Below are 133458 nucleotides of genomic sequence, written 5' to 3'. Positions count from 1 at the left end.
AGAAATGACAGTGCCAACATACCAGGCAGTTAAGGGTCCAACCACAGCAAGTCATACCTTTCCCCTTTTTGTTTCTCAACCCTCTCTGTCTGGTAATCAAGGATGAAAAACAAAAACATTCAAAACATACTCAACTGTCCTCAGACCTTTGAGCATGCACTTCTCTTCCACCTAAATGCATCTCCTAGACGATACCTCGGTTCTGATATGTAGATTTTTGGGCTTCTGTTCAGTTCCCTTAAGGCGTTTTGTGCAAGCCTCCTGAACTTCCATGCTGTCAAGAGATTTGAACTCCAGCAGAGACTCTTCTCCATCTGCCTGGCGCTCTCCAGGTGGACTGTTCTGACATTTTGTTCAGTCACTGGCATATAACAGCAGGCAGGCAGACGAAAAAAATGTGTGGACATGTTTTACGGTATCACATAATGTATCTATTTTATGTAACTGTTGCCTTATGTTAACTCTACCTTGTGTTTTGCCTTACATTGCAATAATTCCTGGAGTTTTTACTCCAGTCCAGTCTAGACTTACAACTGCACTGCACATTCAGTAGTCTAAAACTAATACAGTATGCTTTGGAATATGTTCAGTAGTATATGTAAAAAAAAATCACAACTCCCAAAGGTCCACTTTCTAGATTCCAATTGCATCTCATGGTCTCAGAAGCTCATAAAAGCTAGTAAGACAACCTATGAGTGCACATAGTGTATACCATACAACAAATTTCATTTCCAGTGCAGAAAATTGCATCACACTACAACATAATCTTAGCCATACCTTAACCTAGTTGCCATGTGTAGATATAATCAACTGAAAATGTTTGCAAATATGCAGATTTGTGCAACATGGCCATTTTAATGTCAAAATGTTAAAAGTGTACAACACTTTTTCAATTCCATAAAATTCAGTATCTAATATGGGTCAAGGTTCAAAATCCCTGGTTCTTACACTTCCCATAATGCAACTCAATATTGGTAATTTGACTCTCCTTTCCTGCAAAATGTCCACATCTTTCAAACACCACACCTCCAGTTTGTAACAAAGGCTTTCTGTTGTACATTGTGAGTCTCCAAACCCAAGCCAAAAATGGGTGGAGTGCCACTTTTAACAATAATAAACAAACAAACAAACAAAACAAGAAAAAAAAAAAAACAAACACATTTAGCTAATAAAATAAAATAAAACACTCATTCATGTAAATGTATTTTGAAGAAGAAATGGTTGATTTTGAAATGACATTGGAAAAAAAAAGATACTGTGACTAGGGAAAATGGATGACTTTCACTTAATTATTATTGCATACTTCTGTGAACTGGTGCAGGCACATTGCCATTTCATACATTTCATGTGATTTATCTCTTCAATTAAATTTGTGTAGCAACCTATCAAGAATGGAACAAGTGCAGTAAGGAATCTGCGTGAAAGAAGGTTTTGTTCACAGTGATTTCTCCATTTAAGTCTCTAAAGTTAAACTTAAAACAAGCCCAGCCAGACTGGGCTGACGAAACAGAACACATCTGGAAAACAAACAAACAACTAGTTTAGAATCTTTAGCAACACTTCCTGCTTTGTACTCTTTCACATTGCAATATTATCTGTCAGGATAGTCCAGACTCTAACCTGATTACCTGTGTCTTACAGAAACTTGGTTAACCCCTACAACTCCTTTGTCTTTATTTAAGGTCCCAGGTTATAAGGTGTATAGACAAGACAGAAGTAAAGGGAAGGGTGGCGGAGTTTTGATGTATGTTAAAGAGAACAAACTGATATCGATGTAAACACCCTGGAGTGTGCTGGGGTCATCATTACACTATCCCCCCAGAAATGTATTTGTTGTATTTGCAGTTTATCAACCAGTTCTTCTTATAGGAGACTTCAATTTAAACTGGCTAGACAGAGCACTCAAAAATAGGCTTAAGGATATCACTAAAACGTTTCAGATGACACAAATGGTAAATAAACCTACAAGACTAACATAATCTTCCCAAACTCTACTGGATTTCATTTTTACAAATAAAGCAAACAGGATAACAAAAACATATAACTTGATCCCTGGTTTTTCAGATCATATTCTGATATTAGTTGCTAGAAAGTTGACAAAGAGGTATCAAAAGGAAATGGAAAATAATTCCAATATTTCTCATTCCAAAGAAAGATCTAGAGCTATTTGAGAATGAAATAAAACAAACTAGATGGAATGACATTATTGCTGATAAACCTTGTGAACAGACATTGAACATGAAGGTTCAATGTCAGCTATCAAACAGATTTTATTAAAATATACCCAAACAGTGGCCGGGAAGCCTAATGCAAAACAGAGTTTGTCTTGGTTTAATATCAATCTATGGGACCTAATGAGAAAAAGAGATGCCCCTTTGAAAAATTCTCTAAAATCAGGACTGAATGCTAATCGATTAATTTATAAAAGTTTGAGAAATAAAGTCATGATGCATCTTAGAAAGACTAAAACTTTTTTTTTCTTCCTTTCTTGAAATCATTAGAGAAGCAAAGGGGAACAGTAAAATACTATTGAAAAGCACTGACAAATTAACTGGAAAGGAAAAACCCAAGTGTGGTAGCATACCGCTCAAAATAAATGGTACTATTCAAAACGATAGCTTTGTTGTTACAAATTTTAATCCTGGAACTGGGTCAGAACCTTACAAATACTCGCCTTCCCCAAGTTTCACTTCATGACAGATCTGCTTTAATTCTGACACCAACAAATGAGGCAAAGATCAACAAAATCCTCTCAACCCTATCAAACAGTATAACAAAGGATATATACGGTCTTGATAACACATTTCTAAAAAAACAAAGAAATTATAACTTCCCCTATTACTCAAATATTAAACAAATCTATTAATGAGAGCACTTTCCCCAGTGCCACGAAACCGGCTATCATAACCCCTGCACACAAATCCGGAGACAAACAGGAGGTAAGCAATTATAGATCCATCAGCATACTCCCTGCCATCTCAAAGGTCATTGAAAAGCCTGTAGCAGAACAACTGATTGCACACCTTGATTCCAAGGCCCTTTTACACTCTGTGCAATTTGGTTTCAGATGAAACAGTCAACTGAAACGGCATGCTGCTACTTCCTTAAAGTCATTAAAGCAAACCTAGATAAAGGAGGGGTGGTGGGAGCAGTCTTCCTCGACCTGCAGAAGGCTTTTGACACAGTAAACCATCAAACACTACTCAACAAACTGGCTAACTACAACCTTTCCATAACTACACAAAACTGGATTAAACCATACCTAAATGACCAGTGTGTGTAGATAAACAATAAACTATCACCCCTAAAACCCTGCATCATGAGAGTGCCATAAGGCTCGATTTTAGGACCACTGCTCTTCAGCATATTCATCAATGATTTCCCATCTGTTTGCAATGATGCTGGAATTGTGATGTATGCAGATGACACTGGGCTGTCTCTTCAACCACATCATAAACCTGTAAACAAAGATAAACCAAACATATCAACTACTGTATTCAATTATTAAAAAACCCTTTCTGGCAAATTAATGGGAACACTGACTAACAACACTAGGTCAAAACCTTGTATATGGCTGGACCGTGAATGGAACGCTAGAGGGCCATCAGACATGAACATTGCAGCATTTTTAAGATGCTTGTTTTTATGTAAGTTTATTTTATTTATTTGTATAGCACTTTTCATACAGTAGTTGTAACTATGGGTACACATAAGAAAAAAACATTAAAAATACATTACACCAGATTTTGGGTGAAGATTATATGGTGCTGTTGTAAGAAGGGTTGAGTTAAGGTTGAGGCTATTTTTCATATTTTATGTATTATTTCACTTATCCACAACCCGCAAAATAGTTTTAATGCAGTAACTATCAAGTTAATCATTAATGCTAAGTGTAAGTGTAAACCCCAATGCAGTGTGTTTTGTGTGTGTAAAGTTTGCATTCATAAATGTATTTGCTTTTTATTTACCATGAACGGGGAAGTGCTTTATTTTGAAAAGACACTAGATGCATGTAACATGCAGAGATTGGCAGTAAGTCACACTGGTGACGGCAAACAGATCCTCTCTTTTCATATAAATGTCACATGACAGTCTCCTTCAGTAGGTAATTGTGGCACTATTCTCACCTGAAAAAAATATTATAACCATTGCCACTTGCTGTCAGCTGGTCTGGAATATATTCTGGGATACTTAGTTTTGGTGGCCCTCAGCTGACCAATGGTGTAACTTCAGTCACCCAGTTAGTCAGTGAGTGACTCAGTGACGGACAGACACGTGTGTAGGGCTTGCCCCGCTGTTGCAGTTCAGCCAAAAATACGGATGATTTAACACACAAAACCATGATGATGTTGGGGAACAGGGCCTAGTGAAAAGGGAGAGGAGTTCTTAAAAAAAGAACTATATGCTGAATAGTTGTTGCTGTCATATTGCAATGCTTTCCCCAATAGACATCTGGGAATTGGAAAGAAGTGTTGATTCCTTCCTTCTACACTGTTAAAGAATATAAAAAAAAGATAGTGAGGGATATAAATCCCTCAGTATCTGCAAGATGAACAAAGAAGTTCTGCATGTGTGTAACTATTTGGAAGAACTGTTGACTTAAGGCTTTGTGTTTGCTTGTATTTTCAAGGAGACAACAATGTCTCGCCTTGCAAATATAAGCAATTATGCATGCTAACCATTAGATCCAGTGTTGGGAAGAACTGGCTAATGAACTGAAAAATCTCACCAAGTCAACTCCTAACAACTAAAGAGGCAAACAAGCAAGTACAAGGGAGCTTGCCTGCTATTAAGATAGTCTTGTTTACACCTCTAGAGAAGAGCAACACAGACACACACACACACACACACACACACACACACACACATAGACTCATGTGAACAGGTTTGAGGCAGTCCAGAGGAACCCAGACACAAAAGCTCCAGCTTCAAAACCCAAAAGTGTGCATTGTGTTTGTTCTTGTTTTTTTATCTCTTTGTTTTTGAGACAAAGGTTTTGTTAAAAGTGTTTTTTGCATAGTTTGATTCGACTGGATTTGAAGATATCGAGCTGCTCCTCTCAGTTGGTGATTCTTTCTTAAGGCATTCTGGGAGAAAGCTTTTCCATCACTTCACCCAGCTGGTCTGGTGATATTCCAGTCAGAAGTGTACTTTTTTAACCATAAAGCTTCTGCTGATTTTGTTGATTTGCAATAATGTTTGACTTCAAAAAGAAGCGGCCTGGATATGCCACAGTATCACACTCATTCGAAAGAAAATCATTTGCAGGCACTTCTTTATCTTTCCCTCGGGGTTTTACCATCACGCTCTCTGTATTTATCTATGGATAAAACCACCCTTGTTGATTAAAGCTTTATTCCCGACATCAAACTCAATAATCCAAGAGGTGATTTACTGTACGTCAACAGTTAGCGTTGTTCACATTTGATCATTTATTTATCATGTTTGAGGGCTTTTGGGAAAAGCAGCAGAAAAGGGAACAGATCACAAAACTTGGTGTTGATTGTCAGGAGTGAGAAACAAAAAGGATGAGGACTGCGTTGACAGTGTTCCTTTTTGGGAAAGAAGACGAGGGAGGATGTGCGCTTTCAGATACTGCAAAGAAAATAAATCAAAATCTCACTGGACTAAACTGAGAAACTCAAACTTGTGTCCTATTTTGCAGCTTGACAGTAATGCATTGGTAATGCAAAGAGGGGGGGAAAAAAAATGCATACTGGAATAAGTTTGATATTTGCTTGGAGTGAGTTTGAGTGAAGTCCCAGCATGCATATAGGCAAAGTGATTTTATTCAGCAAGGGTAAGTAGTAAAATAGACCACACAGGTTGAGGAGGTCTCAAATTGTTTGCGGCAACCTCATAAAAGATGGGAAATTGTGTTAGTTTTCCAGCCGATATATAGAGCCAAGGTGAAGGACATGGTTTGGTTGGAGCCACCACACACACACACACACACACACACACACACACACTCACAACACTGCCAGAAGCAACTGCCTTTATCATGCTATTGATCTTTCCTACGGCGCTTGCCTTGTGAATTACCATATGTAAAAACAAGGTTATTTTAACAAAACATGTGATTAAAATTCATAGGCTCTTTTTGAACACACTGTACAATATGGATCATAAACTCATATATGCGTATTTAGAGTCTGTCTACCTACATTCCCTCGGCTGTGAGAAATGATTTAAATTGAGCTGAATGCTGCATTAAAATTAATTTGAACGAATGCAGATGTATTTTCTCAGCCATGGAACAAGTTATCATCTTGATTAATTTAGCAACTAAATCACACTGTTTTTCTGTTATAAAACAAAAGAATAATGGAAAGCTACTTATTGATTTATGCTGGATTTGCTCTGGCCGTTGGCTTCCAATCCAAGCAGACAGCAGTGCCAGATAAAGCCATTTTTTACGATAGAATCAGCCCCATGGAAACATAAAACACAACACATAAAAACCACACTGGCAAAGAAATCCCGAAGAGAGCAGCGGACAGTGGCAATAAGTTCAACAGAAAATGTTCAATGGACTATTGAATAGTGTCATTAGGAGTGGATTGCACCATTTGCAGTGCTTCAAAGCCTGAGACTGGCTTTTAGGGTCACAGGATGAGTGTGACAGGGCTCAGAAGTGTTTGGAGGAGAGGAGGAGTGGTGCTATTTAAGCATTATGCTGAGTTATTTTACTGTGAGGAAGGTACTGCATGTGTGTTTCCTTTATTTGAACCCTTTCTCAGCAGGAGAGTTGGAACCACGCTGTGTTGGCATAGTTGTGTTATCGCTCTGGTCACGTTGTCTTGTCTCATCTTTTTTTTTTCCTCTCTCTTTTTGTTGTTTCCTATCTTCTCCTGTTTTATATATGTACCCTTCCTTACACTTCCTCCCCCTCCTCCTCTTCTCATTCTCTCCGCTTGCATGAAAAGGGAGAATTTCACAAATGGCGTGACATCATGATTAAACTTGGTCACATAGTATCTGAGGAATACAGTCCGGTCCAATCCGATTGTGATTAAAAATGAGAAAAGACAGACGGATGATAAACAAGCTCCCCAGAGTTCAACTGGAGACGTCAGAGTTGGTGATGTCCATATTGTTTTCCATTTGGCTTAATCAAATGTCAGCGGCAAAGCTCGGGGATTTGTCAAACGTGGCCTCGCTCTTCTGACCTCCAATAGTGAAAGAGTCTAAAGTATAATCCGCTCGAGTCTTGTTTATTATTCAAAAACACCCTCAACTAAGGATTTAGGAAATACTTGATTAACAGACACTTTCTGCTTCCACAACAATCCCCCTTGCACTGAAAAGGACTGTACACAGACAGAAAGCCATTGTTTTAGCAGAGTAATTTTCTTCGTATGTATCTTTTGAAATCTGGATTAAAAAAGATTATTGATAATGTTTTTTTTGTTGTTTTTTTTTATCCTCTATATACAAAAAAACCTGAAACCCTTTAAAAGACATCAAATACTCTAAACCCAGTTCCTAGCTTTGTGTTAATGATTTTTAGTAATCAGCTTTGAAACATACCCAATGGAAATTGTAGTTTGCTTCAAACAAAACAAAAAATAATTTCAAACCTTACTTTGTGAGTCCTCCAAAGAAAACCAGAATCATTTTAGCAAGTGGCCCCAAATGACATGTCTAGCAGCCATATAAATGATGTCTTTGTTGGTTCCTTTTAACCATGACCACGATTGTCCCTAAACCTTAACCACGTGGTTGTTATTCTCACCAGGGCGACAAAAAAGTTTCCTAACCTTCAACCTACATAACTGATTTTTTTGACCCCTCTAGGGCAATGGAAACAAGTTGTATCACTGTCAACCTATGTTGAACTTGTTAGCAAACGGTTTCTTCTTTACACATCCAGCAGTCACGTAGCAACATTATCATTCATTCGGAGACGTGTTTTTGTCCGCCCGATGAATGTAAATCCAAGCAGCAGATAGTGTACGGTGGGTTTTTAGAGCTTTTTCTCTGAAAACAGCTGCCTGCTGTGGCCAAAAATGACACTATGAGATTGGTGAGAAGGAACCAAAACAGTAACGGTGCAGGCCAGACATGTAAACAATGAGCTCAAAGTAACACCTACATTACACATTGTCATTTAATACATTGATATAAAAAAATATAGATTGTAGCCACTTTAATGGAGCACTAATTTTAATACAAACCATGGTGTTTCCCTAACCTTCATACCTCAGTGATTTGTAACAGTTTGGGAAGGTACAAACAAATGACGTCTCCCTGCTGAGAGGGGTGTCAGATCAGAAAGAGCTTGTATGTGATGTTCTGGAGTGCGTGGACCAACAATGTATTTGTCAATTAATTTAGAGGACTTGTAGCTTCAGAGAGCCTAATACATAACAAGAAAGCTGATTTTCCATGTGCATTACCATACCACTCAACATCTCCACAGGAAACAAACAGACAGTACACTTTGTTTAGCTGCCAGTTGTTTGGCAGTTGTCCACATAATGCACATCACATTAACTGATTTCCAAATTGTTTGCTATTAGGCTTATAAAATGTCAGCAGCAATGTTTCAGGATTTGGTGAACGTGCCCCGTGTGTGAGGACCTCTAACCGCAGAATAGCTTTATAGTATAATCCGCTGAAGTCTTGTTTACTATACAAAGCAAGCACCCTCCTCTGAGGGCTTTAGAGAATGCTAAGGATAGAATGGAAGCAACGCCTGTGAATATGGCTCTTCACTTGTCACCATAACAGCCTCTCCAGAGAATTGCACAGTTGCAAAGTATGTAATTAGAATAATTGGCGGCAAACAGCAGGGTAAATGTTTGACAATATACATACACTGTTGGGATGTACATTATTTTATCAGCCTGCCTACATGTTGAGGGAAAGGGTGAAGCATGGACTTGCAGATGCCACAACAAACAAGAAAAAGGTCAGGAGACTTGCCAGCACTCTTTACAAGAATTGTGTTTTCTAATGCACCATATGTAATAAATATAAAAGAAGTAAAACAAGATGATGGGGACACATAACTAACTTACAGCAGTGTTGTCAGTGTAGAAAAAGATCAATCTTCATCCTCAAATGTCTTTCCTGAATCGGTGAATACTGAATCCTTTGTAGCCCAGTTTAAAATATGCATAAATAGTTGTCGGTGATAAATGGATAAATAAATAAATATGTAAATAAATGAATAGGGTTTGTTAAAAGAATATGGTTAAAATACATATTTTTCACTGCGTGGTAAAATGTCAAGTTCATAGAGTGTTAATGCATGTATGCATTTCATTTTATTTCTTTTGATGAAAAGCTGCTAATTCAATAGAGTGGTAGCTGTCTTCCTAAGGACGTGTATCTAGTCACATAGGCTTTTGCTTGTTAATTGGCTGACGTGTGTGCATGCAGACAGGGCATGAGTGAGACAGGAAGAGAGGTGAGACTGGAGAGGGTTAACGAGTTAACCCTTTTTGCTATTTTCAGACTAGGCTATTTTCACAGTAATTTCATTACCTTTACTTTTAAGCTCTTATCTTGGTCATTATAAGGTCTAGCCATACATGTTGTATGTTGTTTTTTTTTCTTCTTCTTCTTTCACAAGTGTAAGTTCAGCTGTTTATTTTGATATACAGTACATTGTGAAGTGATAGGGACTTTGTGACTTATTCAACCAAGAACGCCTATGCTTAGGGACAGAGGTCCATGGACTTGTAGCCTTCTCTGGAGGACCACATAAGAAGTTAGACGGGCTGCACTTTATTTGGTCGTTGCCCTCTAGGTAATCCAATTTTGATATACCCAGTATAGAAATACTATTATCAGCCTATTACAATACAGTTATTTAATATAGAGTGCACACTCCCTCAGTCGCCAAAACCCACAAAAATTTAAGACGTGACCTCAGTGTCCTCAATTGTAGCTACAGCCTTGAATAGACAAAGTGAATATTTATTATACTTAACTGCAGTTGGAGAGGACACATAATTACACTGACAAATAACTCTCAGTGTACATATGGCATGTGAGTAATGTTTTAAGATAGACTTGAAAAAGATTCAGGCTTATCCTTTAAGCACATTAATGGCCTGTAATCTGTAAATTGACCAAAAATTGTAACTGGCAAAGAGGACTCGGCCAGGGTAGCAACAAGTGGTAAATGCACTTGTTGCTACCCTGTTCCAATGCAGTTCCAATGTGTAAATCAGCTTTCACTAAACATCTCACAAATATGATCGGCTTTCCCACCTGAATTAAAAACCTAATCTGAATTGAAAGGTTTTCATTACACAAATTAATGGCTGAAAAAACAGCAAAGTTATGGATATTGAATGAGTATTGAATGGATCTACTGGACCTATACACTCTGTTAAAGTTATAAAGTGTCATCATGGTAATTAATTTACTGTTAATATTGGTCCCATAGGAAGCGTTATCTGTAATATTTGGTATATCACAAACAACTGGGAAGAAGTTGTTGCCTGCAATGGGTACAAGTTCTCTATTCTTTTCCCTGTCAGTCTGAGATATGCTGCAGTAAGTCGGAGGACCCTTGATGGAGTACAGCTCTTGTGTTCACTTGTGGTAGACTCCATTACTTCTCCATATATAGATGGCAGTGGGGAGAGGATCTCCAGCAAATTTGATCAGCGAGATTACAAACCCCCGCATACTAGATCATTTAAACCTCATCTCTGTTGCCTGCAAGGACCACAATACATTACTCCCTCCGTGCAGTGCATCTATCAGTCCCTTTCGCCTTGCCGCTGCAGGTCTCCCAAGATCAGATGAACGAAGAGGAAAGAATGCACTGACCAAACGGGGGTCCTGACCCGATGGGGTCAAGAGAATGAGAAGCATGGCCAACGGTGTTCAAATGGAGCTTTGAATGGGTGCAGATTCATCACACGGGAATGGCAGTGGGCAGGGAGAGGTGGCCTCGATGGAAGCTATCCGAAATGATAGACGGCCGTCCGAGTGTCTCAGAGCCCTCCGAGAGTGCTCTGCACATTGCAGAAGGACACATAATCTGTTGCTGTAATTGGACGCCAGCAAAGGGGAAATCAACTATGGATTTGTGGATTGGACCAACCGTACCGTACTGGGAGATATATCACAACTGGCATTGTTTTCTGGAATTATATTGAATCAGTTACATGTGGTAGTTTTGCGTTTGTTACATGCTTTGTAGATATCATGTTAACATTTTTAGAAAAATCTGGCAAGGCAAGTGGGCCCCAATTAGAATTCTTTCAGTAATGCTGACAGAATCTGTGGTCATGGATTGTCACTTAACTCAGCCCTTTTGAAGGACCATATTGATGTCTTTATATGAATCAACCCATTCATTATAAGACGTTACTGATCTTCCTGAGCATTCCTAAAGTAGCTTTTTTGCATCAATGCAATCTAATAATGATAATTACGCTTTACAAATGAAGTTACAGTGAATGAACATAAGCCAATCATGAACCTCACATACAGTGTGCCAAGAAGAGGGAGCATGCCAGGTGGGAGGACCAGGGCATTGGAGGCACCACCAGGCAACGTCTTGTGTGCTCAATGTCATACGTGACCGGTCTTCTCATCTGGGTAAGTTCTGAACAGAACTATGTCTGGAAGTGTTAAACTTCAGTGGATGCAGTGATTAGTGATTGCCCTCTTTATGGGGCTCATATTGGCGGGTTCATCTTAGTTTGGCTGGCTAAGCACATATTATGCAAAGTTCTGAGTGTGGACACTAGGATGAGAGGTTAAACCAACTGTAAACATGTGGGAGCCTGTCAGAAATAGAATAAAGAGCGCTACAGTACTGTAAGGTTTGAAAAATATCAAAAGGGAAAGCGTTTTTTCCTAATATGCCAAAAAAACACCATTTAGGAGTGCTCTCCAAAATCAAAAGGTCCTCTCAACACACAAGCTTTACTTGCCTTTGTTTCACACCCTGACATTGTCACACATCTACCACCCATTGCCAGGCGCTCATCTCATTTGCATGTTGGCCCTGTTTCAGTTTTAATGCTGCAAAAATGTCCAGGGGACCTAAACAAGGGGGGAATTGGATAACTGCCCTCAATTATTCATTTATTTGCTCAGATGCGTGTCCAGTTTTGTAACCACTTGATCAGCTTGACCTCTCTGTGGAAACACCTGTACTAACAATTTGCCTAAGTGTTAATATTATCCCCCTCTTAAACTCCAACTCTTGACTTGTGTTGTTTTTAATTTAAAAAAGGGAACAACCTTGGCTTATATGGCAGCATTAAAAAAAAAAGAACAAGTCAGCTTTGCTACCCTTAGCCCATCCTCTGGAGAAACAATTATCATTCTTTACTGTGACTTTTAAGAGCTGCTTGAGGGCCAAGCAAAAACAATGACAAGGACGTCTCTCTGTTTATGGAATTGCATGAACATTATATTTGCACCCTGCTGAGATGTTGGACTATCAGTACTGATTTGCCTGCTACACTCAGCTTCTCTATGCCAGCCTTTTGTTCCCTGCATCTCCAAACATTTTCTTTGCAGCTGTTTGAGTTAATGCTGTCATTAGACTATTGGATCCTGTAGCCAAATTATAATGTGATCTCCCGCATCATCTATTCTCCTCTTCCCTCTGAGCTGATGAATAGCTTAAGGTCAGACTATCAAATTAGTGGCTCCCATTACTCCCCAGACACTAATGGCATCTTTATGAAAGGAAAGATATGTAATCTCTCCAAAAGCCTTTTGGAGACCAAACAGTTTGTCTGTAGATGAAATGTGAGTGCAGTACTTGGTGAATTGTAAATGAATAGGGAGGGGGTATGGTGCATGCCTGTAAGTGCCAAACCCAGTTTCACTCTCTTCCACCCCTCGTATTTGTCTGTTAATCTGTGTGTGTCACTGCACTCTCAATTATGGGATATCTCATTCCATAACTGAAAAAAAATAAAAATAAAATCAAATGTGGTGCACAGAAAAACAAATCAACCACAAATTGTGATCAATAAAATGAGTTGGGTCATCCAACCTCCCTCTCAAATGACCACTTAATTAATGGTGCTTTATTGTCTTGAAATGTAAACTGGCTGTTATTTTGGGGAAAAAAAATTGCATGTGACAGGCCTGGAGACCAGACAATTATTCAGAAATCCAGATTCATGGATCTGTTGCCAAAAATGCTAACAAGAGCACCAAACCTGTATTAATCTGCAGCTGAAAATAGTCCAACAAATTGTTGGCAGAACATTTTCTAAAAACTACAATGCACAATTCCTCCAGGAAATTAGTGACCCTTTAAGAGATTTACCTCCTCAGTAGTAACGCAGTGCTACAGGGTAGGGAAGAATGAAAAGGAAGAATGTATTGACTTACACCTTTTTGGTTTTGGTCCTTTCAACAATAAGGAAGACATAACATAATGCCATCACTATCCTCTAAATTGTGCTCGTTTTGTGTAAGATATTTGAAGCAGACCTGTCTAAATTAGCTAAAAAAAAACAAGATCAAGAACAGAGATTCAACTTGTGTTTTCAATAGTTTTTTTGCAACGTTTTAAACAGCCAATGTCCCGAAATTGAGCTGTCATGTAGGAAGTCCAGACTTTCTTGTAGCGTTTGGAATTTGACATCCTGCATTACCCCGATTTTATTTGAATTCCCTGCCACCCGACAGGCCAACATGGGGTGACTTGATCTCGACCAAGACTGAAATCAAACAGCTTGGCTTCAGCAAGAGACCCGCCGGACAGCCGCAATGAAAGTCCATCACTGGGTCACAGCCTCAATCCGTCACTGTCTGCTGCCACTATCAAGAGCAGGTCCAAAGAGAAGACAGGAATGACTCAGGACTGTAGCGCTCCACTTCACAGTTCGGGTCAGACACTTCCAAAGATAATAGATTTGTTGTATTTATTAAATATGTACTATTTTGCTTATTCTTCTCATCAAATCTATACACATATTGTCAGATGTAGTCAGAAACAGCAGATTAGTTACTTTAAGACAATCTAGAGTACAACACAACTTCATAACAATTTCTAAAATTTGTATACTGATGTTACTTCTGCAAATATATTGGCCATTGCTGCCCAGGAGGCTGTTAGGAAAAGACTGAAATCAAACAGCTTAGTTCACTTAAAGATCCCTCCTCCCACTTCCACCAGCTGCAGTAGAGGTCCAGGTTATAACCTCAATCCCTCACTCTGAGGTTGGAGATAGACTGTATTCACTTTCCATTCAGCCAGCTGTAATGCGCTATGAATTTAAAACTGAAATTGCATACCAGAAAACTTGATATTTTAGTTAATCCTGACTGAATGTACACCTTAAAATATATTCTTCACCTGACATTTGCTTGATGCTGCTTTTTTACTTATTTATGTATTTTTTTGGGCAGGGTTTTTGAACTTTTTATAAGTTATACATCAATGTTCTGTTTTAACCACCCACCACTGTACACTATTAAGGCTCTCAAATCACAGTGCTGCACTATATTTCACTTTTGGCCATGTCCACTTGTTATTTTGGCTCTTTAATGATACTGTCAGCTCAGGGGATAGGATTAGCTGTGACAGGGGTGAATCCAGTTACTTCCACAGGGGCTGAAAGGCTCCTTTTGGATTTAGCAGCAGACTTTGGTGCGCCCACGGGTTGACTGCCTTTCTCTTGGGCCCAAGTGCCAATTCTGACCTTACATGAGGTGAAAGCCTCACAATGGGATTGTCAGGTATCCTTTTTTATTCCTTATTCTGACAGAATTTACAATCCTGGCTATATTGAATCTCAAGGGCTGCTGTGGAGGGCTCAAAACTGGACATGAGTCTCCTAATAAGTTAGCTTACCTATGCTGCCATGGCTATTTGTTCTCTTTCTCCTCTGCCCTTTGACATAAAAATATGTTCCGCTGCCACTCTTGTTTTTTTCCCAAAGTGACAGAGGAAAGACAACAAGCAGCAGCAACAGTAAAAAAAACAAAAAAAACAACAAGAACAGGATCAACAGCAAAATGCTGGTAATAATATTCTCAGCAAATCCTGTAGGCTTGGAACTAGTGACTGTTATTAAATGATAACAGCCAGTTGTAAATACTCAGGGCATCAAATTCTCTGGGAGGCAATAACTTTCTAAAGGCTGTTGGAAGCCTAAATTTAATTTCACACTTTTTTTTTTCTTCTTCTTTTTTTACCCCCTCCTCTTGTCTTCTTGCCCTGATGTCGTTAAGGTATGATGATCTTTGCCAAAGGGGGGAAAAAAAATCATTCCAGGCACAGTTGTCTCCCTCAGATCTTCTTTGACGTGAGTAGAGATAGTGGAACGGAAGAAGAGAAAAACACAGGGTTATGATTCACACTGAACGGCATCTGAAAGCAGAACACTTCAGATGTTTGTAATATTAAAAGATAAGTATTTTTGTATCCTTCCCCGTCTCAAAAGTTTCCTTGCCTTTAGATATTATCATTGGCTTGGCTAAGGACACTGCCCTCAAATGTGTGCACCAGCGATATGATAAACATTGCACTTATCCTGGATCCTCAGAGCTGGACGGTTTGCTATTATGAAACTATTTGGAGTTTGTGTTCAAGACCAAATATATGCTTTTGTGATTTAATCAGGGGACTGCAATCGAGGAGGCAGGTCAGCGTTGAGATGGCATGCTCATAACTCACCGCTCCTGTTGCCCCTTGGTCTCCAGTCCCCAAGACAAAGTTCACATCATCATCCTGTGTTATAGAGTTACAGAATCCCCTTTGCAACCACCATCTTGGCTCCATCTATCTGTACCTCATCTGAAATAGGTCACACAGTCTATTCCTGTATTTTCCAGACTGGTTATAGCTGTGCCTGATTGAATTTTACCCCACTGCCACTTCAACCCTAAATAAAAGACCTACAGGATTTCTGATGATCCCAAACGGATTCCAGTAACCTTTATAAGTTAAAAGACTCAATTAGGAAAAGTCTTCTAGTCTGTCATTTTTAATTATGTGAATCTCCAGAGGGACTCATTTACCACATGCTGAGTTAGTACTGGAAGTCCAAAGGCAACAGACGTGTCATATTCCAACAAAAAAACTCTTAATAATTGGCTTAAAATACAGTCAGAAAGATAATTCTTTGGTTTGAAACCTCAGAATATGGTGTCAGTTCCAACATGATTGATTTCTTTGCAATTCTTAAAGGATTTGCCGTCTTTTAAGCTTTCAAACCAGCAAAGTCTGCTAATACTCATTATAGAGACCCCATGTGAGCGGCAAAGCCAGACTGATATCTGCCACTGGAACTTTTTGGGTTTAGTTTAGTATTTTTTTTTTGTGTGTATGAGTTAGTTTTGTATGCAGTGTGAAGGCAGACTCGTAATGCAGCTCCAATTATATGGTTCGCCTAAAGGGGAGAGCAACGAGGCTTACTTGAGCATCTGTTACTTTTTGATGCAGTTGCTGACCTCACACTGTCTCCCCTTCTGGGCAATTATTTATCATTCAAATATACAACAAAATGAATAAAAAAAAGTCCAACTCCATCACAAACACAATGAGAAAATTGTGTCTGTGTTGGACAAGTTACATAACATTACATCATAACATGTATGATGTAATGAAATTAGTTATTTCACTTACTCATTTAGTTATTCAGCGAATCATTTGGGCAAAGCTAAATAAAAATATTAACCATGAAATGATTTGTATCCAAAATATGAGTCTCAGTTTCACTTGGAAACATTGATTTGGAAAATATTGTGTAAAGTACTGTAGTCATGTGACTTGGTGCCAACAATCTACAACTATATATTTTTTAATTCAATGTCCTGTAAAAATGCCACTAATCCTAATAATAATCCACTAATATTACTTCAAGACTAAGTTTTTATGTAGATGTGAAAGAATTCTAAATTACATTTACATTCTGGCAATTGACTTGAAATGTCCATGTCCCCAGGGTATGGTACCCAAATAGGGATAAGAATTCTCAGTATCATTTGAGGCCTTTACAGCCAGATAACCAATAGAAGCTGAAATTGAATTCCAGTTTCACTTCTTTAGTTTAACTGTAAAATCAGTTGAAAATGATGAACCAGTAAGTAATTCATGCCTGAATCTTTTCAGGGAGTCTTTTACATCTTCTATAGTACGAAGACAAGGGATGGGCAAATAATCGTTTTGTCTACCATGTACCAATGGCTCATTAGAATCAGATGAGGGATCAAGTGAGGAAGAGGGAGAGGGATGAGTATATGCTTTGGATCAGTGTGCAGAACACACACACACACACACGTTTCCAGTATATCCAGTATACATATTTCATTGAGTCTGGCTTGGATATTCTGTGGTTGTGGCCACACCCATAGGAAGGGATTAGGACTATTTATTCAATGATGCACACCTTGAGTCAGTTTGATGCCTCTGTGCTTGATAACAGCCAATTTGTGCCTGGAAAGTTGTACTTTTTCAAAATGCAATGAGGAAAAATGTATTTTAAAAAGAGAGCACTCTACAGTGTTGCGAGTCCATGGGAAGCATAAAGTATTTACACATTTGGCCACAGTGAGGACAGTATCCATAGCAGCACTCAAGCCACTACTGACTCATGATGAGGCAGAGGATGGAGCTCACCAAACAGGATATACGGTATAAGATGGGTATATTGGTAGGAAGGATATATATAAAGTTATTGTGAACAAAATGCTAATTGTTATTTTGAGGATAAAATATCTGAAATAGGCTGCACATATCTAGTATCTACTCTATATGCTTCAATAGAAAGACATCCATCATGCGTAAACAAAGTTCTTAAGTTATGGGTTATTTTAACTTAACTTATTTCTAGATTAATATTTAAATGATAGTTAAACTAAATATATTTACTTTGTTGCAAACACTTCATAATTTCTTTGTAAAATAGAAAAGCTCTCATTCACAATGGTGCTCTGTAAATACAAAACCAAAAAAGCCATGACAAAAAAAAAGTAAAAATTGTAAAATCAACAATCTCAAAACACAATACAAATGACTTACAAAACACAAAAAAGAAAGAAAAAGAACACAGAAAAGACAGTATTACAAGTGTATCACACAGTGATAGAACAGACACATTAGGAAAAGCAGGAGCATTCATTATATAAAATATTGTTTGTTTAACTTAGTTTAACTTAGAGTTAAAAATGTGTCCAACCTAATGGAGTCCTGAAGCTTATTCACCTATGAGGAGCATAATAGGTGAATGCAGTTTTTCTTAGTTCTGTATTCATATATGGAATATCCAAAATATGCATTCCTGTGAATGACTACATTATCCCATATTCCTAAGTCTTAAAAGAGACAATAAGTAAAATGGTAGCTTATTTAGGATGGCTTTATAAATTAAAAAAAAGTGTCATTCCCTTCAAGTGGTAAGTGATATCCACCTTACTTTCTTGTAGAAAAAAAAAAAAAGTAAATCTAAGAAAACTATGAAACACAGCATCAAGGGGCTTGAGGGTAAGGGCAGCAACATGCATATAAATTACATCTGCACAGTCAAGCACTAATAAAAATGTTACCTTTACAATCTGCAACCTACTGCTAAAAGAGAGGCACTGCTTGTTTCTAAAAAAGAGACCTAATTTAAATGTAAGCTTCTTTGTCAGTTCTTCAACATGGGTTTTAATACCCAGGTACTTATAACATCGAGACGTTTTAAAATTTGAGCCGCAGATATTGTACTAATAATAATAGTATTTGAAGGAAATCATTAGATTGGGTTAATTAACTTTCAAAAAATTAATTTTCTTAACTATTCCTATGTTCTTACCTGTTGAGGGGTAAAAGGGTTAGTTTAACAAAATTACACAAACATATTTTTTCACTCACTGCAAATGATATCAAACCATGTTGCTGCTTTCAATTTTATGTTCCATTAAAGTTTGGCGATATCAGCCTCTGAATTTTATTTTCTTCTCCTTCAGTTTTGTGATCTGCCTCTTCTAGCCAAGTGAATACCACTTTGCTAAAAGAGTCCCAAGGTGGGCATTATTTCTGCTATGAGACGAATGCAACTGCTAACAAATGTTAACTTAACTGTCGGTGTAATTTGTATTTATAGGTGGCTCACCAATATTTAATATGTTTCAAACCAGTGATGATTAGTGCACAAATTAATCTCTAAAAATCATTGATTTAAACTAGGATAAGAGGGGCCTACACCTTAAGAGGGAGGAAATTCTCCCATTATCACTTAAACTAGAGTTAAATCAGCGTTTTCTCAATACCCCAAGCTGTCCACCCAACCTTTATGATAAAAAAAAAATGGATGAATGGAGAAGAAAGGAAACTTTCAAGTCACAGTTTCACTTTGTCATTGAATTGTGGACCAAGATAATGATCAGTGAAGTTGGAGAATTTCTCAGTCTCAGTCTGACTGTGTCACGAAAAAGTCAAGGCAGGTATTTCCATGGAATTCACTCAAAAAGAGACACTTGATCCTAGGATGTCAGTGAAGCCATCATATTGCTGAAGATAGCTGAAATTCTTTAATTCTACAGCTGAAATGTGTTAGGTTTCCAACTTTTATTACTTTGTGTGATATCCTCAAGAATGGGTGTCCCAACTGTCTGAAACATTCACAAGTATTCTGACTTGCAACATTCCCAAATCTCATTATTTAAATAGTGCACATGACATGTACAATCCAAATGATGTGGGCTGACAGTAAGCACAATGGTGAATTTTTTTCATTTTTTTTTATGATTCTCGTCTGAATGCTTGAGCTTTAAGAAACAGCACCATGCATGCCTGACCTTATTTCCACTCAGTATACATTATGCAATCAAATCTAGGTTTGCGGACAATGTTAATGAATCCAACTGCATTCCAGCGAGGGTCTCCCACTTGGGCAAACAAACATCTGCTAGTCAGCTAAAAGGGAAAATAGGGGAGCCAAGGAAGATATTCAGGCTTTTCATGTCTCAGGCCTGAATGCTTTTCTTCAGCGCTGTCCTCCTGCTGAATGCATCGTGACTCTGAATCACAAAATAAATCAGTCTTGTATCCAGAGTGGTTATGAGTGTAGATTATTAATGGGTTTGAGACATGCATTGAGGGGAGGGAACTCCATTACAGTGGCTGCAGGGTACGCATTATTCCTTCTGACCTAAATGACCCCATTTACTTAATAGCATATAACATACAGAACAACCTAATTATATACTGCAGCACACACACACACACACACACACACACACACCTCGTGTTTCTTTTTTAGTGCAATCTCCAGCCCTAGCTGAATTGGTGATTCTTATGGCCAGAAAGGTAGCACTGATGGTTTAAAAAATGAACAAGATGTTCCTTGGCCATCCTGGAGGCTGCTACTTTGGCACAGCAGTGCTTTGAGCTGAAAGCTAATGCCAGCCATTCTTGCAATGACAATGCTAACATGTTGATGTTTAGCATATATATATATATATATATATATATATATATATATACTGCCAAGACTGGCCACTATTTAAGATTGTGAAGAAGCAGCAGCCGTGGAGTGGATAATATGAAAACAAGATATAAATGAATGTACTGTATGGATTGTAAGGTTTATTTTACCAACAGTTTTGGTGTCTTCTTCTGGTTACAAATGGACAGAGGAAATTCAGTATTCAGATTGGTAAAATCACCTTCACTAAATAGCCTGTAGGGGGACAGCTTGGTCTGTCCCTTAGTCATTAGTACACCGAATTGAGAGTCAGACAGTCACTGTTTCGTTTTTCACTTCACTCTTGTGACTCCCCCTAATAAGGAGGATATGGCTGTGGCATCTGTAAGTTATTCAATAGTGGGATTCCTCTGCCCACACCGGCTCATAGGAGGAAGGAAGACATTGCTAATGGAGGATGAGGAACACATGAGAACACAGAGGAAGAGGCACCTCACTGAAAAAGAGAGGCTCACCCAAATTAACGGCAAAGAAAGTTGACCAAAAGACTGAATACATCTCCCACCTACACCACCCTCAAAGGACTTCAGAGTCAAGAGAAAAAAAAAACCATACGTTGAGGTGGGCCATTAAACGGAGGCGTGCCAAAATACAATAGGGATCGAGTCAATCATAGCAGTGGTTTTCAAAGTGGGGTCCGGGGACCCGGTGGGGTTGTTGAGGGGTCCCAGCAAAAAAGGGAATAGTTTTTCATTATAATTTCATAATAAGTAACACAATGACAGAATGTATGACTATTTTGGTCATCAGTTTCATATACTTTCTGTGTGAAAAATATAAAACCAAAAATATTATCAGATGGGGGACCCTGGGACAAAATCTTATCAAAATCTTATCTGTGGTCTAATTTATGTCAGTTCAGGGGTCCTTGACGTAAAAAAGTTTGAGAACTACTGGCTTTAAGTATTTGGATTTTTGTTTGAACCTACTTGACCCTTGTATATATATTTTCATTTTATTTTATGTTTTGTTTTGTTTGTTTTGTTTGAACATGCAACAATCTTTTTTTTCTCATCTTGAGATTGAAAATTCATTGACCTTGGAAATTGAATCTGGCAGAACAATGTCACCATAAGGCAGTTCAGATCAGCACTGAATGGACATTGTGATAAAGAAGAACAGTTTCAATTGTGTAACTATTTATATTAATAAAACACTTTAATTTATGAAAAACAAGTATAACTTTTTACCTTGTTCCCCATCTTGGTTTAGTGTGTTAGCATGCTAAGTACAACTGAGGCTAATGGGAAAGTCATTAGTTTTGCAGATATTTGGTCATAAACTAAAGTATTGGATAAGGCTAAATGAAAAGTGAAGCAATCACAAAGTAATTACTATTTATCCTGAGGGGGATGTGAATGTGTGCAACATTTTATGTCTGGCAATCCATCCAATAGTTGATGAGATATTTCAGTCTGTACCAAAGTAGTGGACCAATAAACCAACCAACATTGCCTTCCCTAGAGCCACAAGTATAGTACGGCTAAAAACTATGCAGAGAGAGCTGTCTCTTTATTTGTAGATGCTGAAACATTTTAATAGCTTTCTGTGAGATTGCAAGGCCTAGCAGACCCAGGTGGTCTGGGAAAATTGTCCTCTGGTCTTCTGGGTTATTTTTCCCCCTATTTTTATTTTCTTTGATTTAATGTAATTTGGTTTTCTTTCAAATCAAAAAGGACATCCATTTTGTTTTCTCCCTGAAACATCTTCATCTCTGAAGTAGTTGTGATTACTGCTAGATCAGTTTGAAGAGTTCCTCATTAAATATGTATATAAATCCAACAGCAGCTTCTCAGATTGGAGGGAATGAAATGTCTCTATGACATCAAGCAGGGGATTATGGAAAATACCATCAATTGAATGACACTACAGTGCAGCATGGCTGTTTAGGTGTACTTCCTGTCTTTCCTTTTGTACTGCACATTCATAGGATTTCATTAGTTAAGACTATGTGTGATCAGTGTCGGTTTATTCACAGAATGCTGAGAATTATCCTTTAGCTTCACTGACACTAAAGTAGGATGTCTGAAAGATTAAAGCCGAGTGTACTGTAACTGACAGCAAACATATTCCATATCCTTTTGAGACATCTTTCTTTCTCATCTCACCCAAGAGTGGGTAACCTTGGTTAGCTTATAGCTCAACAACATGCAGGACTTTCAGATATTGCCAAAATAAATAACCTTGCACATCTGCTGGCTCAGTGAAAAGAGCCAAAGACTGCAGTCTGATTAAATCAGTTTTTTTTTTCTTTCACAGTGTTCTTTGAGGTCTGTACATGAAAGTTCTCCCAGTACTTTATTTTAACATCTTGCTGGCCTCACTGGTGGAAGGAACTTGTGAAGAGAAGGTCGAACTCAAAGCAAAAGATCAACCCAGTGTGGTATTGATTTCAGTGCACTGGTGGCTTTCTCAAAAGTGCTTAAATATTAGAATTAACTTGAGTTGGAGCAAGGTTTTCTGCAACAACTCCGCCTGTGTGTCTAACTCTTTCTTCCTCTCTCTATATAAAAAAGGATAAAAGATAAATAGAAGCACAGAATCAGAACAGAAAGTAAAAACTTTTGATCAAGGAAACAGAATACCCAGTCCACATGCTACAGATCTGCAAATACTGTTTTGACACTGATTGGTTCTGCTGTTATGTAAAATAAATGCACTCACTTAAAAAAAAAAAGATGGTGGAAAGTAATTGGGACTGTTATTTCTTCAGATGACTTCACTACTTTTTGAATCTCTTCTCATTTGAAATTTGCATCAGTAATCCCAGTGCCACAATGAAGAAAGGATTAACGTCAGCAAAATAATTGAAGAAATGGATTTTGGGATTGATGTTGCTTAGCAACCCCTTAATTTGAGTTTCTAATGGTAGCTTTAATTTCAGTCAATTAAGTCACTCCAAATATCATAAGCACGGAAGGCACAATATTCTTCCCATCTTGCTGAAGTTAAATTTTTATGAGTCAGGGGTAATAAACACTTGATGTAACAGTTTAAATATCGAATGAATAATTCATACTGTCAACTGATGCACGTGGGCCAATTGCGTTCTTGTGAGCTAATCGCTCTAAACGGTACCAGACTGCTTTTGTATCTGTTAGCATCAAAAAGTTATTAAATTGTAATCATCGTTAACCTGGGCCTTATTTCTCCAATTTTTGCAGACAGATTCATCTGATTTTTATAATTGCTCCACACTTTCACAGCAGAAGACCAGCAGGCAACAGAGTAAAAGGTGGATAAGCACTGACATGATAATGTAGCTGTTTAAGGACACATTTCTGCTTTGTTGCCATTGTGGTGGAGGAGCATGATTTAGTCAGGGGTTTTGGTTTCAAGTGGGAAAACTGTCCTGATGGAGGAACAATAGAAAATCCTCTGCTTAACAGTTGACAAAAGCTACATTGTGATGTGGGAAGTACCCCACCTCCTAAAAACATTCATTTGCAACTAATCTGCATGAGCAATATGTTGTGTTAAATCTATTTTAAATATAAAAAGTATAAGGTTAGGGAAATATTGTTTTTGGTTAAATATAAAATAGCCAATCTTGATGGACGAGACAGGACATGTTGACCTAACATCATGCTAGACACATGACGCAAACCCAGGTTTTTGGGCTCAGAATTCCAGGTCTATATTTTTAGTCTAGGATTCTACTTGAATATGATTGCATGATTTACAGTTTAAAAAGACTCCTTATTTATCTTATACTGGCCCTTTTTGCAGCCCCTCAGTGCAGCCTCTGTCTGAAACAAGCCGTTTTAGCTCCTGTTTCTTTAAGGCCCCCCTCCCGATGGCCCCACTCTGTTAACGTTAACGTTAACAAACAGTAGTAGTAGGATTTCACTTCTTTTTCCTTATTCTTTACTCAAAATGTCAACTTTTCAAATACAGCTGTAAATGTTCGCACTGAAATCCAACCTGAAATATGCAAGTGGAAAATGTGAAAACCTTTGCAACAAGATCTGATGTCAGTTCAATGGGGAACTAGAAGTAACATTGCAAAATTTCATGTAAATTTCAACCCCATCACCAAAAAAGAATGTTAAAAGCTGGACAATTCTACAAAATCCTGAATCTACTACATTGGTGCATGGCAACTGCGATATAGTTTGAAAGATAGTAGTGATGGGAAATAAAGAATGGTTGAGGTATGGGGCAACAAAAGTACCTTTATTAATGTTAGGTGAAAACGGTCCAGGTTTCTGATGAGTAGGTGAACTCTGATTTAGACTACACTTAGCCATGCTAAATAAAGAGCACTATACTGCCTGGGTTTGAACTGAATGTTGGCATTGGATGTAAATCGTAAAAAAGGTAGAGATCTTGTTTTATTCCTAGGGATACAGGGCTGGTAAATTTGTCGACTGCTGAATTGATGATCCTTTGGAATCTATGGGCCCAAAAGCCACAACTGTACATGCATTAGAAAAGCAAAAATCAACAGATCACCATTTTGATCTCTATTAACAATGTGTGAAAGTGTACGCATACACCCAAAGTACAGGATTGTACAGAACCATGTGGTTGTCCACATCTGTTTGAATATATCAGGGATCTAAAGCTGTCACACTGCCAGGATTGGGAAAAAAAGCACAGCTTATGAACATTATACAAGCAGCAATTGCTTCTTTCAATGCAAGTTATATTGTATATATGAACATACAATATTTTTTTAGGAGACTGTATTGACATTGAAACCTGTGAGGACCAAGTCTGTGTTGATATAAGTGTTGTTCAATTTACTTCCCCCTCTGCATCACAGTCTCTAGGCCTATATTATGTTATTGCCAGTACATCACATCCCTCATATTTTAAATTTTTTGATTTGATGGCATGAGAGGCAAATACAAAATTCAAAGCAAAACATTTTCAACGTGGGCGCGCATGTGTGTCCTCCTTTACGGTTAACCAACACTGATATCGGACTTGTTGTTTGCACAGCTTGAGTGATGTGGCACCAAAGTGACCTACAAAACAGCCGTGGTGGGGCCATAAATCACATTGGGTCTGGAATTAATCACTGTGTAGAGGACATCTTCTGCCACCGCTGTCCTCTCACAATCACTCTCTGCAAAACGCTTGCCCCCCCACCTCCCCCTCCTTCCATCCATCCATCCTTCTTTTCCTCCATCGCTCCATCAGCCACCAAAGCGACCACCGATTGGTCTCGAGTGTAAGAAAGAAAGAGAGATGTCCTTTCCACCACTCATTTAAAATGCAGGTGAAAGTTTATAGAGTTGCCTGCGTGCCAGCCATCTGAAATGCTTTTCAGCACAGAGAACAACAGAAGACAATGAGGACCTTGTTTTTGAGATTAACCTCAAGACACTTTATTTCACAGCTCTCACCCCACCATTATGATAACTGCCAGTTTTATTTCAGGATGTTGACTATAGGGACCAGGGTGAGAGCAAGAAAGGGTGAGCAGGAGAGGGGTGCGCTTGATTTATTAGACGACAGACGCAGTGGGGATCCAATCAACGTTACATTGGATGCCAACACCAAGTCGGCGTGAGGCTTAAGGCACTTCACTTCAAGGGCAGCTGTTGTCAGTTCAAAGACAAGCCAACACAGTGGCCATTGTCTTCTCTGTGAAGCTCAATCTGCTACTCTGGAATTCTGTTTCAACACTGGAACCCTGGAAAATTACAGCGCTTACAATAGATGCCATTTTATTTTGGCAGTCTGTCATAATTTGAATAGTTTAATAGTGAAACGCCAACAGATTTTAAAATGCAAACTGTGATACAGTCTCGGTGCTTAGCAACACTTGTGCGACAGCAGTGGAAAAAAAGAAGGCCTTGACATAGTGTATGAATACCACTTGGGATTCAACTTTTTTTTTTCCTTTTCTAAAAGCTGTAATTACACTGGTGAATTTGGATTGGAGTTTATAGAAATTAGAAACCCTTATTTTGTCCTGTTCATGCCGAAAAAAAAATCAAAAATATTTCTGTCAAGTTTGGAGCAGGAGTATAACAATAGAATGGATAATTTGTAGAAAAAAGTGATTTTTCTCATGACTAATGAGAGGGCTTTTAATTCCCTGCAGTCACAACACCTCACCAAATTGAAAGCTGGAAGACATTTGATCCACAGGTTATTTCACAGCTGTCTGTATTGGTATACCGTTGCACATGTGAGGCATCACAAGAGAGCGCTGCTGCCTTTTGACTGCATCTGTTTCTTTTTTTTTTCCCTCTGCATATTACCCTCAGTCACTTCACTGATGTCAGTGACACTGAACTCCCATGCGTCCAAATTACTTCAAAACTAGTACAAAAATGGTTCAAAATGGAGAAAAAAGGACACTGATGATCTTTTTTTCCTCACTAGTCTTTTTCCAGCTCCACTTAGTATCAGGTTGGTGACTTCTTGAATGGAGTCTGGTCATCATCCATCACCTGCCAAGTAAGCTGTCCTTGTTCTCTCAGTTTTTCTGTTTCTCTATTGCAAAATCTCACTTCAGTTTTGAAATCTAGTTATGTTTTATGTGACAGGGTTGCTCAACCTTTCATCATTTCTGGTTCAGAGAATTTTGCTTTTGGGTCTGTTTTTCCTACCTCCAGTCGTTTGTCCCCCAGGTGGACTAATGGATCACAGTCTCACACTACAGCAGACTGGACGGGTTCAGGGTGTAAAAGTGGTCCGTTGTATGTCAAGCCAAATTTGCGACTGCGGCTGCGGGGCTGAGAGGCATCACTCACCTTTCACCCCGGTGGGTTGAGGCAGATTTGATAGCTGATGATTATAGCTGACAGCTGTCCAACATATTTTCAGAGGTCAGTCAAAGGCCTCTATGTGTGAATAATGTCCAATTTTCCCTGAACCAGCCGTTATTTTGGAATCATACTACTTCATATAGTCACTCAGCTAGGCAGTCTGCCAGAAAAAAGTGGGGCCACTAGTGCGGGTCAGAAGTGGATTTCCCAATTTCCCAAAAGATTATAATAGGATTCCTGATATATGAACACTTGGGGAATACACTCATCCAAGACGAATGTGTTGGTGGCAACTCAATCACAGGACAACAAGGTATCATCACCTCATGTCCATGTTCTCTGACCTTGAACACAGTGTTCCTTAACACAACCCTCCCACACCCACACTCACACACCCTACTTCACTGCATAAACAGTCCAAAAGCAATGTGACAATAAATTGAACTGAAATGTCTTTCACCAAACATACTGCAGCTGGATGATTGCATCAATTTTTGACCCTCTGTCAGATATCTGGTCTTTTACTGCTGAATGGATTCATATTTTGCGAAAGTGGCTAACTTAAGTGGCTGCTGTGAGCAATGTGTGTTTCAAAAGCAACCACTACCGACCCTGTTGGTACACAAGTGGCTCCAGACTCCTAACTAAATGAAACATCACTGTGCAAGACTAGCACAAACAAGTCTGGATGAAAAGCAGTACTGAAGCATACTTGATTAAAGAAGTGGCATCAGGTGTGAAGTTTGCAAACTTTGTTAACTAATATAGGTCAACTCAGACTTCGGTCCATTGCACAGAAATGCTTGATTTTAGAGCCAATCAAGGTTCTGGTGAATTTTCATCTTGATTTATTTGTAGTATAGGTTGATTCCCAAGAACACTAGAATTTTACTCAAAAATATTGTGTTTGTCAGCACAAGAATCACAAAGAAGCGAACCCCAACTTTCAGTGTTTTTATTACTTTACAGGCACTTTTTTTCTTTTTACTAAAATGAGTAAACATTTAAAGACAGTAGAAAATGGGAAGAGCTAACTGCCACTCACATTTTTAAATCTATTTTGGCTGAGGCAATGTCATTTCAAAGAGAGAAAAGGCTTAAACAAGAGAGCCAGTACCCCAGCACTATGGCAATATTGTGATACTGTTTGGATCTTAATCAGGGCAAACAGGTGTGCTGCATTAAGCCCTCCTCATAAGGGCGTTAAGTAGACCTCCAAGCCAACCAGCACAGGTGAAAACAATTAAGATGTTCACATTTACTGACATTGTGCATTTTCAAATACAAATAGAAAATGAATCATTATCAGCTATATGATAGAGCATATAACCATGCCCACTGAGTCTATAATTTAGACTTTAGATGAAAACAGAAAATAAATCATTCTTTCTTACGCTATTCACCATACAAAATCTGTATTTTAGATGTGTTAATCCTAGTCAAGGACTTTTTTAAATATCTCCTCAAAACTCATGTATATGGAAGCCTCTTCATATTTTATCCTTCCTTTCTTTTATTCAGTCTTTATTCTAACCTTGTTAATTTTTTAATAACATCTTGTTTATATGCCCTCGTGTTTTATCATATCATGGCCTTTTGTGCATTGTGGAGCAACTAACTAAAAAGTAAACTGAAAAAAATAATAATCAAATGAAAAAGAATCATGTATATTTTTTTTTTTTAGCATGAAATGAGATATAAATAAAGCATGCCAATGTTCTATTTTTTATATTCCTTCAGAAGCGATTCATTTGAAAAAAAAATATTGTGTTCTGTTTTTTTGATGTATAGTTGTGGTTAGGGTTGTTTTTTTCTCATGATGTAAATATGTGATAGTGACTAATCATGTGACAACTGAATGCCTATATATGGATGAGGAAATGCAGCATATCTGTTTGATCTAACTAACATCTAAACAGAATCACAAAGCTATGTCAAAGAAGTGCTTTTTTGTGTGGGCTTTTTCTCTCTTTATACTGGCATTATTTCAACAGGATACAAAATCATAATGCTGTTGCATGAAAATTGTGGGAGTGAAAAAAAAAAAAAAAAAAAGCACACACCAGGGATCAGATGCATCTTATCGACTACTGTTTTCTTACTGATTTGCCCCAGTCAATCAATCCCCCCCACACAAAAAAACAGTTTCCCTGTTGTCAGAGCAATTAATCGGAAACAGCTAATCAAGATCTATGAAGAAGAATCCTCACCAGGACACAGGAACTGTCCTCTGATTGGTGGCTGACGAGTAGCAAATGGCTGTTAGAAAATCAATACTTTCCAATTAAGTGACATTTGCTCCGTAGGGACAGTGATGTCCCATGGTATGCCTCATCATTTGTTGTTTTTAGTTGCACTTATTAAATGCATGGCTTGCTTGACTTTCTTTTTATTATCCCACAGTTCTCACATTCAATTTCTATCAAGCTAAAGAAGCAAAGACATGCAAATAAAGAGGCATTTGGAGACGTGCACACTACTGTAGAAAGCTTGCTAAAAGCCAACATTTCCAAGGTCATTATCCTCAGTTGTAATGGGAAACAGCAGAAGTGAGTCAGCCCACAAAAGCCAATATGCAAAACTCAGAGGAGTGCGATGAATTTGAGGCAAATGAAAACAACCTCTGAAATAATGCACAACAACCTGCCAAAAATGCTGTCAGCTACATTATGAGCTCTGCAAAACAACGATGCTATGAGGACAAAATCTGTTTCAAGGGCTCGGTTCAATTGGAGTTGACAGTGTTGGTATTTCATCCAGTCAGCTGCATACACACACAACCATGAGCAGCCACCCACCAACCCCCACCACCATCTCCACCTCCAAGGAAATTGCTAGCGGCTAGCTGCACTCCCTGAAGCCCAGTACGCAGAGTCAATTACGTTATTGGGTTAGCAGCCATAATGGCCTCAGACGGGCAATAGAAATTAGGCGCTGCACTTACACCGAGGTGGGCTGGGGCGATCGGTAAATGATTGCAGCATTAGCTTACCCGCCGCTTTCCTCCACCTTTTGGTGCAGACTAATAAAACACACAGAAAAATGCAATCCAATGAATCAGACTCCACTATTGTTCAGTAAATGAATGAATGAACTGTGCTTGGTGTCTATTAATGTCAAACCATGACATACATGTCTGAGGCTGGCCTATATAGCCTGCCCTACAAAAGGCCTTTGTAGCATTAAGTGGATAGTGCAATATTTATGAACAGGAGAATTTTTTGAACACCCATAAATCATTGGTAACAGAATTTAATGATGCATTTTTTATCAACTAACCTACTAAATCACTATCATCGCTGGTGCTTTGTTATGCAGCAATCAACTGAAAAGTACATGCTAGTAAAATGCATTTCTATTTTCAAAAGAACCAAATCGAAACTGATTCTGAGTTACAGAGAAGAAAAGCATTAAATCAGAGATTGAAGGGGAAGCTTCCTGCAGAGTGCATGACAATGTTTGATATCTGAACGTCTTCAATTTGTCATCTTTGTGAAAACAGTGATTGTGCTCATCTCTGCCTTCAACTCTTCAGCTCAGTAATTCAGAGACAGTCGGATGTATGTGAGTATGCTGATTTATTTTTAGTTTGTTCATTTCATCAGGGATATAAAATAAAACAAAAAGAAAAGTGCCTGTCCGGTGTGCCTGAGGACGTTTGACAATTCGTAAAAGCTACATCCATCTTCAAGACAAAGTATTGGACCTCGATGTTAGGGGAAATCAGCAAACACATTTATTTCTGTCAAGCAAAACCACTGTGGACAGGATAGGTACATTGTTTCTATTTGCCAATGATCCATTTTTGATGAGAGCAAAGAGATCAGGGTTTTTTTGATGGAAACAAAACTGAATCTATTTAGAACTCAATAGTGCTGCGTGTTGGGAAATAGTTTATGCACGTATGGTATCAAAGTCAAGTACATACTTTAGTACTCGCTTATTTTTTATTCTGGTTGCTGTGCACTGCAAAATGGGAACATTTGAGTTATGTAGTTAGATAACAAGCCTCAATTTTTAAAGATATGTTAAACCATTTCTGCTCTGTCTGAAGGGCATGCAGCAGACAGTGACAGGAAAGCAAGAAGAGTCAGTTTTTATGGAAGCCCACTGGGGACTTTATTAAAATGATAACGTAAACTTGAAAATGAAATTTAATTCCACAATAGCATTATAATTTCCCACATATGTATGTGTTATTTGAGGAAAAAGTAAAATGAAAATGCAATAATCCAATTTGCTTTTTCATTTTCACATACTCGTATGGGTGTTCTATGACTATATTAAAATGAAAATGGAAAAGCCATTTGACATTTAATTTCAGTGTTGTACCCCGCTGTACAGTGGACAGTTGCAATTTTCTAACAATTTGAAAATGAAAATGAAAACGGCATTTAACATTTAATTTTCGCAGACTTAACCTGCTTTACATTGGACAATATTTAAATGCAATAAGCGAAACAGTGCTCCCAATCTATTGCATTTACATTTACATGTCACTATGCTCTTTGGGGTCAAATTGAAAATGAAAACTCAATTTTTTAACAATTTGAAAATGAAAATGGCATTTAACATTTCATTTTCAAAGACTTAACCTGCTTTACAGTGGACAATATTTAAATGAAATAAGTGAAACAGAACCCCCCAGTCTGTTGCATTTACATTTACATGTCACCACACTCTTTTGCAGTCACAATGAAAATGAAAATGCAATCTGTCAGTCCTCTCATCAAGGTGGGTCTTCAGTTTGGACATCAGTCATTCTCTGTGGGTGGGACACCATCCTGCTTCTCCAAACGGCGTGCAGCCCTGGGGAAGGGTCCAAATGAGGTCAACTGCATAAACTTTCACTTATTGCACCTTAGCAGTCCACCAAAATCTGTTTCTGGACAAATCTGAGGTGAGAAATAAGTAAACCAGTTGCTGAAGCTACACTCATATTGGATATACAAGTCCTAATTTAAATGTTTGTTCCGACTTTCGTAAGGCAAGAGCACTACTGTCAAGCTGCACAGAGCAGATCAAGCTGGAAGGTCAGACACAGGAACATTTTCATTTTCAAATTGTTGGGAAATTGCATTTTAATTTTAACTGTGACTTAAATATTGCTTGCATGAATGGAAAATGAGGTTACATTGTTTGATATTACATTTTAATTTTCAAATTTGAATTAACATTTGAATATTGTCCACTGTACAGTGGGGTATGACTTTGAAAACTGTCAAACAGCTTTTCCATTTTCATTTTAATATAGTCCTAGAATGCCCATACGAGTATGTGAAAATGAAAATGCAAATTGGATTATTGCATTTTCATTTTAATTTTTACTAATATAACACATATATATGTGGAAAATGATAATGCTATTGTGGAATTACATTTTCATTTTCAAGTTTACATTATCATTTTAATAAAGTCCCATATGGGCTTCCACAGATTTAGGACCCAAATTAAAAATGAATACAGGGCATGAGCCTGCAGAGTCCTCAGATGTCCCTTTAACTTCCTGACTCTTCAAAAGAGCTCCAATGTGAGCAAGGGCACTACTGTCATTTACATCTTGCTCATTTTGATTGATTATACATTTCCATTAATACAGTAGAGTTTCTTTGTGTTAAGGTCAGGCAGTCAGTTTTATGAAGCTCAGTAGAGTAGGACTACTGCTTTATCACTGCTTTCTCCTTTCAAGATTTTTTATGAGATCATGACCAAGTGTTCTGACTAGATTAGCACCAAGGCTTTAAGCATCATACAGGTACTAATTGTCCTTTGACAACAATTGTGCATTTGCATAAGAGTCACCCTCTGGGGTTGGCGCCACAGTGCACAACAGCCCAGCGTCATCTAATGCACTCGTTGCTTTGAAAAGACTAAAGGCTCTGTTTTCATGCTGGTGGAGATCAAGCATACTGACCTCGTGCTGGTGAAGTGGTAATTTCATTGCGCGCAAGTGAATTCTTTCTCACCTTTCACAGCTTGCCATGACATCACTCAAGTCAAAATCAGAGTGGAGCACACTAGAATGGAGTGACAATATTAAGTCAGGGGTGAGGTGCAATTTTTGTGCAAACAAGTTCTGAGCATTGATGCACGTGTTCAGGGCTGTATTTTGGAGGAGCAATCAAATAGACCCTATGAAATCATTTTATGCTACCTATATTTTACCATTGTATTCTTATATAATCCCATTCAAAGTGAACAATACCAGTTCTCAGTCTTTTAATACTCTTCCTCTGTCATTCACCGTTCTGAATTTCTCAATTGATTACACTCTCTACATGCAGCCATTTAAAAGACAGGACATATGTTCCATTTGAGATACAGTTTGTGGAGTGTGGTGCATATTGTTAAAGTGCTGAGCAACTACAGAACAATACTATGTTTTTCATCTCATTCCATATATTTTCATTAACCAATGAATGGATTACAGTGCTTTCTGGTTTTGTAGACGTCACATTAGTCCCCCAAACTAAGAAGCCATAAGTGCATTAAGGCTCATGTCCATTATGTGTCCCAAATGGAGTAAAGAAAGGTCCGGGACTGTGATTAAAAGACCACAGTCACGGCTGTTTTGTTTTAGGAAATGTTCTGGAAAACGGAAATGAGGACTTTTGTGACATTAACAGAATTAAGAATTAAGATGTTCTGCCATTCCTATCACACCCTCCAGTTCAATGTATTTACATGTGGATAAGAAGGGGTTAGCCCATTGAGCTCATAGGACTTGGTTTTACAATCCTATATTGTAATCAGCAATCATTCCTTGAGTGGGGGTAGGAGGTAGATCAGATGGGCACCCTCTTTCCTTGATATTTTGTTGATAGGCCCACACAGGCCTTACAGGATTTACAGTCCTGTTTATGCAGACTGTAAATCATTAACCAGCAGCAACAGAACTTCAGGAGGATCCATCAAGTCCAGGTTTCTTCTGCCAATGATTCAATCCTGTTTATGTGGACTGTAAATCATAACCAGCAGCAACAGAACTTCAGGAGGATCAGTCGAGTCCAGGTTTCTTCTACCAATGATTCAGTCCTTTTTATGCAGACAATATATCATAACCAGCATTGGAGATAGGAGTAGAAGCTTCACTGGGGTTATCAGATGGGCACCCTCCTTCCTTGGTGTTTCGTTGATAGGCCCAGACACCTCCAGAGGGCTCAAGAGTGACACCTGGTGTCTCAGGTGTACCCCCCTCCGCCTCTACCCCTCCTGCTGGCTGATGGTCATTTTGCCGCCCAGTTCTAGTCCTCTTTTTAGCCAGAGCCAGTTGCTGCTTTACTCGGCAGCCTCTGCCAGTGACATGATAGCCTGTTGAAGGGCCTTTCCTCAGATTCCTATCCCTTTCAGCAGCCTGGTGGTTGACATGGCCACAAAACCCCTGCAACTGAGTTCCACAGGGAGCAGTTGTATTCTCCAGCCCCTTTGTTCTGCTTCAGTTGCTAAATCAGAGTACTTCAACTTTTTGTGTTTGTACTTTTCACCACCTGCATGCTCCCATCAGATGTAGGATGAACAAGGCCTTTTGTGAAGCTGACCACAGGATCAGATATAGCCTGAGACTTATTGCAGTGAAATCCAGTGGGAAGGTGAGCTTCTGGTCTAGATCAACTTTCATTTTCCAATCCCAAGCTGTATCCAGTAGGCTTGATTCTTTTCCTGGTTCTTGGGACTGGGAAGAACATCAACATTTTACCACTATCCCTCTCTTCTGGGCAGGTGTTGCTCTGTGCCATGTGAGTCTATTTGTATTTGCCCAAAACCAGCTCTTCCATGCTGCACTTGGCCCACAATATCTCCATGCCTTAGAGCAAATTTCACCTGCTGCGCTGCTTCGCCACTCTGGGCGCTGCTGCCCATATTGTGGCATCCTGAGTTTCTGTCAGGGTCATGTCCAGCCTTACTTTGAAGCATTTGTATTCTTCTGTAAGGCTAATGATATTCAGTTCCAGAGCCCCATTCCCATACAAGCCGCTATTGCCGAGGCACTGTGGGCGTACGAGGCATTTCTTGATGTATGTACAACTGACTGTTCTCTCCACCCTCTCAACTTTGGTGATGGGAACCTCATAGATCGTCAGAGGCCACATCCTACAAGGGAGCAATCCAAACTACAGGCACCAAAGTTTCAACTTACCTGGGGGTAGGGTCTTGTCTATGTTAGCAAGGCCTTTGATGGTTTGTTCCTTCAGTTACTCTGGTCTGACTCCTCAAGGTTTGCATTGTACCACAGCCCTAAGCTCTTGACTGGCATTTCTGATACCATTGGTATGGGTGTTCCATCAGTGTGGAATCTCTGGTCTTTGAGCTTTCCGTTGATAATGGAGATGGTCCTGGACTTGCTGGGCTTAAACTTCATCTATGTCCATTATGTTGGAATGAAGCTTTTCCTGGAGTTGCTTTGTACATGCGATCGTTGTGGTCATGTCATCCATATAAGCGCTGAGGGGAGGTAGTCATTGTCTGGACTGCAGGTGCTCTCCTACCACCCATTTTGATTCTCTGACGATCAGTTCCATGGCCATGGTAAAGGCTAGTGGGGAGATGGTGCGTCCTGCCACTGTTCCTATTTCCGGGGTTTGCCAAGACATGGTGTAATCTGATGTCGTGAAAAACTATGAGTTTACACTACAGCAGATGGGTTGGTAAAGGCAGAAATATTTGACCCAACACTAGTCAGGGCTGTTGTCTCTGACACAAAACTTTCTGATCATCATGGCATGAATTGTACAGCCTTTTGAGATGAAAGCAGTTAATCTGATTGGCTTAAATCAATGTCAGGCCTTGCAACACCTGCTGATAATGTTTTCCACCTAATCAAAACCCTTTCACAACTGTGCCGCTGGTGCAGCCCTGCATGGCCCAGTGCCTCTGGTCAAAATTACCCAAAAATTTGTTGGTCACACTCAAACGAGCTTTCAACACCTGTGTCTGCCTGTGTGCCTTGTTTCATGAAAAGAAGGGCATTGCGTAGGTTTGCATGGGAGCATCAAATGACAATTGTGAAATGTGTAATACAGTGGAAACCACTTATAGTGTTACAGTGATCAACCGATTATATGAGTCAAAAAGCTCGGGACAGAATCATTCCTATACAAATGCTGTTTAAATAATTTGCTTATATTAATCAATTAGTCCGCTTACAGTGTTCATTTTGGGTCTTTTTGTACATTAAAACATATGGAAAAAAACATTTTAAACTACGGTAATTCTATTTTCTTTTTACCTTACTCCTATTAGTACAAGTATGATGTGTATTTAGTGGCTGTGGTACCATTATCAGGTGTTGCAGTGCACCTCTGCAGGGTTGTGTGGAGGTGTGGGGTGTGGCTGTGGACATGTTTATTTGTAACCGCCGTGAAACAATCAGAAAATAACATTTTCTTCCTCTCATACACTGGCTTTCTCGCTACCACCGCTCGCTCTCCTCATCCACTTTCTAGCTTGCTCAACCACTGCCTCTCTCTCTCTCTCTCGTCTTTATTAAAATGAGTCGGGAAGCCGTCAGCAAAGCCTAACTTTATGACGTTATCAAATAAAGAGAAATGTCCTCACCTCTTCCTAGTAATGTTTTTATCTTCCCTCATGGCAGGGTTGTACAAAATTACAGGTTGCGTTTCTCCAAAAGTTGATTCTGGTTCAACTTTCTCACTGTGGCCCCTACCCCCGCAGCCCAAACGCACAATCCGTCTGCCGCCAACTGGTGACCTGAGGCTACTGCTGCGTGCACATTGAAATCACAACGGGAAAAAGAAAAGGAGCTCTCCTTGAAGCTTATGACAAATTGCAGAAAACGAGCCAACAAAATGCAGCAGCGAAACAAGTGTTTGTATCAGCTGTACTGTATTTTGAAACAGTCAATAAAATTCAGTAAATAGCGAAGCTGTCCGTTTCATTACTTTATACTCATGTAATAAATATATAAATGTCAGTTAGATGATAATTTGTATAAGAAATTAAGAAAAAGAAGAAAAAAACTGTTATAATAATCATTGGCTTATAGCGATCAATTTGACCTGGATGGAACAGATCACTATAAGCGGTTTCCACTGTATTTAGAAAGTAGAACTGATTAGATCCTGAGCAATGTACTCTTGTTTGTGAGTAAGGCTAAATTTCAATCACATTTCATATTGACTTACACTCTTGCCAGAAATCATTTTGGTGTTACATTTCACTGCTGAAGTGAGGCAGTGATCTACAGTCACAGAGGAGAGGCCCCCCTTACCAATCTAAACTATCAGTATCCCACAGAGAAAAACTAAGTATTTCAGCACTGCCATTTTAAAACAAATATCACCTCTGACACAAAATCATCACTGGTACAGCAGAGAATGCTTTTATCAACACACAAACACTCATTTTTCACAGAGGAGAATATTGGACGTTTTTGAAATCTGTTATTTGTGTTTGTGTATATGAGCATATCTATATACGTAAAATAATATGTTCCTAGTTCTGCAGTATTTGCAGCTCTGTGAATATGACCAAGACTAACAAATGTCTGGTCACACAAACATAAAACCCATGCTTGGCCGGTTTGTTTTTGAAAGGATTGATCCCTTAGGAACCATGCAAGCAAACAGTCTCTCTCTTACACACGCACATGCACACAAATTACTGTGGACACATGCTCATGATTGATATTCCCATGGAGATTTCGAAAGCAGCTGATCCGGAAACACACATGGGCAGGTTAATGACACGACCCCACTGTGACCTCATCCTCTGGGGTGTTTATGCGTACCATCAGCACAGTCAAAAGTAGCTGAGTCAGGCTGTGTGTGTGTGTGTGCAAAATTCCATTTGGCATTTTTGCATGTGCATTTATGTATTTCTGGCATGTTTATGTGTATGCATGTACTAGGGATGTTCTGGATGACACATTCAGCAAGGCAGAAATGATGCATTTTGAACCGCTTGTTTGCAGTGGGGATATGACAATTTGTTTCATTATTAATTCTGAAAAATTAGGCCAGTTTTTTGTCTTTTTGTTGCTTTAGTAGGATTGACTTATAGTGGATGAAGATGAAAACAAATTGGATAAAATACAAAAAGAACTGCTATTCTTCTCAGAGATGCTTCTGGTTCATTTTGATTTATACATGAATATGAACATTAAACAAAATGCACAAACTGTAAAATGCGTGTGAATGTGTGTTTATTATAAAGTCACTGAGCTTTGGCAGAAGGCCTGATGCGCCATTCCACTCCTCCTTGTTGGACAGGGGAGTGTGTAACATTTGCATGCACTCTTGGTCACTAGAGGCCTAAGCACTGAGCATCGCATGCCGTTGGTATTACCAGCTGAATTTAAATGTCCATTTTCATTTCAGCTGTCCACAGTCATGGAAAATGTCCAGACAATAAACTATATTGATTTCTTCAAGTCTTCTTGTTGTTCGCGCTCTCCCCAAGTGTCACTTTGTATCATTTCAGACAACCGTACCATCTCCTCAATTACCACCTCCTTTTTTTCCAGCACTTTGATTTTGCATTGAATTAGATGGTAACTTCCTCTCCTTAGCTATCAGGTTTATCAATTTTACTTTGATTGACGCAATTGTAACCTGAAGTGGGCATGAAATGGCAGTATGACAGAAAGCAACACAAAGTAGATAAGAGAGGAAAGGCAACACTCAATTTGTCCTTTGATATTATGAACTTGAAGGTACAAAATGCATCCATGCACTTAAACTCACCCTTTAAAATCACTTTCACTGGGCCATTTAGCAACCCAGCAAGGTTTATCCCATCCATTCATGCACTTGAACCATCAGTGAAATCTTATTTCTTAAGAACTGATTCACATTCCTGCTGTGCTCTTTTTTTGGTAGAAACCCTCCAGAGGGTTTCCCTACTGGCCACACCCCTAACGGAGCAGGTATTTTGCCTCTGACTACTTACAATATTACAGAATTGTAACTTTAGACACATTGAGGCCAGTACTCTGATCTTTGATTTGGTTAGATTTCATTATCTCTTTCCAGTCATTCACTTTTGTATTCAAATAAATAATGAAAAAAGAGAAAGAAAAATACAACTTTTTAACCTGTATGAAGTGAAAATGATAATGGAGATTGTTCCTTCAGTGACACACAGTCTCAAATTTGGTTACACTCGGAGCTGCTTACTGTTGGCCACTGAGCAGCTCCAGTGGAGTAATTTAGGACTGAGAGTTTTGCCCAAGGGCATCCCAATTGGAGTTGTTGATGGAAGGCAAGGCAGTATTAGTGTCTTTCCCTAACATCCCCAACTACTGTGGGGATTCACTGAAATTGATTGCAGCCTTTGGGTAGTAGTAGTATACAAAAATGAAAAATACAAGGTGAATATAGGTGAATTTCTGTTCTTTTAAGGTTTAAGGTCTAGAGTATCAGAAAACACAATAGACTTTCTCTTACTTGGAGGTAAAACAAATCAATTTCAGAGTGATACCACGTTCCAATCTTATGATTTGAATTTTTGCTACCCTTCTGTTTACTGTTGAATTATGCCTTTTCAGTGTTCATCAATAAAACTGTCTGTCTGCTTTAGTAAATTTTCAAAGCAGGCCTACATATCCCAGAACTACATTTGCGATGAAACCTGTATTGTCAACTTTCAGAGACAGCAGTGTTCCCTACATCGTTCTAGTCCTTTAAAAATGCATTAGAGGGAAGAGTAGGTACCTGCACCCACAAACCACAGTTTCTGTGGTTCAGCCAGCGGCAACTCTACTCTTTCTTTTTTCTGACTTAAAAATATGCCACAGCTGTTGCTCTGAGATGACCTATGTTGCTGTTGTTCCAATGGGGAGCTGTAATTGAACCATATTTCAGGATAGGAGGGCACAAGCATTCTCAAACAACAGAGCACTAAATATTTCATCTACCACTAGATTATCTGCAACAAATCATTTGATGCAGTGTTGTTTGAAACTCTCGTTACTGAGCTAAGACAAACCCAGGTGTTGAAGAAGTCAACTTAAATGATCTAAATAAATGTCTGTCTATCATAATGAATGCCTTTTTTTTTCTTAAACTAATCTAACGGCATGGCTCTAGTGATGGGACAGTTGGTCGGTCCACCACTTTGATCCAGACTGACATCACAGCAACACTGGGTGGATTTATGGTCCCCAGCAGATGAATCCCCCTGACTTTTCTCACCAACACCACCATGAGGCTGACACTGAGTGAAATGTCTCAACCACTATTGGATGGATTGCCATGCAATTTACTACAGACATTCAAGATGAATATTAGTAACTCTGATGATACTTAACTTTTCTTCTAGCGCCATTGTATGGTTAACATTTGATTGATTTGTTGAGTTCTATATGACAAAATACCTTTTCAAACTTATGCCTTTCCCATCACCCTAAGATGTAATTTGCGGTTAGTGCTAAATATGAAATGTTAGCATGGTAAAATGTTAAACTAAAGATGGTAATCATGGTTGACATAATACCTGCCAAAAATCAGCATGTTAGCATTGTCACTGTGCATTTTAACATTACAGCCATAGGGGCACTAGTGTGGCTGTAGACTTAGTTTTGTTAACATATGGTCATCTGTCCTCTCTGAAGGAGAAAACTCTTGTGGAGTCAAGCATGCATAGACATGTGACATTAATAATACATTAATACAATTCAACATTAAAAGCATACAGAATAAATGCAAACCTCTTACATAAAACAAGTTACTGCACTAATCTTTTAAAAAGTACACTGAAGCAGCAACTCTACTTAAGTTCAGAGTCCAGTACGGCTATGTCATATTCATCTGTTTTTGAGAGCAGACAAATGTGACTTTGCCTGAATCTGACACTAAAAGCCACAATGCATGTGCAGAGTGTCTAAACACATACTTACGCGTTGTCTATATCTGTCCCCAACACACTCATGCACCATGTCTCTTGCATTTTCTCCACAGAAGACCACTCTCTGCTCTGATTGGTGTGCTGCAGCAGAAGCTCGAAGCAGGCTGTCAGGTACTACGAGCTCTTCATTAGACACAGCACTTTCACAGCCATAGCCAGCGCCATGTAATAGAATTTATAGAGTGGTAGTTGAATTACGCTTTCCCCACCAAGAGACCCAGCTAAATGAGTGGGGAGAGATACTGGGACCATCCAAAGCCATCGACTGCGTGCTCTAAATTGATTTTAGGCTTTTCGAATTAGCAGACGGGGAGGTGCTGATATTTGGTTTGGAATCTTAAGTTGGAAAACTCATTGAGATTGTCATACACTATTAGCGAATAGCTTGGTGAGTGAACTGAAACCATTCTTGACAGGTAGCTCCTGGGCTGACATTGATTAACTTTGCATACTGTTTTGTACTTTATGTTCTTGTCAATGGGACTGGGCCAGAAATAGACCTATTTTTAGCTTGTTTACCCAATGGGCAACAAGATTGGAGTTAAAGGAAATCTGTCTTGGTGAAAGTGCTGCTCTATGGGCAGAAACAGTATCATTGGTTGAGTAAATGCGTGGACCTGTGACTAATAAAAATTTTAGATTGGTCCAATTAAATTTTAGACAATTCCATTTTTGGCATTCAAGTTTGCAAGTTTGCTAAGTCATACCCAGAAAAATTGGCCATTTTGCTCTGTCGAGCTTTAACTCAAAGAATAAGATTATTTTCTTCATTAGTCCTCCTGAGGACTCTCAGTCTTACTTTTTTGTACATTACATATAAACATGTAATATGTTATATAATATGGCAGCACAAGCTATATTATATGTCTTTAAATGGCTATCTTTGTAATTCTAACAGATGTAACCTTTCAAGTGAAGTACTTTAACAACAGACACTCTTATTCATAGTCCGTGAATTTTACATGAGGTCAGGGGTCGAAGTTGTTCACAACGTTAGAAAAAAACCTTCATACATTCTACAGCTTATCATACAATTGAACCACAACTACAGAAGTTCAACAAGACAGCATGTTGGCTTGACTTACAAGTGGAGAAATGGTGCAGTTTGCCTGTAACTAGTTCTTTGAACTTGGAGTCAAAAGGTATCATTGTGAGATTAGAGGCTCTTATTCCAGATGATCAATGGTCAAGTAGTTGTGGTGTGGGCATTCAAGTTTAGTTGTGGACTGCGGGAGAATGAATGCATATTTCTGCATTCCTTTGTGAATTATTTTCCTTTCATCAACTTTCCTTCTCTTTGAAAACTTTGAGAACAAAATTTGCCGCTAGCGTTAGCGATAATGTTGGCACTTGTTATAGTAAATGCTTAAACCTGAGAAACTCAAAGGATTATTTCACAAGTATTAATCACACAGCAGGCAATGGAGAAAAAGGGCACCTTTTCCAAATCATAAACCTATTCTTCTACCTACTTGCAGAAACCACTCGGCAAATTTGCTTGAAAGCATAATCTTTAATTGTTAAGGCAAATTGGTGGGTCTCGGATTCAGCACTGGGTGGGGATTAGGAGCAAGTGTTCTGCATATTAGGCAGCCACTCTGTGCCAATCTAAAGTTAACATGACTTTCATTATATGCCCCTTCCTCTGTGAAGGTGGGACATCCCTGCCCGATGAAGATTTATCTCTTCACATCTCTTGGAAATGTAAGAATCTAATAGATATTTATGGTTGGGCTCTTTTTAATCTAAGAGGAGTAGAAACATCTGTGGCAAATTTTGGTTGAATAAGACTTTCAATTTGTCTTACACATGAGCACAGGCAGTAAAAAGATCTATTGCTTGGAATAACTAGGATGTAAAGATATTCGTAAGATATTTGTAAGGTTTTGTACTGAGTAGTACAAAACAATAGCGATTGTAAAGTATTTCTCATCACAAATTGGCTTAATTTATTAAAAGAGTGAAAGAAGTTTTGGCTAAGTTTTAACTTGGCTTTTCTAGCCAGCTAGCAGGAGTTAGTTCATTGCCATTGCTGTCATGACATACGGAGTATATACAGCATCATTCAGGCTAAGACATATAATACTACAAAGTGGTCATAAACTTTTTCATGCCATGATCTGAGAGGAAAAATTTCTGTACAAGGTTGATGACCATTCCCAGTAAAGAATCATCTGACTACATTATACTGTAATATGTTAGCCTATAATAGTTGTAAATAAATGTGAATATGTCATGTCTGCACATATGACACAAAAGACACAACACAAATATCCAAAAGGTCTATCTTATATACCCCAGTCTTTACTGAAAACAGTTGTTGCATTAAATTCTACAAGAAGTCACATAAGGTGCAGCCAGACTCTCAAAGAAAGGAAGGCCAAGGTCTATCAGGCCCATTATTAAAATACAGATTGCTTCCTTCCCATAATAGGAATCTTACACATCTTTCACTAGTGAAGCATATAAATGTGTATTAGGCTTGGCACTAGGTCGGGAAGAATTAGTTTCATTTGCATTATTCATCGACCTAGCAGGCAGACACATCTATCAAGGCTTGGGTGACTTGCCGTTGCAGAATTTTAAATATTAACTGTTAAGATATACACAGGGTATTTACTGAGACAATTTGCTCTGAGAGCATTTTGTGGAGTGGTCGCAACAGTATATACTGTATGTATACACCTGGGACCTGGGGCTGCGGACAACAACCTGATGGGCTAATAATTGTTTGATTTCAGAACAGTGTAAAGTTTGTTTGGTGAGGGGGGAAAAGAGGGCTGAGTCCATTAAAAGAAAGCTTATTGTGCTCTGCTGTAGGACAACAGAATAAACCTCTCGAGTAAGAATGGCACTCTGCCAATGAATGGACTGGTATGCTGTATCAAATGCAGCATAGATGGCTAATCAATTGAGCACAGTTTACTTTCCGATAAGCCCATCAGTTAGGGTTGATTACTGTCATCAGCACTAATTAAGCAAACTAGAGTACCTGCATCCATATGCGGTTGGGTTGTGTGTCAACAAACACATACTGTGGTTGGTCATCAATAAGCTCAAGCCACTGTGGGAATGTAGATTGGCATACATATAATTTACCTTTTACTCACTTCAATACTTTTATTTATTTAACCTTTATTTTTACCATTTTAGTCTCTTGAGATTGAGATCTGCTTTTCAAGAATCCCCTGGCGTAAAATGGCAACACACACACACACACTAGAGGGAAAATTGAAAACATCCTTCTGAATGAATCTTTAAGCTCAATCCTCACTGAAGTTATACTTTTAAATCTCATATGATATCATATTTCAGATTTATTTTTTCTTGGCAAACAAATGGTGTTATCAGCTGATAGTATAATATATAAAATATATTATAAAATATATAATAGATATATAAAATGTATATATGAATGTATATATCATATACTAACCAAAGAGGTGGCTTTAGTGTTAAGTTACTATTTAATTTCAAAAGGTTTATTTATTTGAAGTTTTTTTTTAGAAGTAGATAGAACTGCCAACATCACTGCTCTACGCCAACCCTGAGCACAGATAGGAGCAGGCAGAGCTGAGAGCCTGAGCTGTACTTTGACGATGTTCACATGAATAAATATGAAGCAAGATACTGTATGCTGGAATCTGCTGAAGAGTACTCCTCTAAATCAAAGAGCAGTGTAGAATTTGTCTATGGGTGGTTACACATGGCCTGAAGACATTCTCGTGTAAAACAATGTTGGATGTAAGATTTGCAGAAATCCAGATAATGCAGTGGAGTGGCAGCGGCATTCATGTGCTGTGAAGTACATCTGTCATCTAAAACTAGTGAGGAGGTGGAAGCTACTAACTTTTTTTTTTGTCTCCATCTTCAAATGAGATAAGAGTCTTGTCTCTGGAACAAAAAGTTACATTCTCTCTGTTCAAAGGACAGTCGGAAGTTGAAGATGGTGACTATTTTAATAGAGGTGACATCAACTGGAACATCAGTGAGTTAAATCTGTGAATCTATGTAACTGGTGCATTTTTGCAAGGACTTAGGGAACTTTGAAATGAAAAATCCAACTTTGTCAGAGTTTTAATTGTTCCTTCCTCTAACAAATCTCAACATCTGGAACTTCCTCTTCTTTTATCCTCCTTTGTCAGTTTTCAGCTCGAAACCATACTGCACCTCAAGACAGATTGCATCAGGGCCTCCATATTAGCAGGAAGAACAATAGTGTATAGGGGAAGGTGGGATGGTAATGAGTTCTGGATCACCAACCACATAAACAATACCCTTAACAGATGGGCGCCAACAAGTACCAGCTGCAGAGGCAGTGGAGTGAGGAAGGGACTTGTCGTTGGAGAGGACTAAATAAAACCCACTTCTGTAGGGCTTGGTCTTGCAGGGGACAGCAACAGCGGTGACATCCTTCGAGGGAAGCCAACCTGCGGTCGCTGACGCAGGGCGGCAGGTGGAATGAGGACGACAGCAGACAATGTTGTGCCCCCCTGAGGATGGCAGCTCCACTTTGATCCGATGCATGATTCATCACGGGCTGACTTGACCAAGGACAGCCAAGGAGCTTCCATACAAAAAAGTTTTCATCACAATCTGAGATGGTTTTGTCAACATTATGGACCCTGAATATTGACACCACAGCGTTTAATAGGAACGACACATAATGACAAAGTTGTCGGTTATGGTGGCATCAATTGAATTTAATTCGCTTTTACATTCTCTGCCAGTGGCGGATTCCAAAGATATTGTGTATTTCTGACGTTTTATTGGAGATTAGATGAATAAAAACAAAACATGCACAATGACAGTGCTGGACCCTCACTGCATACCAATTTCTATACAAAGCTGTACAATGTGTCTTATTACACTGCGGCAGTGTATTTATGAGTCACCCTGAGGTTCACAAATAAATGATAGATCTCCTCCTGATTCACTCGTTTGTTCAAAGTAAAAGTTACAATTTTGTGATGTCTTTTCAAATCTATCCAAGTGAAAAACCTGCTCTGTCACACCTTTCCTCACTTTCCTTTCTCTTTGCTTTATTTGGTTGATTGTGTCCCATTATCTCAGTCACGACATAAACAGCCAGCAGCATAAACAGAAAAAAAGTGCCAGACGCACAGATTGCAAAGGTCCCTTTGATTATGGTGGCAGATTAGTCTCAATAAACAATCATTAAAAATAATACCCACTGGCTTTTTAACGCCTCAAAGAAAAAGCCTGTGCAGAAAACACGAACCGCTGGGGCATAGCCTTGTTTTGATATGTTGCCGATTTGTTATCTGTGCCCATGCCCACCTGCGAGATGAAGCATTTGGACAGAGACAAGTATCTTGTGAAACACTTAAAGGTGCAATGTGTTGAATTTGGTGGCATCTAGCAGAAAGGACTTGACAGAAATGGAATATAATATTCATAAGTATGTTTTAATTAGTGTAGAATCACCTGAAACTAAGAATTATTGTGTTTTTGTCACCTTAGAATGAGCCCTTTATATCCACATAGGAAGTGGGTCATCTCCCACAGAGCCCAGATTGAACAAACTATACACTAGCTCTAGAGAGGGCCTTTTGCAATTTTCCTGAGTTTCACAGTCACTGTAAGTTCTCCTACACGCTTGGAAACAGAGGGGGAAGGGGAGGAGTGTTCAGTTGGTTGCAATCTGCAACCTCACCGACCACTACACACCGGTCCTTTAAGTGTGTTGTGTGCAAGTGTTGTGCCCTTTGTGTCGTGTGTGTATGTGTGTGTGTGTTTGCAGCTCCATAGAGTATTGTTGCTGGGTGTGACTTGGCAGTTTTCAGCCTGTGACCCTCAAGATCTGAAGCAGTTCACTCTCCACAGCACCTGGTGAGAATCCAGCAGGAACAAAGCAAAAAATAATTATTTTAGAGGAATTACTGGATTTTTTTTGCAGATAACAGCACAGTGGTGGATCTTGAAAATTAATTTTACATGGGGTGGCAAAAGGATAGCAAAAGGTTTTGGCAGGGTGACATGGAAGGGCACAGTATGTGGTTATACCCAAATAAAAAAACAACTGTAGGAAAATGGGTTCAACACAAGATCCACAAATATACTGTGTTTTATATCTATTCTTTCATTATGTTATTTTTAATGATGGACAACAGGGACAAGACGCCAGCATTCATACAAAAAAAACTGCAGCTCTTACTGGTTCTGCACCAACCATCAGGTCATGTTCGACCACAGTTTTTTTTTAAAGACAGCTGAAGGTGACAGTTGTTATGCTGTGCAGCAAAACGTTTCACAAACATATCTCAAATCAACACTGAACTTTCTTGCTGAAAAAGCTGGAAATATCACCACATTTGCCCTTCCTTTTCATTTTCAGTCTGCACTGCATGCCAGTACGACTACTCTGACCTACACTAGTCAAGATGTTTGGTTAAAAGCCATGTATTACATTACACTGTAGGAGTATGTGGTTACTAAATTACCATCAAACAATCAAATCAATCAGGTTTAACACAGAGTGATATTCAGACTAATTAATCCCCTCATGGCTAATATATTCAGCCTGACAGTCAAGAAGGCAGCAGCCTGTTTGTGTGTCGACTCTGTGCTGTACCTTACTATGCTAGAAGGGCAGTTATGTATTTGCTAATCAAACAAAAATAATAGATCTCCTAGTGGTGACGTGCAGTTATTAGCTACAGTCCCAACAACCCACTCCCTTAAATGTGATGTATTCAAACATAATCTAACAGCGTTTGTTTAACACTGCAGCTGTGCACCTGCAGCTTTTAATATCTACTAAAATTGAAGCTCAGGATGATAAAGGCTCTGAAATCATGTCTTGTGATGAATTCTGTTTTAGCAACTTAACCTTTGGCTAATTTTATGATTACAGACATGCTCTCATTATTGAATCAAGTTCAGCATACAGTAATTACATTCATTACTGACTTCACTTTATTCGAGTGAAATTGGTTTGGCTGGTTAAACTTCACATAGTGAACCTCTGACTTGACTTAGACCTCCAGACTCCAGATGCAGCAGCTCTCGGTTGCTCTGTGTGTTGTGTTGTTCTGACTCACTGCGACTGTGTGTCTTTGCACGTTTGGCGAAGTGCCATACTTACAGTTTTCAGGGACCAAAGTGAGCATTATGAATTATGGATTTTCTTTCTATTTCTTGCTTATTTCAGTTCTTTGGACACATTAAGAGCTGAAAAATACATTTTTTTTTACAATTACAGTTTAAGGAGCTGGAAAACCAGGGTGACAGCTGGGGGGCTAATCTTTTCTATAAGATTATGTGTGTTAGATTTTTACTATTAGTGGTAGCACTTGCAGCATTTTGCTGAGAATTATAATACAGCAAATACATCTCACTGAAACAAATTGTTTGATTAAAATGTTTGGTTTTCTGAAATCAATTCAAGTGTTGGGCCAATCCATGTTTCCATAGAAACACATGCACCCATCAAAAAAGACATGTGTATGTTAGGGTTAATACTAAATGTCAGTGTGTCTGACCAAGGCACTGGCAAAAAGAACTGGAGTTGGTCCCTGTGCACTGCACTGCAGCTGCCCACTGCTCCTAGTGTGTGTGTGTGTGTGTGTATGTGTGTGTATAGGATGGGTCAAATGCAGAGGATCAGTTTCAATTCAGTGTACGTGGGTGCTGAGAAATGACAATAAAGAAATCTCAATCTAAACATTGAAAAATAAAGAGCTTAGTCTAATTAGCGAAGGCTTTTAGTTGTGTATACAATATCAAAATTATTTTCTAAAACTGCACAGAGTGACAGAACTTTTTCTTTTTTTCCTTTTTCTTTCTTTTAAATAGCTGCATATTTTATTCACAGCAAGACAGGAGGGTTGGATACATCACAGTCTCACACCTGGGAGCTACAGAGAACACCTACAACCTTTGGCCACTTACCAGCTCCAATGGAGAAGTTGAGGAGGTGTGTGTATGTGTGTGTGTGTGTGTGTGTGTGGGCATGCGAGGGAGTCCTGTTAATGTTTCCAGCATGCATCCAAGCTTGCTTCTCCTACCAGAGAGAGTAGCATAATGTTAATAATTTAAAGTAGAATTTAATTAAAGTCAATTATTTATTCACTTCAATATTTAAGGTGGTATGTGAATCTTTTTTAGTGAAGATAAGTAGATTTATGGGTCACTTTTCCAAATTAAGATATACATAAAATCAACCCTGTTTCTAACAACTAGACCAAAAAGCTGATAATTGCTAATATACATCCAGTTGAGAGAATATTACTGCAATATGCTGGCTGCGGCCTTTTTTTCATAAAGCAACAGACTTTCTGCTAAATCTGAACTGACAACACAGTGTGCACTAAAACGCATTGCCAAAGCATTTACCAGGGTAGTCTGTGGCCCCCTCTGTGTATTTCCCCCCCTGCATCTACCATGCATTACCACTGTAGACAGTTCTAGCATATTATAACATAAACTGTCTGAACAAACTAGTTATACGACTTTCCTTTGTAACTTCTAACAGCTGAGCAATATTTTGATTCTGCTCCAGGGAGTGAAGCCAAGATACTGCAGTAGTTCAGCAAACAAGCAGTAAAAAGTGGAAATGCCATATCTGTACACACACACACACACACACACAAACACACATATTCAAACAGAAATTTACACCTGGGAGTTGATGTGTTGCCATAATGCATTACCACAGAGCTCCAACATACTTGCTAAATGGAATTCAGCCAGCATCCTCTCAATGTCAAACTCTCTCTATAGCTACAGCATGCCCCGAATATTTTAAGATTAACCATGAATTTTTTTTTTCCCAAGGTAAAGGTATATGACAATTTTTGCATAGTTCAAAATTTCACCATCTCCTCTCCAATATGAACTCTGTCTACGGAGCATTTGCGCCGGACACAAGTGTGAGTTACGTTTGATTTAGTGGTCAGGGCAGCCTGGTCATTTCACCTGAGCCGGTGTTGTAATCCGGCTTTGGGTGAATTAAGGTACAGGCAGGGGTACAAATTGAGCGACCCGTCCACGCTTGGTGTGTTTGGTGGAGAGTTCCTGCCAATCTCTGTGATGTAGTGTAGTTGGAGTACAACTAATTGGTCAGTGCTGGTTCTGGGTCACAGGACTGCTGGTGTAGAGCCAGAAAACACAATGTTAGCACACATGGGTTTTCTTATTTTTTCCAGAGTAGGAACAAAAGTAGATAAATGTGGTATTAACACAGGTTAATATTATACATATGGGAAGATAGAAGACTGAGCAGCAGTGTACTAGCGTGCTGATTTGCAGCCAGATTACCTGTTAGCTTTGCCTCTTGACTCATACTAAATTGCTACAAGCTACAGTTAAAGTATCCATTGTTTCCATATGCAAAACTGATTTTCAAATGCTTTATTTCCAACAGAGAATAATACATTTACTTGAGTTTGTTCACTGTAAACACAAAATACATCTGCCATCTTGTTACTCAGTTGTATATTTAAGCAGTCTTAAACAAATAGAGTGAACCTGACAAGACTTAACAATCATTTCATAAAAAAAAATAAAGCACTTATCCTCACAGCTTCCTTTTAAATGTGTGTTAAACAAGTGTAACTTCATTTGTGATTGTCTGTATTTTACTAGTGCATATAAACCCCCCCCCCCAGCCATTCAAAATGCATTATGTTTCCCCACTGTATATTGATTTTTGTTACTGCAGTTATGATGTAGCATGGGATAATATTAGCTTTCTAACAGGGACAAAAAAAAAATAGACGTAAAATCATTTGCTCATTTAAAAAAAAAAGAGCAGAGCAGACAAGGGGGAGCGAGAGAAGAATTCAATTCAGAGGAGGGATAAGGAGATAGATGCCAACACACTATATTACATCACTGCAGGCATGGACAGACTGTTCTAATCGTGTTTACTATGCTTCTTTGTTTAGGTTCGTGTGCTTCAAGATGCACCAGACTGATGTAATTTGCTGTTGAAATTTTAAAAAGCCCCATCTCGTAACTTTCTTTCAGCTGAGTTCTAAGGGTCCTAAAACTGAGCAACACCCCTGATACAACCATAAACTCAGTTATCTCAAAGATATCAGTGTATGGGCTCACTGCAGTTACAGCAATTACAAACTTTGTTCCCTCACTCCCATCAGTCGGGAGGGATGTGCAAACATTGCACCGCACCGCGGGCGCCGGGGGTGTAGGGTCATCCACAAGCAGCGTGTCAGTGTTTAGTTTCGGGGCATTTCAACAGTGATGAACTCATTGGTCATCGGAGGCATAAAACCCGTGCTCTCTCTAATTACCAGAGCATACTGCTCAGCTGAAAACACCAGCGTGACCCTCGGTATCACTTCAGCTGTCTATCGTCATCACAGCGCGAGCGATAAGGTCAGATAACTTCGCTGTCTCCTTTTAAGGGCAGGACAGGATTCACTTCAGGGACTGATTGTTGCTGCATGAAATTGGAAGTACGCATCACCCAAAACCATTCAGGGATTTTCCGGGACGATTTGATGAATAATAATTTCGACAACATACTGTAGATGATACTACGTCAATGATATGCTTGAATTGTAGCCGTGGGCAATGCCACTTCTTATTTATTTTTCAATTAAAAATGACATTCAGAATGACGTCCCCACTTGTACTCTGATGTATTTTGGCTTGATGACAGATTCAACAAGGTACGGTACCCCTGACGATAACAACAACCTTCCCCCTGTGTCTCCTCAATTCCAGATTTTGGAACGCCGCCAAACTACAACAGCCGCAACCCTGATATAACAGATAATACAGGAGTCACTCCCTTAACTCCTGCCATCAAAAGTGTCTCCGTATCACCTTTACCCATCAACTCATGTTACAATGCATTGCTTACCCGCGCTATCTGATATCTAGTTAAGTCATGAAGGATGCATATCAACTCAATTTGGTATCGATTGCTCTGGTAATTAGGCATAATTTAATTTTGCCCACAACCCCCACCTCCCTTGGTTCCATCTTACTCTTGTTTTTTTCAAGACCCTGAGGAAATCAAGAAGGCATCGCCTGTGGAATATGCAATTTCTCTGAATATGTATTCCCCAGATCAGCTCACTCTGATAGAACACAGCTTCATTTTTTAGGGAGGATTGCTGAGAAGGCATACAGCTTTATAAGTGAGGAGTTGTGATGAGCACATGCTGTGAGCAAGTGTCTGTTGTAAGTTATGTTGGCTGCAGGCGTGTGTCTGACCTGTAAATGAACTTATGTAGTACAACCGGGCAGTAGAATAACACTATGTGTGATAAGCAAGACTAATTAAAGTTCATAGTGGTTTCATGGGGTAACCCGTATTTTACCTTTTAATGAAAGAGAGGAAAAAAACTTAGTTATAAAAAATTTAATTGATTAAAATATTGTCCGAGCCACTGAAAGGTTCTGTTTATGTGCAGACATGCTTGGAACCCATTTTATACAGAACTTCTAGTTTTTCATAAGTATGTCATTGGTCTGTGCCCTCCAGAACAACACACACAAGTGTTTTCTGATTGGATGCTTCTAATTCTCCAAAATCACGATTCGATTTTCGATTTAAATGTTAAATGTTTCTTTTAGTTTAAATGTTTTCCGGCACTGACAGCTATGCCATTGTTAGACTATCAATTCTTGCTTTGTAAAGGTCAGCAGATCATTGGTTTTATGCCCTGACAACTGTCATTTACCTTGTCAAAGTCTTCTTTAAAAAGATAGGCGACATGGTATCAAGTGTGATTTATTTAAAATGTAATAACAATAACTTATTTCACCAGTCAGTTGGGAACAAACTGTTGAAGTACAAGAAGCAGGAGGATTTTCCAGTTCTGTTTCTCCATCATATCCGACTCTGGCAGTTATCATAGTGCCTTGAAAAGTAATGCAGCTGCAGGCTACCAGTAAGCTACACTGTGTCATCTTTGTCTTTTTTTTTTCTTTTTTTTCCTTCAGACGGCAAGTAGACTCTAACTGTCTCACAATGGCATAGCCGTCAGTGCTGAAGAAAAAAAAAAGAAGTGTAAATCGAAAATCGAATTGAATCGCGACCTTAAAATCAAAAGTCAAATTGAATCAAGTGGAGAATCCTGACACCCCTAGTGTTTACATGCACTTGAGTAACGTGGATACTGTTAGTTTTTCTCCAGGAAGCTGATTTCTTACCTGTCATGTAAAGGAGAAACCTGCTTTCTGTAATCAGAATATGGGATCACAAAAACCTGGTTTTCACAGGTAGATTTCACTCCCTGGAGAACACTCCATTTTCTCTGCCATGTAGATGCGTAACCAGGTTTCTAATCAGATTTTTACAAGTAAGCATGTGCACAATAACAGACTGCAGACAGAGAAAGCATGGCAGCATGAAAGGAGAGATCATTACATGGAGCGAAGCATCCTCTCAAATAATAGCATCCAAAGTCTGACTGAAACTAAAACAAAGTAGCCTGTAGATGTCTAAATAACTCAAAAAAAAGACTAATTATGGATGTTTCACTTACCAATTGTTGTCCCTGCTGTAGTTTAGAATAGTCCATTTGCATATTCCACACTCCTCCATAGAACAAAACAATCTGAACAGGCTAACAAACTTTGTACATATCATATGACCTTTTCAAAAATTCATCCTCCTCTCCTTCATGATGGCAAACCTGCTAACCACTTTGTCTTTGTCACTGTTTATGTCCTGATAAACACACAGCAAAGTGAGGTTGGATAGTCTGGCCTCATCCATGCACAAAGGCAAATAACTATTAATGAGCCTCAGACAGCTGAAACATCGCTCGGCACTGGAGCTGCTGATGAGAATCCTATAGGGAACGGTTAGATGCGGGTATGCTCGATCCATGTCGTTGGCAATTAGGAATGGTAGGACTGCATCAATATTAAGATCCATGGTTGAATCAGAATACAGTGTAAGAAAAGAGTGGAACTTATCCACAACTTCTTTTGGCTTAGAGATGTCTTTTCTGTCTGAGTATAAATGTGCGAACTCTAGCATTTTCTCTTCAGCATCAAGGTGCTCTAAGTGCTTTAGGCTGAGTACTGTGAACAGCTTGGTCATTTCTTTGAAGTCAGAAAAAAAGATTCTCAAACTGAAATAATTTGACCGCTTAGGTGGAAGTACAAAGCAAGAATTCACAGATAAAACAACATTGTCTCTTAACGTTCATCTGGTACCACAACCGAGAAACAGCTGAATAAATGTCAGGAACAAACTTACTGAAAAGATATCTCATATTTTGTCTCAAGTTCTCAGCGAAGTTAGTGGTAAACTTTGAATCGCTGCTTCTGCAGTCTTCACTTCCTGCAGAGTCAACGAGCGGATACACGGACACTCTGCCAGTACAACCCACGTCGTGGTTGGAGGGGGGATTATACATGTAGTGATAAGAACTACCATATAGAACGAATTGAGAAAGTTAAGAGGTTAAGAAGTTCAACTACTTGGGAAAACAGTCACGAAATGATGCATGTATGTAATTCAGTTTTTAATTTTATCTCATTGATATTAGCCTCACTGTTGACAGTTCACTCTCCTAACGCCGTATCAAAGCAGCATTCAGTTACGGCTAATCCAAACCCAATATTTCCTACTGCTGCTGCTTCACATTAAAAGCGGTCATGTGGTGGAACATGGGGTAGGATTGTGAAGTCCAGTGAACTCAGTGTATTCATTAGCACTGACCAAGATCCTTCATCAAACAACAGCAAATCAGTTTTAAATACGATACAAAAACTAGTATCTACATTTGCTGCTCTGTTTTTATATGTGTGAAATGACATAAAACTTGGCCCGAATAATCCCTGTAATATTTCCACATAATATTTATCTTTTAATTATAGTATATTTATCTATTATGTTTTCTGTGGCAGTGCTCTGCATGTATTTCCAAATCCTGTCCATTCATGCACATACAGTATGGCTATTCTAAGAGGCCAAGGCCTGCTGAACATTTGTGAAGCATATTGTGAGTGGGAGTATTGGTCTGAGATCAGTGCCTGGTTCCTCCTCACCATATGATATAATTCAGCATGACTATCAATCATCCTGTGAGATTTAAACTTTAGGGTTTCGTCTGTTTATTTCCGAGTCATGCAGATTTTAAAATTACTTCTTAAAACCAGCCACGGTAAAACAAACAACTGAAATCCGAGGATTTACATTTACCACTCTGTGAATCGATCCAAAATGCCTCACAGCTCTGCTTGCTTTGTTAGCTCTTATACATCAGCTCAAAATGATAGCAATGTCTGCATCATCACTGTGTGAGAGAATGATGCAAATAAGGAACAGCATTTGCATACCCTTTCAATCAAATCTTCAAGCACATAATATCAGTCTGGATCTCTGACAGAGACCAAAATGTTGTCAGTATTTGGTGTATTCATAGAGTTCTTAGTGTTTGGGCTTTACGCATTCTCTCGTCTGACTTTCGGGGGCCCAGCACTTGATTTAAGCATAAGTCAAAAACATATTTTCACTATCCCCCTGGTGGCTGTTTCACAAATGATGAGCTTCATAGCGTTATTCCTTTGTTAAGGATAGTTAAGCCTCTTCAAGAGAGAGGTTTTTGTGGTATGAGAGGAGGATCAAAATGCAGACAGTTCCACAAGCATTAATAATAACAAGCATGTGTTGGTGGTCATGTTGTATTCATATTTTTTCTCTGAAACTCAACATGGGAAAATATATACTAATTTGTGCTTCACAAAAAAATGCATCTACCTGTTACATAGGCGATGGTCACACCTGGCATTACAATGTGTCTTAAGTGATCCGATCAAAAGTGGACGCATTGAGATCTGATCACTCAGACCACATTTGGAGGTGGTCTGGACCGCATATGGCCACATTCTTTTAGCAATGTGTACATGAATGTGGCCTGGGCCACTTTGAAGGACCACTTACTCAACTGACATCCTCTACGTGAGCAGAAGTACGTACTCTTTCATGCGCCAATGGTATCAAGCAACAAGAAGAAGCCACAACAATAGGGCAAGATGGATTCTCATGGATGGAGAGCACGCAAAACATGCTGTCTGATTTCCATTTGGGCCAAAAGAGTTCAGATTCTGCCGCAAGCCAAGGTCTTGCAGACTAGGCACGAGAAGTGCATTGCTACCTCCCGCCAGTTAAAAACAATAATGCATTTGGTCTTTGCAAAACGTAAATAATGTACATGTTTATTTGCATATTATTATTTATTTGTAAGACCCAATATGCAAGCTTTTCTTTCTTTTTCTTTTTAATATTCTCCCTTTTTTAAAGTATACTCCACACGTGTTAACATATGTGGCATAGACCAAAGCAAGCTGGCAAACAACTCAACCAACAAAAGATACTACCACATTTCGGATCACTTAATTTACCCAATATTAAATCAAAAATTAGTCATGATAGCTGTATAGCAGAGATTTGATATGGAACAAATTAACTGCAGCTCCACTTTTCTTTCCTAAAGCACAGCCTGAAGCCAGTTTTCATCCCTACTTCCGTATTCTCGCAGCCATTGTGCTCTACCCCGTTCCTGCCACATCACTGACATTTTTGAATATATGAGTCAAAGAGCCTGTAGTCAGCTCTGGCAGTCAGAAGTCATGGAAGTAATGGCAAGCCTGAATCAGATATAATGTAAGTGAGTCAATCTGGGCTCAGCTTTCCAGGTTGAAGTAGGTGGCACGCTACCAGAACCCATGAATGGCTTTGATCCATTAGATCACTGAAGTAATTGTGTAAAACCTAAAAAAAAAAAAAAATTCAGAGCGTTGCGACATTCACATTCAAAGCTCAGAGTTTATAAGGGGGGCATGAGCAGTGGCTGTATGAGCCAGTTTTCAACCTTTTTTTCACACCGACTGAATCAGACTGCATGACAATTCCTACTGATATACTGCATGACTGAGGAATAACTAGAGCATAAACCTTCATTGTTGACCTTTTAGTCTCAACTCAAGGTTCACTAAATGGCCTTTTCTGAGCTTTCTGAACTCCACAGTCTTCATCTGCAAATGCATCACTCAACAGGGGCCACCAGGAGCCTCCCAGTGGAAGTCAAGTCAAGTCAAAGTCAGCACTTACCACAACTATTCAACTGTCAATCAAACGTCACGGTCCCTGGACAAGAGGCTGAAGGAGGACCGGAAACAGATGACATCAGCATTAACTTGGATGGTTGTTGCTGACAATATCCAGGATTGATATTGACATTTCAGATAGCAAATGAGAAAGTTACACCACATGCCCACCATTTCACAGATATGGAGGGAATTCTCTTGGGAGAAAGGCTTTTTACACTCAAGGTTAAAAGTAAGCTGTTACATGTGTTACGTGTGTGGAAGTGTGGATCATTTGATGTAGATCATTCTTTTTTATTTTTGGAAAATGGCATGACAAATACTAGTACATGAGGTCCCTTGAGTTGTATGGTACTTCTATCTCGATGGTTCTGGATCTGTGTAATTTTTCAGAAGAAATTGAACTAGGAAGTAATATACTATCAGTGGCAAGCAAAAAAGGTACTGGGTAAAAAATAGCTCCCCTGACACAGGACCAATAGCTAGCTAATTGTTGAAGAAATTGTCCTAAGGAAGAAAAAAAACCCAAACACACACACACACACACAAAAAACCAACCAAAAAGAAAAAAACACAAAAAACAAAACTGACTTATATCTTGAGGCAAAACTGGAACAAAAATGGACTCAACATTGGAGTGGAGCTACAATAAATCCACCAAAATGACTGCATGAATGATGGAAATATTGAGAATGTATGTAGCCATGCTAACAGCATAGCTCTAGGGATGGCAGTATTGATCTGTCAGTCCTACTGTAGAGGATGTATCCTACTGATTTTACTGATTTTCCTCCAGCACCATTAGCAGGTTGCCATTTGTGGTTTTTAGTGAAACGCCATGCAACACTACCATTACCATGTTCATGGTAAACGTTACACCTGGCTGGCATCAGGTGCTCAAATTACTACTGGGCCTGAGTACAGCTTCACAGAGCTGACTGTTTTGTAAATAGGAATTTGCACCTTTTATTTAAGTTCACCATTCATAATGGCCACAAGGCCGTTTGAAGCACAGTGAGTTGCATCTTACCAGTGAATGAGTGTAGATATTATGTCAATACAATGCACTCAGGAAACATATTTGACAAACCTGATTATCAGAATATAATGATCATGTACACTGATCTGGAATGAAAGGCTCCATATGAACAGGCTTTCAGCACCTCCAGAGAAAATATTTGTGCGACTGAAATCCCATTCTGTAGCATATTCAGCAGCCAGTATGTGTGTGCTGTGAAGCAGTGTGACAGTCAGTGACCTCCTGTCGTCGTCGTCCCCCTCCCCCCCTCCCTTTCCTTGATAGTGTGGCCATGTTTCCTGCAGTAGTACAACTCGTAGAGATGATTGCCTTGGCATCACCAGCCCCTCACTGCCACTTTAGCCCATAAGCCTTCAAAGAGCAGCTAGCCATGGAGAGGGCCTTCTAAGTGTAAAAAGCACTCTAAGCCCTGCTTTTCCTTAGCACTTAACCGCATCGTTATTAGCATGGCTGTATCTGTGAGACCCACTCTCTCCATCCTAGACTTCCATAAAGGGAGCAGGGAGCAGTGGCAGTGATGTGTGACCCGCCTCGTGGAGAATGGCATGAATAAGGAAGCAGAGAAAATAAAAGTTCATGATTATCTTCTCTTTAGTCTGTCCATAATTAACTTCTGGGCCACTAATGTACATTGCATGTTGAATTGTAGCTCATGCATACTAGATGCATCCTTTGCATTCTGCAATGCACAAGGGCAAGCACCTACTTTCAGTCACAAACACACATCCTGTTCATCAGACCCCTCATGGAATATTTGCAAATACACAACTTTAAATACAGCCGTATTAGTTGTGTGTAGGTTTTTCATTTAAAAGAAGGGGTGTATATGAGGAAACATGTTCCTCTGATGTGAAGAACAGAGCAAAAACACAGCATGTTAGTGATTAGGATATACTGATATGTTCAAAGATTTTCATCTCTCTGAACTCCTCAGCAACGGTGTGGCTAAATTATACAGCAAGTTTGACGTGACAGGGCTTTTTTTTTTCCTTCCTTCTTTCAGCTTTGATGTTGATGGCAGTTAATTACTGTGACATCTCGGGAAAAGAAGTTATTACACAAGAAGCTACTGATTTGCTTTTGTTGTTGTTGTTTTGTTTTTTTTTGTTTTTCCCAGATTTTGCTCCTATTTCCACTCTCACACTCCTTTCTATATCTCTCACTCCTTTACAGCGGGCATTTTGTTTTTGTCCACATCGTGAGATATGGATCTCGTTAATTCTTGCCTCGCAGCATCTTTTGAGACATGCAGTCGTTTGTGTTTATATAATTTTTTTTTTTTTTTTTTTGTCCCTTTGCTTTCGTGGTTCATTATTTTTTATTTAGAAGGCAGCAACAAAAATGAAGGGAGCCAAAAATACCAGGCGAGAAAAACAGAGTCCATAAGTATACCAATTAATCTCCAAAGTACTACTACTGATAATATTACCATTCTGGTAGTAAAAATTACATTAGATTTGTTGTTTTTCAGCAAACAATTGCATTTCATGAACATGTGATCATGGTCAAAATTACAATTGTAGATCTCATTATTTTTACTTTAATTCTATACTTAAATAAAAATAATAAAGAAAAACATTACTTTTATTAATGTACACTGGAGAAAAGGTGGTGTTCATCCCTCCAGAAGAGTTCCAGAGACTTGTAGAATCAACGCCAAGGCTGACGAACATCATTCTTCAAAAAGATTCCCTCATTTAGTGTTTTGATGAAGGCGGTGGAGAGCGCTGTCTAACACGTCAGTCCAAAATCTCCCATAGGTGTTCAGCTGGGTTGAGATCTGGTGACTGTGAAGGCCATAGCATATGATTCACATCATTTTCATACTCATCAAACCATCCAGTGACCCCTTGTGCCTGGTGAATTGGAGCGTTGTCATCCTGGAAGAGACCACTCCCATCAGGATAGAAATGTTTCATCACAGGATAAAGGTGATGACTCAGAACAACTTTGTATTGATTTGCAGTGAGCCTTCCCTCTAAGGGACAACATAACAGAGCCACCAGATCCCCTCACTGTAGGGGTCAAGCATTCAGACCTGTACAAGTTTTTCCTTTAATAATGTATATACATATATATATATATGGAAAATGCAGTTCACAGTATTAGTTTCCATGTCCAAATACATCGGTTGAGTTTGCGTAGCTTCCTATAACAAAACCTGAGGGATAATTCAGCAGAAAGCAATCAGGAAATCAAATGACAGGGGAGGAAACATTGCACATATTCATGGACTCATGTTTCCAGCATACATGAAACTGTATGCATGTATGTATGCATGTACATGTAAAGTGTAATAGAACTGGGTTCTATTTTGAGTATTGTGTTTTTTGGGTTTGGGTTTTCTGTTTGCGGTTTCCCTCCTGTGTTCCTGCACTGCTCCCCAGCCTGTTTTTCCCTCCACACCTGCCCTGCATCATGTTCGTTAGCCCTGCCCTGGTCTCAGTGTTCTTCCCAGCCTATCAGCTCCTAGCTTGCCCCCTGTGTCTTGCCACCTCTTCCTTGTTGTCTGATTAGTTTAGTTTGTATTTAAGTCCTGGTTTTCGGTTCAGTCTTGTTGGATCATTTGTTCAGTTTAGTTGCCTGCCTGCACTTCTGTGTCCTGTTGAGTTCCTGCTGAGTCTCTGCATTTCATGACAAATACAAGTGCAGTACCTACAACCACCAAAACACATAATTAAACTGCAACTACAGCACACTGATCATATCAAAATCCTCCAAATCAAAATCCAAGTGATTCTTTGAGGTACAGTACAGTAAATTAATGTACAATAGACCTGTTTTGTTTTTTTAAAATTGAAGTTAGCTATTACTTAATTTTCACTCTGTAAAAACAAAAACAATCAGAAAGGTCTTTGCTCTCTACAGTCAATGTAAATAACAATAAATAACTCAAGTGTGCGTGGCAAATGGAAGACTTTCCATGCTGATGTGTTCAGAGGAAGCGTGCCATAGATCATGTTTCTGCATATTCCACTCTCATAAACAATATGGATGCATTTGCTGGCCTGCCACATGTCCAATCTCCCACATCAGTGTATCAACACTAATCCAGTTACCACTGCTCATTATCCCCGTCTACCAATACACGTTGATTGAAATATGATAGTCATCTGAGATTGAATTAGCGACAAGGTCACTGCGGTAACCTTCCAACAAATTAGTACAGGAATGCTTTAAATATCACGGGCACGGCTTAAAAGTAAGCCTGGTTAGTCGTGTAATTGCATGTGTGTTGCTTGGAAATGAACGGTGTGCAAAGTCTCTTGTGTTTTGTTGTCTACTTCAAATATTGATCTGGTGATGATTCATATATGCAGAAGCATTCATGTTTAATTGCTAACGGGTACTGAGGTTGCTTTCAAATATCAAAAACATACCACGGTGTCCTTGTATATGTTCATTGTAATCATGCACGTTGGTCTACTGTTCTGTGCCATTATAAAGTTCTTTCATCCAGTTAAGAGATACTCGCATACCATACAGCAGTACATGCCCTTGTTGGGTGTACTAACGCACTAAAACTGTCTTTGAAGTTGATGATTAATGGAAAGGATTAAAAAGAAGGAGCAACATGGGACATGAACATCATACAGAAATAGTTCAATAACTGCAGATAACTCATGTTCCTCAGGTTGTAAATGTACATCACATTAAAGCAGTGGTATTGTATTGACTAATCCAGGTGGAGATAAATAAACCGCCATTACTCTGCAGTGGCATCTCACTTGTAAACCAACCTATGCTGTAGTGTAGTGTAAATGGGTTTTTTTTAGTTATTGGAAGATATAATCCAATAGGATGTCTAAAACTCGCTACATGTTGAAATATAGTAATTGAAACAAAAGATATACCAGTATTTCACGCATTGAAATCCTTATAATATATAAATCCTTATGATATATAATATCCTCTTTTATATAAAGAAAAAAAAATGGAGCCAAGGCTGGGCTGTTACCATATTGGCCCAAATATAAGATGTGTCTTAATGTTGCTATGCTATCCAGGTTCTTCAAGTCCATTTCTAGAGTGTGTCTGTCAGTTAGTCATCCCTTTTTAAAGCAGTGGTGTACTGGCCATCGGGCATACCGGGACTAATCCCGGTGGGCTGCTGCATCGGTGGGCTGGTGGGCCGTCAAAAAAATCCATTTTTGGGCCGGCAGACCGTCAAAAAATCAGTTTTTACCGTCTCTGTCTGTCTATTTACCAGCCTTCTCCGGGGTTGGGGTTTGGGACGCACATGAGAGTGTGCTGCTGCGTGCCTGTGCGTCACTGGCCAATCACGACCGAGCACCCCCTCCTTCCAGGCCGGTCCCAGTGGATAACTCAATTTCTTTCCCAGTACACCCCTGCCTTAGAGTATTTTGGAAGTCCACTTTAACCTGTGAGAGTTTCTGATGTGCTTGTGTAACATATTTCGCTGCCACAAAGGAAATAAAGTCCAACTGAATGAAAAGAAGTTGAAAGCATCTCACACAACACAGGACAAGGACACACTCATCCGTCAATCAGCCAACAATGACTGCTAACACTAAGTGATATGATGAGGAGTTCAAAAAGAGTCTGAAAAATGCTAACCGACAGGCAAAAAAAAAATATTCTGACTGCTCCAAGAGCCTGACAAGGGAATTTGTGATTTTATGACTGATAAACAAATTACACAAAGGGAGGGATTTACTTTGTGCTTTAATGAAAGTATTTCATGTTTAAACTTTTTTATGAGAGAAAATGCTTCAAGGATAATCTGTTCTCATTGGACTAACATTCCCAACAGGACCGGTCTGAAAGAGTTTCTCATCTTATATTCGGGCCAATACAATATTAGTTGCTTCAACAATAAATTTCAGCTTTAGAGAACTGACGGCAAAATCCACAAGCTGATATTGTATGCAGTCATTTTTGTCATCAAATGATGCATAATGCAATAAATCATGGATTGCAAGTTTGTCGATTTCATAATCAGAAGCTAGCAAGTTGTAAGACTCATGCAAGCTAGAGCTTAATTACTTCACAAGACTTTCACACCCAACTTGGATGTTAATGTTACATTTTGTCCCAAAGCTGAAGTCACAAACAGTTTTAAGATTTTATGTTATAAACTTGATGCGGTTTCACTTTTTTGGAGAAAAAAAAGTGTTTTTTGGGGGATGAAATTTGTAAAAACAAAAGAAAATGAGGGTTGTAAAGTACAGAGAAGTGTCTTTGGTGCAGCCTTGGCAGCGGAACAACAAAAGGCAAATTAAAGCTAATTAACATCTGTTTCTGGCTCTTCAGCGTGATTTAGGCTGTCAGGTTTCCTTCAGACCAACCAGACTCGCAGGCACCCAGAGGAGGCAGGAAGGAAGCTGTCGTAAATGCATCACACACATAAACATCCACAAATACAAATGCTCCCAAATCAACTCTGCACACATGCACGTATGCAAGCCGGGCCACACAAAGCAGACTCGTATCGGAGCGAGCGCACGAACGTGCTCGACAAAGACACGCACAGTCGTCACACAGGAACCCGCCGCACAACTGCGCATTAGCACACATTCACAGACACACGCCGTACTAATAAAGGAGGTATTCATTTCCCTCTGCCAGACTGTTACAGTGTGTGTTGTGTGGGTGCGTAAAGACAGCAGCTCCTGCTTTCACATCAGTATATCGTTTCTCAGCAAAAAAAAAAGCTTCCAAAAGTCAAATTCCAAATTTAACCTTGTCAGATAAGAAATGTTCTGTGGGTGTTCGAGAATTCTGAATGGGCTGAAAGAAATAAAAAATCCATGAACCACCAAGGCGAAGACATCTTTAAATAAGAGAATGAAGAGAAATCTCTAAGAAAATAACACACATTGTGTTTTCATACAAGTCTGTCTGACCCCTAATTTAACAGGTGATGCCATATTATAATAATAATTGATTTTATTGACATGTACATGAGAACAAACTGTTGTTAGTTTGCAGTCAAATAAGAAGCAACACAGTGTCTATTGAGCATCTTTCTTTTTTACCTTGACAGTGTTTCAGCTCCACTTTGAAACACATTTTAAACCTTCACTTTTTCTGCTTTTGAAGATTTTGACTTGTAGTAGAATATTCTAGACCATGAATAGAAATCTAATGCCATAAAGGATAATTATGTAAACTGTGACATACTGCCCCTGTTGGTTCAAAAGCTCAATTACATACAAATCATTACATACAAGTCAAAAACGGCTAAAACTGCTTACTATCCAAATTCGACAGTACTGTGTACTATAAGGGGCTTGTTCTATATGACTGAAACAACAATTGCAGCAGTTTTATGCTTTTTTTTTGCTTGAAATCTCTTTAAAGATGCATCACCACACATAGTGTATTAACCATCCCTATAGCCTTTCAAGCCAAAAGCATGTGACAGATACCAAATTTCCATGGAGACGCATCATGCCACATAGGATGCATCTGTTAAGAGGCAGATGGACAAGGTACATAAGGTTCAAAGAGGCCAAAACAACAACAAATATATAAAATCCAGAAAATGGAGATGAAAATGTTTGTTTTTTCTTGCATGCTCTCTTTTTATCATGCACATACTGTATGCACACATACAAATCAGCAGAGGAATAAAGGATCATATATCTACCTAAAGAGGATATTTGTGTGAATTTGTCATGAGTCATGGTCCTCTTAAGGGAACATCCAACTTTTTTTTTTTTTTTCCTTTTGTTTAGCGATGCAGGGCCAGGCCTCCACGTGGAGTGACTCACCTCTCTTAGTAACATCAAGCCCTCCGACAGAAGCGTACAACACAATACAAGAGGCTTTGGGTTTCAGTGGGTGGGGTGAGGACAGAGAGAGAGAGAGAGAGAGAGACACACGCTCCTATTCTGGTCCGGCATGCAAAACACACATGTGGGGATGCTAATGTAACTACACAGGCTTGCAATCGTGAACGCAGACAGGTGCACACACTTGCTTGCACATACCCTCTCCGACTCCACTGGCTTATCAGCGAGGCAGACAATACCATCCCACATGTAGTGCGATCTATCATTGTGGGCCAGGGACTGCATTACAAGGCCTTAGATTGTGGACTAGATGGGCCTCTCAAGGGGAAGGAGTGGAGTTTGCCAGAACCGTGGAAGCGGGGCAAAGCTGCATAGCCAAGCAGCGGAAATGAAAGGCGGCTCGGGCCTCTTGGATCTCTCTTTTTTTTTTTTTTTTTTTTCCCTGTCACTCTCTTTCCATCCCTCCTCCCCTCTCCGTTTCTCTCCTGCTCTCTCTGCCATAAAGGAAAGATCATGCTTGACTGAAGAGGCGGTGTTGGAGGGGAAAGTGGATGGGCTCTGTGGATAGAATGATTGAGGGGAGATTTCTGATAAGGATGAAAAAGGGGTGGGGTGGTGGTGGTGGTGGGGGGGGGGGGTATATAAAAGAAGGCAGTGTTTGTTGTCGTCGCTGATGGCGGCGGCGATGGGCTTGCGTCTAATTAAAAGTTTGCCCTTGGCGGAAGCTGAATTTCAAAAATGTTGTCAAGTGAATACTCAAAGGAGAACATCAGAGGCATTGCATGGTGGACAAAATAACAATCAAATGCATTTGTAGCATATAAAAGCAATGGAGTGCATTCACATAGCGGCTGATTGCAATATAGATGAAAGACATGAATGAAGGAAAATCAACTCCTCAGATGAAGAGATGCTCTAAAATATATAACTCCCCTGTTTTAATTACACTTATAGGTAAAGCTATAAATTTACTATGTATACAAACACTTCTGGGTGAGTAAGAAATAAGATATGACTGATTTCCACCAAATTATGACAGTGACTTACTGTGACAGCTCCCCATTCTGAGAGCTAAAACACATTTGCATCGAATTGTTCCAATGGCTTATTCCTCATAACCTTAACCCTTAACCGTTTCGTTCAGCCCCCCGTTCAACATGCTGATACTTTAATGTGATGTGACAGTGAGACTCTGCATCTAACTGCTGTGTTTTATTCAGCGTCCGGATGTAGAGCCATTCCAATCGTTTGCAGACTCTAATTTGAAAATAAATCTATATTATAAGGAGGGTGCTATGACAGTTTAATTGCGAAAAGAGAGAGAGAGAGAGAGTACATTAAGTCATCTTCATATATTTTAATTCTAACCTATTTCTAAATGCTGAGTAATGCAGCTAGGCATCGTCTTCGGAGCTCTAAAGACATGCATAAGCAATATCTGCTGGTGAATAATTGAAGATGGCCTAACGGTCGAAACAATATCAGCCCACTTAGGATGCGAGCTTACCTGGTATTATTACAGACAACATATTGGATCACTGAAGGGAAAAAAGGCCCGGACTGGATCGATTGGCAGTGCTCTTTGTGGCAAGACAAGTGCAGTGATGGAAAATTGACTCAATGGCTGTGAGTGGATGGATAAGAGCAGGGGGGAAAGTTTGTTTGACTGTGATTTCCAGTGTTTGAACTACTTAGGCGGGATCTATTCTCTCCTATTAGAGTTTAACATCTCAGAAGTTGGCAGCTCATGTTCTTAAATGCTATATCGGAATAATCCTTGCGAGTGTTTGAAGACGTATTGAGAATGATCACTGACGTCTGAGACGCATCAAAGTTATTGATGTATCCACATTTGCGGGCTAATGTCGTTTTCTTCTTCTTGTGATCCATCTTGTGAAGAATCGTAACCTTTGGAAGTTGATTGATTCAGTGTGCGTCACAAAATGCACTTCTTTTCAATCATAATCAGTCAAACTAGAACACCCAGACATCATACACATACTACTGGAATCAATGCTACTTATGCTATCAATTGGGCGTAATTGTTAATGGATCCTCATAGAAATATACAAAAAAAGCACTTATAACTCCAGATCTTGCCTCATAATTGTCAATAATTGACTTTCTTCTGCATTGAAAATAATTCACTGATATATGTGCATCCATTGGCTAATATCAGGCAAACAAATAAAGTTGTGGTGCTTAGGTACTGGGACAATTTTGGCATGGTGGCCACAGTTGGAATTGCAGGTCACATGACACCCACATGGCAACCTCCCTCCACCACCACCATACACAATCATTATGAATTAAAAAACAGCTGTAAAATGATGAATTTTACTTATTTAATGAATTTATTTTTTTTGTCTTTGTATGATCTAGAGCTGCAACCATTAGTCAGTTGACAGAAAATTAATCAACAACGACTTTGATATCAATTAAAAAATAATATTCAAAATTATGAAGAAAAAATGTAAAATATTCAGTGGTTCCTATGTCTTAAATGTAAATATTTTTTATGGTTTATTTAATCCTCTATGATAGTAGAATATATATCTTTGAGTTTTGGACTATTAGTCGGGACACAATAAGACATTTTATGTAGCATAATGGGCTTTTGGAAACAGTGATTGACATTTTTCACCGCTTTCTGACATTTTTAGGACCAAAGAACTATTTGATTAACCAAGAGTCTCAAAGTGCTGTATCTATAAAGTATTCTTGTGTCATTCATGTGTCCAGTGAGTCAGCGGGAAGTCAGTTTGCTCTATGGGACCCAGAAGAAGCCTTGAAAAATGGTTTGGGTATATGTGCCCACTGAGTATTTGAATGGATGGGGCCCCATCTTGGGAATATGTATTCACTACTTTGAATACATCTATTTTAGCCCACAGTTAACTAATTCCATGGCTACTCTGCATTCCCAGTTGGTTCACTTCTTAAGGAGGGATACAGATCATGGCATCATTTAAAAAAAACTAGTTGACATGAAGTAAGACACCACCTCCTAGATAAAATAATCCTTTTAAGGATTCCTACTGAAAGGGAATAAAGGGGGGAAAAAGACTGTCTTTGGTGGTTTTTGTCATTCAAATGTGCATGCTGCAGTTTTTAAATCATTTAGCTCAGAGATGGATTTAAAGATGGAGAAAAAAAGAGCTTAGCAATTTAGGGAAACTAGATTTTTCCATGAGGTCACTCACCCCTCATCATTTTGCTATTAGAAAGCTGAGTGGATTTGATTTGAAATTGTTAACAGATAAAGAGAGATGATTGCCTGTTGCATATGCCGTTAAGTGCATATATAGAAATGTGTGTTCTTCTCTTTGTGAATCTCAGTGCGCTCGTGTGTGTTGAGTAAAACGTTCCCATTTTCCGATTTAGCTCGACTGTACCATGACTTGCCCTTTTGATCTTTCCATGTTACGGTTTCTGCTGCCGAGCCAGTTTAAAAATAGAAAGAAAGAAAGAAAAAACCTCTAAAACTACCTCTATTCCATATGGGCTTTTCACACCTTCATCCTCTCATCTGCACAAATGCATACTCTGCTAATTATAACTGTATTTCTTTGGTTTTAACAGAAACTGACAGCAAGGTCATCATATACTTTAAATAATGTTTTCTGCTCACACATTAGGTTTTTCATTTATCCTTGCACTGCTATACTACATCTGCTTTACACTGAAGGAAATGTGCACTAACTGCTAACTGAACTACTAACCGCTTCACATCTAAACCCTTTTGTTCCGTTCATGTTCCCGCCGACCTTGAGCCCACTTTAACAGCCCAAAAGGCGTACTTAATATTGTTTTAACAACTTGATAGTCAATTACTTTTTTCTAATTTGCATTAAATTGCTTTTAAACATGCTTTTGAATTGATTGATGGTTTTTAAAAGTTTGGAACAGATAATTACGCACTAGTTCTGCTTGGGTTTCTCACGGGAACAGATCAATTTTATGAAGGACTGTTGCTGATGACTATAAACTTTAACACGAGTTGTCTGAAAATGAGCTATAAATGCAAACCTTACAGTGAAGGCTTGTCTGCAAGAGACATTTCAGGCACGATTTTCTTCTGTCTCACAAACATAAGATGGAACAGATAAACGCTACAGGCTCTATTTTAATAGACACACCACTTATTTCACTTCACATTACATGCATAGACACAACCTGTATTTTACATTTTTGATGTCTTTTTCTTTCGTTTTACACAAATAACTTATTATGTGTTGTGCTCTCAGTGCTGCTAAATCGCAGGTGACCTACACTCAGCACTGGACCTGAATGCATCATGTGTAGACACTGATGGAGGACTTAAGCTGCTGCACTTCTGATGTGCTGCTTTCACGATGCCACCTGATTAGACACCGTGAAGTTGAAACGGCGAAAGTTGCACTAGACTGAGGCATAACCTGCCACGAATAATAATATAATATTTTTCATAGTTCTAGACAAACTTTATTGGTGGAAACGCCTCACTAAGAATGACACGGACAGCCATCAATCTCATACACATGCCCATAACAGTACATGGAAATTAAAAATAGTCAAACTGACAACCTGCTGTGTGAAAGAACAGAAAGTCTGCTTCTACGAGTATGATTCATGTTTAATTCAGAGACACACACACACACATTCTCTCTCAATGAGTCATGCTTAAGCACAAGTGTGGGTGACAAAAAAGAGAAGAAAAAAAAAAAAGAGATGATTTTAATCTTGTTATTGATTTCAACACCAACCTGCTTGTCGTGTAACAGAGCACCATTTAAAGAGGCGGCGCTAGGGCAATTGTTTGTTCCCACTCCTCCGCAAAGTGAGGATGACTACATCTTGAAAATGGCTCCTTTGTGGCAGACTGGGGGAATTTCCAGATCTGTAGGCAACTTTCCTCAGATGTAATGAGGCAGAATGACGAGCAGGTAAATCACCCACATCTTGTTTCATGATGCCATAACGACAGGAATGCCTCCTCCCCTACGTCCGTGGCTTTCAACTGGACCCTGTTGATTATCATCACATGTTCTTAAAGCAGAAAACAGAAATCGCAACCTCCCACTGTGGCAGCCTGTCACCGCACACTTAGAACTGTGAGGCTTTGAATTCAGCCATCTGGTACAAGCACTGATGGCAAGTTCACTGCCTCGTTTCTATTATCCACCAAGCATAACAAACTGTTAAACCTTTGGCCTGTGTGTCATGGTGAGCTGATTCTGGAATCTTTAACCGCTGAGCTCTTTTGCTTTTTTCTTTAGTTCTTTTTAAATAAAGGTTATGGCGTTTTTTTACACGATTGATTTCAAGTGCTAAAATCAATCAGCTCTTTCTGATTAACATTTGCACCATGCAGTTAGAAGAAAGTGTGTGTCAGGTGTCAATTTTGAGATCATCTTTTTTTTTTTTCCATGCATGCCATTTTGAAAAATGTGTTTCAGCGACGGAAATGAAGGTTAAGATATTGTTATGTTAGTTCTATAAGCACAGGTGGAGCCCTCCACTGTGACGCTGAGTTTCATACTGTGTGAGGCACACATAATCAGTAGGCGCATCCTGATTGGCTGGCTACGGACATGCAAATTTCAGTGGGCATGTGATTGGAGTCCAGTGGAAGGAAGAGCCTGTGTGAGATAGATTTTTAAATGCCTATCACACCAAATATGTCCCACCAGTTTAACATGTGCAATCTATGATTACAGAGCAGTTTATTCTTAAGATATTGATGTTTTTTGACCCATCCATCCAATCCAAACTCCTCCTTCTGCAGACTTGTAGGGTGTCGTCTGCCTCGCATATGACCAGTCCAGTGTGTAGATGGCATCTAGTGGAACGGACTTGGCAGAAGTGTAATATAATATTTATAAGTATGTTTTAATTAGTGTATAATCACCTGAAAATAGGAATCGTTGTGTTTTCATTACCTTAGAATGAACCCTTTATATCTACATAGGGAGCGGGTCCTCTTCCACGCAGCCCACCATGTTGCACCGCTATTCAGTTGGTTGCAATCTGCAACCTCACCGCTAGATGCCGCTAAATCTTACACACTGCTCCTTTAACTGAACCATAGTCTGTTTTTTGTAATGAGGCAACTTCCAACTTGAGATTTTGAATTCTGTTATTTACCACTCGTAGGATAAAAAGCCGTCTTTGCAAATCCACCCTGTGAATCACATTAGATTCTTTTCTTCTTCATGAAGCTAGTGATAGAATCGGGGAGGGGGAAGAAAAAGGGTTATTTCTCTATTTTTCAACTTTTGAGAATGATGGCTCTAAAATTTCTTTCTTCGAAGGTTATTTTTATGGCCTTCCCACTGCTGCACAGCAAATAGACTTGTGACATGACATATGTGTTTGTCTGTTGAACCATGCCCCGACTTCCAGCAAGGCTGTGTGAGACCCATGCACTGAATCCCAATGCCCCTCGCCCATCCTTCTGCATTAATCCCCCAATAGAGCCGAGGTAAAGCTGAATTAAATGATTGACTCGCTTGATTGATGAGAATAATCAAAGTCCAATCATCATTTACTTGGCTGTCATTTTGACCAACTTCATTTACCAATAAGATAATACCACTAAAATAATAATGATGATGGACTAGATATGCACTGCTCATACTTTTTTTTTTTTTCTTTTCTTTTTTTTTTTTTGAAAAGGAGAAAAAGAACACATTAATATTACATTTAGGCATTTGGCTGACACTTTTATCCAGATCGACTTTCAATGACAGTGAGAGCAGAAAAGAAATGAGGACATTTAATCCCTCCACAAGTTTGGAGGATATGAAATGTAGTTTTGATGAAAGAAGATTTTGGTAAAATACTTTCCCATGCCTTCATAAAGACAGAACTGAGGAGACCTTTAATACATCATGCAACGTAAGTTTCTCCAGGGATATTTTTAAATGGAAGAAAGCAATATGGGCGAAGAAATGAGTGCCAGAGTGTTACTTTAACAGGTAAAATGGGGGGAAAAAAGTTTTTGTGCATTAGGTGCACACTGTATTATGCTGAAATGTACTTTTTTAAAGTAATCTAACCGACAAATTAGGGTTCTGAGAGAAGCGAAGCCTCCACCTAACTAGATGTGGAAATGTCAGTTTTGTTTAGTGATGGTTAATTAAATTAGTTTTAAGAAGTGCAACTTTCTGGTTGATGACATCATTTAACTAATCCTCCTTTAACTAAAGCTAAAATGTTTGTCAGGTGTGGATTTTGAGTGTACTGCTTTTTAAAAAAATGTATTTTAAGTTCTAACTGCAGATGGCAATAGATAATCTATCTTTGCATGTACGTTATATTTGAGGAGAAACTGACAAACTGTACTGTACTTAGTACTGTAATTACACAGATACACTCATAATTAACATGGTGGAGGATGAGGACACTTAAAAACAATTTTCATGTATTTTTTACAAGCTGCACAGTGGATTATTATGTAAAAAAACCTGTTACAAAGCATTTGAGTGATCATACTCACAAAGGCTGATGATTACACCTTGGAAGAAAGAGCTGGTGTCTTATTTAGCAGCTTCTTTTTTTCATCCACACATAATACAATCTGAGGGGCCCTTGTTACATAAATAGCTTAATGATATGATCTGAAGAGCTTTAAATGATAATTATCACGTATAATTGCTGTTCCTGGGTCCAACTATCATAGCTATAGTTAACAATAGTTAGTCTGATTAATCTGAGGTTTTGATCTTTCTTAACACCGGAACTACTTTTTCAGTCGTACATTACTGTTTTAATAAAATATTCATGTCTCACAGTCTTTGACTTTTCCTAAAATAATGTTGTGAAGCACCCCCTATTTTAAAAAAAAAAAAAAAAATAGTGAAGATGAATCCAGAATAAAAACATGAGCATTTATACCTATAACTGCCACCGGGTAAAATTTACCTGTATTATAGAAATGCATTTATTTCGATGCGGTTTATTTTTAAATATTTCACGTTGCTAGGCAGTGCCATTCATTGGAGTGTGTGTGTGATCCGACAACTACGTCAAGTCATAATTAAATTATAATAAAATCAAAGGAGAATGACCTGCAAAAAAAACCTTCGCCAAGTGCCTGAAGTGCAGAAAAGCTGTGAAAATACACAGTCAAGGTGCAAGGTGCACACTCAAGCACATGTATAATCAGATATGTTCAAATGTTAATTTTTGCCATTTTCAGTGTCATTTTAGACTGAATTATACCGACGGTCATACAAAGCAATTAATGTTCCTTAAGATATTTATATTATAAAACAAATGGACCAAAACACAGCTGATGATTAAACAAACTCATTTCATGTTGGTGTACGAGTAAATTTAACCCATTGGTGGTTTGAGGTATATAGTGACCCCTGGCAGTTCTAGTGTTAAAAGCAGCAGACTGACTCATTTCTGCCTAATAATAGACCAGCATTATAATGTTAGATAAGTCATATTGTATTGTCTCCAGTCTTCATTTTGAAGTTACACAAAAGAGTCAAACTGACCTTTTTCAGAAAAAAAGGCAACAAAAGAAGGAAACAGCACAGTTCATCAAATCGACATGCAACTCTCCTCTTCTCTCTTGAGCTTGTTTTTTTTTTTTAAACCTTTGGTGTAATCAAGAGGCAACGCTATCAGAAAGAAACCCAGCAGCATAACAGGCTATCATCACTTCCGGAAGGTGCGAATCAGGGGACTGTCTACATGCAGAGGGCCCTTGATTCCCATTAACATTCATTAAGCAGGAGTGATCTTCTACCGGAAACCATTAAAAGCTCTGATGCCTTTTGTTGAAGAAACATTTAGGTACCTGCAGGTAAATAGGGAAGTAATTCCAGAAAGAACATCCAGGGGAGGAGGCAATCTCTTGTTTGTTGTTGCTGATGTGTGTGTGCCTGTCAATGTAGGGAGGTGTGTTTACTGTGCTTGCATGCTTGGGGGTTCAAGTAATCCACTAATAAAAGCCAATCTGGATACATGCTCCTGTAAAGATATATGGTTAGCAGGCACTGGGCTCTAAAAATGAAGGGATCATTGTGTGACTGCCTCAAAACAACACAGAGATACTGTACTCATTACAGGGTATCTAAAAAGGACTTTAAAACACACAAGGTCAGATTTATATACTCATGATGATCTGATTTAAGTCAGCACCTACGTAATTTAAAAAAACACATGTCTATAAAGCTTTAAACACATGTGGTTCATGTAGACCACTGCAGACGGAACAACAGGTCCCACACACACTCAGACTAGAGCAGGTGGGGGATGCAGATAGCGCCGATACTGCTGACTCCTTCGAATCCTAGCGTAACCGGAGACAAATGCACTCAGTAAATGTCTGATCAAAAGAGTGCATTACCAGCTCAGTGAACTTCAAGTTCACGTTTCCCTCTAATGAGCATGAAACCACACAACTCTCTGTCCCCGCTTCAGATACTCTGGTCAGAGTTTCTTTTTTTTATTATTTTTCTTAGCAAAAATATTTGTGGTTCTTTTTTTTGTGTCACCTGCTAACATATTACATATGATATATGTGGAATACAGGTTCATTAAAATATCTACATGCTGCCCAGCTTGTGCTTTTTGTACTTTCTCTTTAGAGGAAGAGAATTATCCATTAAATGACTCTTGAAAATTGCACAAACTTCAGCGAATCCAGCGGAACGAGCACAAAGGAGACACAAACCCTGCATGCGAGTTGTAGCTCACACAACGGACTACTGTGTTTCCAAGCCAACACACCTGTTTGATACAAAATATTCATGTGTCCAAGTACAGATAACGTGGTGCAAACAGCTTTGTAAACCACAGCTTGATTCGCAGAGCGTTTTGCTCGATTATGTTAGCTGCATGATGCTGGCGAGGTGATCTCGATGATGATGTCAATGGATTCATGTATGTTACACAAAGAGTGGGAACGAGAACAGTGATGTTATGTCTAGAATGATAATTAAAAAATGCAAATACGGAGACAAACATTACGTAGTACTTTGTTACATTGCATTTTGATACATTTTTGTGTTTTAAAGTCACCTACTGCATATAGAGTTTTTTTATCACTACTTGTAAAAGTATAAATCCACTTTTTAACACCTTTTCAAATGTCTTTCAGTACAACATTGTAGCAAGTAGAGCAGCATCCAGAGTATCCTCAGTGTTCTTTCTTCTCTCCGCTCAGGGGAGCATCTCAGGCGCCGCTGCACTGGAACCCTTATCCAGAGGGCAGAATGTCAAACAGGTGGTTGAGCGGATGGGCAGGGATGGCAGCGCTCTACTCTGCCCTTTTCCTTGCTCTGGTGTTAGGCAGGTCTTTAGAAGGAGAGCAGCTGGTGTCCAACTATTGTACTCTCTGAGCCGTAGATATATACAATGCTGGCCTTACTCGCAGCGGCAGCAGGGGCAGGAGAGGCACAGTCTGTGATAAATTCTCTGCGATGCTTCTGTCAAATTGATCGAGACCGAATGTGACACAATGAGCTGGCCAAATTTGGTGACATCTTGTGTTCGGGACTTTAGATACCAAAAAAAGGTGAAGTCATGCACTTCTGAGGGTGCTGCACACTCAATAGAATAAAGAAATAAACTGTATATTGCACAAATGGTTTATATTCTCTTCAACATTGCAACTGCAATAAAAAAAAGTAAAAGAAAGCGTTCAATCTGCATTATGATGGCATCATTACACAAATTGTGCAGCATAATCAAAAAAGTCTTTGTAGAACAATCCTCAGCATACAGACAGGACATAAGCAACCATTTTTGTCTGTTAAGAAATACCCAGTCACTGTTTTTGTTTACAGTACATCGATACAGTAACATGAGTGGAACGTCGCCGAGAGCGAGCATCAGGTATGTTTAAAGTGTTAAAAAAACTTCATAGAATTTTGATGTTTTTTTTTTTCCCTTTCTTACCTCAGAAGACTTACTCTTGGGATTTTGTTCTCAAATCTGAGCCCTTTGAAGCTATTTTTGACTTGCTCAACCTACTTTTGAAATGACATTCACATTTTTGCTCTCTTTTCCCTTTTTGAGCCAGGAATAATCTCACTTGACACAACCTTTGGTCCATTTTTTTCCAGGGGGTTAGGAGGCTCAAAAATCCACTACGAAGGGTTATTGAGGCTTGTACCGCTGCCATACAGACAGGAAGTATAGAGACGTGTGTGTGTGTGTGTGTGTATCTTTCAAGGGTTTTTTATGGGCTGTTTTTTTTGATTGTGGCTAATCTGCTTAAAGGGTCTTGTCTGCCATGATCACGCGAAAAGCTAATTAAATCAGCGGAGATAAAATGAATTTACTGCAACCCCTAGCTGCAAAAATAAGCATTCTTGGATACACAATAAAGACTGTGGTCAGCATTGAGGAATTAGAGGGACAAACACAGTATAAAAAAGTCAGTGAAAAAGCATTTCAGCTGTGCCAGACGGTAAGTAGCGTTTGGTGCCGAGACAAAACTGAAAAGCAAGAAGTGTGTAAAAACGAACAGAATGCTACAGTAGTTCCAGTCTATCTCGGTGTAACAGCCATGGCGAACACGGCATCAGCAAACATGATCAGCTTTACGTCGCCGCCACAATACTCCGGCGTGTGATGTAATAAAGTATTTTAATAACGCCATCCGTGCTGACTTTCAGATAAAGCGGCTCCGCTAGTTCATTTAAACTGAAAATATGACAGCTGCTGTCATTATATATTCATTGGGAGTCAATTAAGTCAGTGAATCAATTAGCAGAATGAACACTATGTATGTGATGTCTTCTTAATTACTTGCTAACGTTGTATGTCCTCACGCCATGTGGTCCTCTGACTGTTTTTGTCTGGCTTTGACTCCGGCCATCAGAGGAGGGAGGGGGGGGGTATCGATGCCGGAGGAATAACCCCAGCTATAGGGTCTCTGTTGAGGGGGGGATCTGACAGAAAGCGTGAGAGAGAGAGAGAGAGAGAAAGAGAGCTCCACTCTGAACCTTGCACTCCTCTTTTTTTACAGTAGCTCCACTCTTCTCTCCATCTCCCTCCCTCTCCTCCCTCCCCGTCTTTCTGTTTCATCCCTGCCGAGTCTCCTTTTCCAGTGTGTTAGCTCTGCCTCACGGAGTGCTGCAACGTGCTGCGGCCACGTGCTGGCGGCCACCTCACACCACAGACTGGAACCTTGACTTCGCAACACCCCCTTCGAGCCCCCCCCACCCACCCCCACCGCCACCCCACCCTCAGCGCTCCCTTTTCCTCCTCCGTCATCCATCCAATTTCATCCAATTTCTCCTCCTCCTCTTAAACTCTCTCATTCCAAAATATCCCTTCTCCATCCCACTGCCACCCTCCTAAACTGTCCTGCTTATTCCTCCCTGCCTCCTTCTCTCTTTCCCTCTTTTTTTTTTTTTTTTTTCCCCCTTAGTCTGAGTGCATCCTGCTCTCGCCGGCAGTGAGAAGCCGGCTGCCTGTGACTGGAATCCCTCATTACACTGCAGAATGTGACAAATCAACAAAGTCGTCCCTGCACCTCCTTCCCCCTCCCCGCGCTTCAAGGTATAACTTGTTGTAGCTTCAGAATTGATTTATCTGCAGTTTCCCTTACTGTCTTCTATAGTATTTCCCCCACAGAGAACACACACAGGGATAGGAACATGGGGGGGTGAGGGGGGGGGAGAGAGGGGGGGAAAAAAGTGCATGTGAATGAGCAATGCAAATTAGCACGTAGTGTTGCTTTCTGCTCTGCCTGGTGACTCATACGCTGTATTTTCTTTGCTTTAATTAACACTAGTGAAAATCTGGACTAATTATTTTAACGGCTCACTCTCATTACCTCATCTCCACACTGATCTCTGTCACATTCACCGGTAATGGTGCACGTGTAGCACAATTAACATGCTGCATTCACCATGCGTGTAGGAGTAATTTGCTCGCTTTTTGTGATTCTGACCACGGTTTATAGAAAAAAAAAAACAAAACACGCAGCCCGGCTTGTGACTACATATGTCATGACCAAAGAGTAACATGAGAGGCTGTTTCACCTCACTTGCTTCCTTTATTGTTATTTAGCAGTAACAGCTGCTGAGAGAAATAACACGAGGTAGCGATGCTCTGAATGATTGAATTTAAGTAATAATTTTGCCCAATTCAAACTTCTGTGGATGTTTTCCCTTTTGGATATTTTTTTTTTTTTCTTTTTGATATCTGCAAAATGTCCTTGAACGCTCGTCAGTGGAAGCCAGCCGTGCTGCTGATTAGATCTCTCTCCTCACTTGATGAGTCAAGTGTGAAAGTGTGTGTGCGCTACCCTCCCAACAAACCTACCTGGCCTAGTTTCATCCCAGTAAATGCCTCACCTTAACTCAACAATCCTACAACACCCAAACCGCCTGTCATGTCATTTGAGCATATTTCCCTGATTGCTCTGTGAGATATCTATAGGCTCAAAGCCCCCCCCCCCCCTTTTTTTTTTTTTTTTTACCCTTCCCTTGCAGCTTAAGCTGGCTGGCAGTCAGCCCGCACACATTAACACTCGCAAACACACTCAAACACAGACATACAGCCGCATGCACGCACACACTTCTAAAGAGCTGCAGGAAGGCAGAGGCCGATCACATCATGCAAATCGCTGTCGCTTGTTGGGACGTGCGCAGCATCAGAAAAGAAATGAAAAGAGGGGACGGAAGCGAGCAGGAAAAAAAAAAAAAAAAAAAAAGGCAGGGGTGAGACGGAGCAAAGGCACAGAACTTAGAGGCGGCAACCATGTTTTTCAAAAGCTTTTGTGTTCTTGACCCCCACCGGTTGCTCTTCACGCTCGCCTGATCGTGGTGACAGAGTGTGTGACATGCCGTCGGACACCGCGCAGGTCAACAAGATAAGCATATGGCCTCTGGGATAACAGAAACAGAAGCAAATATGTATGTCGACCCTTGTATGCTTGTATCGCCTTAAATCCCTCCCCCCCCCCCTCCCTCGGCTGGTCATCGGCTACAGGTGGCTAGCAAGGTGACACGGCATCTTGTTGTCGAAACAGGAGCCGGCCATATGCCTAAGCTTCTGTGAAAAGCTGTTTTCCCTGTTAGGCAAGCATATGTCTGTGCCAAAAAGTTGCTGCTACATCATCGGACTTGTTTACTTTGTTGTCGTCAGTGTTTGCTCTCTTCATTCATGGACATCTGGCGGGGTGACGGTGCAAAACTACAGGACAGAGCAAAGTTTTTTGCCATCTTTATTAATGTGGGATTAGGAAAGTTTTCAAATAAACTGGATAAAAAAGCAGAATGAAAAGCATTCATTTAGAAAAAGAGCCCCCATCTGAAAGAATTATTTAGATTTAAATACAAACAATACTCCCCCAGTGGTAAAACGGTAAATTATAAAACGGATAGTTCTGGTCCTTAACTGTGATTGGCTGAACCGTGTTCCTGTGACCGCATTACAAATTACTGCGCCAATTCGCCACCTATACAAATTGCTTCAAAATGTCAGATTTTGCTGTGAATTTTGATTCTCTGGGTGGGCTAAGCGTGGATGAATGATGGAAAGAGATGGACAGAATAGAGGAGGAAGATAAAAAAAAAAAAGAAAGGAGACAACGAGAGAAGATGCTGGAGCTTTATCCTTACTTCTGGCACCGCACGATTAAAACCTACCTGTCCAGAGTCAAACACCCGTGCACCAGCAAAGAGAAGCGCTGACATAACTGAACACTATTTCAACAATCGCATAATAAATGGCAATATCCAGATACATGTTGGTAATCACCCCAGTTTCTTAAGCATGCTTGACTAGCCTGATTAGCATAGTATCCTCTGTGTCTGTTTGTTGCTTGGCAACTGTTCTGCTAAATGTCGCTGAAGAACTACATTGCTCAGCGGAAGAATGATTATTTGATTGTATTATTTCTATTTTTTTTGTTTTGTGAAACCTTAACATGTATAGGTAGTTACCGTTTTATAAAATCAATAAGGGGCCGCGAGGCTGTGGTGATTTTAGAACAGCTAAGAGGCTTTTAGTCACTCTGCTCCACGTCGTGCCTAACAACGCCCCTTAGCTGTTCTAAAATCACTGTAAACCATGGCCTCTTGTGACTTATTGCTTAAATATGCCATCTGTTCCTACATTACCAAAATACAAAAGCAGTGAAGCTTAGGCGGCTAATTTATCCAAAATGTTGCTCTTGCAGTCTGGGAATTATATTCAGAGCCAAATTATTCCTCCTGCATTGCAGCACTTTCTCCAGTGAGTGATGGCCCTTTAACAAGCTCCTCTAAATAGCACGAAGTCTCCCAGAGCTTAATGATGTCTGCCATCACACCCCCCGCTCCAACAGGTGGGGTCCCGATCGCAGTTTTGTCTCCGCGTGGGCGAAAGTCGCTTTTTTTTGATGGTGAATAATTTGTTGTGTTTAAATAAGGAGTTTTGTTCCAGGATGATTGTTACCAGTGTCACCTCAGATCTAAGCTGGTGAACATTTTCTCCCCACAAATAGCATTAAAGGAACCATATTCAGGTATTTAAATATAGGTATTGTGGCTACGGGAATCACATGTAGCCTGTGTGAGCACTTGAGTTCCCCTCCTGTTCTTATGTTGTTTTAATTTTAAATTAGCATAATACATAATTAGCATAATTAGCATAATGTCCTGCAATTAATTTACATACATCAAGAAACACGTCATACGAAAAACATATTCAAACCGAATAGGGCCACTTTTTGTAACTAAAGAAAGACTTTCACAGGAAAAGCCTAAAAGTATGGGATTACAAATAATTGGCTTTGAAAGACTCCAATCAGTCTGAGCAAAGTTAAGATGCCAAAAGCACAACTGGTTCTATTTCAGGGCTGTAAGGAGGATTTAAGAAATGCTGAGGTCATGAGTCCAAACACACCAACCCTCTGTAAAAACATTTTTGACTAGCCACCAAAAAAAGTTAGGTTTTATTTTATATTTTAACATTTTCTTTATTCATTTAACTGTGTAATTACATTGTGTGTACATTTGATATCCTTAATTGATCCAAAGGTTTCTGGACACTCTCCACATTGTCAGGCATATAACTGTGGTAGTAGAGTAAAAAAACATATTTACACATATATTTCCTAGAATTTATTTTCTAAATTGCTTAAAAACTCAAATTGAGATAAATTTAGTGCAATTAATTGAGTCTAATAAACAAAAGCTTTAAAAAGAAAAAAAACAAACACTCTAGAATGAAAAAAATCAGATCATTGTGTGCAAGTGACCTTTACTATTAACACTAGCGTGTCGCTAACAGAATAAATTTATCAGCTACTGTAAAATATTCTAATACCTACACCAGCAAAAGATAATCATTGTACTCTCTGCAGTTGAGGAAAGATTTTGAATCAGAATCTAAAACTGTAAGGCGTTGAAAATCAATTCGGTTGATTGCTGATATCATAAGTTTCATTGGAAAGGTTAAAAAATACAGTTCTGTGCAAGTTTCGATGTATTAATGTGATGTTTATGTCGTTGCTCTGCTGCCTGGACTCCTCAGAATCAGTCCTGCTTTTGCTATCACTTTAAAAAAACAAGTTAAAATGCTCACAATGCAAAGTTGTTGCAGAATCACTGACATCATGTGTTTCAGCCCAGGAGGCCGACCACCGGCTCCAGGCTTGTTGTTAAGAGATACAAGGTACATTTGGACACACTCCAGGGTCCCCTTTTCGCTCACCGAGGAGAATCTCCTTCAGGTGTGCACACACCTTGTGATGTGGCATGAATCCACCACGGAGATTTCACATGTGCTGCCATCAGACCTGCAGAACAAGTTGAGAGCGAAAAGGGCCCTGCTAAATATTAATCTCCCTCTTTTTTTTTTTTTTTTTTTGTCTTATCATTTCAGCTGCACGCGTGTAACATTTGGCAGGATGCTGGCAATGCTCTGGATCAGCCCAGGGGAAGCTGGGAGAGGGAGAAACTTGGAACGTACCTCATCACAGGACCCCACCAGATGCTGGAGTTGTTCACCCATCAAGCATGAAATTTTGTCTGCGGGGAGATGATTTATAATTTTACTCTTACTGCTGGGGGAAAGCAGGGAGAGACAGACACTGAAAAAGGGTGGAAGTACAAATCTAGTTTGCTTCTTTTTTTTTTTCTTCTTCTCTTTTTTTCTCAGCCAGCAAATTCCTGAATGGTTTCCAGACTTTGATTATTTTTCATTTTGTGATTGCAATAACTTGGAGGAGGGGGAAAAAAAACAAAAAAAACAGGAGTGATGTAGAGTACTTGGCATTTAGTTGGGTTATGAGGTTGGGGGCAATGGTCCTTGCTGATGTTGTGTTTACACGATTGCACAAAATCATTACTGCACATTAAAATGCATCTACCGCTGCATGGCAGACAGCAGCTATCACCTGTACATCTAGTCTTATTTTGAGAAACCCCAAATCTAAAATTGATGTTTTGTGTTCTCTTACAGTCAGTGGAAAGTTCCTGTGGTGGCCCAGGTATTGCAAAAACCTGTTTTTCTTAATTAGAACAATTAGTTTCAAGGTCCTGCGGTGGAATGTTTTGTCAATAACAGAGCAGTCAGGAACATTTCTTAATTTTAATGACAGTAAAATGTGAATAGAACTAGCTGCATTTGGGGGCTGAAGTTGGCACTGAACTCAAACTCCTTCTGGGAGCAGTAGAAATATATTTATCCAAAACCTCAGTCTAAACCTTGTTCATTCCATCCAAAATGGGTCAAATCTTCTATGATTCACACTTTGCCATAAGCATTTACAACTTTACCCTGAAGATTTCCTTATACCCAACTAAATACTGATGGCATTTAAAGTATTTCAAATGCTAATTTCAGATCATGAAACGGGTGTTTGCTTGCTGAACCTACAGCGTTGGTTAGACCAAACCTCTTTCTCTCTTTCTCTGCTAATTCTATTTATAATTAGGCAGGCGCCCACCCATCGGCCAAACCTACAGCACTGATATGAAAGTCAATAAGAGGCTTGGATCAGCCACTCGGAATGAAATCACAACAGGTTCCGACTGCATACTGTGCTTTGTATGAGCTTTGTGCGTATGAAAGACAGAGAGGGATGGTGATATAACCTTCGTCATCTCTCTGATGGTGGTGATATGCAGCATTTGCTTTATAAATAATTCGTAAATGATGAGGGAATGGAATGAAGTATGATTTAACAGAGGTTAACAGAGGTTACAGTCTTTTTTTTTTTGCAGTTCCAATACTTTAAAGGAGCAATGAGTAGGATGTGAATGCCTCATAGCACAAAATGACCATAATACAGTATGGCTGTTAATAGGTTTTCTGATCAATACCTGTGTCTTGGAGTGAAAAATCCCCTTCCACTAGTGAGTCAATCACCAACACTGATATATTACATTTTAATGTTTTTGTTGGTTATGTGCTCTAACACATCTAAAAAGTATAACAAAGATTTTTTGGCACCTGTACTGTATTTTCCACCTTTTCTTATTCATTACATCTCTAAATGTGCAAGTAAATGTAGTTAAAAATGTTAAGTCGAAGCACATTGCAGCCAACACGTATGTTTCACAATGCCTGCTGTTAAACTGTGTCATCTCTTTACCCTCTGGCTTTTCTAATTCACTCCTGCGTCACTCCAAATCACAACGTGTGTCATTCTGATACCCTTTTGCTTCTTCCCTTTTGAATGAGCGGCTGCAGTGGCAGTGCCTGAGTGTAATTGACCTTGTGAAAGCTGAATAAAAAAAAAAAAAAACCCACAAAGACGCAACTGAATGAGTTTAACTTTGGTGTAAAAGTGCAAACCATCAGAATTCGCCTCTTAAAATAACCCATGACTTCTGATAGACCTTGATGTTTGTTTGAAATGACACCTTCTGTGGATGTTGAACATATATAGAAATCTCAAATGGCAGAATTCAGCTGCGTGGGCTTTTCTGTTCCAGTGGCAAACTCTGATCAATCCCCCTCAAACTTCGGTTCTGCTCGCCGCCTCGTCAAAAACCTTAAATAGATTTTTCTAACCTTCACTTATTCCGAAAAGGTTCGCTGAGCATGTATGCTGTGTTTTTTTGAGAATGGGCCCACTTTACATTTAAACACTTACACACTTTCACACCTGGGAGCTGCCCGGCACGACCAGTCTTCCACTATTAGCCTCAGAGGAGTTCCTCTTGAGCTGGTGGGGATTAATTGTCTTGCTCAAGGACATTTCAATGGGAATTGTGGAGAAAGGCAAGCATGTTTCTCATTAACTTCCCTGTCCAGATTTTCCCAGCCATATGGGGAAACTGAACTGGCCACCTCTTGTCATCTTTTTTTTTTTTTTTTAGTCTGCATGAGTTATTTTGTCTGCCTAAGTAACTGATGCCCTCAATCTTCTGTTGTATAATTATATCCAGAGCTGCAGATCTTGATTCTGGTCTCTAGGCTGCATCTCAAACCTCTTCAACTTGGTCTACTTTAGCTGTGTCCCATTTCAGGGGCCTCTTTCTAAAAGTCTTCACCGGAGCATCATCACAAGTCTCTTTCCTTGCACACAACATATTTTGTGACACTATAGACTGCGAAAAAAATACTTCGGCTGTGTTCTCCGAACTTAGCCAAGAGAAGCATAGTTTTTGCCTCCACTTTCAGTCTTGTCAGTCCTGATGTACTTGATCTTGAAGTACTGACTTTGTAGACAGCAATTCAGACTACTCCTTGGTCTCAGCTGCAGTTGAATGTTGACATTTTCCTGCCCATCAAATGTGTTTTCTTCACAGTGGAAAGAAGTCAGTTGTGAACCCTTTGTATACAGATGTCTGGAGAGAATCTCTAAATCCAACTATTAATACTTCAGTATTAGATTAAAAATGATTTTATTTAAATGTAAAAGAAAACACATTTAAAGATGTCAAAGGTTAGATACATTCAATACTCAGGCTGCAAGAATGCAATCATCCTCCCACATATCCTGTTTGACTAGCTGCTCTCATGCTAGAGATGCAACACAGAGATCAAATTCAGTCTGTATAAATCTGGCTCCAATGTTGTTAGATAAGACGCACAAAACCCACTGTACCTATGATATATATATATATATATATATATATATAATGTATATGTACAAAACTGAGCTTCCTGACCTGGAAGAACCTTAAATTCAATGATACTTGACTGAAATATAAAGTTTTTCATGCCCTTGGACTTTCATTATACAGAAAACCTGAGGTAATGGTTTCACACTCCGCCATACGAGGGGATGTCATTGTCTTGTGGAAGAAAAGCTCCTTTAGTCAGTCAGCCTTAGAGCCTCTATCATTAAACATACATTTTAACACCAAATTATAAGGTTCTGTCTGGGTGGAGTGCAGTTCTAAGACATTGAGCACCTGACACACCGTTTGGTCCATGCACTTCTGCTTTGGGCTGTTATTTTTAGTATGGATGGTCTGCTGGGCTAAACGTTTCTCTGGTAGACAAACTGAAGAGCTTTAGCTCACTTTGTATGGCAGGAGCCCAGGGTGCAACCTTTGGCAAAGGTTTACATTAATTTCCCCATTAATCATTGTCTACTTCGCAGTGCATGGCACTGTTCCTGTGTGTGCACTGCATTGTTTTACTGCCAATGTCATTTATATTGTGTTTTATTAGAGATATCAGTGTGTTTTTACCCAGAATCCAGACCTCTGAAATGCTATCAACATCTTTTTTTCAGTAATTCACATACATCTAGTGTCATGCCCATTGATGGCAAAACAGAGCTTTGTAGGTGGCATTAAGAATGGTCATCTTCCTCAGGTCAAAGCCATGAAAACGCCTGGACACATGGATGAGATCGAAACAGCCGCACGTTTCTGTGATCAACATTAAAAACACGTTCATAGCAACCATTACTGTAGCCTATGTGTCGACTGAAAGCTACACCAGTGCTATACATCGCTACAGATTGCTCAGGGCAAAATAAGCACCTCTGCCAAACAGAAAACAAATAAGATGAACATGATTTCAGACTGAACAATGAACTGAAATGAAATGTTAATTCATGCTTATGTTCTATATCTACCATTTTTATGTTAAGTGCATGACACCGTATTGCTGCCGTGAAACATAAATGTCTTCTAAATCTGTCAGTTTTATTGATTTTAATTGCTGTTTAACACTACACCATGCACTGCCACGGAACATAGCCGGTTGGTAAACATTGTCTCTTAGATGCTGATTAGATTAACATTGAAATGTCAATGTTTTATATCTTTTTCCTCCCTGAAGACATTCTGTAATTAATGTTCTTTTTTTTTTTTACTTTAAATAAATATTCCCAGTAACCCCAATTGTCTGGATGGATGTGTAGTAGCTGACAAGGCTCATTAGTGATGAATTTCCAAAGCTTTATGTTACAAGCGCAACTGATATGTAACTGTACATTTCCTGGAAAGACATGCAATTTGGTGCTTATTCTAGGGAACAGGAGATAGTGTTCAATTGGTACACACCAAATTAATTGCTGAAAATCATTTAGTCAGTGCACAACCTGTCAGCGAAACATGCAAAAATGTGATATTTTGTCAGCATCCAATTCATCATCCGTAAAGCAGAAAGTTTCCAAAAATTAATGATTAATAAATTCATATTTACTTGGGTTTAAAGAGAGGAGTTCATCTGCTAAAACTGCTAACTAACCGTCTCAGAACTTTTTTTATTTTCTCTATATTTTGTACCAGATGACACAGTTCTTTTTCCTTTCCAAATTTAATCAGAAACTCACGCTGCACTAATTGCATTACTGCCTTTATCTAGTCAGGATCAGGTTCTTATTGTACACATCCACGCACTGATTGAGACAGACTTGTGCTACCACCCTGGACAGATCAGTGAAAAGTGTGGGTACCCCAGCTCCTGACCGATGTGATCCTGCTGAACAGTAATGATGACAAAAGTATCTGTGTGACAGAGTGCCCACGCAGACACAAACTGGAGAATCTTGAAGGTTCTTTCATCTTGTGTGGAGGTCAGCAGAAGCCGAGAGAGAAGCACAATTTATTGTCCAAACACTGACTTGTAAATAACGGGCAGAGATGGTAAACAGCAGGACGTCATCTCAGGCAAAAAAAAAAAAAAAAAAAAAAAAGATGAGATCAGGCTGCAAAACAAGGGCTGCAGAAACGCTTTACAGTACTTCATTAGTTAAAAGAAATAGCTCCATCTAACCCTCAGCAGCCTGATATCTTATCTGGAAAACAATAAAGAGACTTGTTTTACATTGATAATCATGAACAATACACACTGTGACTCAGCTATGTGATAAATTATAAATCATTAAGGCAACTGATGATGTTTGAAATTTATCATATACTGGATTGAAGAAACACTTGAATTCAATAATTCATGTGCATTCAGGGAAACTGGAAATCTATTAGTGTCTCCATCATATCTCGACAGCCCATTTGTATGGAAGATAGTGACAACTTCCTACGGTCCAAACCATTCTTCATGCATTGGCAAACACAATCTATTTTATGATTTTATTGGGTTTACAAGGTTGCAAAAAGCATTATTGCAGAAGCAGCCTCGATGAGGACTATAAATTTGTAATTTGCATATCACTTTCTCTACATGTTGGCATATTAGCTGATTAACTAGTAACCATCTCATTTAAAAAAAAAAAAAAAAAAAAAAGATGTGTAACATTTTTTATCCTCTTCTTCTTCTCCTCATTATTTCTCCACTTCCTTCCACTCTCTGCTCTGCTTCATCTTCTTTCTCTTGTCTACTGTTTATTCTTAATCATTTTGTTCAGCTTATTTTATTGATCTTTTGCTTCTTCTTCTTCTTCTTCTTCTTTTTTGACAAAATTATGTCAACTCAAAAGTGTTTTCATCAGCGAATGGAGCTTAGCCAGGTGTAACCAAAGTGAGATGTGGTTGAAAGCTCGGAGAAAACAAAACAAACCTCCCCCCACCCCAAAAAACAAAGCTACTAAATGATGACTTTGAGTTAAAATTCGTCTTCTTTTTCTCCCTGTCAAATCTCATTAGATTTGATTTCACCAATAAAGAAGCTGTGAAGTACTTCCCAGAGAAAAAAAACACAAAAAATGACAGCTTTTTGTTCAAACAGCTTCATAACATAGTGTGAGATTCTGATTGTGGAGCAGAGAACTACATTAATGGGCACACACACAACGGCTGCCTTTGATTGGACACCAGGGTTCACATCCTGTCCCAAACTGTCACTCAGCACTTTAACCACCAAACCCAAAATCCTAAAATATATATTTCACTTGGGATTCAGATAAAACAATCTATTTTGTCCTTTACATACTTGTTGAATACATAACCCTAGATCTTTAGCACTTTGCAGATAAAATCTTTTGCTCTGAGTCACTTTCCTCTCCTCATTACATTTCAAAAGACTTTTGATTATCTGTTGTGGAAGCATGCACATCCTGATTTCTTGGTAATTTCTCTCTAATTACATAAGATGGGAGAGCATGCAAAATGACAGATGGGTCATTCTAGTGATCCGAAAGATGGAGAGAATCATTTCCCAAATGATTGTGACACACACACACACACACACATACACACAAAAAAAGAAAAAAAACCCAGACGACAAAAAAAAAAAAAAAAAAAAAAAAAAACCCAGACAACAAAGTGCATCATCTGGACCACATTAGCAGTCTGACTCATTATTTTGAGGAGAGAAAAACATCCAATAACTGGATCTGTATTTGGAGCAGAATTCACGACTGAAGATTTGTGGAGAGTAAACAGATTTTAATGATGAGAACAACCAGATTAGACTCTCAAATGTAATGTTGCTGCATTCCTTAACTACAAAACTAGACTTTTATATAACTAGACTGAGTCATTTGTAGTAAGAATTGTGGATATCAAGTGGAGAAGCACCTCAACCTCGATCCACCTTCAAGCAATTAAGAATGTAGAAAAAAAATAGATGAGCAAAACCTTTCAAACTGAGCATGTAGCCCCAATCAGCCTGTATTTGCAATAGCTTTATCTGAATCCCAAAACTCTTGCTTCATTGTTTAACTTACTTTACAAGAGCAAATGAAACTTCATCTTTATTCTATGCAAAAAGGGCGCATTGTCCCCCGAGTCATCCTCATGCACGACATCTATCCTGGGACAAAGTCAGCGGGTGGTTGACGTCTGCAGAAGTGTGGGGGAGTGGCAGGGGCAGCAACCTCTCAACAGGTGCATATGATTAGCATGAAACCAGCTCTGGAAAAACTGAAAGTAAAGAGAGGGCAGAGACGTCAAAAGCGCGGTTCAACTCATGTTTATGTATACGCCAAGTAAGCGGATGTTAAGCAACTCTGGTTCAACAGACATTCAAAGGCGTGCAAAAAGGTGGACAAGGTGACGGGATGTTTAAAGTCACATCACTTTTGATGCTTTTGTTTCTTTATTCATTTCTATGATCATCCATATTTTATGCAAGAATCCCTAAAAGACAGCAACTTTTAGGTCTTTGTTAACATGCCACCACCTTTTTTGATAAGCACAAAGAGCTGACAAGCAGCTGTTGAACAAGCAAACCTGCTGCAACATCACACACTTACAAATAATGCATCTTCAAACTACGTTCCCTTTTTTTTTTCTAACAGACTAAGCCTTGATCACGCAGACTTCAACCATGTCCGTTCTCCTGTTCCCAACCCTGCTTGAGTTCACGCTTCTTGCAGAGTTCATTCGCACAAAAGAAAGGAACAGCATGCACAACGGTGGCGGACAAACAAGGGGAATAATTTATCATAGGTGTGCAAGCTGGTGCTGGGTGAACTAATCTGCTGGCTGCTACAATACTGGGTGTGGACATTATGCATACACACACCCACACACACTCTCGCGCAGTCTCACGTACAAGGGGTGCGTGTACCGGGCATCAGCCGGCAATTCCTGAGGATCAGAAACCAGCAGCTATTTGATTCATCAGAGCTGGAGAGCCTGTTCTTTATTCCCTAATGTTAGGGAAAACGGGCACCTGCTGTGACTAATCTGCAGGACGAGAAAAATAAGACAGAGTGGATTTCAATGGCAAACGAAGTGCAGGAAATAGCTATTTCAAGAGTGAGATGGTTCAAAGATATTTTTTTTCCCCCACTGTTACTAAGTGTAGATGTTTTGGTGACAATTATTTGGATTAAACCAGCGTGATTGGAGAGCTCTTGGTTCGCTTACAGGGCTCATACAGTTCTGGGTGGATGTTCAAAAATATCAAGTGATAAATTAGGGCTGGTGGAGGTGGACTTGCAGGTATATTGCTTCTTTTTACACCTTAACACTGATGATTTTGCTGTGGCTTTTGATATCATTGGAAAGGAGAGTATAGTAGAGGATAATGTTAGATAATGCAATAATGTAACATCTCTTTCAGGGCAAAACAGCAGCTTTTACCTTAATTAGGTTAATTAGGAGACATACCTTCAACATATATGATTTTTTTTTTTGGTTCAACCATTAGTGGGATATGTGAAATACATCAAACATGAAGAACACACCAACAAACTCTGCCCTAGACAAACTTAGAATGTTTTGATGTTCTCAAACATTTTCCTCAAGGGGAAGGACAAAAAAAATGTATCTCGCATGCACTTCATCATGCTTTCTAAACTTTAGGCAGAGAGGTTTTGATGTGTTGCAAGCCCAGCCCGTCCAAACAAGAAAAACAACAGTAAAATTCAGCCAGCAAAAACGATACATAGTTACATTTACGCCATCTAGCAGCCGTAGTAATTATGACCCGGGGAATTTGCCTTATTAGGAGAAGACGGGATGGGTGGATGGCTAGATAGTTGATGGCAAAAAGAATGCTGTTTGCCTCCTGTTTTCAACCACAAATGTCATGTTTCCAACCGTGAGTCGGGACAATGATTGTCATGTTGTTTACTGTTGCCATGACAACAAAGGTTGAGTAACTTTAAGGCAGGAGAAACCATGTTTAAAGTGATCATTTTAACCCAAACTATGATCTTTCCCTAACCCTAACCAAGTGTATTTTGTGTCTACACCTAATAATGATAATAATCATAATCATAATAATAAATAATCTATGCAGGTAGATGCTGAGGTTGTCGGAGGGCGCAAGGAAAAAGCGTAGACGTAGCTAGAGGCAGTGGCATCAGCAGACTGAGCAAGTAAACACAAGGGAGGAGCTTTCTGGGGCACAAGAATGTGCCATCAGTTTCACCCCAATAGTTTTCTTCTGTACTGAAATGACACTTCAGTGCACACAAATTTGGGATTAGACTTTCGAGATGAATCTTTGTACCACTGTTAGGAAGACTAATAAACAACCTCCAATGCTCATCTAAACACCATGCATATGAAACATTTCCAAAGCTGCGGGACAATCTACAAACTAAACACTCTTGTTCTGTGGCTTAGATTTTTTAGAAAGGTCACCTTCAGAAAGGTCAGCGCATGATTCAGATTCACCACTCAGAAATAACTAGTGATTTTTACCTCTGCGCTCCTCTACAGGAAAGAGAGCACACAGCAGAACCCATTCTCGCTCGACAATTCTTTTATTTAATCCAAAAAATATCCAGTAATGGGTTCACACATTGCTTTTATCCAGCTCACATCATAGGCTTACACACTGTATGGGCCATGTAGCACTGGGAATGATTTCTCCTTTATTTCTTTCTGCATTTTGCATGAATTTTTGAGCGAGTACTGGATCCATTTGCACTGACAATTTGAAGTATAGCTGCAGCAAAATTACTTTACCCTTGAGAGATGATGAGACATGACTTCAAATGAAATACATACTCAAATCCATAGAGGACGGTGCATGTCAAATCAGAAACTATACCATTAAGAAATAAGGAAAAACAAAACAATCCAAACAAAACAATGGTCAAGGAGGTGACAAGAACTTCTGACAGAACTATAGAGCTCCTTGTCTGTGGTGGAAGATTTTTGCCGGAAGTCAAACTTTAAAAGGCTGGGCTGTGAGGGCAGATAGCGACGAGAGGTAAGCTGCTCTTAAATAAAAAGCGCTATAGCAGCCCAGACTTTGCAATAATGCAGTGGCAGACCTTGAGAGCATGCACAAAAGATCCTGTTGTCTGATAAACTGAAATATAAAACTCTTAGAAGGCAAAATGTTGTGCCTGGAGGGAACCGGGCACAGGCGCAATAACTTCATGGTGGTGGCAGAATCAGGCTGTGGAGGTGCTTCTCATGGAGCCAACATCAGATAAATCCTTAAGAGTCTTTTTCAGAGTATCAATAACCTTGCAGACTTTTCACTTTTGACCTAAAGACTTCAGCTTATAACCTAAAACAGCCAAAATCAATACTGCAGTGATTTCAGAACAATGTGGAGGTTCTTGAAAGGGGTAAGGTAGTTGATTATGGGTTGAGCAAATCTGCAAACAATGATGGGAACAAACCCAAAACTGTAAATGTGCCAAGCGCATACAGAGATATCCAAAAATACTGGAAGCTGTAGTTGCTGGCAAAGAGGCTTACAAAGCATCAATTTGAGGTGTTACTAAATTTTATATTCATATAATAAATGTATGTTTCTTAACAATGAAAAACAGGAGTAAAACATAGTCTATATTTGTGGTTGTAGTATTTTGTTTAGATTGTTAACTGCAAAAAATCAAAAAAAAAAAGAAAGAGAATGCTTCAGAACATTTCAGAGAGGTTAAATATTTACTGAAGACACAACATATAAAAGATTTTCAATGCCATAGCAGGAGCATTTCAATTTTTCAGTGCTGCATGTAATCGTTGAATATGATAAGGTCAAGTACTACACTATGCCTCATATTAGATTCCACTCAGTGCAACAGCTGAGACATGATGTGTGTATAACCACTCGGATTTCAGTGTTCCACTTGCATAACCAGGCAGTCGGTGGTGGTAGTAAGACAGCAACACTCAAAGACACACGCACAAGGTTAACCTTATCCTCTGAAGATTAATAAGAGTGACGCTGAAAAATACTCACATGGGCGAGCAGAGCAGAACCTAGTCCTTGGCCCGTTGCCTCTGCAGTGAACAACTGCAACTGTATTTATGTTTATGCAGCATATAATTAACTATTGATTTACGCTTTTGAAGTCATTGTTTTCTGATGAAAAGTATAAGGAGGCTGTAAGCTGATAAGCTGCAACATTGTTGGCGTCTTTGATGTTAAGGGCCCATCTCTGCTGTATTCTACAGAGGTCTGAAGGGCAATTGATTATCTAAGCATTTTCTGAGCACCTACTAGATTCCACTGACCCTGACTGACCTCAATGTACAGCTTGTCTCAGCCCTAATTCAACCCCATAACCGCCCCTCTCACTGCAATTTTAATAAAGTTCAAATGAGTTTGGCATGTTGGCAAAGTTTTCTCCCTTCAATTGGTTTTGAGTCAGTGATGGACGCCCTCTATTTCATCCTGGCGTGTTGACATGTAGAAGATGGGGCACCACAATTTAAAAGTCAATATCACAGAGACAGATTGGCAATTTAAGGAGAAGAAGTGACACTGTGAGTATTCAGGGGGGACGTGTCAGACCCTAATTTGCACCAAACTATGACAATATGAGTGTAACAACATTCAGAACAAAGAGTATTTGGCATTTGTTAAAAGAAGCGTTGCACTGGCTATGTTAACTAAAAGTAATTGGCTGCTATATTTTATGACTGACACAGTCAACATGTACTTTGAAAGTTACCCAAAAGATACTCTCTCTAAAACAGGCGAATTATTTCAAAATTAAAACTCAAGAGGTGAAGCAGGGTAGCATAGCAATTAGGAGAAAATCATTCAGTCCTCTGCAAAAACAAATCATCCACCTTTATAAAATGCCTTTGAGCAGGGCAAAGAATCACTATCATTTCCTTACCTTTGACCCCCTTGACAGACAGTCAGTGAAAAAAACAGTTTTTTTTCCTCTGGGACTATTATCACAACAAAACTGAAAATGCAAAGCCTAGCTAGTGGCCCCTAGAGGCTGCAATAATCTTTATACCCCACACTGCGAAAGACATTTGATAGCACAAACAACATAATTAGTAGTCTGCTGTTCTGAGGGCCTTTCCAGCAGTGGGGATACATATTAAACCTTTGGGTGACCTTAGGGGAAGAACCATGGGGTCATTAATAAAATTCAAAAGGGTCTATCCTCCCGGGAGCATGAATGTGCATTTTGCTCTGAGTGGAACTACAAAATATATAAAGAGATCTTCTGGAAGGCATGGATGTGCTCAGTGAATTTAAAAGAAATATTTTTATGTAAACATTTTGGCCTTGTAGTTGAGAGAGAGGAAGGCCATGTTAATGCATAAACATGTTATTCCTCACTGTATCACAGCTTTTTCATGAGATTAACATATTAAAACAAGCCATTCTGAACTGCTCCTTGGTCTGATGTCACATCTGGGGAAAAAATAATTATATTCACTATCAAACTTCTTTACCTTTTGGTGTGGCTTGGGTCTCTGCACTGCTATGTATGGTATGTCAAGAGAGGAAAATGTGCAAGAGTCTTATGTTAATGAAACGCCAAACCTCTACTAAAACAACATGACTTATGGAAACTGAATGAAATTGGTCAAGATGTCAAGAAGAAGAACACAAAAATCATACCAAAGAATTTGTCTTTTTCAAATCCCCTGATACTCTGACCTATTGTTCCAGTCTGCCTGGAGCACAGGATTGACAGGATCTTCTTTTTTATCTGCTTTCCTATTTGTTCAGATTATGTGCCACTAAAAATCGAACATTGCTTTCCCTGTCCGATGGAAAAAAAATGTTTGAAACAAGATCCTGTTTTCCAAAAGTTATTGGTCATCTCTGTTCATAGTCTTTGCATTATGGTGCTGACTGTGATGAACTTGCTTTTGCCTTTTTTGGCACCAGCACTTTGGCTTAGTAGGATAATGTTTAGCCTGTAAGCGTGACCTGTCATACTGAAAGAATAAACAGATTTTAAAGTGTGCATGACAGAAAAGCACAGCTGGCAGAAAGGAAGAAATAAACCAAAATGGGCTTTTAGGTATTTGGCTGCTGTAGCTTGGTATTGTGCAAAGAGGACAAGAGCAAGCTAAATAATGCATTGATGTAATAAAGAAGAATATAACCACAGCAAGATTTTAAATATTATATAGAATTTAGATATTTTACAGCTTTCTCAATGTTCCCATCAGTGAAATCACCCACATATCATATCCATACAGAATAGCTCGGGACAGAATTTCAAAAACTTGTTCTTTTCATCTGTCTGACTCACTGTGCTCACTGTGTTCAGAGACACCCTTGTCCTTCAGCCAAGCTTTCACCTGAGAAGCAAAAGCCATTCCTGCTGTCAGATGGCTGTGAGGTAAAACAGCAATTCCCTGGTTTAATTTAAAATCCGGAGTACATTAGAAAGCTGCTCTGGGATCAAGTCTGTTCTTCTTAAAAACTCATGTATGCCTTTGTTTATAACCTCAGCTTAGCCTTCAAATATGGAGAATGAGCAAATCTTACTGCTATCGACAGATTTCTTGCTTTTAAGGGTTTGAAATATATGTTTCTGGATTACCAATTTTGGTGAGATTATTGGGGATAATTTGATATGTCATTCTTTGACAGGGGTCTGGGGAAGCTTTCAGTTTATCTCTGTAAAAGCGCAGTACCAGCATCCCCTCTAATCACTGAATCCTCATACACTTTAAATTATGTCACATGCATGATTAGTGAAGATATTTGAATGATTTTGAGCATCAAAATGAGCATGCCTTCATATATTAAATATGTACAGACTATGCTTGCTGGTATGTGCAAGTAAACTTGTTCTTGGCAGCTTTGTTTTTTATGAGTTTGGATCTCCCCTGCTACTATTTCAACATTTAACCACCAAGAACACTGAGTATTCTCCCAAGAAAGTCTGCAGGATTGAAGACTTACAGAAAGTGTGCAATAAGGGCTCAATAAATCCATGAGAGAAGCCTCAACCTCACTTCAATTTCACAACGGGGCAGCCCTGAGCCCTTGCAGACTTAATCTTCCTGGATCCTAGTCTCCATTGGGTCTTCAATGGATCAAGTTGTATCATTATTCAAAATGGCATACTTATTGAAATTTTGTCGTGATAGAAAATATGTAATTCTTAGGCAAAAGATAAGATCAATTACTTTGAAAAATACTGAAGTTAAAGTGCAGACTTGTACCCAGAAAACTGAGTTAAATCTCTACAAATATTGGAAAATAGAGCTATTGGACAATAATTTCCCACCTCTGCTGAGAACAACATGTCAAGGTTGTGGCTGAGGAGAAAAACGCCTTATCTACTTAAGGAAGCTCACTTGGTTCATGAGATGCCTGTTGTTTGGTTTGGTTTGTGTCTCCATTTTGTTCCGGAGTGGTCAAATAATAGGAGGATTTTGGAAATGATGACCAGATCTTGCACACCAGAAACAAACATTTATATTCATATTTATCTGTCTCCCTGTTGCTCCCTCTGTGAAATAGATACCAAATCAACTCAGCTGCAATTTTTTTTTTACCAACATTAAACAGATATATTTATTAGAATCTATTTCTGTCAAAAAAAATACAGCTGATATGATAAAATTTATATCACAGCCACATCCAGCTCTAAAGCCGATGGATCTATAGATGACAGCACTCACTGTGAAGCAGCCAGGGCAGAGGATGACTACATCCTGGCCAAGGCACTAGATCTAATCTCAAACTCTAACTTGCTGTAAAATGGCTTCCATAATCCTGCTTGATCATTTCCGCCTGTGATGATCTGCCGTTATAACATCACAGCACCAAATGCTGACTTTACTCAAAGCTCTTTACATTGTACTATTGTAATCAGTTTAATTTCCCCCCTTCCATCTCTCATGTGTCACCCTCTTTGCGTGCCTGTTCATGCCAAAATTCACCAACTAATCTGTCAGCTGTAACCTCTTGATCCTTAACTACACCTGGGGCTTTGATTTGTGCGGCTTTCTTAATTAGAAAGGCTTAACAGAGAATGCAGTGGGATCACTAAATCATACATTCTGACAAATGTGAGGATATTCTATCCATTAATCTCACCTCATACTGTATTCAAACACAGCACACACAAATACATGCTAAATCCTTATGTTCATCCTTTCCTGCACCTTAAATCTACTACACAACCCTTTCTGCAAGTCATACATAGGAAAAAAAACCCATCATAAAAGTCCTCGTTTTGAAGTTGCAAAACTTGCACTGGACCTATTAAGTATGATATAAGCACACAGACTGCACAATAGCAACTACTCCAATTAGCTGGGGTACTTTCAAGCTATTGTCTGAACTATAAAGTCAGTTTGGCAACATTCCCTCTGATGGCCATGAAAAGGACTGATTGCCAGTAAACTGAGCGCCACCGCTGCCACCCGTTAGTCGGGGGCGGCTTTCTCTGGAGTTTTAAGAGAGCCAATTTGCAAATAATTTTCACTATAAACAAACATGAGAAGAGCTAAGGGTCATATCCATCGATAACAAATAAATCTGAGATAAGACTCTCAAGGTGCATTCACATCAAGCACATTTGTAGCAGTGTGTTTGGGCTACATGACTGGTCTATATGAGAATAATGTCATTCAAACTTGTTTCATTCAAATTCACTGAGCATCTGAAAACTCTGAAATGGTTGAAAACACAAGCCTCTGAACCTTTCAAGCAAAGTGCAGCGCAACTTAAGCGAGCCTTTAATCTGACGTAATTGCAGGAAATGACCCGAAAATTGCTTGATATTATGGGAATAAAGGGGCAGATGTTGACGTCTGATAGCCATCAGGTACTTATACTCAGGAACCATTAATAAAATGAACTGAGGGTAACTTCTTAATTACATCAAAGGCCGCAGCTATGTCCATCACACTTAAGCAACTTCACAAAGACAGGAGCTGGATTCTTTTTCACACTTACTGACAGCATTACTTGTTGACTGAAATATTGAACCTTGAAATGAATTTAAAGAAAAAAATACATGAAAATATAAACGAATTTTGTCACTAGGCAGAATGGTTGTCAGATTATGTAAAAGACCAACATGTGAAGACTTTTCTTCCTTCAAGTGCACGCTGGGATATGCTCTAACCCTGCCGTGACCCTAAAGGGATTAAGTGGGAAGAGAAAAAAAAGAATGAATGACAACAGATGCACGTACGCCATCTGACTGTCTCATTGATGTGTATAAAAGCCGATACACAGTCAGTGTGGAATGAGCATCTCAAAGGTGAGCCCTGACCTGACGAAAGAGCACTGACAAGTGAGTTTCTCGTTACTCTTTGATGAGAATAAACAACAGATCCAGCCAAAGTGCATGCATGTTTATGGGTGTGAAACAGAGGGTGAGAAGAGAGAGAAAAACAGAATCTTCTAGTTTATGCCAATTAAATAAATGAATCATTGCAGAGCAATAGCTGAGTAGATCAGAACAACACTGCCAACGGGTCTCCTACTGTTCCAGCCAGCAGGCCTCGGCCACCCTCGGAGATTAATCAAATTCATGGAATGTTTGATTTGCATTTCATTAAAGATTTGGGCGGAAAATTAATGGGGAGGCACTTTGTTTTCAGGGTACAGACTTTGTTAAATTTCAAACCCATCTTCGTTTGTGTCTTGTCTTCACTTTGCTGTGTCACTCAAGTTACTTTTTTATCATCGCCGACACGTCTTTGGGTTTCTCTCCGCTTGCTCTCTTGGGATTGGGAAGGAATCAGCGCAGTCAGATGTTTTTTTTCTGGCCCCAGCTTTCTGATTTTTTTTTTTTTTTGATTTTTTTTTTTTTTTATGCGGACTCTGTTTTACTGTGTGTTATACTTTCTTCTGTTCTACCTTCTTTGTAGAAATTGGCACATTTCTAAAGCTTTATGTTTCAGTCTTTGCCTGGCCTCAAATTCTACCAGATGATTGAAAAGAAAATGAGTTGTGTTAGTTGACATGTTTCCATCATGCCATGTGCTATGTCACAGTGCTTCCTATGCATGACAGATGCATAAATGAATAGATATGTGGTCATATGATACTGTGAAGCCTGTGTGTTTGTATGACTATTTTTCTAGGAATGGCATCCACAAGGTTACCCATCAGTGCTGCAGTCTTCCCTACTGAAACTGTTTTTATCAGCTGCACACATGCATTGTCCCATATACCTAAATAGCTGCCAGTTGTGATGTGCACTATGTGCACAGATGGGTAGAATCCTGATCTCTTTTACTGTTCAAATGCATCCCATGTTTCAGTGGCTGTGCAAACTCTGGAACATCTGGGTCACGTCAAATCTGTGACATCTGTGTCCTTTTGGATGTATGCCCTGGATAACTAAAACAGTCACAGACAAGATATACATTCTCTTAATAAGGGCTCTGTTTTATTCTACTGGTATACCACCTTACTGTAGGTATATACAGTGGATGCACTTTATAATATTTTAATCTATTTTGATTTTATATTTGATTTTATTTTAATTCTCTTATAGCTTGATACTGTGAACTTTGTTAAGATACTATTTTACAACACAGACAACATAATACATCTTCCCTCCGAGACACAATAGTGCAGAATCATCTGAATTAAAAGCAATAATTATTCCTGAGCTGACTTCATGAACATTGCCTGCTTGCCATCCACTTTTCAGCTGCACATTTGGGAACGTTTCAGCACTCTTTTGTGCCAAGCTGCATTAGTTCAACCACTCACTGATCAAACAGTTAAAGAGGGTTTTCAACTCAGGCCTCCATCAGAGATGCCAGTCTGGTTACCCATCTGTGTAAACAACATCAACATGACTGGCATGTCAGGATTTAAAACACTGATCCAGATCATATCAATGGCACAGGTATTGATAATCAATTTAAATGAACCTGCACTGTGTTGTAAACCCATTCACTTTTACATACTGGCAATCAATATTATGGAACTGCTTACTGGCCTACAGCAGTGACATGTCAGAAGGTTGGCAAATGTGCATCTACAGCCCCTTCTCCAACGACAATCAACTGATGACAGAATAAAATGTGCAGAACTGAAGTTACAAATATAACTGCTTCCTGCTTCCTAATAATATTATATTCAGCCGAGAGAAGAGAAAGACTTGGAAATCATTTAACACATGAGAATTAGAGCTCCGCGGTGTTGGATAAGTACAACCATCAGTTGTGGTAGAGACAGATAGAAACATGCAAACACAATCCACCCTGCCAATACTAATATTTTGGCATCGGAGAGTATTTGCTTCCACACTCGAGCAAATCATCCAGATAAAACCAAGAGTTTTGTTTTAATAGTATCTGCAGCTCAGCGCCGAATCAGCCTCATGTAATGCCAATGTGGGATTACATGAGGAATGACAAGATTGGAATCAAGCCCATTTGAGTAGAGGTGGTAAGAAAATATGATGTAGTCAGTGTCCATATGTGGATCTGCAGCTGTTTAGCAGAACATATCTGACAAACATGTGTATCACCATATGATTTCATTAACAGATAAACATCCCCAGTGCCTCAGTGACAATGCATTTTTTATCTGTAAATCCAACACATTTGCAACTGAACTTACTGAACTTCCATAGAACCGATCTGAACCACTGCAGTGCAGAGGGTGATAATGTTTTTGCATTGATTTTTTATAACTTAACTAATTTTGCCTGTTTGTAATTTCTGATGAGAAGAGCCCGAACATTAATGACTATGGATTTCCATAGTGGAACTTGTCAGGGGTTGACTGTTCATTAACATACTGTATATGGGGGCACTCATGCTACAGATTGAAAATGCACTAACAAAGTGAAATATCACTTTTAAAGGCAAACTTAGGCACAGGCCATTGCTCATGGCCTAATATATTTTATGCAAATGAGCTCTGCATATCTTTATCGATCTTAGAAGGAAATTATCATAGATTTGCAAGGCACTCACTGCATGCAGCTCATTTTTTAGACCGGTTGGCTCAAGGAAACAAGGCTTTCATGCAATGACAGTTCATAGCTTTAGATAATAGAATATCATGCATGTACATATTAGTCCATCTCTAAAGCCAGTCAGCGACTCATCTTGGGTGTATGAAATGTACTGTACATAAGGTTAACCCTCATCCTACCAATGTATTTAACTTACAAGGACTACCAGCTGTGGTCCCTGGGAGGAAACTACTGTAAGAAAAAACCATCAGAGCAAAATGTTTATGAAACTTATTTCTTCTCAAACATTATTAGTTATGTAATTAATGTCATCTGAAAAAAAAAGATTATTATTTTAGGAAAGTTAATTTGCATATTGTGTAAAACGAAAATAAATACTTTTGTTTAATACAAATTTGCAGCTTCTATTGCAAGTACAATCTTTCCACAAAGCCTTCAAAATGACTGACAGAGAGTCCTACCCCCCTGATAGTGTGTGATACTTTAAATTAGGACAAACATGACAACAAACATGGCAGATATGAACTCATTAAATAGTTCCATCTATTAAAACTGCATAGGCAGAATTGGATGCTTTTGACTGGAGTCCCCCAGGACCCTAATACATTGGTATTTTTAAAAAGCTCTAATTAAAACAGAAACAGAAAACAATGATATGAAGTCATTAGGAACAAATTGATTGACAAAGTCATGAAAAATTGGAATGACAGAATAAAGCACCTGTGAGATATGACAAAAAGTATACCTCTGGGGGTATGTGGGTACCCCAGTCAGTAGGATTAAGGTTAAAGGGTGTTAGATACAATGCTTTTAAAGATTTTGCTGGGATAGGATAGTCACTATTTAAAAATACAGTGAATGTAGAAAGTATTGGGAGTCTAACTTCTCATTAAATACACGGATGAGTTGAATTAAAGTAAAAGCCATTGTCCCTTATTGATTTAACTTTTTTCAAAGCTACCAATTACAAGGTAGAGACAGATGAGGAGTCTAAAGCTTTGAGCTAATCAGGCTGTGTATTGTGCAAAAAGGGCTGCGACTCAATATCTAGATCTCCCTAATATTTCATACTCTACGTTTAGTGTAATAACTGAAGCCAAAAGCAGTATATAAGATAAATATGCAGGTATACAATGAAATAGCATAATTTTAAGATGTTTTTGTTCAACATCTTCCTTTATAAAACACCATATAATGGCTGTATCGCTTAGCAGCAGCATCCTCTCTGGTAATAAATATCCACTTCCCTCTGCCTTTCATCTCATCCTAAAAGGCTGCTTGAAATCTGCAGCAAACACTTGAAGCCACTACACTATCCTTACCCCTCTCTACTTAAACAGCAAACCCCCTCGCCGCGCAATTATGTAACATTTGGGGTTAGAAGTTCACAAAGTCATTAAATGCTTTTCTAATTATTATTGATTGAGCGCCAACGAATCGATGCAAATCTGGAGCAGCGGAGAGAAGCCGAGACAGGAGTGACATATGGCGCTTTCAAACCTGCCAGGAGAGAAACCTCTTCCCAAACTGACATGTGGTAAAAGCCAACACCCATCACCAAAACCTGGTGAGTAAACAAAGGGGAATAGTCTGTGGTACACCGTTTTCATTTTCAGATTATCATATCTGGCTGTCTCCAAGGGAATAGGACATAATATAAATTTTCTGCATCAGGACAGAAAAACATATTGGATTAAAAAAAAAAAAAAAAATCAGTCAGACAATTTGTAGCTGTCAGAGACGGAGCTAAAGTAAGCTGTACAAATTCTATCATGGGAAAGTTTTCTTCCTTTATGCGACCTTTACGGTCATCATACCAACCAGGACTTTTAATAACTGTGGAAGGTTTCTCCAAATTAGCGCCATTCCTACAATTAGACCTGCCCATGATGTGACACTGGGCAAAGAGCATAATAAGCAATTTGTGAATCAAGTTATCCTTTTTATAAAAAAAAAACTGTTCCACACAATGATGATACGCTTCTGCGTGCTATGGGAGGAAAAATACAAAATTGTAATAAATTGAATAATATACTGGATTATTAGATTTAATTAACTGAAGATAGCCTTGATTAATTAAAATGGCTTTTGGCTTCTTGTAATAAAAAAAGAAGAAGAAATTCCATCAACTATCCACAATATATATTTTTTTTTTTGTCTTTATACCTCACAATTTTGTATTCTGCTCAGTTCCAGCATTGTGATGTAATTCCCTCTAGATTTTGCCTGTATGCAGCATCTTTTCTTTCTCTGCTAGTCTCAATCTGTCAATCAATCAGAGGTATTGTTTGGGCCTAATAACAAACAGAGGATGTGTAGGCTCTTCCTTTCATGACCCATCACTCTGTGAGCTGCCTTTGCTCCAGTTTTGTCTGTGTTTGGTTGCAGATATCAACCCTAACTCTTCCTTTGCACGTCCCTTTTTTTTTTTTTTTTTTTTTTTTTTTTTTTGAGCATTGCATAAAATTACAGCAAATGGAGCATATCTATCTATCAGAGCCTGTCACAAAGAGTCGATGAAAACTCATTAGTCGAATGCATCGGAGGTGAAACTCATTTGAGATTCCAACAAAAGGTGGGCATGTGTGCATGTGCAAGTCTATATTTATTTTTGACTTTTCATCTGTCTTTTTGCTAGGCAGACTGTCCATGCATCTGTTTGTGTTCTCAAACACTTGATAAAAAGCTAAAGAGCTTATTAAACCGTTATGATAAGATCGTGTTTTCTTGTTTAAATGCTAATTCATGTGGGCACGCAGTCTCTCTTTGTCTCCAGGTTCTTTGATTCTACCTGTCTGTCTCTCTTTCTCTCTGTCTCTCACACACAGTGATTACAGTAGTCTCTCTGAGCTGTGATTTTTTTTTTTTGTTTTTTTTTTTTCTCCACAGAGCTCATTTGCTACAACATCAGAGCTATTGAAAATTGTTGCAGCATTCATGGCATGTGAAGATTGTCTCATATTCTCACAAGAGAGAAGAAAGACAATAACTCTCAGAAAAAGATGAATGGACAGCAATAACTTGTGGCAAATTTATGGTGATTTTCTGCACGACAAGTACCTCACATCCACAAATAAGGCGTTTTTGCTCACATCTCATATGTTACAGATGATGCCAAGGCAATATGCAGCTCAGTATCAATGCTACATGTGGCTGCAGGCTGCCATCAAGATCACAGACAAAGCCACATTATCATAAGAGGCTTATACTGTCGTCTGAGGTTTTTGCTCTTTGTTTTGGTGCTAAGTGCTCACTGATATGCTCTTTTTGCATTGCACAACCCAGAGCTCAAATGTCAAAAAGTGGATTGAATTTTGAAATCTAAATTCTATTTGGCACAGAGTTTGTCCTCTTATAGGGCTTTATGGGTTCAACCTGTGGTCCCAGTGTGCATAATACAAACTCAGAGCCAGCCAACATGGGCATGCATATTTGAACCCTAGCTTAAATAGCAAACTTTCCATACAACAGGGCATATTTGCCAAACATCTTCTTTTCAGAGCTCCTATCTTCTTATAAAGAAGTGGTCTATGATATATTTGTTCATGGGAAATGTGGCACAGCATCTGGTCTCCTGGTTAAGTCAGATCTCCAACAGATGGAGGCTGCAGCCACCTCATTGATTCACCTACTGGTGATGAGAGGGCATGGCCAAGACGGTGCTATACCATTATCCCAATAGGTATGCAGAGACCATTTGTTAACTTGTTTGGCAAATGAAGTTTGGCATACTAACTGGTTAATTTTAGAGAGGAAACTGCCATGAATGCACAGTAGTGGTGTTAGGAATGCATCAATCTGATACCCAGGATCGCTATGGACCCCATTACTGACCCCATTACCCATTAAGCTAAACGGGTATCAGTCATGATACATCGGATCGACATTAAATACTGTTTTTATGTCTGTATCATTATAAAATTCAATGTTCTGGCTATCAGTTACAATTATTATGTCAGGGCCTGCTGCAAACTCAGTTTTTAGCACCACAATAATTCTTATTTGCCTTACATAAAAATGATTCCAATCATTACCAATCATGCAGTGAGGAATACAGATTTTTAACTTTAGGAAAAAGGCAGCATTAGTATAAGATTGGCACTCACTATTGGTGGTATACTTCAATTTAGGGACTGGTGTATCCCCAGCTGGTGTCAATGCCAAGGGTGCATGCATTGGGCTATGATCACAGAACTAAAACTCTTCCCAGAATCTCATACCAAGTAGGAGTTTAATAGAAGTAAGTGTAAAAACTCTTCACTCATTCACATAGACAAACATATTACCCCAATACTCACGTCAATTCAGCTTCAGTCAACTTCAAAATCTTAGTCTTAATCCTGTGGATTTTTTCAGTGGATTTTTCTTTTAATATTTTGTTTGATATTCTTTAATATGTTAATAATTACTGTGTGCATTTTAATGTGAAGCACATTCTGTTTTTATGACATGAAATGTGGTATATAATGTAAATAAATGTCCTTGCCTTTTGATCTGGCTATAGGCTGACTTGTTCAACCAGTAGAAAAAAAGAAAAAAAAAGTTATTTATTATTTAAAAAACAAGCAAAAAAAAAAAAAAAACATTGCATATGAGTCTGTTTCAAGTACTGTGAGTATCTGACACCTTTCAGTTCCACACTGCACATTTTTATAATGCAACATCAAAGGCTTGGCTTTGTTCGACATGGACGTTTGTGGTGTAGTCCAATGGGATATTTTCTCCAAATGGGAGTCTGGTGTCCGGTGTCAGTAACAATAAAACATAGTTTCCCTCAGGATGATTGTGCAGTAAAGCAGCAATACTTTATCCATGATCCTGATAGAGGCCTTCCTGAGAGACTGCAGTGGCCTTTCTTCTTTTGCACCACTTAGTCCATTGCAGCATGCCAGGGGAATATGTTTCCTCTCAGTCCCAGAAGCACATGAACACAGATAGTGGGTCGTAATCCACTTGCTATCACCAGTGATTGATTGTTTGTACAGCTGTGAGACGCCCAGTGGCTCGCTCTTCCTTCAAGGCCTGCAGGACACTAGGCATGAGACATTTCAGACACATCAAAACACACTCTAGCAAAATCTGCAAAATATTATGTCTGGTCAAGTTCATATTTTAAATGTTTCTTTCTAAAATGCCACAGGAATTTTATTTGAAGCTCACTCCTTGATCTTCAAAGGATGTTTCAAGGCTGCTGGAATCTTTTTTTTGCAATTACTTTGATATAAAGAGGTTTACTGTCATACCTCTAATTTTGTGCCCTGTGGGCTGTTTTTTTCTCTTTTTTTGTATGTAATTAGAGAAGTTGCCAAAATTTCCAAATTATTTGATAGTGGCATGAGTTAATTCATATGTTTGTTCTGAAAGATGTTTTAATAATTACATTTTTGTGAATAAGTTAACTTTCATGGTCAAATGTTTATTCTCCTTCTTTTAATAACATATGACAGGCAAGATCAAATTCACAAGCAGATGCCCTCATAAAATAATATGCAAACTGCTGTGTGATCATTTCTACCTGAACAGCTTTTGCTTAGATTTACCAATTTCCTTAATGAATATGGAAGGAGTCAGTGGTATCCTTGTTTTCATTGGTGGCCTTTTCCTGACCCAGAATGCATCCTGCTGATGTTCAGAAAACCTGAACAAGGGGTCACATTGCACAGACGCAGACACACACTCCCCTGTGGGTTATATCACACTACACCTGTATGTTCAAAAATGACATTGATTTTACAAGCAGGTCTGTGATATAAGCAGACTCCCATGTTGTGAAGAGAATTTTAAGAATTTTACTTCAATGAATTTCACTCTATTTGAAAAACAAGGCAAATATTCATTATGATTGTAGGCAGAACACACAAAAAAAACATGATTAAAGGTCTGATTACACCTTGTTCACTGTGTCCTTGCAGTAAGAAAATGCAGAAAACTAAAAATAAAGGCTTTCAAGAAAAAAGAATTAGGTTTTCAATCTCAAACAAGTCACGACATGCTCAACTTCCTGATAACACTGGCTGAAGGCGATGCAAAACCAAATCCTTCTAGTGATAAAATATAATTTCCATATATCCATGATGTGTTTGCCTTGGCATATATACCTAATCCCTAAGATCTGTACTATAGGATCACCCAAACAAAACAGAGGCTGCAGTGCAGTTTCACTGTTTATCATGCATGCAGCAGTAACTGTTTTTTTAAAGCAGTTAAAAGCAGAATTATTGGAGTATGTATAACGTGTGCTCACCAGTAACATATTAATAGTGGTCAGTTCCTCTCCCAAGTAGAGTTTTCTGATTCTCTGTCTGTCCGTGTTTATTAGTTTTTGACCCAAAAACCAATGGCCAGATTGGAAGGAAATTTGGTGTGAATGTTAATGCTCAGAAAAGGAAGTAATATCTTGATTTTGGTGATCCTTTGTCATCCATTTAGTGACACCATCAGGCCAAAATCTGGCCACTTTTATGTATAAAATGAATTTATCATCTACCACAACTAACTCAGACTCTATATTAAAATAACTTAATATGTGACCATACAGTATGAATATCTGACCTATGGCCATATCAGCTTTATAAGTGTATGGTCAAAAGACTTCAGTCAGGACTTGCAAATTCCAATTATGATTGTACAGACTGAAATAACAGATTGCAACTGACTCATATAATAAACAGGGATATTTCAGAGAGAAATATAAATGTAGTTTTTATTTAGGAGGAGCACATTTTACATGACCATGTACATTATTCAGGTTTAATAGTGCTATTAACTAATTTTAGATGGATTTGGCTTAATTTATGGAACATCACTCCTTTGAAAAACTGACTTAATTCTGGTCTGATAACTTTTTTTCCCGCAAAATTGATGATTAACTCCTTTCAGTTATATTGAAACTTTTATCTGTAGCATGAAATAATGGATTAATACAGAGGAAATAAATTAATCCACTGAATGACTGCAGGGGAAAAATGATTGGATGTACTCAGACTGGATGTAGACTGTTATCATGCAAGGCCAAAGCTATTATTACCTGAATATTTCAGCTTATGTAGTTGGAGAATAATAATGCCTGATTGTTTTGAATGCATTTATTAGTAGTAACATCATCATCATATTTCATTGACAATGCACTTCAAACCTTTGAGTGAACACTTGATGTATGACACCTTCTCTGATCCACTTAGTGTAATATTTCTTTGCTTACTGCATCAGTTTTGTCAAGCTATACAGATGTGACTCATACCTGCTTGGGACTAGATCTGAAGCGTATCTTCAGTTGGCAGTGATACATCCTATTCTCTGAATGTACAGTGATGTACAGTTGATATTAATTTCAGAAAATGAATAAGGTTTAACGTGTCAAGTTGTAGGCTAAAAATTTACTGAATCCCTGTGAGGCAGTCAACCCTCATTTTGCATTCCAGTCGCTTAACATGTTGCTTCACTACTACTGTACTCATTAATTCCACTCCCTGCTGCGTCCGACGTTGCCTCTGAACAAATCCTCAAAATAAACGACAAAATACGTCATTTGTCATTGTCATCCAAAATGACCAATTTGTTTGCCTTCCAGAAGTATTTCTAGTAAGTGTTACAAACATTATTCATATGACTTTTTTTCTGACCCGTGTAGGCAACTGAAAGTATATTGTTAAGGTTATATTTTAGGCCATTGCAATAGCTACCAATGAGGGCAGTAAAGTCATGTGTTTGGCTTTAGCAATCTGAGGTCAGCTATGAATGGTGGGTATTTTTCAGGCTGCTTCCTGTATACCATATATACAGGGGGTGGCTATGGCTCATGAGGTAAAATGGGTCAACCACTAATTGAAAAATCAGCAGTTCCATCCCTGGATCCTCCAGTCCGCATATCGAAGTGTCCTTGGGCAAGATACTGAACCCCAACAACCGATGGCTGTGCCAGCGGTGTGTGAGTGTGTGTGTGAATGTGCATTAGATTAGATCCTGATGAGCAAGTTGGCACCTTGCATGGCAGCCTCTGCCATCAGTGTATGAATGTGTGTGTGAATGGGTGAATGGTGAAATGTATTATAAAGCGCTTTTAGTGGCTGGAAGACTAGAAAGGCAATATATAAATACATTTAAATACCATATTTAAATTTGACAATTTTAGGGCCACCAAAATAAGTAACTGAACAAATAAAATGATTCAGTATTTCTCCAACAAAAAAATGTATTTATGTTGGATAGAGAGGACTTTGAAACAGTATTTAGACCTTCATGTTGAGAAATAAAGGCTTAATGGGTCTGTAATTACCTATTAATTACTAGGAAATTTCCAAGAAAGAACGAGTTTATAAGTAATTGTTGATATCCAGAGGAATGCTCAGTCCAAATGTTTAGAAGACATAACTGAATTAACTGAATAATTAGAATACAAAAAAGACTTTTTTAGAGTTTAATGGGTTCAGGGGGATTTGACTCATAACCTCAGTATTGCTAAAACCCTTAAAACCCCAAAACTACTTGATTCAGGTTAGGTAAAGTTCACACTCATGGTTATCAGTCCAAAATCCAGTGTTTACTGTCACCAGGAAATGAGAAACAAACCAAAGTCTTCCCTGTCCAAGTCAGCAATGTATTGACCCACCCTGACCTCCTCCCTACTCGGCTTTGCAGATCTAAAAAAGGTCATGCCTTTATTTCTGACCAACAACAGTAAAACTTAAAATTGCTGTTAGAGGTCAAGTAAATATTTTGTTTTGTCATTTTTCTTGTGAGTCTTTTGCCTCCACACCACTTCTTATCTAATGCTGGTTCACATGGAAAATCAAGCACAGGAATCAAACTGAAGCACAAAACAGATAATTGCTATCGCTTATGGAAGTGAAAGACGGCCTGTTTTCGTTAGCATGTAGCATGTGCTGTTGTACCATGCTATATTAACGAGAAAACACTGCATATCAAAGCATTTCAAATAAGCATTTTGTAATTTTACCTCAGTTGTGAAAACTGTTAAGTGCAACAATGAAACATGACTGATCAAGCTCCCAGAGACAGGCTTCTCTTTGTGAATAAATCATACACCGTAATTACAACCTGCAGCTGATGTATAATTTGATATCAAGTCTATAATGATAGTGAGTATAAGCAATCCTCTATAATAGCAGTGCCACATCAATATCTGTAAATGATTTCTATTGTCTCTCTCCCCTGTGGTGTAATTCAATCCATGCTGTAGTCTTTGTCTCATCTGTGAACCCAGCAGTGGAAATCAATAGTTTTTCACATGATAACAAAGGATGTTGTACGTCAGTGCTGCTGTATTTCTCAAGATGAATTTAATCAACAGCTGCATGTCTTTCATTATACTGTAGCAATGCTGGTATTCGTGTTAGTTTAATCATCTCAACTGACATGTGTCATAATTTTTTGTAAAAAAAAAAAAAAAAAATCTTCAAAAAGAATCTAAGTGTGTTTTCAGATATGAGAGAAACGGGGACAGCTTTGGTATAAATGTTAGAGAGGCTGGCTCGTTCCTGGAAGGTCACCTGTTTGAATTCACGGATGTGCCGGGGTACTTGTGGGCTGAATGAGCAACACCCTCCAGAGAGAAAGAAGGGGAGACAAGAGACAGAGAGAGAGATAGATAGATATAAACGACCTCGGCCTCTGGAACTAAATGTCCCCGTCCATCTAAGAGCCTATTAGAAGTTTATTCCTCTTTTTTTTCTCTCGGCTGCATATCCACCTCATCCTCCCCAGCTGTGTCTATCAAGAAAAGAATGCAGGGAGGAGTGGACAGCCCTGTCTCTCTCCTCAGGGAAATAAACAAAGCATTTGTGACTGGAGTGTATCTTTTTTTGCCTCAATGCTAGATGACAGGTTTCTCACAAGAGATCAGAGATTTGACTCCTGTCCGTTATTGGAGACAATATATAGATCTGTGATGCCTTAGTAGATGGAGCCATTGGTGGAAATAAAGCTTCAGGGAATTGGCAGGGTCACAGGATCCAATTTTATCTCCTACTATTAAATGTCCAAGCTGGTGCTTCATCAATCAGTATTGGTAGGCGTAATTTCAGTGTGTTATGTGTTGGCAATTTATTTCGGGACTAAAGTTCAAATGTGCAGTAGTGCTAAGAGACTGCATTAGAACACTGGTGAAAACAACATATATTTTGTGTTTAAGAAAAGCCCCATAAAACTGTAGTTTCCTGTTTCAACATACAATAAACTAAGATGCAGTGTAAAGACCAAAACACAGGACAGGCTGGCTTGCTTGTTAAGAGAGCTTGAAATCGCAGCACCTGTTGAGGTAACGGTGGCATTGATCAACAACACTTGTGAAACCCTGTGGCGCTGTGTCTGCCGGTGTAGCATTGTCAACTAACATTACGTCAGACTCATTGTCTCCTTCTGGGGATGCTTCTCCCTCTATAGCCTTTGACTGCTGTCTGTGTTCTTTTAGAAGAAGTTTAAAGTGGCTATAATGCATGTTTTTTGGGTTTTTTTTGTATTACCAATGCATCAGCTGACAGCGTGTTATACTAGAGCTGTTGCTTGTAGTGATGAACCTACAGATAATTATCAGCAACTCCCAGGCCTTACATAGCTTTATAGAGAGTTTCAGCTCTTTGTTTATCTGTCTAGTTAATGCAGGTTTAATATTTCATATTTTTAGTTAGCTACCTGCACAAAATTCATCCTTTATACAGCAGTTCTCCAGTATGCTGCCTAGAAGGCTTGTCAAGGGACAAAAGTCTCTTGTGCACTGTTAACGCCATGGATTACACGAAAGATTGTAACATGATTGGTTGCAGCCATTCCCTGCAAGATGACAGTGTCGGTGAAAAGGTGTCTGTGGTTATTTTTAGGTAGGTATGTGTTAAATCCCCTTACATGGAGGTGGTACGCCATACACCTACTCTATACGCACTACTACACTCAACATAATTGAACATCTATGGAATTTTGGTGTGACATTTAGTGATGTTAGACGGTGCTCTCATCACTATTATCAAAACACCAAATGAGGGAATATCTTTTGGAAAAATGATGTTCATTAATTCAGTAGAGTTCCAGAGACTCTATGCCAAGGAGCAAGATTGGATTATCACCTTCCTAAGACACTTTATGTCTGCTTTTTCTCTGATTTATCACCCATTTATATACCTTCTCCTGATTTTCAATGCAGTCAACGTAACTTTCACTTAATATACCTCTGAAGCACTTGTGTTTTATTACTGTTTATGTTAAATTTCACTGCATTTTCCTTTTAAAGACAATACACACAGTATCCCACACTAAGCAGCTCCAAACATTGCTGCCTCCAGTAATATCTGAGCTTCAATTGTCAGAAATTATAAAATGAGAAGTCAGTAAATAGTACAGAACAAACTCATGCTTTGTGAGAGAGGTGATAGATTTAGGTGGGCCAAGCTTTCTCGCCTTTCTGCTGTTGCTTAGGAGACAGTTTGTAATTCACCATGATTTTACTATTTATTTCTTCAACATTATTTCTTACCTCTCTCCCAAGTACAACATCTTGGCAAATTGGCCTGTTTACACAATGCAGAGGCAGTAAACGGTGTCCATCGACTACATGTTTACATTCTCTCCGCTGTATAACTCCACCACGGTTCACAGTTCAAGAAATCCCCTCGTGCCTTGTTCTTGAGTGCACTTGTCACGCTATGTCATACACCTTGGTGCTGTCAAAGCGTGATGCACATGTTCATCAAAAATGCAGACAAGGCACTTTGATCACAAACTAGCGGGGCCTGGAGAGCCCAGTGCACAGGTGTTCGCTACCTTGACAATGTCACTGCCTCCGTCCCATCTGGTTGTACTGTAACATCCATATGCATGGTGTTTTCAAGCCTGCCTGCCATCTCGCTACACTTCACCCCTTCATCTCCCCCCCGCTTCCTCCTCTCTCTCCCCTCTTGTCACAGACATAGGCATCACTGAGGCTTGCTTCTGTCTCAAGAGCACCTTCATATACCCTTGCAGCATCTTTCACAGCTCCAATGCTCTTGGTTTTCATTCATTCAAGAGTGCAAACCTAAGCGGTGTAGGAAACTTTGCAGCGAGAGGTAACTTTTATATGCAGATATCATGTTATAGTGGTGTCAATTCACTGGGCTCAGTTTTTACTAATCCAGCTTAAATTTCACTCTTAAAGGGTCAAAATTATCCAAAAATAGAATTTGTGTTATTACTGTAATATCATACAGCTCAGTTGTGATTTGTGTATTTGAACAAGTCTCCTCAAGCTGAACAGCAGAGTAACAGACTGTAGTGATGATGTCATCCAGAGACAAACCCCGGAGCTGCTTCACAGTGAATAATGGAACAACTTCCAAGACTCTGACAGCAGACATGGTGATTTTACTGGTGTATGGGCACATATTCTGATACACAGCTGGAAGCGCAACAGTCACATAAAACTGATTCTGTGAGCAGCCGGAGCGGGTCAATCATTCACTCTCAATGGACCGTCTCCAGGAAGTATCCCCCTGATGACATCATCAGCTGAGGTTTTAATGCTTTGACTTCCAGCATAGGGAGACATCTGTTAGTTTGTTGGTATCAACTTTATAGTCCAAAGTCCTTACAATGGTGCTATAAATTTGTGTTTTAGGGTGGATTTTTCTGTTGAGTTTTAACACATAATTTATTGTTAGTGATGAAATATTCTTGCCTTAATGGAAATAACCTAATTGTTTACAGATTTCTGTAAAATGTCAATGGTACTACACATAATATAAAGTCATTTTTAAGCATTTCTAGCCAAGTGTAGTAAAACAAATGAGCCGAGTATATATCACCATGCACAGTATGGTCATGATTTTGTCGTACATAATGAAATATCTTGTCTAGAAAGACAAATAGCCCCCCAAGAAACCCAGGTACTGTAGTTTGTTAATCCTTATTGAGTTGTTTTCTTTATGGGGAAACTAAAATAAGCCGTACTTGAATAAAATAAATCGCTCTGACACATGGCTGCATCACCAAACACTAGGGCCCAGAATTGTTGGGCTTTTCAGTGCCTCACTGGGTAGGAATGTGAACAATAAGCAGGATGTAGTTTTTTTTTTTTTTTGATTTATTTATTTATTTTTTGTGGACCAGAGCTACAGCACAAGTGGGAGAAAGCAATATAACTTTCCAGAGACATAATACATCAAGGTTGGTTTTTTAAAACTGCAATTGTTGTGCCTTGGGTACAGCGCCAAGTGGGTACAAGTACAATTATGTCAAAAACAATGTATGCTCAGTGGCGACCTTAAGGTTCATTGTGTCACAATCATAACTTAGATATTAGTCCAAGTAATTAATTTTGTATTTTTGTGCCTCTGGTGAAAACAAAATTACAGAGCGAAGATAGTTTGGCTCTGTTTGGCTACAGCATGATCTAATTTTCTTATTGTTAGTCTTAGTTATTTATTTCTAATGTTTATTAGTTTTAATGTTGAAGTCATTAAATCAAGCTGAGAACTAAAAGAGCTGCTCTTTTAATACGTTTCAATCTTTTGGCATCAAAACTGAAGTAACTGTGATTCTGTCATTATACACTACTCTCACATTTGAGTCGTATAGACCCAACAAGTTGTGAAAATGTAATTAGAACACCTAGCTATTAATATGAAGCAGTTGGAGGCTGGTGGCTGATTATTCATTACCTCTTGTCTACACACTCGCACAGCTGCCCGAGCAGTGTGTCGCTGTCACAGTCGCCCCATCTGTTTGGTGCTGGTGGTTAAAGTAAACCAATAAATGAATGAGAGTGGAGAAATGACAAAGAGCTTTTTTAGAAAGGGGGATGTAAAGAGAAAATAGGGGAAACTGTGTCATGAAATTAAAAAATATTACAATGATTTCAAGAATAAAACACACAAGAGAGGAATAAATAAGCTGAACTTGTGCGTCGAAGTCTCAGCTCTCTAATTATTTCAACCAACATTTTTTTTGAAATTGTGGGTTGGGGCTTAAAATGTATAGCTTGAGTCTTTTTGGGGGGAGATAACTGCATGACATGAATGCTAAAAGGAGCAGGACAAAGTTAATTCAATGCTTGTCCACAGCAAAAAGAAGAAAAATGTTAAAAAAGCGAAGAAATAAAAAAAGAGCACCATTCAGCCTTTAAAAGATGCTGTTTTGAGTGCCCTATCACTCAATTAATCAGTCTGAATTTTGCTTTTCAGAAATTAATGAGATTCCATCATTAGGTTTTGATTGAGTAATTAATTTCATTGAGTATATGTGACATCTTTATGTCATGCATAGTAAAACTTGAAATTACATGTTAATGCCTACGGAGTGGTACAGAATAAAAAAGATAAGAGTGATGACTCTGAGTTAATGGGACACTATCAGAGGCGAGGAAAGGTGCACTAGGCATTTTCAAGATAAACATGAGGTCAATTTAGAAATTTGCCCTGTAAGCGGAGAGCTTAGTGCTGCTGCTTCACTAAACCAGTGATGAAATGTCATGTGCTGTGCCAGCAGTGTTGCTCACTAGTTTGGTGGGTTGCCCAGCAGATTGGCATGATAAACAGAAATGGATCTAAATGGATGGGTGGGACTGAGAAAAATACAAAACAATGCAGATTTAAACATGTTTTACCTTTCATTTGGTCTCATATGATGCTGAATGCGCCAACCTTTAAATTTTTTTTATTATCAGCAGAGACGAATGAAGGGATGTCTCAGTCTCAGTGGAAAATATGTTTATTTACACTGCATGCAACAATTTATTTTACAGACTGGCAAGCTGGTGTTAATCCGTATTTTTCTTATTGTCAACAAATCTCTGACTTTTCAAAGGCTTTTACATCTTTCCCCATCAGGTTGGCAGTGATGTGTCCCAATCCTATCATTTTCTATCAAGATACAATATGGTGCACACTGTGTTGTTGTGAGACAGAGATATTTCCATTGGAATTTGCACTTCTGCCTGAGATGCTGCTGAAGTGACAACTTGTACATGAACTCACTCTAAATCCAAGAGTAGAAACATAACAGAAAAAAACACACACACACACCAGTCGCTCACCTCACCTGGTCACCCCAGCTTACATAACACACTCATTTACAGTGCTCATGTTTTAGATGTATTGTATTTATTGATAATTTGTAGTGGTTACTGTATGAATAAAATGCAAGGTACAACTGAGGAATACGCTAACAAGCAAGATGAATATTGCATAAGCTATCTCCTTGAAGTTAAAAGTTTTGTGGGAAAGTGAGTTAAAAGGTAGAAGACAATGAGAAAATGACCTGCTTTGGCACTAAGATGTCACAATGGGTGCATAAGAAAATATAATGGTTGGTATACTGGGATTAAGGATGCCAAAACTTAGAGAAGCTGTTTTTTTTTCTCCTTGTGCTTTCACATCACATTCTTTCCTTTTTAATTAATCTCCAGGTTTAAGCTTGGGAAGTCTCACAAACCAATTAAATACAGTTAGTCCTTTGCTTCGAGTTGTTCATCAACTCAGAACCTCAAATACTCTCCCTGTAAAAAAGGAGCGTGCGTGTATGTGTGTGTAACCGAGAGTGTGTGCATGTGCTTCAGCCTCCTGGAACCTTCAGAAGAATAAAATACATTTAAATCCATCTTGCTTAAAAATCCACCATGGAGGGAGAGATACTGGCACCATTCCACAAGAGGCAAGGCCAGATATGATCGTCCGCAGAAGAGACTTTGTGTGAGCCGCCACCATTTTAATCCATCATGCAACATAATTTCTAATGCTGTTGACTTGGGACCGACTTTCACTGCAGTCTACATCACAGGATGATGCACTTTACAGAATGTTGGTGTTGAATTACCTAATGGCTGTTAGAGAGAATCGAAATCTTGACCTTTATCAGTTTGGAGGAAAACGACTGCATGCATTTTAGACTTTGTTCAGCACTCAGGATACCATATTTCTTTATTGATGACAAGGTGGTGTCCAGAAATGTCCACTTAATTAAAGTATTTTTTTTATGCTAATGGTGTGGCACTAGGGATGGGGATGTTTGTCTGGTGCACCACTTTGGTCCAGACTGAAATATCTGAACAACTTTTAAATGAATTACCATGAAATCAAAAGTTTCTGACATTCATAGTCCCCAGACTTTTCCTCTTGCATATTGATATTTTTGGTGTTTAGTGAAATGAAACTGAAATGAAATTTGATACAAATAACCATAGTGCCCAGAGGATGAATTGTAATCACTTTGGTGATTTTTCTTGTTCATGAAATTTCATAAATATGTGTCTCCTCCTACCCTTAAGATGGATTGTAATCACTTGGTGATTCCTTAACATCTAATCTAATCTCCACCATTAGATCAAAATATTAATGTGTCCATTACTTCAGTTTCTGACTGATTACCAGCAAAACTAAACACATTTACATTAGCCTCAGCTAGTGGGTACTTTGTGTTCAGTAATCAGCCAATATGATCATGCTAACACTCTAAAATAAGATGGCGAAAATGGTTAACATTACACCTGCTTAACATCAGCATGTTAGCATTGTCACTGTGAGCATTTTAGAACGCTGACATCATCCTCAAAGAGCCACTAGAATAACTGTTGACTCGTTTTTTGTATTTAACCCCTGCTAAAGTATTTTATGTCTTCTTTCAGTGTATTACACACATACACAAACATACACATATGTGCACACACTCAAGCGAAATAAATAAATAACAGCAACACGTAGCACCTTATTAAAATGCAACTTGTGATTAATATTTATGCCCCGGTACATCCGCTTTTGCTGACCTGTTTTTACGCTTCTGCACTCACGATATGGTTCATAAGTTAGTAAAATTGCTCTGAAAATTAATAACACATCATTATGCATTTAAGGTTACACAATTAAACATGCTGTTATTATTATCATTGTCCAAATATAGTGTGCTATTTTCCACTCCTGACACATGTGAGGATGCCTTAATTGTAGAGACTTTACACAGGGCTCATGACATTTAATGGGCAAGTGTGTAAGTGGGACAACAAAGATATCAAATCTGTCACCCTAACGATAAATAAATAAATAACACACCATGCTATAAACAAAGTGGAAGGAAAGCAAGTACCTTTTTGTCATTATGCTAACACTGTTGCACTGATACTGTGGCAGAGATCTGCTAAAACATGGACACACATTTGATGTGAACTGTATTCGATGGCTGGCTGACAGCTTTCAACTTGCACCTGGCCTCGCCCTCTGTGTTTTTTTTCCCATTGTCAGAAAGTATCTTGTCTCCTTTTGACTCAGTGTTGGGAGCTGGAGGCTTCTGATTGAAGGCTGTGATGGGATTTGGGGAATAACTGCTACTCTAGATTAAGGATGGAGATGAGGATGACTAGTGACTGACAAAACAGACTTCTGGGAGGGCTTAGTTAATATACAGTATCAAGGTCAGGCAGTGGTGAAGAACGGAAGACTCTATGTGGTAAGCGCTAGCTGTGCAAACATGCTGAATGTGCACTGACCTACCCATTATGGTTTGAAAAAATGGTTATGATGGTGGTTTCACTGTCTGTGAAAAGACTTGAGCAGGACAAAATTCTCAAGCATGGTTTCATCCAATTTCATTCAAAGATACTCTTAAAAGAGACCAAAAAGAATTATAAATAAACAAACAACCTTTCTACTCTTTCTTAGATTTTTTGTTGGAAATATTATTCAGTTGGAAGATGAATGATATAGCTTAGCAGAAGCACATACATTACTTTAATGTACTGCACCTGCTCAGAGCACACACACGCACACACAGAGTGTGTAGGAGAATGCCCACTGTATCCCTCCAATGGTTTACATAACTGAAATGATGTGCTTCAGCTCTTCTCTGCTTATCACCATGAGCCACACTTTATAGCCAGGGCCACCTCAAAGAAAATTAAATGCAGCCTCATCCGTTTGATACCCCCCAAGCACATTTTGTGAGGTTCTATTGCTGCTGAGATATTGTTGAGCTGTTGTATTTTTCAAACACTCCCCCAAAGATCCAACTAAATGCCATATTTTCTCTGTTTTCTTTTCGCCACAATCACAATGGCTCACATTAGCTTTTGACTCCTCACTGCACCGCAGTGTGTCTAACACTGTCCTTCTGGGTGGTAAAAACAAACAATAAAGCAGATAGAATACTGTTCTATCTCACACAGGCTCCATCCTCTACAGGAATCTATGAGTAACATTCTCCTCCAATCACACTCATGCAATGAAATTTGCATGTATGTAGCCAGCCAATCAGGACGTGCCTACCGATTATGTGTGTCTCACACAGTATAAAAAGCAGCGTCTCGCTGCAGCTGTCATCCCTTTCACTGCAGCGATGGTGAAATCAACTAACTGATTGTACTTCTCCACTGATGGAGTTGCTGCTCCAAGCTTGTTCCTGCCCATCAATCCCCAGTCTCATTGCTGCCACTGCTGGGCATCTCTTCTGCTTTGAGTGCCTCAGACAGGACCATACAGAGAGGGGCATGATGCAGCCACCACCCTGCTTGCACTGCCAGGGACTTTCTTTGACTCAATGCCGGCAATGGTGGGACCATTTTCCACCTCTGTGTTGGTGTCACATTCTGCTGCAATGAGAGCGAACTGGAGGTCGAGATTGATCTCCGTGGCGAAGATGAGTTCCCCACTTTGTCAGGCAGATGGATGATGACGACAACCTCTCCTCTGTGTCTGCAACATTGCTGACCTTTAGGAATCCCCCACCAACCTCAGTTTTCCATGATTTCCCAAAAGTTATGGCCATGATGACGGAGCATGTAGGGTGTTCACTGCCCCCACCTATCCCGCCCACACAGGTCAGCAAGCTTCCTGAAGGCTTTTATGACCGGTTCTTCCAGCTAAACTTGCCTTTGTTTCACCTCCTCTCCCAGACATTCAGTAGTGTGTCAATGCATCCTGGAAGGAGTCGCTGAAAACGAAGTCACTAGTCAATTTCCTTCCTGAGAGTGCAGGGCCACACGGACACGGAGACAGGCTGTCCCAGTGTGACCTCCCAGGAAGAGGCCTTCACAGTCTAGGTGTTGCTACCGCCGCAGGGCAGGTGATGTCACTTGCCACCATGGGCTCACATCACATGTGGCTGGGACTCACCACCCTACAGAGGAAGGACAGGGAAGACCTCCTGGGAGCTTGCATAGCTCCGGATGGGCTTTGCGGGTTCATTTCTTCTGTTACTCAGCACTTCAAGAGGCTGGAAGAGGAGAAAGCGCAGCTGAGTTGTCATCCGCCACTCGAGCCTTCTTCTAGCCAGGGAGGAGATGAGGTGCATCACTGCAACACCATGGTGAGGAGGAGAGTGCGCCCTGCTGCTTCAGCCACCTCCAAGACCACCTTGATGGAGACCCCTCAGCAATGGCCCTCCTGCGGCCGCGGAGTAGCCCATGCTGGGGCGAAAAGCACCAACAGTCCCCCGCAGAAGCTGGCCTATGCACGGGGAAAGTCTGCAGCACCGAAATGATGGGTACGTCATATGGGTGAGGGCTATGTTCAACAGCCCCCTCAGGATGTGCTGGTGGAGTTCATAGCCCCCTCCAACCGATGTTCATGTTCATGTTTGCTGTGTTCTGTTGAAAATGTTGAAAATGTTTTAATAAATAAATGTTTTAATAAAAACAAATTACATTTCCACCAAAGAGCACAATCCCCTCTCCCACCTCCCCAGCCCTCCATGACACTGGGATGATAGCAGCTCAGGCCGCTTCATCCAGCTGGTCACAGAGGCTGCGTAATGCAGAAAGCACTCACTCAGCTGGTGCCCCTGCCTGTCTTCCCTTTGTCAGGGAAGCAGACGGTGGGCAGCCTCATTCAGCTGCAGGCTGTACTAATTGGAAAAGCTCAGCGCTGAGCTCATTCATGAGAGCTATGTTAGGCGCAATGTTGTGAGAAAGAAACACATCCCTCCCAACATAGCAACACAAAAACAGAAACTATTTCTCGCTGCGCTTGCTGGTACCATTATCTATTGGACCAGCCAGCGCAGCTCGTCTCCCTGGGTAAGGGAGAGGCAGCGATATATCCTCATGGAGGAATAACGCCTCATGCCCACACAATGACCAGGGAGAGGATGCTTCATGTCTGCTTGGTGTCAGCACTGTCTCTCCAGTGGAAACTACTGTTAGTGCTCGGGGCCCTAGTGACTGATTCCTATGAGCCTCTGGAGCGCTCCTCTCTGAAGACATTGTCGTTCAAGACAGCTTTGCTGCTTATGCTGACTTCAGCTAAGTTTGCTGCTTCTTGGTGACCTCAGTGGTGCTACTCTCAGACGGAACCCCTCCTTTGTTCCCAAGAATATAACGAGTTCATTTACGTTGAGAACTATTCAGTTAGAGACATTTTGTCCTCCACCCCATGGGGACACCAGGGAAGCAAAACTGCACCTCTTGTGCTGCACTGAACAGCTATTCGTGTGCTATGGAGAAGGAGAGGCTGGTAAAGCCCTATCCAGGAAGTGCCTAACTTGTTGGCTTTGTGAGTGTATCTCCCAAGCATACAGGCAGGCGAGTAAGGGCCCCCCTCTGTGGTTTGAGTGCATTCCACACGTGGTGTAGCAGTGTCTACAGCCGTATTCAGTGGGGTGAGTGTCAAGGACATATGCACGGCAGTGTCTTGGTCTACGCCTTGTCTGTTCATAAGGTTCTATCTCTTGGACATGATGGGCTCCTTTTCAAGGTCTGTGCTTGCAGGAGTGACTCAAGACTAGTGAAAAGGATGATGTGACTGTTAGCTATGGTACACCTGATCCCCACCTGGGCAATATGTGCTTGCATTCTCCCATGATCCAAGGTGACTCAGGGAATGAGGTGTGCAGGGTGTCTGTTGTATGAATTGTGACCCCTGCGAGGTTAGGCCGTGGTTACACCTAGCCCAGTTAACATAAGTATGTTAACTGGACTGGGTTGGGCCCCCCATTGCTCCACTTAAGTGGCTGTGATTATAAAGCAATAGGAGGGCCGCGGCGACTAGCCATAGCCGGTCGGGCTCAGTGAGGCAGTCTGATGACATGTCGTGGCACAGCGAACATTCATTGGGCTCTGCCTACTGTAACCATAGAATCCAGCAGAGGGCAGAGCCTGTGTGAGATAGAACAAAGGTTATGGTATTGTAACTCTAGTTCTATTAGCACTGGCAGAGACCTCTACCAATGGACACTGCAGCTCCTACACTGTCCACTGAAGTGGTCTTTGGATGAGAGCTGCAGTGAGACGTTGCCTTTTAAACTTTGTGAGACATGGGCATGTCCTGATTGGCCGGCTACATACATGCAAATTTCAGTGTGCGACTGCGTGCGTTTGATTGGAGGAGAGTATTACCCATAGAGTCCAGTAGAGGGCTCCACCTGTGCTTATAGGACTAGGGTCAAAATATCATAACCTTTGTTCTATTGTGAGGATATTTTCTATTTTATTCTACTCTATTATATTCTGCTTTACTCAACTTAACTATTTCAGAGAGATGCTGCGAACTTGAAGTCCCCAAAAAGCCCTGCAGATCAGTAAATTATACAAGATTGAATGCCCAACAAATTAGTCCCTGTAAGCTTTTTCCCGTAGACTATTAATCTCTAGTCCTTCCTGCTCACTAAATATGAAACCAATTAATAACATTTTGGAAAATAAATGGGTTTTTCCATTCAAATAAGTATTCTTTAATGTCTGTTTGGCCTTTGCACTAATGATGCTGACCGAACAATGTGGTAATGAAGTTTTTACTCCTCTCAGAGATATATAATAAGGGAATATAAATAGGAATCCTTCAGAGGAGTTAAAATATATAAACATAAATATTCTGCAGCAGCATCAAAACACCATCAAACTCTTGAATTTTTGCCATTTTCACACTGGTCCAAACCTTTGTTATGCATGGCCACCACATGCCCGACTTATGTAATACTTTCATATAAACAGAGAGGCTGTTGTGGGAGTACAGCTTGGACACATTGCGACTTCCCTTCTCTCATTAAAAGTACTTTGTTGTGGACAAGCGTTTGGTTATACATGTTCACTCTACTGCAGACAATGATGGCTTTACATAATATGTCTCTGTTTTCTCTTACATTAATGGGGCCTTAGAGAACCTGTTTTGGTAATTTTGTTTTATGCATGGTAACTGATTATTCACATAAAGAAGACTCTGAAAGAAGCAACTGAAAAAAGAATAAGAAAGAATATTGTGAAAACTACACAGAACCTACAGAAAATACATCATCTATGTTTTTTTCTACTGGAAAAATATATTAAAGTAGCCAGCAACTGGCCCAGGGTCCTACACCCTAAGGAACTTGAAGGCTCCAGTTTCACTTCAATTACTTTTTAGTAATTTCATCAAATCTAAATTTGTTTGGTAATACTTAATGCACCATTAAAGCACAATATGACCTAAAATTATTACAGTTTATATTTTGCTTACATGCATATTTCTTAATAAATAAGTGGTTAATCAAATAACCAAAAACATTACTAATTACTAACTAATATGAGCAGCGTGAGTGAAATGGGCCCACAGCTCCTGTTTGACACAGGGCCCAATAAGAGATTAATGTGGCCCTGTATTAAACAAACTAAATTTAATCTAAATCTGATGGATAATGTTTTGTAAAAAGAAACCAAGCAAGTCTTCAATGACTTGACTATCACTGTCACTGTTTCTCATGGTTGCCATGTGCTTCATCCCACAGACCCATTATTTTGTGAGCTTTGCTAATTATTAAATATTCATAGGAGCATTGAGCTCAACATTTTAGCCAATCAGCAATTACCTGCAGATGTTGTGGCCATGTAATTATATTTTCATCTATTATTATTTTATATCACATATCACATAAAAGGCTGTGATTACAAATCATTTATATTCTCTGCTCAGCAAATTCACATCTTCTTTTTTCACATCACACCACCCACTTCTGTTATACAAATATGACTATATGATGAATACAACCATTTCCAATTTTCAATATACCTGGTTTGCAAGAGTGAACCCTGAAGTAACTTGTTCACACCTTTTTTTTTCCGCAGATTTTCTTTGAAGGCATAATGATGCAACCGCCTTGAAAATTAATGCAACTTCACACATTTCATTTTAAACTTTAAGCTGCAAGAAAGAGACTGCCAAGACCTGCCAGGACACAGAAATGTAAATTAATATTGGGTTTGTTCTTTTTACATTATTGCTTGATATTGATTTGGAACTTTGCACCAACCCTTGGCATCAGCTAAATGGTTCAGGGTATATTGCAGCAACTGTGATCAAGACTGCACAGTCATAGAAAATGAGAGGATTTCTCAGCAAAATTTATCAGCACATACTTTGTACTTTGGAATAGGAGTGGAAGTCAATTCCAGAATACCTTGGCAGGTTCAAAATACTTATTTTTTCATTAGAGACAACAATTAAGTACAGTAATCATTCCACCAAGTTAAGGGATGAGTAAAGACAGCTTTAGGTTGCACATATTTGAAAGAAAATCTAGAATTGTGTTTTTTATTAAAAAACAACAACATACATGCTAATCTAATTATCACAAACAATTATGAAGCTTTAAAATCCATGTTAAACATTCATAGCTCTTGTAAACAGCTCTCACTACTAACAACCAATCATCATATAAACAAACAAACTAAAATAATGACTTTTAATGAATTCAACAATGCAATTAACATTATTTCCCGTTTCACCTAAATTACAAGCACATTAATAAGAGAGCGCAAGGCTCACGGCCATACTACCCTGACAATATTCCTGCAACCACAGAATAACTATTTAGGTGAGAAGTGGTAGGAAATGAACTTTAACGAGCTAAGGAGGGAGAGAGAAGACATTTTTGAGAGCAATTAGAGTGTGGAGAGGAGAGAGGGGAAGCGATTTGGCGAGGAGAAGTTGATGGAAAGACCTTCTTGAAAAGTAAGTGACTCTGCTGACTGAAGTCTTGAGGGTCAGTCCACTGCTGGAAAGCCTGAAGAGACAGCGGGCGAGGACTGATTGGTTCGATGAACAGGTCAGCACAGAGAGAGGGTGTGCTAAGTGTTCAGGAGTGGCAGAGGATGCACTGATGGGCTAAACGGGACTGTGGGGGTGTGTATACCTTATGTGGTATGCCGGTGCAGATTTAGACTTCTGAATTTGATACAATCAGACTTGGGCTGCCATGGGGAGTGTAAAGAGTAATTTGGGGATGTTGAAGATGAGACTGTAGCTACAATTTTCTGTAATGACTAGAGGGGCAGGAAGGAGTGGGCGGGTGAGAAAGGAAGAGGTTACAAGTTGGTTAATATGGGAGATAATGCTTGAAAAATTAGTTTCACCAGGAAGAAACCTGGAATGGTGTACTGCAGTGCAGGTATTAGCAACCCAGGGTTGTAAATGGATATCTTTGGTTGTTGAACTGTGAGTTGGTCAAAACAACTAGTCATCAGGATATGAAAAATTGATGGGCAATTTCCATTATTTTCTGACACTGTGACAGCTTACTAAAAAAAAAAAAGTTCCAGCCCCACTTTGTTGTTCAAAAAAAGACAGAAATCCAGCCCAAACTGTGAGTTCAACAATCTCTAATCATAACCATCAATGTCAATTTAAAGGTAGAATCAGTCATTCTGGAGAAAGATTTTTGATATTTGAACTAAACACCCAAACAAATACACTCCTCCATTTGTGCTCCTTCAGAGGCTCCGCCCCCCAAATTCATGGTTGTGCATTGCCGACCAAATGAGAATCCAGAGCGGAATCCAGAGTGATGCACTTAAAGAGTACTGTCTAGACCTGCTCTATGTGAAAAGTGCCCTGAGATGACTTTTGTTATGATTTGGCGCTATATAAATAAAACTGAATTGTATTGAACTGAATTGAATCAGCTGTAGAATCACTTCTGTGTGAGCACAACAGTCTATCCACACTCTCTGCCTCTCTGTGGCCTCCCCACTTCTCAGCCGACCTAAATATAACAATTTCCAGGCACTTCTGCTCATGACCCTGTCAGAATCAATACATTAACAGACCTTACTGTTCATCAGAGTCACGTCTTTATTGCTAGTGTTCTGCTCTAGTAAACAGTGACGCAGGAGACTTGTGGAGGTCAGAAATGTCTTGGAAAAAAGAACAGCTCAGTCATGTTGAGATTGAGTATGAGGTGGTCAGCAGACATCCAACTCTCTCCAAGGCATGCACAGACGTTCACCTCAACCTGGGTGTTAGAAGGTGGAGGAGAAAAATAGGCCTGAGTGTTGTTGGCATAGGAGAAGTTTAGAAACACGATCACAGGGCAAAGGACTGAGCCCCCAAGGATCCCAGAGGAGGAGGTGAATGCTGACAACAGAGTTCTCCTCCACAATTCCTACCTAGAATGATAATGAATCTGGCTTTAAGGCTGCATCACTGGATTCAAAGGTGCAATGGACTCCTCAAGCAAAACTCAAACAGTCAGGATCCAAGGATGGGCTAGACACCATAACCAGTGTACTGTGCAGTGTATGTTTTTTATTTTCTCAAAATTTTCACTGTTGAATTCAAAAGCAAAGTAGATATTCTTAATATAGAGTATATTCTAGTAAGAGTTTTATCATCTATAGGAGTAGAACTCCAATTATTCCATACTAATTTTGTACTTAACCAGATACACACACTCCCATTGGCTTCGCCTCAAGATAAACTTTCATGAATTTCCATTTGATTGATAGGAAGTTTCTAAAACAGGATACCTGCAGCGGAGATGACGGTGTTCCCGCCATCAAAGAACTCCTGTTTTCAAAGAACAAAAATAAGATGGCCTCTCACAGGGAATTTCTGGCAAGTTTACCTTTCAGACAGTATTGCACAGCTGCAGGTTGAAGTAATTATATACTGTTAAGCGCATCCCCCATGGCTTATCCGAACATAGAGTGAGCAAGAGGAATGTGTGCTCTTGAAGTATTATATTCCTCTGAGAAGCACTCCATTTTTTTTTTTTTAATATTTCATTTTTTTTTTCCATCCCAGAGTGGTTTGACTTCAAAGGGCTGAAACATTCCTCGAGTATCCAGGTTTCTATGTCTAATTAAGGATTCGAGAGGTGCTGCTTCTTGCAACCATGTGTTTTTGTAAACAATCAATATTCCCTGCTAGAAATAGGTACTTCAGAGGCAAATATGATGGGACTCAAAAATCAAAAGCATCGTCTTCAGTAATCAACCAGCTGAAATTAGTTTGAAACATGTTGTTGTAAAACAAGACGCTTGACATATGCAAAGCCTCTTAACACTGCAATACCAACCATAATTACCAGTGTCTTATAATGATAAATGCATTAGCTATATTTTGCCAGATGGCTGTTGTGCCTATAAAATAATCTGTCATGATCATGCTTTAATCAATCATGATCATGCTATACTGTACTTCTACTCTTTGGAAATAAAAGCCTTGTATGAACAGCTGACTTGTCTCAGACATCAATCATTGCCTCTATAAACAGAATAATAAAAGACAGAACATTCCTTGTGTACAAAGGAGTCTATAGTTGTTTTATTCATGGCTGTCCTAATTGCAGATGCCTTTTATGATTGTCATCTTTAATTATATGCATATTAGTTTTTTTTGTTTTTGCAACAAACTTCAGTCATTTTTATTGGAAAAGGTTTTAAAAAAGTGTTTCCAGAGAAAACATTTTCCCATTAAAATGACTGAGAAACTGTGGCGAAAATGTTGTTGTATTAATTAACAAAAACAAACTGTTAGTCTGTTAAACTTGGACTGGTGCGTGTGGAAGACATTGTTTTATTGGCTCACAGTTTAACCACAAAATCATCTACATTAAAATGGCAGACTGGGACTTAGTCCAGCTATTTGATTTACATAATCTTCTGGTGAAATGTGGCTATTACTATAATCATAGGACATCAGAGAGTTTTTTTTTTTCTTATGAAAGCGGGAATAAAAAGATAAGAAAGTCTTGGGAGCCTTTCTAAGGTGTGGACAGCTGGTATATGAATCTGCTGTCTGTGTTTTAATTCTTCTAAGATGGTAACAAAGACTTTGATTCTTGATTAAAGCAGTGAGTAGTGAACACCATCAAATGAGATGGTAGCCCATTGTAACTCTAGTTCTATGATCACAGACAGGGCCATTCAACAAGGTTATGTAGACTTACTGCAAATTCACACCAGAAGCGACAAGTCAGTGGTTCATTAGCACTGTGGGAGCGTCCATCAATCCAATCTGCACAAACTCAAATCACCTTTATGGCAAGCTCTGTCCTAAAAAACAAGCTGTTCTTTTAGTAGCACAGCTCCTGAGGTGCTAAAAGGACAGCAGGCGGACAAACTGTCTTCACCACGCTGACTAATATCAGAAATACCACCAAAACTATTTGTCTGTTCAAAAGACACATTCAAGTCATCAACTGAATAAATGTTGCATCAGTTGTTTGTTCAAATGCTTAAAATAACATATGTTAACATTTTCCTGACAAGGGACTTCTTTTGACCTCACTCAGATGAGTAAGCCCCATACTGCTTTGGGAATCTTTCGCATAAGTGTCAGCATCTGTGTATACAAGCGCTGTTAAAAATGGACTTTTCATCCAGTTTTTGGCCATTTTTTTTATGATACACTTTTTAAATTCTGGTTGCTTTAACTGGATAAAGGATTTTAGTCATCCGACATGTTTTGGGAGATTAGCATACCTCCTGAATGACAAGCGCTACTGTCCTGGCTGGGGGTGGCTGACTGTGGAGCGCCATCTGCCTTAGCGAAACCATACATCTGTGAACAGCGTGGGAGAATTTCAGCTGTCTGTCACCACCAACCGGGAGGAAACCACGGCTATTAACCTACACCAGAGGCTGATTCATCACAGCAGGCCCAGTCTTTTGGCCTTTGCTGTGCCCACCACCAGACCCTATAAGCAAGTGTGATGGTTGAGCATGGATCTTGTCATCTTACCCTCTCAAAGTTGAAGAAGCTCAGAGAGAAAGACAAGCGAATCCTGGAGTTTTACACTGTCGCCACGGCCCAGGCAAAACATCTTACAGTCCTGGGCTACTCTGGCTGCTATAACCAGAACATGACCATGGACAACGATCCTACTCTTCCGTGGACTGGCTCCATCACTGCAGGACCGCCAGAGCCTGGGGCTGTTTCAGCCCAACCTAAGGATCTGTTGTTGCTCCTGGGAACAAAGCCCAAAACAACGGCCACCTCCACTCTCTGTCAGGTTCCAGCGGAGGCACGGTCTCTCATCGGCGGGGGTAGAGTGAAGGCCCTGGTGAGCTTAACTCCACGTAAACCAGAGCACTGGTCTATCGCCTGCAACAGTAAACATGTTGCAAAGCGCCTGTCTCCTCCTCTTCCATCTCTGGACCTCCTGCTGGCCAACAAGTTTAATATCTTGAGTCTGCAGGAGTTTACTCCACTAGAGGGATGCTCCCACCTTCCACTGTCCCCTCTGCCTCCAATTGGCCACAGCTCTCAGCAGACCAAGCGTCACTATCCCCAGCCCGGTCCCTCTCAATCACCTGCGCCTCCAGGAGCAGCCGATGTCCAGCGATGGAGGTCTTGGCGTTGGGCTCCATCCTGGCCAAGCCCCCAGTTGGCATGCACACTCATGCGTGACGCCCACTCTCTTGTTGTTGGCACCTCAATGGTCTAGCATGTGGCGATGCACAGTGGCCAGACTTTCTGCTATCCAGGTGCCTGCGTAAAGGACATTACACCCACCGCTCTGAAGCTGATTGAACAGCATAACTCTGCCTCTGCAGTCATTGTTCACATTGGCATCAACAACATCAACATCAACAGTCAGAGCATCTCAAAGAGGAGAGCTTTCCCATGCACTTGAACTGACCTGGCACGCCTGTAAAGCTTTTACATCCTGACTTGCAGTAGTCCATCTAACTGTACCTTCCTGTATTCACTCAGTAACCCCCTCAAGCTCCCCCTACGTGTATGGTAGTCCTGATAGATCTAACACACCATCTTCCCCATGGAATATTCTGAATAATTGTAGAAACCAAAATAATTTAATTCCAGTTACACTTGTTTCCACATCTGGACATTATCCTTCTGTTCCTCTCAGAATGGCACTGGTGAATGCTCACTCCTTAACTAGCATAACGTTTGTGCTAAATGACATCATCCAGTCTAAGATAGACTTTTTTTGTTTGTTGAAAAAATACTCCCCTCATTGAGCTATGCCCGAAGGATTACACTTTTATCAGCTTGCCTAGAATTTCAGGCCGCAGTGGCAGACTTCCTGCCGTGTTCAGAAGCCGTTTTTCATGTCAGTTGGTAAGCACTGGGTCTTTCTCTTCATTTGAATTACAAATGATTAAAGTTGGTCATACTGAGCCCCTTTATGGTATTTTAATTTACAGTCCAGCGGGACCAAGTAGCTCCTTTTTAAATGAATTCTCAATTCCCAAGCTATCTAAATTTGTGCGTCTTGGTGATTTTAACATTCATATTGAAAACGCTTCTGATAAATTTGCTTCTAGCCTTTAATATCACTGAGTCTTTTAATCTCACTCAACATGTAACAGCCTCTACACACATTAGAGGGCATACTCTGGACCTTGTTTTTACTCTTGGTTTAAATGTTGACTCTGAGGATCTTTTCATTTCAGATCATAATTGTGTTTTATTTGACTTGTCTTTTAAGTTGGATATTTTACCTTGTCATCAAATTAACTCTCACATCCTTTACCTCTGTGGCAAAGTTTTCTGCTGCCTTTTATAACAGGCTGTTAATAGTGATGTTGATTCTCAACTACAATCTTTTAATGAGCACTGTCTTTTAGTCCTGGATAAAGTTGCTCCTACAAAGACTACACCGGCTCTTTTGCTTAATTCCTCTCCCTGGACGAATGACAGTATTCGCTCTTTTAAATGAGCCTGTCGTGGGATAGAGTTTTTGTTCCACACATTTACAAGCTCACTATCAGTATTTAAAAGAAGATTTAATGGATTTGAACAACATGGTTAAGGATGCCAGAGCTACACTTTCCTAACCTTATATCAAATAGTCAAAGTAATCCCAAAATCCTGTTTGACACCATCAGTAGCATTGTCTCTCCTACATCACCTGCTGTTCAAATTTCTTCAGCAGATGAGTGCAACAACTTTCTCTCCCTCTTTGTTGGTAAGATAAATGACATACAAGTTTTTCTCCAATCTCACTTAAGAGCTTAAAAATCCAGCTAGTACTATGAAAACCACCTCTAGTCCCATTGACATTGTGCACACATCTTTGTGAGTGCACAAAGTATGTTTTTGATTGGTCCATATGTGCTCTCTATAATCAATAACTCATTGACATCTGTTCATATCCCACCTTATTCCAACCAAACCTATTAGATCTCAATGTTGCTTTTGAGACTGTGGACCACTGCATCTTGATTGAGAGACTCAGGCAGTGGGTGGGTATTTCTGGATCAGCTTCGGATTGGTTCTCCTTATACCTGTCAGACAGAACCTTCTCGGTTATAGTTCATAATTGTACCTCATCAACTGAGTCTTTGTTCTGTGGTGTTCCCCAAGGTTTTGTCCTCGGCCTGTTACTGTTTGCATTGTACTTGCTTCCATTTGGGCAGATAATAAGTAATTTGAAAGGTATCTCCTTCCATTGTTATGAGGATGGTCTTCAATCATACATTTTGTTTCAGCCTCAAAATGTCTCAAAACTGTCTGTTCTACTGAACCGCCTCAACTCTATAAAAGATTGGACAGCAGATCATTTTCTATTGCTAAATACTGATAAAACAGAAGTTCTCATTTCTGCCCCCGATGACGTTGTCCCAGAGGTAATGGAAAGTCTTTGCTCTTTATCTTCTTCTGTTAAAGCTACCCTTTGTAATCTTGCCATTTCTATGGGCCAGGCTTTCAATCTTGACCAGCATGTAAATTGTTTGGTTTTCCCCTGTTTCTACTAGCTTAGAAACATTGCAAAACTCAATGCTCAATGTCTCCATAGCTGAGATGGAGATGATTAGACATGTGTTAATTTTCTCCCATCATGATTATTGCAATTCTCTTTTCACCTGTCTTAGCAAGACATTCCAACCACGGCCAAACTCTTTGCCTAACCTTAACCAAAAAGTTTGAGTTGTCGAGATCAGACAATGCTTGTAGAAATCAGTCATATGGGTGATTTTGGAAGGTAGTGACAAACCTATTTTGTCGTTTAGGTATAAAGACTTCAATTTGAAACATGAAAACAGGTATGTTACTTGATTGAGTGATTATTTTTATTCATTTATTAGTTTATTTACCATAATAGATCAAGTCCACAACACATAGAAAGAAGAACATTTGTGCCAACTCAATGGCTACCAAATAGGATTATACTTGAGAATGATGATGAAATGTTGAGTATTAACCCAAAACATACTTACATCTCTCAGAGCTGGTGTGGATTGATACATTTATAGAAATAAAAGCATCTATTTCCATTAGGTAGATGACAGGTTAACACCATTGAAATACAACACACAGTGTTTCACAATGCAGTTGTTGAACCTAAGCTTCCATGAGCATGTGAGTGGTTGCCTTGCAGGTTACGTGCTTACACTTTTAAGTCTAAAATAAAGTACTTCAAACATGGTATAAAGTAGGTATCTGCATTCTAGAGACCTCTGTCATCATCTAACAGGAAGAACATGCCAACAGCAACAGACCCAAATGAGCTGGTTACAAAAGAAAACACTCTGGTGTTGACTCAGTCATTCAATGCCGAAAGCTGGGATGGCAGGCAGCCCAGTATATACAGTTCTATTATGGTGTCTCATTGGCATATAGTGCGTATGTCCTTGATACTGCTGTTTGCGATGGAGAGCATAATGGAGAATAGCAAGTTGATATTCAAGGTGGACGCAACAAAGGAAAATAAACAATAGGCCAACCGCTGAGTTTTCTCCTTGAAACAGATGCAATTATTAAGTGTGGTTCGTCCAAGGGGTTAGATGAATACTTTGTAAATAGAACAAGGTAATATAAGATTCAACAATTCTACTATATCTGTCCAATGATACAGTGCAGTTAAGTGATAACATGATTAGCAAATGAAAGTTATGATCTGTGTGCTTTTCATAAAATTAGAACACATTTGCAATTTTGGTTTTGGTTTGTTTTAAAAGTATGATGTCTTTGAATGAGGCACACTTCATCATGTTTTTTTCATCGAAAACGCTTCTTAAACTTCTCCTAAGTAGATCAAGTATGTGTAGATCTGTAGGGCAATATATGGCCTGTTTTTCTGCATTTGCATGTATTTGAAATTCATTGCATTCCAGACCAGAGCTGCAGTGAAAACATCTACAAATAGCAAACTACAAAATGTATATATGCCATTTGTAAAGTCCATCTTTGCATTGTATGTAATGCATACTTGTGTGTTCATCATTGTATTGACCTATGCAGAATGTATGACCATTTAAGCCGCCATGAAATACAAATGTAAGTCTAAAATACATCAGACATTTCCTCCTCAATCATCTTTAATTCCATCTTTACACCACTTTAAAGTAAAGTCATTGGCGTGAGTCACCTTCGTCTTTTTCAGAAAGATGAGGGTAGGGGCAGAGGCATGCAGTTCATGGGCATTATTGTTCCAAAAAAGGATAATACAGGAAAGGGAGAAAGAGAGGAGGGCAATACAGGGGGGAGAGGCACAGAGGGTACAGTTGGGAGGTTGAATCATCAAGCTTGGTGGAATTTCAGAAGCTGCAGAGAAAGAGCGAGAAACACATTGTTAAGGAGATTAGAGGAATAGTCAGAGGAGAGAATCCCCTTTA

At 39.3% G+C, this 133458-nt stretch overlaps 1 long non-coding RNA gene across 1 annotated transcript; it reads left to right on the top strand.

Moving 5' to 3' along the window:
• Nucleotides 1-12195: 12195 nt before the first annotated feature.
• LOC122976668 lies at nucleotides 12196-86109 on the top strand. Its single transcript, XR_006401011.1, has 4 exons — nucleotides 12196-13833; nucleotides 41065-41122; nucleotides 48830-48950; nucleotides 81698-86109. It is a non-coding gene; the product is annotated as an uncharacterized LOC122976668 (long non-coding RNA).
• Nucleotides 86110-133458: the final 47349 nt, after the last annotated feature.

The sequence above is a fragment of the Thunnus albacares genome, chromosome 24 (assembly GCF_914725855.1).
Source record: "Thunnus albacares chromosome 24, fThuAlb1.1, whole genome shotgun sequence".
NCBI lineage: Eukaryota > Metazoa > Chordata > Actinopteri > Scombriformes > Scombridae > Thunnus > Thunnus albacares.
This window is presented reverse-complemented; position numbering and strand designations above follow the sequence as displayed.